Raw genomic sequence first — 141,177 nt, 5'->3', positions numbered from 1 at the left:
TGATGTTTTAAGACTATCCAGTACACAATTACTTAAATGAATATTTTTTTGTATCTATTCTAGATGGAAAATTTAAAAGAACATTCTTCAGATGTATTGTGTCTATGGTTATTATTAGCTATCGAGAAAAAACCCAAAATTTATTGGTAGCTACAAATTAACATATAAACTCGTGGGCATCTCCACGTAATTTCAACAAATTAAATCTTCATATCTATTACTAGCTATAAACTGATTATAATAAAACTACACATTGGGTCTTTGTCCCACGAAACCTTGAATACATTATACATACATTAGTATGTTTGATTTATATTAAAGTCTTTATTTCATCTCAAGTCTAACTGTACTTAATTTGTTGGATACAATGGTTAAGTACGAGGAACTTTAAGTCGTAAGTTTGGGCAACAATTGTAAGGTGGATAGCTCTTAGACCTCTACATTCAATTCTGTGGATGTGGATGAGTTTGAATGGATAGTTTGGAGAAAATTTAATTTATATGGGCGCGAATTTAAGACGCCGAGAGGCTGTTTTGCATACAAAATTAGAAGCACTGGGATAGGCTATGGAAAACATGATCCAACATTCGACATGTCAGAGCTCTGGGACGAACTACTAGGATCTGATCGCAATGATAAAGGAGTCTCATGTATGACAAAATTATGCAACATAATTGAATGCAATAAAGAATCTCCAGCTATGCTTTCCGGCTTTCAAGATCTCTTATATCCCGAGAGCGCAAAATGAAATTTCTAATTCTATAGCTAGAAATGCGAAGTGTTTTCATAGAGATCTTTGTTTTATTAGTTGTTCTATTCCGGTCATGCTACATCAAGTTTAAGTAATATAAGAGTCTTTCATTGTAAAAAAAAACAATAATGAACCAGAACATTCACATTTTTCTATTTAGAAAACAACTAACATTTTATTTACAGTTTCTACATCATGACATTTTAATCAACTAATGTACATTTAGGAAGCATATTTTTTCTATGTTTTAAAAAACATTGAATATTAGTTTACATTCAGTTAAGAAAAAAATATCGGCCAGTTTTGATATATTTGATGAATCATTACGTAAATCTAGATTATAATTTTTACTGAGTAACCAAAAAATTCACAAAATCGATGATAATGTCATCCTAAATTAAATTCATAACTTGAAAATAAGTTTCAATATTTTTGCATCCTAAATAAATATTCCCAAAATGTATATTATAATATTTATTTAATAATATAAATATTCAGAAAAATTTGTATTACATCATCATAAAATATCCTAGCTAGGCATGGGCATAGTAACCAAGTTCGAAACCCGAACCCGAACCCGAATATCAAGATAATATGGATTCGTTTCATGGTAAGAACTAAGACATCTTATAAATTGTAATCGTCTGTTGTATTTATTGTGCCTGTTTACTGTTCTAACATTTACAATTGTCTGTTTTTGGTGTCGCAGATGGTTTTCGAGTTTCTTAAGTTTGCTTGGTGTTTTGGTTGATGTTTTCGGGTGAAGACTTGACTCTATGTTTTGTTTAAGTTTGGTTGATGTTTTTGGTTTGGTACTTTGTTATTGCACAACATGTTACTCTGTTTCCGCTATGATGTTTGTTTTTGGTTTAGAACTTTGTTATTTCACAACCACTACAGGTTTTTTAGGCTGTTGAATTTTTCTGAAAAATATCAGGTTTTGCACATGTCGAGGGCTTCAGTTACACCCAAAAGAAGCCAAACCTGATCTTTAATAATCCGAACCCGACCTGAATTCATAAATTACTGAAACGGGTTCTATACTTCTCCACCCGAAAACTAGAAACCTGAATCACCTAACTCAAATCCAAACGAAAACCTGAACGCCCATGCCTAATCCTAGCTATAGTCTTAAACTTTTAGTATTACATTCATTTACTTATGGTTTTCTTAACTGCCCCCATAATCAGCAAGCTTTAAAAATTGAAATCTATATATGAAACACAAAATATTGCCAGCAAAATTAAAAAAATATATATATATTTCTGGGTTATTTTGAATTAAAAAAAAAACTATATATAAATTTAAACACACAAGCGCCTATTTTAGTATACCATCAAACTCAAATCAAAAACATGAAAATATGTTGCTTAGCTATGCAGTTTTTAATTTGTGATTGGAACTCCATTATTATCTATTTAATATCTATGCAGTTTTTATACCGTATTGCTGTTACGAATTGCTTAGCTATGTCTGAGTAGTTCCACTGTTAGATTTAGGGTTCAAATAGGTTATGAGGGATTAGCCTCAACTATAGATTGCTAAGTTGTGATATTCATCATTAGGATTTTCATTAATGTATGTTTCTAGTTTAACTGGCTAGAACCTTGACCTAGGTTGTAGGCTCAAGTTAACACTTGAATCTCACCCTGAATCCGTCCTAATTGAGCTAGGATTGTTAGAGTAAGACGAAAGCTGATCTAATAAGCCTAGTGAGCATTATTCAACCCGCGGGTAAAGCTTTGCTAAAAACGCATCAATCGATATTCCTATAGAATAATCGATCGACGGTGCAAAAGGTGTATCGATCGACACTTATATCTGGTCAATACACAGACCAAGAAAGCAAACGCCAATCGGTTTGTTCATAAGCGATTGAGCTCTATATTATCATGCATACAACTATTAAGCATCTGTAGGATTATAATCCTGATTATCTGAATAAAACCCTAAGTCTAGCTATTTCATCTAAGTGCCAAAAACTCAATCAAACCAATCGAGCAACTACCTTGCTCACAACCAGTTACTTACATTTAAACATAATCAACCTACCTTAATCACTCTGATTAGATCTATTAGGTTCTCTAGCTCCTTGTGGATTCGATCCCTAAGTACTACAATTGAACCTCTTATTTGAGAGAGAGAGTAATTTACTCCTTAGGGTAATTTGAGTGAGATCAAATTTGGCGCATTTGCCGGGGAGCTTTGATCACCTATAGATTTAGTCTAGGTTACTTCTTTAAACCACTTTTTGACATAAAAATTTTCTTGTCTTTTCAGGTGCATTCCCAACAGTACAAGAAGCAACAAGGAAACACCACTGCTATTCTCATCAGATCCTGCAATGGTTGCTGTTGAGCACTGAGAACTCTTCTTCGCCGGAAGGTGAGAGACAGGTGCTGGTAGTTGTGGTTCTCCAACTTCCGAGCACTCATTCATGGAGGTTGAGCGGATAGTAACCCTGGTTCAAGTCTCATATGATCCAATTTTTAATCATCTCGAGTGAGACATCGATTTCATCGGTCTTTGAATGAGACGTCGAGTTCGTCTGTTCTTGTCTCGAATAAAAATTATGAGACCTCGAGCTATCTATATTTGATCGCACTAGATCGCATATGCTCAAGAGAAAGAATGACTCTCATCGTTTTTCCAAAATGTGGCGACACCATGACAGGAAAAAGCAACGTATCTTCTTTCATTTTTTTTTTCATTTTACGTCCTCCTTTCATAATAATGAAAAGATAAATGGCGTTTATGGGCTCTAAGAGCTCGTGCTCTTCTTTTCGTGGAGTCTTTGTGCTCTTGGTCTTGAAGCGTTCAGATTTGGAGATGGTAACTTCGAGAACACTTAGAGCTGCTTGGTGGCTTGATTGTGTTCGAGACGTGAGGCCGTGGTCGAAGAGAGAATAATTCTCTTGATATCAAAAATTCAAAATACGTAAACGTATTTGCGATTTAGAGCTCGTGAGTACAAGTTCCTCTTTTATCTTCTTCTCGCCTTTTAGCTCTCGAGCTTGGTGAGCTCCCCTTCTTCCCTCCACCAAACGGTATAAATCATGGGTGAAAATAGGTCAAATCAATGATCTATCAACTCCCCAAACTTACTCTTTTGCTTTTGTGATTAGAACTCTCTGAAAGAGGTTTGAAAACAGCAGGAACTCACACAATTTAAAACTTAGAATCATCACCTCTACAATATTGTAATCCACATCTAAGAAGTCATAATCACAAAAGCACATTATACCATATCCTAGCTTATCAACCAAATTCACCTAGCTAACAACTTAGCAAATCTTGTCTGATATTCTCCTCTACCAACCTCATTTTTTAGCATAAATAAAAGTTCAGGTTTTATCTTGGGAGTATCGATCACATGATGCAAAGATTTTCAAACAAGTATCTACACCTGCAAGTAAAAATTAATTCTTATCCTCTCTCTCTACTAATTTTCTCTCTTAGTCAAAGTCTGTTTATATTTGCAAGATCATTGACCAAGATTGGACAGACTTCCATGAATCAAGCCTTAATGGTGGTTACCACCAAGCCCTGTTCACTTCTTTTTGACCTATATACTAGGATTATTTGTGAAGTAAACCTTAATGGTTGTAACCACCAAATCCTGTTCTAATCATTTACCTATAGAATTTTTATGAATCAAGCTTTAATGGTTGTATCCACCAAGTCTTGTTCGAATCCCTTCCTAATAAATCTCTAATAGATATATATATATATTCCTAATAAATCTCTAATAGATATGTATATATATAAATATATATATATATATAATTATTTTATTTAATATCTATATTTTGAAAATAGAGAGAGAGAGAGAGAGAGAGAGAGAGAGAGAGAGAGAGAGAGAGAGAGAGAGAGTGATAAATCTATATACACAAAGTTTTACCTTCCAGACTTATTTGAAGAATCCGATCCCATATATACCAAGCCCCAAGACAAGCAGTTATGTCAAGTTTTAGTGTTGGAGGTCAGCTTTGGTTCCTTCAAACAATCTCAGCAAGTGTAACATAGCTGACAGGTTGATCCACTTTAGTATCTTTAGTACTATCTGCAATCAGTAAATTCTAGAATTGTGCTAAAAAGTGGTTAGATAACAAGCAAAAATCTAATACTTTCATTATCCCATTCTTGACTCAATAAAAACTTTATGTTTGAAAATATTTTTAAAATTCATGAATAAACTAATATCAGTAAACATCCCCCCCAGACTTAAACTACAATGTCCCCAACGTAAACTTAGTCGGAGTTATGGTGATAGTTAAATCATAAGTACGTAATGTAACAAGTTAGAACGCTATACCATACCGGAATGATTGTCGACCGATGTACGGATGTTGATATCAGTCGCTGCAGGTTCATCTCTGTCGATCGATGTCAACAGTGTTTCGTCGGTCGATACTCACGGCAATCGTCTACTCAAATCTCTTTTTTTATGACCTGCAATAATTAAAAACCAACATAAATAGTAGATTAATAAAAACCAAATAAATATTACCTAATAGTGGGTTGCATCCCGCTCAGCGCTTTGTAATAGTCATTTAACTTGACTTTGAAGGTGATTGGGCTAGTAATGTTGAAAGCTGGCACTTGTTGGGAAACAAGTCTCCATCTCTTCTATGCGCTTGTTGAACCATGTACCAGTGAAGTATCGCATTGCTTCATCTCCTCTACGCCATTTGTCCTTCATTATTGTAGTTGCATCTTCTATCTTCTGCAATCTATCTCCAAGACTCTTAAGAGTGAACTGATGTCTCATAAGTCTGGCGTATGCGTCAGCTGAGATCTCCTCTGCACGGTTTTGTGTATCAGACATATCTGATGTCACCTTTTGTACTAGCCTCCCTCAGTTTGAAGCTTCGTCGACCGATGTCTGTCTGTGAATGTCGGTCGATTTATTGTTGCGTCTGTCGATCGATGATGATGCTTCTGGTCGACGGGCAATGTAATTCTGAATCTCCACTAATTCCCCTTGAATAGCTTCTATCTTGGAAGTCAAAGCAATAATGGTAAGGTCCATTGGGAAATATATGTCACCACATCTCCTATCAAGCCTCTCCTCTGTAGTTTCCAGAGCTCTGTAGATCCCTTCAACCCACTGATCTATCTCTTCCCTGGTGTGAAAATCTGGTTTAGACTTCATCGTATGTGAGTGCGGTGGATTGTCGTCGACCGATGCTGGTAAGCGGTTGTCGATCGATGCATGTAAGCGACTATCGATCGATGCCTGTCGATATCTGTTGATCGATGTAGGGCGAAAAAGTCGATCTCACGCTGAATTCTGGCTATGTCTTGCCTCATCTCTTCCATGCAAGTAGTTAGCCAACTGATACTATCATTCAATGGATTGTAGACTCCATCAAGCTTCATCTGGAAGTATTCTTTGTTCTTCTCTGCAGATTCCATAGAATATCTCATTGATCTTGTCCTTGGTGTAGATCTCTGGTACTAGCTTGGTTGGTGTGAATGAGCTAGCATGTTCTGGAAGACATATGTAGCTGTGCTCATCTCTCGAAGCTCTTTCCAGAAGTCTTCTGATATCTTTGTTGTGAACGTGAATGGTGTGTCCATCAACGTCTCTGGCGTATCCCTGATCATCTCTATAGATTCCACACTTATCCTTCTCTTCCCAGTAGAACTTCCTAGTACTGAAAAGATCAACGACTCTTCTGCCAAATTCAGAATGTCTGTCGACCGATGTTGAGACGTCAACGTCGATCGATGGTCGAGTAGGATGTCGAGACCTCTGTTTGAAGCTTTTATCTATGCCAGAAGCTGTGTCATAAACTCCTTTGTAACCTTCTGCTGGTGTTCTGGAAAGTTGTATTGTTGCACGAAGAGGTTGTCTGCTCCATTAGCCGTCTGAAGGATGTATGCAATATCCTTTTGAGATACATGCAGAATACGTCCATCGCTTGCTCTTGCGTAGCCATTTGGGTCCTTGAAAATACCAAATTCGTCTGGAGTTAGATACTGAGTTCGCTATCACTATTAAGTGAGGTGTACTCATAGGTCACTGAGATTGACCAACACATAGGCCATCTGCATCCTTTGTGTGGGGACCATACATAGTCCTTGAGTGCTAGTAGCTTCATGGGTCGGCTCTTCATCCATCATCAAGAGAGTTCAGGAACAAGGCATATCTTGGATGTGTCATGTATAAAACAAGATCAGTTATTTTTGATGTAAAATTTATAAATTAAAAATATTGAAAATATATTATTTTATTAATTTAAGGAATTATTAAAAACAATTGTCAGCATAAATTATTAATTTATAATAAAAATATTCTAGATTCATATTTTAAAAATATTCTTTTATTTAGAATAAGAAAATATTTCGTTTCACAATCTTATAGATTGATTAAATTCTATTTATTTTGTTTTATTATTTAGTGTTTTGTTTTATCAAAAATACACAAGAATAAAATGCGTTTTAGATGCGTTTTTATAAAATGTTACCTAAGAAAACTGAACAAGGAAAATATTAAAGTACAGTTTAATTTTGAAGAAAAATACAATATATTTAACATATATAATATAATATATTAACTAACTGTAAGATTAATGAGATTAAACAATGCGTAAAAATTTTCATTTTATTCTTTTATTAAATTTTGGTATATTTTATCTTGGTTTTATTTAAATAAATGTATATATGCATATATTAATTTACCCTATTTAATAATTTATTTTCTAAGAACTATAAAATTTTCTAATATTATTGTGTTACTTAATTTGTAGGGCCGGCCTTGCAATTATGGAACCTAAAGAAATTTAATAAGATTTTTAATATAATTTATTTAACAATTCAAAAGCCTAGGTATATATATATATATTAAATATTTTAAATTTGGAGCCCAAATAAGTATTTTACTTCACTATTTCAAAGATCAGTTCTGTTTAACTTTTTTATAGCTTTTGTTTATCTACATGTATACATTAACGATTTTTCTTGTCTCTGGAAAGAGATGAATCAAATTCCTAATGTGGGTTGTAGGATCCACAGTAAATATATGTTCTTTCGGTTAGAATAAGCTCGTGAGTGCGTGCTCGGCCTCAGGCATTAAGGCCGACTTTTCGAAGTCGAGCTTTCTATCCCCGAGTTTGGAGTAGAGGCTCGAGCTGCTTTTGGGTTGTTCTTCGACTGCTTTCTTATTTCTTCAGGATTTGGGTTCAATACTCACTAACGAGAAAAATTAGGATTTGATTTAATTATCGTCGACTTGCTGAGTGCCAACTCATTTTCTATCTTGTTCACACAAATATTGTAACATCCATCAGTAGAACGCCTATTAAATAACTCACAGACGAGTTTTGTTCTGTTTATTTAAGTCGACCAAATAAATTCAACATATTGCTCTGATGTGACATTGTTCAGCAACAAGCAAATTAAAAGAAGTTCAAAGAAGAAAGGCTCACCAAAAAAATACAAGCGAATGTCGTATAATATATCAATTTGACGGTAATTCAGAGACCGTCGATCATGCAAAAAGATGCGACCAGCCAAGGAATTCTGTGAACACAATTTCCCAAATTCGGTCAATAGCCTTGGTCTTTGGTTAAGTCAATATTCCTAATCAAGTTTTCATAGATTTAACTTTTAAGAGCTTTATAGTTTCAAGGATTGACTAGATTATTTAATTCTACAGATTGTCTATAATATAAAAGCTTGCTTTGTATTGTTTTTATGCGTTCAACCCTTTTAATAAAAATCTACTTATTAAATTTGTTGAATCCTTTGTTCTTTGGAACATCGTAGTGCTACGAGAGTGATCTCCGTAAGCATGGTCTTGTTCACTAGTGGGGCTGCCTCCCACGGACTAAAACCAACCCAGCAAGTATTTGGCCTTCCGCAGCCTTATACTGAAGAACCATCGATCCACCTTTCCTTTAATCCATCTTTGGGTCAAAGCTTATCCTTTTCACCAACCTTCGAGTGCATTCATTGGGAGATTTTCTATTATTTGGTATCAGAGTACACTTGAGGGTTCGGTGTTCACTTCTGTCATTCATCATTCTCATCTTTCCATCTTCTACAAAAAAAAAAAAAAGATCCACGAGAAAACAAGAGATCATTCCATCTGAAATTAAATCGAGACTGCTCCTCCATATCTCGTAATGGCTCTAGGAGATTGCTTCTCCGAAAGCAACCTGTTTTGATCACTAGTGGGGCTGCCTCTCACGGTCACAGGTTCTAAACATTAAGTCGGATTTGAGGACAAATCCTTTTGAAGGAGGAGGGGATGATGTGACCTTGTTCAGCAACAAACAAATCAAAAGAAGTCTAAAGAAGAAAGGCCCACCAAGAAAATACAAGCCAATGTCGTATAATATATCAATCTGATGGCAATTCAGAGACCGTCGATCATGCAAAATGATGCGACCAGCCAAGGTATTCTGCGAACACAATTTCCCAAATTCGGTCAACAGTCTTGGTCTTTGGTCAAGTCAATATTCTTAGTCAAGTCTTCATAGTTTTAACTTTTAAGAACTTTATAGTTTCAATGATTAATTAGATTATTTAATTCTACAGATTGCCTATTATATAAAGGTTTGCTTTGTATTGTTTTTATGCATTCAACCTTTTTAATAAAAATCTATTTTTTAAATTTGTTGAATCCTTTGTTCTTTGGAACATCGTAATGCTATGAGAGTGATCTCCGTAAGCACGGTCTTGTTCACTAGTTGGGTTGCCTCTCACGGACTAAGACCAATCCAGCAAGTATCTGGCCTTCCGCAGCTTTATACTGAAGAACCATCGATCAATCTTTCCTTTAATCCATCTTTGGGTTAAAGCTTATCCTTTTCACCAATCTTACGAGTGCATTTCTTGGGAGATTTTTTATTATGCTGCCGTAGGCATACATGTATGGGGGATTGTAAATGTCTCGAAATAGTTAAAAGAAAAGATATAATAATAAAAAGGTGAAAGAGAAAGCAAAGCGGTACCTAACAAAAATCTAGAACTGAATTTCATTATGGGTCATCTGAGAGGAAGAGAAAGAGTTATATCCACGTTTCATGTAGGAATCAAATGACAAAGCGACACAATGTTCTTCTAACCCAATTCCCCATAACGAATCTTAACAAGTGAGTAGTTCCACGGAATATTTGGAAACTTTCTGTTTGTCTTTAGTAACAAAATGAATCTTTTTTTTAATTAAATGGTTTTTTTCCGAAACGATATTAGTTAATTACTCGAGGCGCAAATAAATATTTATGTAAAAAGTAAAACGATACATAAGTTTTTCGAAACAATATAGGTGTGCGATTTAGATTCTTTAGATACTTGTTTTTTCTTCAAAAATATTTCAAGTAGAAAATGCATTTAAATGATCTTATGATTTATTAAAACATAATATAATATATTCTTTTTTGAAATGTGAATATTATTAAGCATTAAAAATTTATTGACATACAGGTACAGTTTCATCCTTTATAACAGAGAAGAACAAATGAAATCAAATTCATCGTAGAAAACCGAGTTCGAAATCCAATCATAAATCAAAAGCTCGAAAAAATAATCAGAACGTGATTATCGAGCGACGCCTTCTCCATTTTCATTAATTCGATCGTGCTGTAGGCATAAGAGCCGATTGTGAATTTACTTGTGGACTGTATAAACAAGACACAGAAGCGAGTTTGGTTTGTTGATGTCTTTCACTTTTTTCTCCACTCCACGTATGATACATCGCTATTTGAAAAATCAGTTTGCTAGCAGAGATTATAGTCTTGTAAGTCAGGTGTAGATTTTTTTTTGTTTAATACCCATTTTATTAGATCAAGTAGTAGTCGAGATTAAATCTTTCGGTTGCTCCGACCCAGTCTGATCTATATGAAAAAAAAAAAGAACGCCACTGCTTTTCGTCTCCGTGTCTCCACGCATGTTCCTAAATTTAGGGATATGAGGACACTTGATCAGAAACGAACGTCGGCCAATCAACTAAGTTAGCAATCATGTCCATCATGTCCATCAACTTTAAGTTATCCAGTCAAATATCGATTTATGAGTGTCCAAATAAAGTAAAATTTTCACTTTGTTTCTATCCGTGTTACGAGAATTCGTTTTAATGTTTTCATAATAAAAGTCAACTAATACATCTTTGTGGTATATTTAGGGGGAAGATAGAGAGTGTTGTTAAAAGAATTTCCTTTATACTGTTACAAAATGTCATTCAAACCAAAGTATACACAAAAATCAAATAATGTCCTTACTTCTCACAAATAACAGGTGGTCCACGTTATTCGGACTTCAAGATCAGCTACTTTCCAAGGATGCAGAATGAGATTGCAGATTCGTTAGCTAGGAATGCACGTTCTTTTCATAGATATTTATGTTTAATTGGTTGTTATATTCCGGTCTGGTTTCTCAGACCAACTCAAGCTTGAGTAATAGAATAACTGTTTGCTGCAAAAAAAAAATAGGTCGTCCACGTTCATTCACTTGGTCCGTGGGCCTACACTCCGTACGAGTACCCAGTGCGGTAATTTTTCGAAGACTTAAAATTTAATTACTACATGACTTTTAACACATTTTGGGACTTTTTCGATATTTGGCTTCACTTGTACAATATCGTGAGTCACTTATCTATAGATCATTCATCCTTCTAGTATTCAATCTCAAACACACTTAACTTTTAAAAAAAATTTGGATATGTGACCGAAAAGATAAATACATTTAGTGACAGAGGTAGACAAATAAATTATTTTAAACCTTTCAACACACATTTTCATATACCACAACCAGGATGTTACAATAATTACCCCCTTTTACAGAACGCAATATCCTTGTTCCACTCTAAGATCGTCATTCATGTTAGTTTGAGCCCACACATGACTTCACACTTGTCTAGCGTTTACTTTAATACCACATGTCATGCTCCGACCGTCCACGGATAATGAGTCTTCCACGCATGTTCATTCGTTCTGCAGATCCAGCCCAGGCGGTATTCAATACGTTAATTTTTGAAGGTTTGAAAATTTTGTTTCTTGATCTTGCAATCACCACATGGCATAGCTCAATACTTTTTCTTCACTCGTATGGTATCGTGAATAACTTTTTTATAAGTCACTCATCATTCTACTACTCTAATTCAATCACAACTAATTTAAAAATTATTTATAAATATGTGACCGAAAAGATAAGTGATTGATGATATAAATATCCAAATCAATTTTTCTAACTTTTTAACATATGTTTATGTATTACAAACCGGGTAACAAATCATTACCAAAAACAATTACTGAAACAAAATTAAACCATTAGTCCACATGGTTTTTTATATGTTAATTCATCATTTAATTTATTTTACATTGTCTTGTCAATAGCATATACACATTCAGCAATCTGAGCTTCCATTATTTTAGATGGGCTATTTAATCCATCATATTCCATTGAGAGCATTTGAAACCACCTTAGCTATCTCAACTTTCGTTTTTTTAATAACATATAGTGGTAAAGTTGCATGCGAATAATGGGGTCACATGAGAAAATCATACCCCTCGTTTCCAAACAAGGTGTGATCATTCTATTAGAATAGAATAATGGGATCGCAAGAGACACTCCTACCCTTCTAAACCGCAAAAAAATCATTTCAATCCTTTATGGATGCTGAAGAAAGGTGGAAGCAAAACCAGGGACAATAAGTTTAATACTTTCCAGACCTGCAGGAGGATTCCGGTCCAATGTTTACCAAGCCCCAAAATGAGCAAGTCTGGACCGGAATCCTCCTGCAAGTCTGGAAGGTATTAAACTTATTGTCCCTGCTTCTACTTCCACCTCTCTTCAGCATCCATAAAAGATTGAAATGATTTCTTCCGCATCCATAATCACCCTTGGATATGACGCACCAAGTTAGATTGAAAGATATTACACACCAACAATCATAAAAGTTTTGACCAATAGATATGACACTCCATGGTTGAAAACATGTTTGAGAATCACTCTCAAGATTCCAAAAATAAAAACTTAACTCTTATTACATGGAAAATAATAAATCAGTGCATGAATGAGAGAAAGTGTTCTTGAAACAAACATTCCTTGCATGTAGGAGAGATATAAGCTTTCCATACAATTAACCATATAGTTTTCGTCACTCTCTTTGGACAGCAAAGAAATCATTTGATTTTGTATCTTCTTGGGCTTGTAACTTGATAAAAATGGGCTGGACTTGTTAGCTAACATCATGGGTCAATTTTTGAATGTTTTCCATATCCATAACTTCATAAATAAGCCCAAGATCACATCAAGATGTGAGTAATATGTGATACACTGCGGTGTTTCCATCTAATACATCCTGCAGTAAATAAATCTAGGTGGTGCTAGAGAGTGGTTAGAGTAGTAATTAAATGGCAAAAGATCATAATCCCTTTTCTTGACTCAATAAAACTTTTTATTTAAAAACTTTGTAAAAAATTATTTTTAGTTAAATAAAATTCAAAATAAAACTTCTCATTAGTAACTACCTCCCCAGACTTAAAAAACACTGAGGAGCCTAAGATTGGTTAGAGAATAAATCATAAGTACTGAATAAATACTAGACAATGAGAAGAAAATTTGTAACACTCTGTTTCGAGTGTCGATCAACACCGTGACCTTGGTGTCGATCGATGACGCGGAGACAGAAAAAATATGTGTCATCGGTAACGTGTCATAGGTTCTAACTCATCAGATCAGTCAGCATTGTTAGCCTTATTAGCCAATCCAAACACACATAATGATCCAAAAAATACATAGTCTCAAGTCATAGCATAAGAAGATAAGTTCAAACATAAATCCTAATAGTCCAAAAATAAAATAAAAACGTAAGTAGATAAGAGATAGAAAGATGAGAACTAATCCTCATCAGTATCGTCGTCTGAGTCGTTCTGTCGCTGGTGTGAGGGTCTTGCAGCTGATGGAGATCGTTCGTGCACACTCCCTCTCGTAACATAGTGGCACTGTGACACTCTCGACCAGATGGCGTGAAGTGCATCCACAACAACGTACTGGAAGTCGCCATAATCGTGCATGGGAATGTCCGGGATGTGTGGGAAGTCAGGGATATCTTGCTGGGGCTGTGCAGCTGCTCTGGCGGCTTGGGGCATGGGACTTCTGCAAGGTATGTGAGCCAGGTTGCGGAGGAGAAGCAGGTGTGGATGGAACTCAAGTCTAGCAAACTCGCCCTGAAGATCCGTAACCGTCCGCATAGGTACTGTAGCAAGTGTGTACCTGAGGCGTCCCTGAAGCTCCATAAACATCGTCCTTGAGCCACTGTGCGTATGTCAGATGAAGCATCCATGTAGTTCTGGTTCCTGATGACTGTGGCATGATCCAAAGGAATCCCGATGTGCATGAAGATCAGCGTAAGGAGGCTCCCTATTGTCTCCCTCTTTGTAATCTTCCCTCCGAATGGCTTCATCTTCAGGTTTACCAAGTGCTCAGCAAAGCCAACCCCAAGGTTTGGCCACTGGTCATCCGCCGGTTCTGAAATCGTACCCAACGGAACCAGACTCCGCACCACATAGTAAAGTAATGTGAGCTCCTACACCCGTACCTTGTTCGGTTCCATCTTGCACAACAGCGTGTTGGAAAGGACCTTGAGGAAATAGCGCACGGTGGGGTGATGGCTGTCAGTCTGAGTGGCTGTGCCTGAGTCGAAGTGACCAAAAGCCAGGTGTCCCCAAAACTCTGACTGTCCAAGAAAGGCGGGGACGACGCAGCACGAGTGCTCACGGTTCTGGAACCCATATATGTCACAGAGTAAGGAGAGGGATCATGTATCTGATGCCTTAGATGAAGAAATTTAGTGTGCCCTCGTCCACCTTCTTCACCCTCTCGTTGGAGTAGTAGACTTGCACTGTGACCATGAACTGTCTGACCAGCTCGTGGTACAAGTCGTAAAAGCGGGTAGCCATGCTTCCCAGACCTAACTCTCAGTTCATCTCTTCTAGCTCCTCCTCGAGCCCTAGTCGCCATATAGTTGTCCAATGGATGAAACGTGTGGGCTCGATGATGACCTTCAGCCACTCATTGTAGAACATGCTATCATTTCCATCCCAATCGTTCTCGATTGCACAGTGGGTGCAGTCTTTGTGTCTGACAGCCTCGTTAGGATTTGTGTAATTATCCCATGTCTCAATGGGCTCTCCTTCCCTTTCCCTTGGCCAAGGGTCACGATCGAGTACTGGTGGTGACGGTGGCGGTGCGTTGGAGCTGCTGGGATGGTCAAAGCGTCGCTTTGTTCTCCTTTCATGAATATGCAACCAAAGATAACAAGAGGAAACATGAAGTTAGCAAGGCGATAAATCAGTGATCGTTGTCGATTGACACACAATGGTCAACATTGATCGTTAACTCGTGGGAACAATCGATCGACAGAGAATTCGCGTTGTCGATCAATGTTCACGAAACCTGCAAAAACTCACATTGCAAATCGAATTCAAATAGAATAATAGTCACATAATACAGTCTGATACTCTTATCCTCGAAAACCTAGAATTTAGAATATTTCGAGGTCATACCATGTAGATCGGTTGATTGAGTGAACTAAACAGATAAAGAGGTGAGAATTGAGTGGATTCAACACAAGAAACACATAAATCGGTTGGAAAACGAGAGAGAAATTGATGGGGGGGGGGAGGTTTCGAGGAGTTTTTACGATTTTAGGGCGAATTGGTTAATTAACGAATTAAATAGGATCGTGAGTCCACAGTGACCGTCGATCGACGGAAAGAGCTCGATGTCGATCGATAAATGTTGAGAATTCTGTTATTATTATTTTATTAGATGAAAATGATATAAAACTTAAATTTAAAATTCCTAAATTTTTAAATAAAATAGTGGGTTGCCTCCCACTCAACGTTTATTTTAAGTCGTCAGTTGACTTTTATATGAAACTAGTCAGCGATTGAAAGGTCCAATCGTAGAGTTCGACTGTTTGGTTTAAGTGCTTTGGCCCAATAATGTTTAACTCTTTGTCTATTTACCGTGAATTCATTTCCTTCATTGTTGATCAGAGTAAAGGCTCCGTGAGGTTTAATTTCCTTAATTGTAAAGGGACCTGACCAGCGGGAACGGAGTTTCCCGTGAAATAATGTCAGTCGGAAGTTATAAAGGAGCACTTGATCATCCGGCTCAAAGTGTCTGGACATGATATTTTTATCATGATAGGCTTTGGTCCTTTCTTTATACAGCTTTGAATTCTCATAAGCAAGATGTCTAATCTCATCTAATTCATTTAGCTGAATCAGTCTCCTTTCTGCAGCTGGTTTAATGTCGAAATTGGTCAATTTTACTTGCCAGTCTGCTTTATTTTCTAACTCGACTGGCAGGTGACAAGCTTTCCCGTAGAGTAAATGGAATGGTGTGGTACCTAATGTGTTTTAAACGCTGTTCTATAGACCCAAAGCGCATTATCTAGTTTTTAGACCAGTCTTTCCTAGTTGTTCCAACGGTTTCTTCAAGGATTTCTTTGATTTGGTGATTGGAAACTTCCACTTGTCCACTTGTCTGTGGATGGTAGGGTGTGGGTACCCGATGGTGAACTCCATGTTTATGAGCAATTTATCGAAGGATTTATTTATAAAATGGGTGCCACCATCGCTTATTACTACTCAAAGAACTCTAAATCTTGGAAAAATAATTCTCTTGAAAAGTTTGATAACGACTGCTGCATCATTTGTTGGTGAAGCAATGGCTTCAGACATTTAGACAAGTAATCTACAACAACTAATATGTATTTGTCTCCATACGAAGAGGGAAAGGGGACCATGAAATCAATGCTCTAGAAGTCAAAGACTTCTACTTCTAGGATGAAATTCTGTTTAATTTCGTGTCTTTTGCTAATTTTTCCTCTTCGTTGGCATCTGTCGCACTGTGCAATATATGCATGAGTATCGCGAAACATTGTTGGCCACCAAAACCCTTCTTGTAGGATTTTTGATACCGTCTTAAATGTTGCAAAGTGTCCAGCATAGTCGGATCCATGGTAATGGAATAAAATATTTGGGACTACAGTTTCCGTGACACATCATCTATATATTCCATCAGAACAGTGTTTGTAAAAGTATAGTTCATCCCAATAGTATCTCTGAATTTCACGTAGAAAATTTTTCTTTATATATCCTCGAAGTGATTATGATTCTAATTCAGCAGCGAGATAGTTTACTAAATCAGCGTACCAAGGTCAATTTGAGATGTTTACTATCTATTGTGTGCACCCCCGACTCAAACTTCTTTCACTGAGAGAAACTGACTCGCAATTAACTGGGTTGCAGGTAACGTTGATTTTTAAATCAATAACAATTTTCTTTGAAGATGAGTCAAATTGTTGGTCATCTGGGGCGTCGATCAACAAGCTATCCTCGAAGTCGATCGGGGGCTCCTCATATGTGAGACATATATGCCCAATAAACGTGGAGTCCATATTATTGACATTTTCCGTTGGCAGGAAATCATCTATAGGGACATCATCTTCAACTCTTATACGGGAAAGGTGATCAGCAACTCCATTTTATACTCCTCTCTTATCTTTGATTTCTATGTCAAATTCTTGGAGTAGAAGGATCCACCGTAAAAGTTTTGGCTTTGCATCCTTCTTTTGCAATAAATACTTCAACGCAGCATGGTCTATGTGGACCACTACCTTTGAACCAACCAGGTATTGTCAAAAAATTTCAAATGCGAAAACAACAGCAAGTAATTATTTCTTCGTCTTCGCATAATTCCGTTGAGCACCGACAACGAAATCGCTCGCATCACACATTATCTCGAAATGTAGACTCCAATCTAGAGCTTGTAACTTTTGAGCATTCTGGCATGAAATAAAACTTAACATCTTTGCAGAGAAGAGGAGTGAGGGGTCTAGCTATTTTGCTGAAGTCTTTAATAAATCTCCGGTAGAATCTAGCATGTTCGAGGAAACTCCTCACGTCTTTTACAGTCGTAGGTGCCGGTACACCGGTCATGACTTATATTGTGGCACGATTAATTTCAATGCCGGCTGCAGACACTTTGTGTCCAAGGACAATCCCGTCATTAACCATAAAATTACATTTTTCCCAATTGAGTACAAAATTCTTTTCTTCGCATCTGGCCAATACTTTTCATAGATTGTCGAGGCAATTTTTAAAATCACATCCATGGACCAAAAAATCGTCCATAAAAACTTCCATGAAGTCTTCGATCATATCCGTGAAGATCGACATCATGCGTCTTTGGAAAGTAGCAAGTGCATTACACAGGCCAAATGGCATTATGGGGTAGGCGAATGTGCCATATGGGCATGTGAAAGTTGTATTTTCCTGGTCATCTGGATGCATGGGGATTTGGAAAATCCAGAGTATCCGTCGAGGAATCAATAATATTGGTGATTTGCAAGCTGCTTTAACATCTGATCTATGAAAGGTAAAGGGAAATGGTCTTTTCTGGTCACAGCATTTAGCTTCCTATAATCAATGCACATCCGATGACCGGTTACGGTTCTCATGAGAATAAGTTCATCCTTGTCGTTCTTAACAACTGTTATACCACCCTTTTTGATACAACATGCACAAGGCTCACCCAATTACTATCCGAAATTGGATAGATTACTCCTGCATTCAGGAGCTTTTGGATTTCTTTCTTAACCACTTCTTTCAGGTTTGGATTTAGCTTTCTTTGGTGTTGAATTGATGATTTGGATTCATCGTCTAAATGGATGCTGTGCATGCAAAAATCTGGGGAGATACCAGGAATATCATTCAAAGAATATCTGATGGCTCTTCTATACTTGTGCAACTTATTTAGTAACAGCACAAGTTTTTCACTACTCAAATTTGCATTAACGATTACAAGGTATGAGTTGTCATAGAGAAAAGCATATTTAAGTCTGGCTGGAAGCTGCTTTAATTCGACTTTCAGAACCTTTTCAGAACTCCAGTTATCTAACGCAATTGGTTGTTGATTGGTTATCGATCGACAACCTTCTATAGGTATCAATCGACGTCTATTGTTGACTTGTCGTCTTGTTCCTCATTGACATTCATGACTTCCTCGTTTGCGTCCATTAACCATGCATATTCATCTACTCTGCTATCTATACTGAAAATGTCACTTGCGGGAGAAGTGAGGGCATTTCCTAAGGGATCATCTGAGTACATGTCAACGAAGGATTCGTCATCAGGCTCAGCAATATGATCAATGCAGAAAGCCTGGTTGTCGATTAGAGGATGTTTAATTAATTTATCCATGTCGAAAGTCATTGGAAAGTCACCAATGTTCAAACATATTCGGCCCTCCTTAACATTAATTATCGCACCAGCAGTAGCTAGGAAGGGTCTTCCTAGGATGAGGGGGTCTTTGGATTCATGCATATATTTCAACACTATAAAATCTGTAGGAATGTAACATTTGTTTATCTTTATAGGTACGTCTTCAAGGATTCCTTCTGGTACTCTAACAGATCTATCAGCAAGAACCAAAGTGATTTTGGTGGGTTGAAAACAGGTTAACTCAAGGGATAGTGCTACGGAGTAGGGCATAAAGTTTAGACTGGAACTGAGGTCGTAAAGAGATCTCTGAAATTGTTTATCTTGGATTTTGCAATCTAAAACGAAACTACCACGGTCTGGTCGTTTGATAGGGATTCTTCCTTGGATCATAGCACTAATTTCTTCTAAGAGCATCATGACACTGTGATCTGTAATTAGGAAACTTTGTGACACCATGTCTTTAACATATATTTTTATCGATGGAGAAACTTTCATGGCGTCACTGAGCGGCATTTCGATAACTACTTTATCAAGAGCTTTCTTGCAAATGGCTTTATCCATCTCACGCTTTGTTATATTTTTATTGGGAGGGGAGAGAGGTAAAGTCCTATACACCCTTTCTATCACCGGTCAGTGGGTGCTATCGGTTTTGATGTGTTGGCTGAGGATTGTCGATCGACGCTATCACTTGTCTGTCGATCGGCGTTGTCTTGCGTTTGTTGATCGACGTGGTCATGAGTTTGTCGATCGATTTCTTCATCATCGTCCGATTCTCCTTCCTGGTCATCGAGGTCAGGTCGTGGTTCCTCAAATCCTCTAGTTTGGTTAGATCTTCCCCTTTTCAGAGAAGGTTCCGAACCAGGCTTAAGATCATACAGTAGAATTGGTTGAGACTTACTCCTCCCGACTTCGTCGATTTTCGAAGACCCATCCAATGTGACGGTTTATTTCACGTTAGGGATAATGTGTTTGCCACTTCTCAGCATGATAGTGCTGACCTGACGCCTGGGGTTAGCGTCGGTCCTTCCTGGGAGAAGTCCTTCTTCTCTCCTGATAGCTATCGTATTTTATGCTACTCGACTATCTAGTCTCTTAATATGTTCACTTAGAGCTTCAACTTTCTTTATCAGCTCGCAGTAAATTAAATCTATTTTTCCTTCTAGATTGACGGCCAGTTTCGATTTCCTGTGAAAACTTGATCTAACCTAGATTTTGCTTTCTCTCTTTGAGGTCTAACAGTCGCATCATATCTTCGAGTAAAATTACTTTCGTCAGACTCAGAGTGCTGATCCTGAAAGGCTATCCTATCGATAGATTCCACTTGTCTTTCGAGATCAGACGAGACACCGTCTTCTATTGTAAATGTTCGGAAGTGGTTTATTTTGCTTTGATAAAAATGAATGAAGTGAACCTAGGGTTTCCTTGATTTTGGCTAAATGTGGCTCGTCTTCAGGTTTTCTCCTCTTTTTTCGTTCATCTTCTCGAAAGCTCTAACAGTTACTACATTCTCTATCAGCCGTATAGCATCTTCAGGGCTTCTTGTGTTGAAGTTTCCTTCCCTGGCCGTATCAAGCATAGTTTGGTAGTGAATGTTAACACCCCCGTAAAAGGTGTTAATTAGCTGAGGTTCCGAATAACCATGATGCGGGAATTCTAGTTGGTATTCTTTAAATCTTCCACATGCATATTTAAATGGTTCTCTAGGATTTTGGTGGAATGTAGAGATCTTTTTCCTTACTTTCCAGTAGCTGGCCTCATCAAAGAAATAATTAATGAAAACACTTCTAATTTCCTTCCAGCAGGTTAAGGATCCAGTTGGTAGCTGGTCCAACCATCTTGTTAGGGAGAATGAGAAGAGTTTGCAGAGATTGTAGTCATCCCCCATCATATCTTCTCGTTTCTCAATATGATCATGAGGATGCTCTGAAAGAGATCCATGAAAAGGTTTTTGACGTACCAGAATAAGAAAGTCGAGATTGAACTCTGATCTTCCTATATTACTTTCTGGTAGTCTGATAGCTGATCTATTGGAATAGGTTCTGCCAAGATTTAAGTAGTCTTGCAAAAGCAATTTTTGTTCCTTCTCATTAGTTTGAGTTATATAAATTTTATCAGAGATTGCAGTCCCCTGTTTATTAATGATTTGGTTATTTGCGTTGCATGTTTGACCTTTAGGTTCTCCTAGGACTACTTCCTCATTGTTTAAATTGGTAAGTAAAGACTTACCTGCTTCCGGCTGAGCGGTGTCGATCGCTTCCAGTAGCTCAGCGTTGATCGATTCCTCGACAGAAGTGTCGCTTGATGTATCGGTCATGTTGTCGATCGATGCTCGTCCAAAACACACGTTCTTCTTCTATAGTACATGTGTCAGCACGAAATGAAGAAAAACTTTTAGCACACAAAGAAATAAAATCTAGACAATATTCTAAACTTCTAATGGTAATAAAAAAGTCTCCGGCAACAGTGACAAATTTGGTATCATTCAAATTATCCTAAGGAGTGAATTTACTCTCTCACTAAGAAGTTCTGTTGTAGTACTTAGGGAAGGCCTGGGCATTCGGGTCGCCGGGTCGGGTTCGGATCGGGTCCTTTCGGGTCCAGGTCTTTCGGGTCTAAGAGTTTAGGACCCGATAGGGTAATTTCAAATTATCGGTTCCGGGTCGGTTCGGATCGTGTCGGGTCCGGGTCGAGTCGGGTCTTAGATAGTTAGACCCATTCGGGTAATTATAATTTATCGGCTCGGATTCGGTTCGGTTTCGGGTCGGGTTCGGTTCCGGTTCGATCTAAAAAAGACCTAAAAATACAAAAAAAATATCTGAAAATATTTATATATCCGAAAATATTCAAAATTTTATTCAAAATTTGTGTTTTTATTATATTAAAATGTATATATATACTAAACTATGCGAGATACAACAACAATTCGTTGTCTCCTAGTGGTTGACCCCCATGTTCTCTAGACAAATAATCCGTCTTTCATTCTCCCTTGATGCATTTTATTTAATTTACATTATTAATTCGGGTACCCATCGGGTTTCGGGTTTGGGTCGGGTCGGGTCTAAGACCCGCGGGTCCTCTGCAACAAGACCCGATAGGGTAATTTGATCGGGTCGGTTCCTACCCAAACCGGATTTTTTCGGGTCGGTTTCGGGTCGGATCTTCGGGTCCGGATAAAATGCCCAGTCCTACATCGAATCCACATAAACTCTAGGATTCCACAATAGATTTTTAGTTTTCGAATTAATGCTAGACAATTATGATTAAAACAGTAAATTAGGTTAGGTTTGGTGAACAAGGTTTTAGACAATTATAGATGAATAGCTAGACTTAGGTAATTTCCAGGGTATAACATATATGTCTTTATGATTCACTAAATAGTCTATGGTGATTATTATTGGAGGTTTCTTTGAGAAACTTTTGACTGACTTTTAAAAAAAATAAAAGACTTCTATGTAAACATCAATAACAAAATTATTAAAATATTATGATTTAACTTTTATAGAAACTCAAGTGGTGTTCTAAATGTTAAAATTGCTATTAGAAACTATGTCATTCTTTGGTAGTTGATGTGACGCGTTCCTAAAATCTGTAACAACATTAGTTCAATGGGAGGTTTCACTAAATAGTCTATGGTGATTATTATTGGAGGTTTCTTTGAGAAACTTTTGACAGACTTTTAAAAAATTTAAAAGACTTCTATGTAAACATCAATATACTTTATGCTCGCTCTTCCCCCACCCCACCCCCATAACAAGGCTTTAAGTTCTGCCTTCTTTGAAAAAAAAATTAAAATACTTTTATAATCATCATTTTTTCAAACTTTCAATTTTCTCATTCCATATTAAAATTTATTTATGGTGTATGTTATGAAAGGAAAAGAAGTATTTATTTATGGTGTTCTAATGGGGTAAAGACCGTGATTAGTTTTCTCACTGAAATTTCAATTATGATTGGCCATTATAAACATTTAAATAGCAAAAAACTAAACACGATTAATAAACTTTGCCAAACCCATGGTTCAATTACATTATGTCCATATTTACTCTCCGCTGTTCTGCATCAGCATGTGCACGAACTCAAGTAGGTTGTCCTAAAGGAAAACTGCCAAAATTTATAGTTAAATTTAAATAAATTTTTCGACCAACAATCGCAAGTTCATTGTTTTTGAGAAACGTACATTAGGTTTCAGCCTTACATATGGGTAGAATAAATTAGTTTCTTCTTTAATTTACAAGTTAAAAATATTATCAAGATAATATTATAAAACTATAATATTTTACGCTGTGCGAATCGGAAACAATATAAGTAAATTCAACGTAATTTCAGTGACATAATATCTTACATAATATATATATATATATATATATATATATATATATATATATATATACATAATATCTTACATAATATATATATATATATAACTATCTAGAGTAAGCGTTGATAAAAAAACAAAACCTAGCGGCGCTCTGAGGCGATACGACGGCGACGCTTTCTGAGATCGAGATCCTCTTTGGGTTTTCGATCTTCTCCTATTCCAAACGTTCATTGACGTTGGAGTAGCCACCTTATCCTTCCTGTGCGTGTGGTGTGTGGTTCTCTTCCACGGTGAGATCGTGATCTTCGTACCTTCTCCCTCACGGAAGCTGCTCTCGGCCTTGCCTTTCTGATCTGTTTGATCTCTGCTTTCGTTTCTGTGTCTCCCTACCAACAAAGCCGATCTCGGTCTGGTCCTATCCTTCGAACTCTGGTTGGTCTTACGTTTGGAGATCTAAGACATTGAACCTGTTATCTGTTCTGAATCATTGTTCAGTTTAAAAGCTGCTGTTTGGTTACTTACGGTTTTGTGATACGATTCCATATCATTGTATGGGGTCGCGGAACAGTATGAGATCTGCTCATCAAGCGGATATCAAAGGAAAAGGGATCCTTTATGAGGATGATGATGAACCCATTAAACTGGTGGATCGAGATGATTCTTTCGTCATCAAAGAATTTGGTTTGTCCCTCATTGGCAAGATCCTTAATCCAAAGAAACAGAATGTTGTGAAGTTATTACAAACCATGCCTTCGCAGTGGGGCTTGTCTGAGAGAATCACAGCAAATGACTTAGGGAATGGGAAGTTTCTTTTTAACTTCATGTCCGAGGAGGACTTAAACTCTGTGCTGAGACAGGGTCCGTTTCACTACAATTTCTGCATGTTCGTACTGGTGCGGTGGGAACCTATAGTCCATGATGATTACCCATGGGTTATTCCTTTTTGGGTTCAGCTCATTGGCTTTCCTCTACATCTATGGACTGATGCGAATCTGAGGAATATAGGTGGTAGACTTGGGCATGTCGACACTCTGAAACTAACTGAGGGTCGTATGCTCATTGATATTGACTCACGCCGGCCACTGAAGTTCTCTAGAAAGGTGGAATACGAGGGAGATGAGGTTACGATTGAAATTAAGTATGATAAGTTGTTCAAACATTGCACTACCTGTGGCTTCCTTTCTCATGAGAAGGGATATTGCACAGCCTTTGATGTTAGATCACGGTTACAACATCCAGAAAGGACTGATGTCTTCTCGCGAGTGCAGCTGGCTCATGATTCGTCGAGACAGCTCTTGAGTCGTGATGCTCATCCCAGGACTGAACCTCATTATCAGCCTTCGCTACAGAACAGAGAGCCACAACTTTCACGATACCGTTCTTCAAAGCCTTCAAGGTATGATGAACGTGATGAGGAGGAGAATCGGTGGGGACGCCATGCTGATAGGATTGTCCGTAGCAGAGACAATTATCCAAGGAGGAGTAGATATGGTGGAGCACGGGCTGGACCTTATGTCCGCCCAAATGAGAGATCGTGGCAAGTAAAACAATCACAGCATGTTGTAGTTGGTAAGGGCCAGACTGATGTTGGTACCGGTGCAACGTCTCGCAGTGCAACATCTAGGGAAATTGTTCCGTATGAACATTTGCCCGATCCTGTATCAAGAACTGAACAAATCTCGGAGACGCTGAGGAGTGGCGATAAACCGACTAGCAGGAAGATAGCTAGTGCTATTGTAACTCCATCACGGATGGATCATCACATGGAGGAGAATGTTACTCTTAGAGACAGGGGTGAAGCTAGAGCGCTCTCTTTCTCTTCACCAGGTGGTACGGAACCGAGTAATGGCGACGATGCCATCATTGGAGCGCTAAGTGATATGGAGAACTTGGATCAACCAGATGGAGGTATGCTTGAAGATGGAGTTGATGATGATGATCTGTTGGCGCTTGACCTTATGGACTTGGATGGTCATCAATCTCAGCATGCGTCTTTGGTGGATAAGAGACAAATGGATAATACGAATGCAACAAAGTCCAAGAAGCACGGCGTGAAGCGTAATGCCCCTTTGGGTATTAACCATCGGAAGTTTGAGATTCTTCGTAGGGGTTCTCCAGCAAAGCGTTCAGCGTCTACAAGTTCACATGCAAGAGGGGCTGGTGAAAAACCAATACGGCGTCATGGATCCAATAGGGACAAAGACAGTGTCTCAACACGTGATGGTCTGATGAGTTCCAAAAACTCATCGCGACGCCATCCATGAAGACAATCAGTTGGAACTGTCGAGGGATTGGGAACGACCTCACAGTTCGACGCCTTACGGAGATGTGTCAGAAGCATCGCCCAGGACTTGTGTTCCTTTCTGAGACAAAGAATAGGAGGCCGCTGTTGCAAAACATTCAGGCCGACCTAGGATTTGATCATTTGTTTACTGTTGAGCCACTTGGTCTCAGCGGAGGTTTAGCTTTATTTTTCATGGATGATTTTCAAGTTAATGTTTTATTTTCAAATAACCGTATGATTGACATTGAGGCAGTCATTGATGGAATAAAAGTCTATATGACGTTTGTTTATGGGGATCCTGTAATAGAAAGACGTGACCAAGTTTGGGAACGTCTTACGCGTTTTTCAACAACAAGAACTGGCCCATGGTTTATGATAGGTGACTTTAATGAAATAACGGGTCACAACGAGAAAGAAGGGGGGAGACAACGACTTGATAGCTCGTTCCTGCCCTTTAAACAGATGCTTACTGATTGTGGAATGTTAGAGTTTCCTTTTACGGGAGACATGCTATCATGGGTAGGAAAGAGAGCAGGAGGAACAACTGTTCGATGTCGTCTGGATAGAGCAGTAGGAAATCCAGATTGGCATGAGAAGTTTCCCCACTCGAACATGAAGTATATGCGATTATTGGGATCGGATCATCGTCCGATTCTAGCGGATATACTCATAAAGCCAATGAGAAGATCCAAAAAATTCAAGTTTGATAAAAGGTGGCTAGATAACGAGGAGCTACGGCAGGTCATTCTTGAGGGATGGAAATCTCCTGATTTGCCTCCCAATGCGAACATTATGGAGCATATTTCCAGTTGTCGGAGAGCTTTAAGTGAATGGAGGAGACAACATAATGTTAATTCGGCAAAACTAGTGGAGGAGCTTAAAGAGAAAGTGGAGGGCATGTATGCTGATGACAATGCTACAACTGCAGAAATTGCAGCAGCGTTGAAGGAACTCTCTGATGCTCTTAAGGCAGAAGAAATGTTTTGGAAACAGAAGAGTCGAGTGTTTTGGCTGAGAGAAGGCGATAGGAACACCAAATATTTCCATGCTTTGACCAAGCAGAGAAGAGCAAGGAATAAGATTACGCAGCTCCTAGATGCACATGGAAATGTAGTGGAGGATGAAGAAGGACTAGTAGCCATTGCTACTAGCTATTTTAGACAGATCTTTGAGTCATCTAACCCAGAGGACATTGAAGAAGCTTTAGCTCAAGTTCCTACGACAATCACTGGGGAAATGAACGAAAACCTTACGAGCCCGGTTTCCGAATGGGAAGTCAAATTAGCTCTTTTTGCTATGCACCCAGAGAAGGCCCCTGGACCAGATGGGATGACAGCGCTTTTTTATCAGAAATTTTGGGATATTGTTAAGGAGGAGTTAACTCTTATGGTTAATAAATTCCTTTTTGAAGGGGCAGTGGTTAGCGGTCTAAATGATACGAATATATGTCTCATCCCGAAGACAACAAAACCTAATGATATGGCTCAATTTAGACCCATTAGTTTGTGCAATGTCTGTTATAAAATAATCTCTAAGGTCTTATGCCAGAGACTAAAAAGAGTGCTGCCAGGATTGATTTCGGAAACCCAGTCAGCCTTTGTTGCTGGAAGACAGATTTCAGACAACGTTATGATTGCCCAGGAGATGTTCCATGCTCTGAGAACTAAACCAAGTGGGCGTAGTAAAAGGATGGCCATCAAGACGGACATGAGCAAAGCATATGACAGAATGGAATGGTCATTCATTGAAGCTGTCATGCGTAAGATGGGCTTTTCAGAAACTTGGATCAGCTGGATAATGCGATGCATTACGTCGGTGAAATATAAGGTTCTTATGAATGGGCAACCAAGAGGAAACATTGTTCCTGGTAGAGGCCTACGCCAAGGAGATCCTTTGTCTCCTTTCATTTTTATTCTATGCACGGAAGCGCTCGCTAGCCTTCTCAATCACGCAGAGAATCAAGGGAAGATAACGGGGATGCGTGTCACACGCGCGTGTCCTTCGGTGTCCCACCTTCTCTTTGCTGATGATAGCCTTTTCTTCTGTAAGGCGGAGCCCCGTGAATGTGAAGAAGTGATGAAAGTAGTCAGGACATATGGTAAAGCATCTGGTCAATGTATTAACTTTGATAAATCTTCCTTACTCTTCGGTAAGAGGATTAATGCTGCTACTAGACAAGAGATTAAAGATACCCTCGGAATTCATAAAGATGGTGGGATGGGAAAGTACTTGGGAATCCCAGAGGATATTAGTGGTTCAAAATGTAAACTCTTTGCATTCTTAAAGGACTCCCTGATGCATAGAGTAAATGGATGGACCGGTAGATGGCTTTCAAAAGGGGGGAAGGAGGTCATGATTAAATCCATTCTTCTCGCTCTTCCGACATACGTTATGTCAACGTTTCTGCTTCCTTTGGAGATTTGTGAAAACCTCGCTAGTGCCATTGCACAATTTTGGTGGAGTTCGAATCCACCAAAAAGAGGAATACACTGGGCGAAATGGGAAAAAGTTTGTCTACCAAAAGAAGAGGGCGGGATTGGCTTCCGCCTAATCCATGAGTTTAATCTAGCATTATTGGCAAAGCAATTATGGAGATTGGTTCAGTACCCTGATTCACTGGTTGCTCGTGTCTTGAGGGGTAGATATTATAGATTGTCCTCGCCATTGAGCGCAACTTCGACAAGTATCCCATCTTATGTGTGGACAAGCATTATTTCTGCAAGAAAGCTTTTGCTTCTGGGGATCAGACAGAAGATTCATTCAGGTTATGAAGTCAAGGTGTGGGAGGATCCGTGGATCCCAACGACACCTGCTAGACCAGCTAGACCTGTAGCACCTGTGATGAACCCGAATATGAGGGTGAGCGACCTCATTAATCAGGATCTGAAAGAATGGAACGTTGAGTTACTAGAAGACTATGTCCATCCTGTTGACATACCGCTCATCTGTAGTATGGCCATTAGCTCTACACACCGTCGTGATACTTTCTGTTGGAACTACACAAGGACTGGTCAATACACAGTTAAATCTGGATACTGGGTTGCCCAAAATCTTTTGAAGCAAGAAGAGGAAAAGGAAATACTAGAACCAAGTATTACTAAACTGCGAGCCTTTGCTTGGAAGTTGAAAGCGCCAAGGAAGATGTGCCATCTTATATGGCAACTGATATCGGGCCAAGTGGCAGTAACGAGGAACCTCGTACGCCGGAATATGAGATGTGACAATTACTGTCCGAGGTGCGGAGAAGCAGAAGAATCTGTAACCCATGCAATATTTGAATGCCCTCCAGCTCTCCAAGTATGGTCCTTATCAGGGATTCCTACGAGCCCAGGAATATTTCCAGTGTCAAGCGTCTACACAAATATGGACTATCTATTTTGGAGGAAAAATGATATCCTAGAACCTGACCAGGACAGGGATCCTTATCCCTGGATAGTATGGTATATTTGGAAGGCTCGCAATGAAAAGCTTTTCAGGGGAATAGATAGAGATCCTCTAGAACTAGTTCGATACGCAGAAACCGAATGTCAAGCATGGTTTAATGCAAATGAGAGAATACCGCAAGTAGTTCAGCCCAACAACAATGAAGAAAACCAAGTCTTAAGCTTGGGAAATATCTGCCTGCTAGATGGATCTTGGACAGACTCAGATCGATACAGTGGATGTGGTTGGGTCTGGATGGACTGTGGGGAGAATATACAGCTTATGGGAACTCGGAATTTTTCTCGATGTGAATCTGCATTACATTCGGAGATAGAAGCACTACGTTGGGCGATGGAGAACATGCTTCAACACTCGTCATGTCAGAGCTTTGGAACAGACTGTAAGGAACTGATTGCTATGATAGAGAAACCCCAGGAGTGGCCAAGATTCGCGACAGAATTGGAGAAGATAGAGACGCTGCAGATTTGTTTTCCGGACTTCAAGATCATTCATGTGCCACGAGCGCGCAACCAGTTTCCTGATTTTTTAGCTAAGACAGCTAGGACTTTCCGTAGGGTGCTACTTTTTATTGGTTGTTCTATTCCGGTCTGGTTACCTAGACCACCTCAAGCTTGAGTAATAGAATAGCCGTTTGCCGAAAAAAAAAAAATATATATATATATATATATATATATATATATATATATATATATATATATATATGTGTGTGTGTGTGTGTGTGTATTAAGGGTGTAATAATAATTTGTAAGCTCATGAAATGATTCAATTCAACTCGAGTTCTTATGACAAGAGTTCTGTTTCCAGATTCATTTATTAAATGAGATTTAGATAACAAATTGTACGAGTAATCTTTAAAAGTAGTAGTTTTAGACATTTCTCTTATCTAAAAAAAAATTCAGACATTTCAGTGTATCATTTAAGGATGGGTAAAAGTTACGAACACTTTTTGGTCGATATTTACGAACACTTTATAGGTCGGTATTAAAGGAATTGTAACTTACCCGCTTCCGAAACATAAAAACTCGAAACTGGTCGAAACTAAATATTCGAGTAAATATGTTAGCCCCACCTTAAAAAGAATGTACTTCCCCTCTAACCAATACTTTTTGGCATTACGTTCTTTTTTACACGACAGAACTCGTCTACTAAATTTGGCTGACAATTCTATATTTTTTTCTCTCACCTCGCCTCTGGTCGTCTCTCTCCACGGTTACCTTATCTTCTCCTCTCGAAAAGGTTTTGTCATATTCTCTACATTTACAGGAAAACCGGAAAATACTAACAATAATTAATACAAGAGAAAAAGAAAAGCAAAGAACCCCACTTAACTAAAAGACTAAAGACTGAACCAAATATTATTATTATTATAAACCATTATATCCTTCGATCAACACAAAAATCCCTTTTGCCTTTTTGATTGATTTTTTTTCTTCCTCAATCATCATGGAAACCCATCTACAACAGGTGAAGAACAGTCCCAAAACTTTTCCTGAAAAGCAAAACCCTAAACAAGAAGCTTTACAGTCATCACCTTCACCAATATCATCCACTTGTTCTTCTCCTTCTCATGACTTCTCTTTCACCATCTCTCTCCAACCTAACGACTTATCTTCTTCCTCAAAACTCATAAGCTCTAGTCTCAGAAATCCCACCAAAACGAAGTCGTCTTATCAACAAACCGATCCATTCGCCGTCGACTTGTCTCCTGCAGATGAAATCTTCTTCCACGGCCATCTTCTCCCTCTTCATCTCCTCTCTCACCTCCCTGTCTCTCCTCGAACTTCCACTAGTTCGTATAATGACGGATTTGCCCTCCCCGTGAAAGATGTATTACCTGACCAGCCCACTCCTCTCCCCACCACAAACAACAACAACAACAGTACGGAGGCCAAGAACACCAACCCGAGCGATAAAGCAGAGAGGCTCGACGGTGAGAATCAAGTTAAAGCTAAAACAATAAAGTCATTTTCTCTCTTTGGTTTATCGAAATGGAGAAAAGGGTTTGAAGGCAACGAGCGAGAACAAGAGAAACAACAGCAGCCGCAGCTGCAGAAGAAGAAACTTATGAGTTTAGACCTAAGTCATGCAGTCAAGAAGTACATAAAGATGTTGTTTCAGAAGAGAGGAAACGGCACGCAGTTCAGGAACAGAAGACAGACTTCTTCGTATTCCTTCTCTTCCTCTTTAATAGGTTCAAAAGAAAACAGCAAAACATTGATTAATGGATCGAGAGATCTTATGAAAGCCCGGAGAGGTGACTTATTCTCGGCTCCGGCGTCCATGAGAACATCTCCGACGAATAGTGGCCACTTACGTGTCTCCACGGCGGGGCTTTCGTCGAGCTCGGCTTCTACATCATCGTCAAGTGATAGCACCATGGAAGAGTTGCAAGCCGCTATTCAGGCGGCCATTGCTCATTGCAAGAACTCAAGCGCCGTTGATCGTGATGATAAGGTTAAGGATTCTTGATTTGGTTTTTACTTTTTGTCCTGAATATGCTGTTCGTTCTTGTCAGAAGAAAACAAATCGTTAGTGTGTGACGTGGAATTAAAATTCACAGTAGAGTGGTCATTGTAGTATTTGTTTCCGTGTATAGAAAAAGGAGTTACTATTCCTACACTACACTACTTGTCTCCATAATTCATTTTTATAAATAATGAAAAACATCAATAATGATAAAACAGATTTATTTTATAAGGAAATGGGACAACTTTCTTTAAATAATACAAAGATAACTACAAGTACAGGCTGGGTTTATTGTTTGTTTCCACAAATTGGGGATGACCAAACTGAGAAAGTTAGGGGATCTTCATAATGAAAAACAAAAGATGAGAGACACAAGAAAAAAAACTGTTTACACAGCATCTAAAAGCAAGTCTGTCACACCCGTATCTCGCTTAACCGAGACAGTATGAATTCACATTGCCTTCACCAATAAAAACACTTAAAAAGACCAATGCAATTCTCATTCCCAAGGATCGAATCCAAATGTCTTACAAAATCGTACTAAAACGAATATGAAACGCTTAAAACCAAATCACCAAGTCTTAAAATGAAATAACTTAAAAAAAACCAAACACTCTAAGAGCCAGAACCACACCAAGATGACTGTTCCGACACTTCTTCGAACTCACCTGAAAAGAAAGGATGACTGAGTATTTCGACAAATACTCAGTGAGGGAAGCTCTAGGAGCCCTGAAATTAATCACCAATAATCATCACAAAACGTAGCATAAGTATCTAACTTAAACATCCAATAAAGCAAAAGCAAGCAACAAGAAACGAAGATAACCGCGACGTTGCTAACTTGAGACTAACGCCACATCACGCTATCTCCACGCCTCTCATGTTGTCGTGTGTGATGTCACCACATCAAGATGTCTCCATGAGTTCCACACCTTCATGCGATCACGCCACATCATGCTGTCTCCACGTGATCCGCACCACCACATTCACACGATCACGCCACATCACGCTGTCTCCACGTGATCTGTGTTACTACATTTTTACTTCACATACAAGCATGCCTTAGGCCCGCTCCGACGATGAATCATGCCAACTCACACGGTCGCCAGTCAAGAAATAATGTAATGCCCGAGACATACAAATACATCATTCTACCACGTTACACCGACACACATATGCCTTAAGCCTTTCTCTAACTCATATACATCTTCCACATATACATCACCCACATATACCATAACCCCAGTCAATACAATCATCACATACAATCCTCAAACATCATTCAGCAATAGATCTATGTCTTTCACACATCAGGCATCAAGATATGTATCATTTATATAAGTGTATATATTAATAGAAGAAAAAGAGTAGAAGACTAAAGGAACCGACGAGAAGGGATCGAAACACTGCAAGAACTCCTCTCCGGTGAGGCTACGCGGTGGTCGGTGGAGGTTTGGTGGCCGGCGGCTGCTCTCTCTCCAACTGGGCAGGGCTTCGCTGTGTTTTGTATCTGTAGAGAAATATCTAAGGACTGCCTCCTTTTTATAAAAGAGAAAGGAGAAAACATTAGGATTTTCTCTAAATGGACCAAATCATCATGGGCCTTATCATTAAATATTAGGGCTCCGACCCGGGATGTGACAAACTCGATCGCTCAAGAATCCCAAATAGTATCTTGCAAGTTCTCTAAAGCTTTTCCAACTTTTTAAATTGATTATTAGTGGTGAGATCCAGCGTTAAAGATGTCCTAATACACATATCTTTTATGGGAAGCCAATTCATGGATAAAATTTGTAGCATATATGATATGTCTCAATTATCGAAAGATATCATATTAATATATACAACTATAAACATTCCAAAGATATCTGATGCATATCGGATTTGGAGTGAATTATTTGGTTTATGGATTATCGGTAAATAAGAAATAATTATTAAACTAAACTATACAAGTGACTGGTTGAGATGTAGGAACTACCTTTGACTTCAGTTTTTACAATGGGGTTGGTCCACATTTTTTGTGGAAAAATTGTTTTTATTAAATTTTTCTTTTTACATTTGTTTTTAGGGTTGGCTGCCTAAAACCCCCTGTAGACTCACACACCCTACTTTTTCCTCCCTGAACTATCAAACTCTTCATAAATCTACCCAATGATAGACTTTCTCTTTATATCTCCCCCTAAACTTTTTTAATCCCCCTCCCTAACCAATTTTCAAATCGCAATTAAAAAGAAACAAAAACGCGTTTAGAAAATAGTGATTACCTAATTAAAAACAAAATCTGACCCGAGTTAACTTAAAAAGAAAACAAATTGGGGATCAGACGACGACTAAGAACAGATGACTGGGAACACAGAGAAAGATACGACGAGGAAAACAGAGAGAGACGATGAGGAACAGATAGAGACGATGATGAAGAACAGAGAGAGACGACGACGACAATGATGTCCAGAGTTCACTCTCCACTCCTGTAGATTCGAAGATCATATCAGAGATTATGAAAGAGGATGTTTCGCAAGATTCAGCTGTCACAGAAGAAGCCATGGCGGAAGAGGTCTCAGAAAGCATCCAATAGCAAAGAACCAGGAGGTCTTTGGATGTAATCAATGTGAACCAAGCTGATGTTCCAGAGGTTGTTCAAGGATCAGAAGATGGACTCCAATGATAATTGTTGCTCAACCTCCAGAGAAGAAATGTGCAAATAGAAAGGAGACTGTATCTAAGAATAGTCTGACCGTGAGGAGGAAGAAAGCAGTAGCAACCAACTCTGTCAATCCGAGAACAGTTCCAGAAAACAAGGACATTAAGTCTCAGAAGAAACCTGAAAGTACCAGCAAGCCAAGGACTAAGAAAATTCAAGAAGAGACTAAGAAGTCCACCAAGTAACTTGTTGCTAAAGAATGTAAAATAATTATATTATTCAGTGTTTTTGAAAGGTTGCGTTGCTCATATATACGGTGTTAAATGTTTTTTTTTTGTATAGGTGAAAAAATTAAATCTCTGAAGCAGCTGCACAAAATGGAAAACAAAGAAAACACGGTGAGCAAACTCTCTTTTAGTTCAGAGGATCGAATCGCTTCTGTAACTAAAAGAGACTAACACGAGCTTGTTCATTGCAGGTTGTTGCTGCTGGTGCAGGAGAAGAAATCCAAGTTTGAATGAAGAACAGAGAAGCGTTTTCACATCTCAATCAACTCTTTTTTTTTCTTTTGGTTTGAATGCTTGTTCAAGGTACATAGTTGAAAGGTGTTCGTAACTTTGACAGCAAATATTTTATTTGCTTGCTTATTTAATTGTGTTCTGTTTTTTTTTCTATGTCTCTTAATTTTGAGATGTCTTTTTCTTCTACTGTTTTCTGTTGAAGTTCTTATGTAGGACAAGTTTTAACCACAAGAAAAGACACCAAGTACATTCGACCAAGAGTTTTAAAGAACAACAAAAGCCACAAAGGACATTAAAAAGGAATTTTTGAGTTTTAAACTACAACAAAAGAACTACTAGTCATGAGCTTGAATAGATTGAGTAGGTTGTGTAAGTCTGATCTCTTCATGGACATGAGAAGAACCTGCCCTGCCACAAAACCAAACATGAGTACAAATACATTAACAACAACAGCCCCTTCAACATCGTCGTTCCTCACTGTCTCTCTCTCCTCTGGATTCTCTTCTCTTTCTCTGACATCTTCTTCGTTTGTGTCATGAGCACTGCGACAAACCCTAATTTCAGTATCCCCAATTCGTCTCTTCAGTCGTTGTTCTGTGTTGGGGCAAAAAATAGAAAAAAAACACGAAGCCCCAATTTGATTCTGATTTTAATTAAATCTCCAATTTGTTTTTGTTTTTAAGTTAAGTCTGGGTCGGGTTTTCAAACGCCGGATCGGGTCTGGTTTTCTTAAATTGGGCAATCACTGTTTTCTAAACGCACTTTTAATTCTTTTAATTTTGATTTCGAAATTGATTAGAGAGGGAGGTAAAAAGAGTTTAGGGGGAGATTTAAAGAGAAAGTTTATGTTTGGGTGGATTTATGAAGAGCTTAATAGTTTGGGGGGGAATAAGTAGGGTAAATGTGTTTGAGGGGGGAATAGGCAGGCAACCCTTGTTTTTACCTTAAAATGTTTGGTTTTTTATTATGTGTAAATCATTATTTTTGTTATTTCTCTTCTTAATTTTTACTGTTCCTTTCCATTGAACTTGTTTGTTATAAAGAGATTCATTTTCTGTCTCAGTTTCGTTGCGGCGTAATACACTATTCAGATAGTTTGAATGATGATATATTTTGCTTTTATTTAGTGGTGTTATATATATTTACAATGACTAAACCTGCCTTACTAGCGAGTAATTATATGCATAAAATAATATAAATATACATAAATTTAATGAAAATTTTGTAATGCTTAATTTATTTTTGTTTAAATTTCTTACTATTTTTTGTTTTAGTTTTAATTTTTTATTTTTCGAAATAGTGTATACTTGTTTCACCATTAAAATATTTCTAAGTAATGTAGTTATTTTACTTTGTTATGAGTATTTATTATATGGCTTTTTGCAAAATTGACCTAGAACTCAAAGTCAAACACAAAACTAACCTCTCTTTTTTTTGGAAATTAGTTTTGCCCTATTCACCCCACAAGTTCATATAATTTACGAAAATACCATCATATTTTTTTTCTTTCGAAAATGGCATTTTTACTCTTTCACCCTCATCATCTTCAGGTAATTACAAGATTGCCATTGTCATCAATACCCCAACCCCCATAAACAACCAATTTGAATCTCTTAATGCTCCCAAAATAGATTTACCCTTCTTCTTTCTCCATTCTTATGAACTAAACACAGCATCTCTCTCACTTTCTCTCCACATTCAGCTAAAAAAACTCAAGATTTTGATTCTACATTTTTTATGGTTCATAGAGTCATAGAAGCTAACGATTCTGGGTGGGTCACTTTCGTTTGAGATTTTGTGTGCTTGGAGAAGCCTTATGTGTGCTAAGGAAGTTATTTCACCAATTTAAGGTATGAAATCGAGTTTTTTTTTTACAGATATGTTCGTCCAGACGACTTCCCAGGTAAGTCGTCTGACTATAGACAACTTACCTGGAAGTCGTCTGGTCAATGCAGAGGTTATTTTTGCAACTGACTTTTGAAATCTGTTTTCTGAGACGACTGAAAGTTAAGTCGTCTACTTTTGTTTGGTTACAAAAATAACTCCAAAAAACCTAGACGACTTACATGTAAGTCATCATAGGTTAGTTTTGCATTTGACTGGATTTTGTCGGAATTATGACTTTCCTGGACGACTTATTTTTCAGTCGTCTGGTGGAAAATTGAAATATCAATATTTTATTAAAATCCGACGACTTACATGTAAGTCGTCGTAGGTTAGTTTTGCCATTGAAAAAAAAACTTCAATATCTAATTATACCCAGACAACTTACAAATCAGTCGTCCGCCAGACGACTTACATGTAAGTCGTCCAGAATTTTATTCCGAGATTCTGGTCAAACCTCTTAAATCCTGGACGACTGAATTGTAAGTCGTCTATATATAATTAAATATTGAAGTTTTTTTTTTCAATTGCAAAACTAACCTATGACGACTTAATTGTAAGTCGTCGAGTTTTAATAAAATATTGATATTTCAATTTTTCACCAGACAACTGAAATGTAAGTCGTCCAGGAAATTCAAACTTCTGAAATAATCCAGTCAAATGCAAAACTAACCTATGACGACTGAAATGTAAGTCGTCTAGCTTTTTTGGATTTTTTTTTAACCAAATAAAAGTAGACGACTTATTTTCCAGCCGTCTCAGATAACAGATTTCAAAGTCAATTGAAAAGATAACCTCTGCGTTGACCAGAAGACTTATATTTTAGTTGTCTGGAAGACTTAGATTGAAGTCGTCTGCGTCGATCTTTAATAAACTTTCATTTTCTTTGTTCTATGTTTGCTAATGTGTTTTATTTTAACTTTTTCAGAAGATGCGTCAGTTACATGCAGTGTATAGAGAATGATTGTTGAAAGATGAATGTTAGAATATACAAGTCAACGAAAACTCTCTTTGTGGCAACATGTCGTGTTAGTGGTTGTCAATGGAAGGTCAGAGCAAGTGTGAAACATGTGACTAAAACGTTTTGGGTAACCAAGTTTTACTAAATTTGACTAAATTTTTCAACACAAACTTGTAAAAAATGTGATATGCTTTGACTAGTTACTATTGTTTGTTTTCATCTCTTAAGTATTATTGTTATAGACGCCAATGATGATTATTGTTATGAGTTGGAAGAAGGGTTAAAATTTTTCTTAAAATATTATATCAATATGAGACTACCAACATTCTTGTTTATTAAGATGAGAAGAAGGCCATTGGAGTTTAATATTGCATATGTGAGATCCAAAGATAAGAAAAAGACTATTGAAGTATATTATTTCATTTATTTGTAAATTTGTAAACACATTGTTAGCACATATATTACATCTTGGGAAACATTATTACTGATTTTATAAAAAATTTACAAATAAGAGAGTAGACATGCAAATCACAAAACAGACCACAAACAAAATTATTATAGATCATTCCTCTACAAAGACAAGCGTGGACTCCACTTGATATGGAAGAAGACTTCCTGGAAGTCGTCTAGCGCATTGTATTTTAGACGACTAACAGGTAAGTCGTCCCAGAAGTCTTCCAGATCTGAAAAACCTGCATATCAAATCCAGATCTGAAAAACCTGCATATCAAAAAACGTTCAAATGGCTTAAAAACAGAGAAAATGAGTGGAAGATTAGATAAATCTACCTTTATAGAACACACCAAAATACATTTATAAAATTAATAGATCTACCTTTAAATAAGTGGAAGATGAGAGCCATCTGATTAAAAACCTGTAAAAAGACAAAACTGAAAAATTCATATAAAATTTGGTGTTTTCAAGTCAAAGAGATTAGAGTGGGTTTGAAAAGTTTTAGTTTGGGAAAAAGGTAAAAACTTTATACAACAAAAAGTTACCAAATGAAGAAAAATCAGACATAAAAACTTACCAAAACGCTTAGATCTGTTATGAAAGGGAGAGACATGGGAGAAGACTTTGTCAGACGACTGACGACTTCCTGGAAGTCTTCTGGAAGACTTCCTGAAAGTCGTCTGGAAGACTTCCTGAAAGTCGTCTAGCGCATTATATTTTAGACGCCTAACATGTAAGTCGTCCCAGACGTCTTCCAGATCTGAAAAACCTGCATATCCAAATCCAGATCTGAAAAACCTGCATATCCAAAAACGTTCAAATTGCTTAAAACAGAAAAAATTAGTGGAAGATTAGATAAATCTACCATTATAGAACACACAAAAATACATATCTAAAATTGATAGATCTACCTTTAAATGAGTAGAAGATGAGAACCATCTTATTAAAATCATGCAAAAACAAGATAAATTAGTGAGAAAGACATGAGACAAAAATAATAAATTGATATAAAACTTAGTGTTTATAAGTTCAAAGAGATTAGAGAGAGGTTGAAGAGTTTTAGAATGATGAACATTACATTTTTGTTGCAGCCATTTGAGAGAATGAAAGAGAATGTGTAATTTTTTTTTTATATAGGGAGACAAAAAATCCAATTAGGTTAAATATTTTTGATTCAGACGACTTACTTGTAAGTCACCCAGAAGACTTTTATTATTTTTAGCAGGAAACTAAAATATTTTTAGCGGAAAACTAAAATAGAAGACTTCCTAGACGATTTACATGTAAGTCGTCTGGTTTAAATTATTTAAGCGGGAAAATAATTTTTTTTAAAAATTTTGGCAGGAATATTTGGACAACTGAAATATAAGTCGTCTGAGTAAAATTATTCACCAGACGACTGAAATATAAGCTGTCCACACCCTAAACATAACCCCTAAAATTAATTATCTAATTAAATGTTTCATAAAATCAAATCAAACTTGAAAAGTGTTTATTATACACAGAAATAAACATATATAAGTGAAAATTAATTTTTGAAAAAAATATTTCAACTTTCCAAAATCTAACCCTAAGAATACATACAATACTACAACATATGTTTGCCAAACTCCTAAACCAAAGAATCTCATGATTCACTACTTCCACTCATCTATCTTGAAAACAAATCAATTTTATCATATCTTAATTTATATCACTTAAAACTGTTTATAATTACATGATTTTTATTTTTTACTCATCAAAATATTTTTTTCAAAATTTATAAATTATTTTTAAGATAAACTGGTACAAGATGACTTACAAGTAAGTCGTCTAGACTACTTCTAACATCTCAGACGACTCAGACGACTTACTGGGGATATATTCGTAAAAATGGTTTATGTTTTTTGTTTGGTCACAAGGAGCTGAACTGTAATTTCACAAGGTTTTTAGGTTAGTTTTGCATTTGATTCAAATTTGGATATATGTTTGGGGTTAAAATCAAGTTGTACGTTAGTTTTGGCAAATTCTCCTTTATTATACTTTAACCTTGATAGTTAATATAATGATTTTCTAAACTGTAGTCAATTTTGTTTAACGCGAAAAATATTAATTTTTTTTCTCAAATTTATTGACACTTCTCATACATTTTTTCAAAATTGTAATTTATTCAATGAAAAGTAACTGAAATTTTTTTAACAAAAATTTACTTAAATTAGGAAAGCAACATGAAAACCTAATACTTATTGTTACTATATATATACATAATTTTGTATGAATTTAATCTGTTATTATATTTAAAACGAAATAAATCTTGTTATATGAATAAATAATTAGGGTTTCAAAATAAATTAGAATGGTTAATTTTTAAAATTTTATTTTTTAAACTGCCTTTATTATATACAATTTATTTATTTTTTATTGAAAATTAAATATCTCTTATTATTAAAGATAATTTATTTTAATTATCAGATATTATAATTATATTTAAAATTAATATTTTATATATGAAAGAATGTTAAAAGTAACTATACATTTGGATTAAATGACGTTTAGTAATTAAATTTGTATCTTTTAAATAGAAACTTTTAAATTGAATACAAATATATAAATACAATTAAATTTATTAAATCTTTTAGTTTAGATAAGTTATATATACTTATTTTTGGTTTATGATATAAATTGATAAATATATTTTGTAACTTTCATTTATTCACATGTATGAAAATTATATAAGATGATACTAACATTTTATTTTTATTCCAAACCACTTTTTTTATACATTCAATTATTAAATTACCATTTCAAAACATGATATACATATATAGATGTGGATATTTATTATCGAGTTTATTTCTCATCCTACTTTTTAAATAAATTTGTACATATTAAATATATATATATATATATATATATATGTAAAATTTATAAAATTTTATTTGTTATATATTTGATTAAGAATTATTTCCAAGTTATAAAATTACAGTTATTTTGTGTTCAGTTGACAAAAATATATTCTGTGTTCAAAATGTATGATTAAAAATATGAACTATTTGAATTAGCGTGAAATATTTTGTTTCTTACTGCTTATTTTTAAATTTTAATATATTTAATATATTAGTATAACATATTTTAGTTTCATTAGGAAGTTTTTTAGAGATTTTATTATGGTTCTAAAACGGGTATTTTTTGCAAAATGACTCAAAACAAAAAGTCAAATGGAAACTAACACCATGGCTTTTTTAAAAAAAAAATTCATTTGTCCTATTTATCCTAAAAATTTATATTATTTACGAAAAATGCTTATATTTTACTCAATCATCCTTATCTTCTTAATTTATTTACAACATTGTCATTATCATCAGTACATCAACTGTGGGAACCGAAATTTGCACTATCGATTTCCGACTAAATTAGGAAACTAGGAAAACCCTAATTTCCCAGAGGTCCCGGAGATCTCTTAATATCACACGCTAAGCAATCAGAACACTAGATATCAACGACAAAGTATAAAAATCGTAAGAAGAGAGCAAAATAGATCTTATTCCGAATCTGTGTTTTAGCGTTATAACAAGGTATAAGCCTGGGCTCGAGAGCTGTCGGCGAGATTCCTAGTTCTGGCAAACCTAAGACGGCTAAACCTAATTGAGTCGCAGCTCGAAATAACAAAAACGGAAATATGCCTAAATCGCTCTAAGTGCTAAGTTTGCTCTGAAAAAGTCTCTCTCCATGCCTTTCGCCTAGGACTCCTTATATACTTGCTCATAGGTCGGTTTACGCTTTTCCTCTTCTGCCCTTAAGCCGTCATAGCATAAAAATGGAGATATTCCATTTTTCTGATCTTCGTAATTATCTTCAAAATTTCGTATTTATCCGCGGAAACTTGACATTTATCTTTTCTTGCGAACCAAGCGTAAACCATCATGCGGCTTACGGGCTGTTGATTAAGAAACCGTAAGTTGGGCCTCAAGTCATTTCTTAGGTCCATTTGGGCCGTCTTCTAACTCGAAGCGTTTATTACGGCTTCTTTCGATAAACAACGAACTTTCCAGAGTTTTTACCGCAAAGTTTGATTGATGACTTAGAATGGCGGAAAACATGAAATGGGTTCGCTAAAGTCTTCAAGAGATAGCATCGAAGGATAAACGAGAATCCATGGACTAGTGTCGTATTGACGTTTCGGAAGAGCTCGGTTGCTACGTAGCGACCGAGCTTGGCTCGAGCTCGGTCGCAACGTAGCGACCGAGCGGGACGGATGCTTGGTCGCTACGTAGCGACCGAGCGAAACGCGCGTTCGGTCGCTGCGTAGCGACCTTTTTCGAGCTCCTGTCCAATGTCTCGTGTTTCCTCCGCAAAGCTTTTCGTAAGAAATAATATATTTCGAAAAAGTATTTGTCGAAGAAAGTTCTCATTTTCTTCTTCGGACGTTTTGAATGTTAACTTCGTCGTAACCGTTTTTGACCCCAAGAGTTAGCCCCCCAGCTCGTTAGAGTCAAGACTCTAGCGCGCGGTTTGACGATTTTGGCAAAGTTAGGCGTATTGGACGAAGTTTACTTTAAACTCCGCGGAAGATAATTCTCGGGAAAGTATATATTAAAAATATATAAAATTCCGAGCCCATACTTCTATAAGTAGTGAGCTCTTGTCATTCATTTGCTTCACACCTTCCCTTCTTCAAACCTCCAAAACCTCTTTAGCTCCAAAACTTTTGCCTTCAACATGTCTTCTTCCCACGGTGACTAGAGAAGTTCCGACGTTGAGATGGGCGAGGCCACCTCTCCGGCTCCGATTCTGACTTCTCCGGTCGAAGCGCCGGCTTGCGTTGCTGACCATCTATCCTTTCAAGAGAGACTAGTTCGTCGCCAAGTCGAGAAGGAACTGGTTCGAGCTGGCACCGAGTTCCCATCCTCTTCTGCACTGGCCATTGCTCCGGGCCACAGGACCGAGGTCGTGACTCTGCAAGACGCGGAAACTCTTATGGGCTCTGCCGTTCCGGATGCTTCGGCTCTACCTGCCGGATCGTCCATGACTCCGATTCTCGTCGAGGATAAGGAGAGGGCTGCTGACTCAATGCCTCCTCCTCCGGCCAGGAAAGAGATCGTTCTAGCGCTGGGCGCTCCTAGTTCTGTTCCGTTTGCTCAGCCTAAGGGCCGGAAGAGGAAGTTTACCAAGGGCGGTGACGGGGAATCTTCGCAGCAAGGTGGCTCGAGCATAGCGTCGGGGCTTCGCGGAAAGGTTTGTCGCTCACTTAATCTCTTGATTATTATTATATATATATATTTTTTTAAACAAAAAATCCCTAACATTTTTCTTGTTTCGCAGTTCATGTCGTTGATCGATGGGATGATCAGCGAGTGCGGTTCTGAGACCAGTCGTCTTGCCGGGGAGTTGTCGGAGTTTCAGGGTAGATGGTCTGAAACCGAGGACATGCTGACGGCTGTCAAGGATTCTCACTCCGCGAAAGTGTCGAAACTCGAGGTCGCAATAGGCGCGCTCGAGAGGGACCTCGGGAAGACGGTGAGTTCACTGCTTAAGGAGAAGAAGGCCGGGAAGGCCAAATCTTCGGAGGTGCGTCGGCTTCAGCATCAGATCAAGGGCGATGCAGGATTAGCGATCCGCGGGATCCGAGAGGCCACGGACGCTCTTCGCTATGAGTTTCAGGCTCGCTTGGCGAAGATCTCTGCCTTTCTGGGCTCCCTCGAGTGCATCTGGAGCAGGGATTTAGCCTTGGCAACGATTGAGGGCAGGATGGCCGTGGTTCAGTCGTTCTACAGTGAGACTCCTTCGACCTTAGAGGCCGAAGAGGCCCGACTGTCCAGCTGCAAGGGAGATTTGCAGTCGTGGATGGAGATTTCAATCTCATTCTAGCTGACCTGAAATCCGCATGCTTCCTTCCGACGTGTTCAGAAGACCCAGAGGGGAAAGATCCAGTGGTCGGAGAAAACGGAGGTGACGCGACTACAGGCTTGGACGAAGCGACGGGTGAAAAGGGAGCGTGAGTTCTGAGGATGACTTTGGTTAGATCTCTTGCGAGAGATTTTTTTTATGTTTCATGTTTCAGCCTTAAATGGTCTTATTTCATGTTTCGGGACTGGCCGTATGTGGCTTTGAATCCCTGCCGCTCTGCGGCTTTCTTCTTATGACAAGATGATCGAGTTGCATTTTTCATAAGTTTACGTATGGTGTGGAAGAAGGGTGATGAGTTGTCGTCTCATATCCTTCTTCGATGTGAAATGTTTTGTTCGAGATCCGTTTCGAGAGTTTTACCGCGAGATATAGACTTCGCGGGACATCTGAAGATGTCGAATATAAACATAGAGGCATGGTTTTGGGATCTCGTATCTTTTGGATATCATGCCTTGAGATGTAAGAGACCAGTGCGCTGGGTTTAGGGCAAGACCTATGTTTACTTTCGGTTTTAAGATTTATGTGGTGACTAGCCGGCTATCGTTTACCTGTCGTGATTTTAACCTGATTCGTACCAATTTAAAGTCCGTGATAGGTTCTCGGACTTGTTAGATATGAATCAAGCATCTCTCCGGAGATAATTTTTAAGCCAACCGGAAGTGCTGGACCAAAATTTTGGGTTTCTTTTATAGCGCTATTATCCTAGTGTCGAATGTACGAGAGTCATCTTTGTGAGATGGCTATGTCTGTTTAGGACGTTCGAGAGTTCAATGTGATCAGCACCGGACTTGGCGGCAAATGCCGCCGTTTGGAGTTTTTGCGCAAAATATGTGCTAAAATGTTCATTGTTTTTTTTATGTGACGGAGGTTCCGTATTCGTCGTTCGGAAGAAGTAACTCTCGAGGCATCTCTTGCGATATCTCGCGATGCCAAAGGTTGCTTCTCCCTAACGGCTGATTTATTTCCGAATGTCGAAAATGATTTGCGGATAAAAAATAATTTGCTTGGTTAAGATATGTCGGAAACATCGAAGGCGTGGTCATATGTTTTAGAATTTGAGAGTATACGAGTATACGTATCTGAGATTGGCTCGAGCTCGGTCGCAACGTAGCGACTGAGCGGGACGGATGCTTGGTCGCTACGTAGCGACCGAGCGAAACGCGCGTTCGGTCGCTGCGTAGCGACCTTTTTCGAGCTCCTGTCCGATGTCTCGTGTTTCCTCCGCAAAGCTTTTCGTAAGAAATAATATATTTCGAAAAAGTATTTGTCGAAGAAAGTTCTCATTTTCTTCTTCGGACGTTTTGAATGTTAACTTCGTCGTAACCGTTTTTGACCCCAACAGTTAGCCCCTCAGCTCGTTAGAGTCAAGACTCTAGCGCGCGGTTTGACGATTTTGGCAAAGTTAGGCGTATTGGACGAAGTTTACTTTAAACTCCGTGGAAGATAATTCTCGGGAAAGTATATATTAAAAATATATAAAATTCCGAGCCCATACTTCTATAAGTAGTGAGCTCTTGTCATTCATTTGCTTCACACCTTCCCTTCTTCAAACCTCCAAAACCTCTTTAGCTCCAAAACTTTTGCCTTCAACATGTCTTCTTCCCACGGTGACAAGAGAAGTTCCGACGTTGAGATGGGCGAGGCCACCTCTCCGGCTCCGATTCCGATTTCTCCGGTCGAAGCGCCGGCTTGCGTTGCTGACCATCTATCCTTTCGAGAGAGACTAGTTCGTCCCCAAGTCGAGAAGGAAATGGTTCGAGCTGGCACCGAGTTCCCATCCTCTTCTGCACTGGCCATTGCGCCGGGCCACAGGACCGAGGTCGTGACTCTGCAAGACGCGGAAACTCTTATGGGCTCTGGCGTTCCGGATGCTTCGGCTCTACCTGCCGGATCGTCCATGACTCTGATTCTCGTCGAGGATAAGGAGAGGGCTGCTGACTCTATGCCTCCTCCTCCGGCCTGGAAAGAGATCGTTCTAGCGCTGCGCGCTCCTAGTTCTGTTCCGTTTGCTCAGCCTAAGGGCCGGAAGAGGAAGTTTACCAAGGGCGGTGACGGGGAATCTTCGCAGCAAGGTGGCTCGAGCATAGCGTCGGGGCTTCGCGGAAAGGTTTGTCGCTCACTTAATCTCTTGATTATTAATATATATATATATATATTTTTTTAAACAAAAAATCCCTAACATTTTTCTCGTTTCGCAGTTCATGTCGTTGATCGATGGGATGATCAGCGAGTGCGGTTCTGAGACCAGTCGTCTTGCCGGGGAGTTGTCGGAGTTTCAGGGTAGATGGTCTGAAACCGAGGCCATGCTGACGGCTGTAAAGGATTCTCACTCCGCAAAAGTGTCGAAACTCGAGGTCGCCATAGGCGAGCTCGATAGGGACCTCGGGAAGACGGTGAGTTCACTGCTTAAGGAGAAGAAGGCCGGGAAGGCCAAATCTTTGGAGGTGCGTCGGCTTCAGCATCAGATCGAGGGCGATGCAGGATTAGCAATCCGCGGGATCCGAGAGGCCACGGACGCTCTTCGCTATGAGTTTCAGGCTCGCTTGGCGAAGATCTATGCCTTTCTGGGCTCCCTCGAGTGCATCTGGAGCAGGGATTTAGCCTTGGCGACGATTGAGGGCATGATGGCCGTGGTTCAGTCGTTCTAGAGTGAGACTTCTACGACCTTAGAGGCCGAAGAGGCCCGACTATCCAGCTGCAAGGGAGATTTGCAGTCGTGGATGGAGATTTCAATCTCATTCTAGCTGACCTGAAATCCGCGTGCTTCCTTCCGACGTGTTCAGAAGACCCAGAGGAAGAAGCGACTACAGGCTTGGACGAAGCGACGGGTGAAAAGGGAGCGTGAGTTCTGAGGATGACTTTGGTTAGATCTCTTGCGAGAGATTTTTTTTATGTTTCTTGTTTCAGCCTTAAATGGTCTTATGTCATGTTTCGGGACTGGCCGTATGTGGCTTTGAATCCCTGCCGCTCTGCGGCTTTCTTCTTATGACAAGATGATCGAGTTGCATTTTTCATAAGTTTACGTATGGCGTGGAAGAAGGGTGATGAGTTGTCGTCTCATATCCTTCTTCGATGTGAAATGTTTTGTTCGAGATCCGTTTCGAGAGTTTTACTGTGAGATATAGACTTCGCGGGATATCTGAAGATGTCGAATATAAACATAGAGGCATGGTTTTGGGATCTCGTATCTTTTGGATATCATGCCTTGAGATGTTAGAGACCAGTGCGCTGGGTTTAGGGCAAGACCTATGTTTACTTTCGGTTTTAAGATTTATGCAGTGACTAGCCGGCTATCGTTTATCTGTCGTGATTTTAACCTGATTCGTACCAATTTAAAGTCCGCGATAGGTTCTCTGTTAGATATGAATCAAGCATCTCTCCGGAGATAATTTTTAAGCCAACCGGAAGTGCTGGACCAAAATTTTGGGTTTCTTTTTTAGCGCTATTATCCTAGTGTCGAATGTACGAGAGTCATCTTTGTGAGATGGCTATGTCTGTTTAGGACGTTCGAGAGTTCGATGTGATCATCACCGAACTTGGCGGCAAATGCCGCCGTTTGGAGTTTTTGCGCAAAATATGTGCTAAAATGTTCATTGTTTTTTTTTTGTGACGGAGGTTCCGTATTCGTCGTTCGGAAGAAGTAACTCTCGAGGCATCTCTTGCGATATCTCGCGATGCCAAAGGTTGCTTCTCCCTAACGGCTGATTTATTTCCGAATGTCGAAAATGATTTGCGGATAAAAAATAATTTGCTTGGTTAAGATATGTCGGAAACATCGAAGGCGTGGTCATATGTTTTAGAATTTGAGAGTATACGAGTATACGTATCCACTCCCCCCCACCCCCCCCCCCCTTTTTTTAATGAGGGAGGATAGCTGAATTTGCCTTTTGACAACTGCCTACGTACTCCTTATGGAGATCAAGCCGTCTCGTAGTTCGGTCATTGCGAGTTAGTTTGTTTAGTGATAGTATTTTTTGAGATGCATCGTGTTCCAGGTCCTGGTCAGACGACTTTTTCGATTTTATAGGGTCCTTCCCAGTATGCTCCAATTTTTCTCGCGTTTCGTTCAGCGGTGTTTTGGAAGACTTTGCAAAGGACCAGATCTCCTTGATTAAATCTGTGATTCCGTACGTTGGATTTATAGTACTTTGCGACAGCGTGTTGGTAATTTTGGATTCGGATGAGCGCTCGATCTTGGCGCTCGTTAATGAGATCGAGATCATCCAGGAGCATGGCGTTATTGAGCTCATCTCGTTCGGGAAGTAATCTTCTTCGAACACTGGGAACTCTACTTGAGGGAATCATGCATTCCGTTCCGTACACCAGAGCGAAAGGGGTTTCTCCCGTTGCCCGCCTCCGGGTGGTACGGTGGGACCAGAGGACTTCCTCGAGTTCGTCGGCCCACCTGCGTTTTTTGGCCTCTAAGGGTTTCTTCAGTCCGTCGAGAATAGTTTTATTGATCGTTTCAGCTTGTCCGTTACATTGCGGATACCTGGGCGTCGACTTGTTGAGTCGTATCTTCCATTTTTCGCAAAACGCCTCGAACCGGGTGGAGATAAACTGAGATCCGTTATCGCTTACGATCTCGTAAGGAACTCCATCCCTACAGATGATGTTTTTCCATACGAAACTTTCGACTTGGACATCTTTTATACTTGCGTACGAATCTGCCTCTACCCATTTTGAGAAGAAATCGGTAAGGACTAAAAGGAAACGCTTTGAATTATGAAGGGGTCCGACGATATCCATGGCCCAGCGCATAAAGGGATAGGGCGATGTGATGGAGGAGAGAACTTTGGCTGGTTGTCGGATGGTTGGAGCATGCCTTTGGCATTTTTCGCATTTTCGCGCAAACTTCTCGCAATCTCCAATCATCGTCGGCCAGTAGTATCCATGGCGTTTGATTTTTACTGCCAGCGATCTTCCACCGGAACGGTTGCCGCATGACCTAGAATGTACTTCCTCCATCACTTTTCTCGCTTTTTTCCCTTCCAGGTACGTCATGAGTGGTCCGGAGAATCTCCACTTGTAAATTTCGCCATCCACATTTACGTAGCGCGCAGCCTGTGTTCGGACTTTGTGGCCTGCCCATTTCTCGGTGGGCAGTTGTCTGTCGATAATGTAGTCTCGAATTGTCTGAAGCCATGGAGTATCGCAGCCGTAATCAGATTGCTCCGATTGCGGTTGTACCGTAACTTCTTCTTCCTCGTCATCTTGACCTTTTATGAGGTTGACGACGATTGATGGTCCGATGCTCGGGTGCTCGACGAACTCGATCGGAATTACTCTTTTAAGTCCTGAGTCAGAACTTGATGCTAGGGCCCCGAGAGCATCTGCCTGGACGTTTTCGGAACGGGGGATTCGCGTAAGAGCAAAACAGTCAAACTCTTGAGCTAGATTTTGGACTAGTTTGAGGTACGCGTCCATCCATTCGTCCCTGGCTTTGTACTCTCCGCTGAATTGACTCGCCACTAGATGGGAGTCGCAGTAAGCGTGGATGTTGCGTATCTTCAAGCCGTGAGCCAAACGCAGCCCTGCGATGAGTGCTTCGTATTCGGCCTCGTTGTTTGAGGCGTGGAATTCCAGCCTGAATGATTGCTCCAAGATCTCGTTTTTCGGAGATGTGAGGCGAATTCCGATACCTGATCCTTGCTTGGATGAGGATCCATCGACGTGGAGGAGCCATGTGGAATTTGGTTCCTCGTTGGTTATGGTCTTCGTCGGTAGTTCGACCAAGAAGTCTGCGAGCACTTGTGATTTTGCGCTTGTTCTCGGTCGGTACTCGATATCGTACTCCCTCAACTCGGTTGCCCACTTGGCCAGTTGGCCCGACAGACTCGGGCTATGCAGAATCGTCTTTAGGGGAAAGGTCGTGAGGAAGATGATCGTGTGGGACTGGAAATACAGTCTTAGTTTTTGAGCCGATGTTACGACCGCGCATGCTAATTTTTCCATTAGCGGGTACCTAGTGTTGGGGTCAAAAACGGTTACGACGAATTTAACATTCAAAACGTCAGAGGAGAAAAAAAGAATCTCTCCGAAGAGTATTGATACGAAATAGACTATTTCTTACGAAAAAGCTCTACGGAAGAAAGAGTCGAGGTGTCCGACGAAAAGCTCGAAACAGGTCGCTACGTAGCGACCAAGTTCAGCCAAGCTCGGTCGCTACGTAGCGACCGAGCGCTCGTCCCGCTCGGTCGTTACGTAGTGACCGAGCTCAGCCAAGCTCGGTCGCTACGTAGCGACCGAGCGATCGTCCCGCTCGGTCGCTACGTAGCGACCGAGCTCAGCCAAGCTCGGTCGCTACGTAGCGACCGAGCGCTCGTCCCGCTCGGTCGCTACATAGCGACCGAGCTCAAGCCAAAGCTTGGTCGCTACGTAGCGACCGAGCACTCGTCTCACTCGGTCGCTACGTAGCGACCGGGCTCGAGCCAAAGTTCGGTCGCTGTGTAGCGATTGAACCTTTCCAAACATCGATACGACACCAGTCCATGCATTCTCGTCAAACCTTCGAATGCTATCTCCCGAAGACCGTAGCAAGCTCAGTCCATGTTTCCCGCTATTCTAATTCATCGATCAAACTTCGCGGATTAGAAACCGCGGAAAACTCGTAGTAAACGTGTCGAGTCGGAAGACGGCCCAAAGGGACCTAAAACACGATTCGAAGCCCATCCTGCGATTTTCCTAACCAAAAGCCCGTAAACCACAGCATGGTTTACGCTTGGCCCACGAGGAAGGATAAATGTCAAGTTTCCGCGGTTAAATACGGAAGTTTTGAAGATAATTATGAAGAACGGGAAAAATGGAAAATCTCCATTTTATGCTATGACGGCTTAAGGGCAGAAGAGTAAAAGCGTAAACCGACCTTGGAGCTAGTATATAAGGAGTCCTAGGCGAGGAGCAGAGGGGAGAACTTTTTCAGAGCAAACTTAGCACTTAGAGCAATTTAGGCAATTTTCCGTTTTTGTTATTTCGAGCTGCAACTCAATTAGGTTTAGCCGTCTTAGGGTTGCTAGAACTAGGAATCTTGCCGACAGCTCTCGAGCCCAGGCTTATACCTTGTTGTAACGCTCATACGCAGATTCGGAATAAGATCTACTTTGCTCTCTTTTTGATTTCTTATTTTTATCGTTGTTATTCTCGTGTTCTGATTGCTTGACGTGTGGTAATTAACAGATATCCGGGTCCTCTGGGAAACTAGGGTTTTCTTAGTTTCCTTATTTAAACGGAAATCGACAGTGTGAATTTCGGTTCCCACACCTAGATTTGCCATCCAGCAAGGTTTTGCTTATATAGAAAATAGGTTTCTGTTCGCCGCATTCTTCCCTGATCAGGACGCCGCTCACAGCTGTTGCCGATACGGCGATGTACAAGAACAACGGTTCCCCCTCCACGGGTTTGGCGAGGACTGGAGGAGAAGCTAAGTACCGCTTCAGCTATTGGAAAGCGTTTTCGCATTCTTCCGACCATTCGAATTTTTTATTTCCCCGTAGAACATCATAGAAGGGCAGGCACTTGTCCGTTGATAGTGAAATAAATCAGTTAAGTGCTGCGACTCTACCGGTCAGTCTTTGGACTTCCCGCTTATTCTTTGGCGAAGCCATCTCGATCAATGCGTTGATCTGTTTTGGATTAGCTTCGATGCCGCGTTATGTGACTAGGTAGCCGAGGAACTCCCCTGATGCGACGGCAAATCTGCATTTCGTCGGGTTGAGCTTCATGTTATGGAATTTTAACTGCGCGAAACATTCCTCGAGATGTGATACGTGATCCTTTGCTTGGAGGGATTTGACGAGCATGCATCGATATAGACCTCCATCGTTTTACCGAGTTTCTTGGAGAACATACGTTTCACGAATCGTTGGTAAGTTGCACCAGCGTTTTTGAGGCCGAAGGGCATTATCTTGTAGCAATAGGTTCCGCGATCGGTAATGAATGCAGTCTTCTCGCGATCGTCAGGGTTCATCATAATTTGATTGTAACCTGAGAAGGCGTCCATGAAAGACAGAAGTTCGTTACCCGCCGTTGCTTCTACCAATCGATCGATATGTGGCAGAGGGAAACTATGCTTTTGACAGGCCTTGTTTAGGTCGGTAAAATCCACGCATACTCGCCATATCCCGTTTTTCTTTTTTACTACTACAGGGTTGGCGAGCCAGTCTGGATACCTCACTTCCTTTTACTCGACTTTAAGCAATTTTTCGACCTCGATGTTTACCGCGGAAGCACGTTCGGGTCCTAGCTTCCGTCTATTTTTTTTACGGGTTTGAAAGTCGGATCGATATTTAATTCGTGACACGTTATGTTAATGTCAATCCCTGGCATATCTTCCGCGGCCCATGCAAAAGTATTGAGGTTCTTTTTTAGACAGGTTATGAGCTCTGTCCTCAAAGGCTCACGGAGATTGGCTCCGATCTCGATGCGGCGTTTCGGAAATGCTTCGTCGAGACAGACTATGACCACAGGTTCGCAAGTTGGTTCGCGTTTTTCCTCTAGGGCTGTGATGTTACGAGACTGCCAGAAGAGTTCCGCTGAATCTTCACTTCGCGAATCCACGTTGGAGATCTTTTTCTCCGCTTTTCTAGGAGTGGTCTCGAGGTCTTGTCTTTTTCGTTTTTGTTCAGCGGCGTAACACACCTGTGATACTCTCGGATTTCCCCATATTACCTCGACTCCGTTAGGGGTTGGGAACTTGAGACAAAGATGGTACGTTGATGGGATGGCACGCATGGCGTTCAACCATGGCGTTCCCATGATAACGTTGTAAGATGCGGGACGATCAACGACTAGAAACTCTGTGACTCTTGTCACGGTTCCGGCTTTGACTGCGAGATTAATCGACCAGTAGGCAATTGTTGTTTCTCCCGAAAGTCCCAGTAGTGGGCTAGGGTATTTTGCGATTTCGGATTGATCGATCCCCATTTTTTCGAGAGTATCCTTGAAGATGATATCGGCCGAACTCCCGGTGTCGATTAACACCCTAGCGACGTCGATATCTCGAATCGTCGGCTCGATAACAAGGAGATTGTTTCGAGGTTTGGCTTGATCTATCGTTGCTCCCCCCTTGAAAGAGATGACGTTCGCGCACGTCGAGTCTTGCATATCGTTCCTGATCGTTGAGTGGCTTTTGCGGGTTAGATTGATCCATACCCCCCCCCCTCCTTCTAGCGCCAAACTGTAGGAACCAAAATTCGCACTGTCGATTTCCGTCTAAATTAGGAAACTAGAAAAACTCTAATTTCCCAGAGGTCTCGGAGATCTGTTAATACCACACGCAAAGCAATCAGAACACGAGATATCAACGACAAAGTATAAAAATCGTAAGAAGAGAGCAAAATAGATCTTATTCTCAAATCTGTGTTTGAGTGTTACAACAAGGTTTAAGCCTGGGCTCGAGAGCTGTCGGCGAGATTCCTAGATCTAGGAACTCTAAGACGGCTAAACCTAATTGAGTCGCAGCTCGAAATAACAAAAACGGAAATATGCCTAAATCGCTCTAAGTGCTAAGTTTGCTCGGAAAAGTCTCTCTCCATTCCTCTCGCCTAGGACTCCTTATATACTTGCTCCTAGGTCGGTTTATGCTTTTCCTCTTCTGCCCTTAAGCCGTCATAGCATAAAAATGGAGATATTTCATTTTTTCCGATCTTCGTAATTATCTTCAAAATTTCGTATTTATCCGCAGAAACTTGACATTTATCTTTCCTTGCGAACCAAGCGTAAACCGTCATGCGGCTTACAGGCTGTTGATTAATAAACCGTAAGTTGGGCCTAGAGTCATGTCTTAGGTCCCTTTGGGCCGTCTTCTAACTCGAAGCGTTTATTACGGCTTCTTTCGAAAAAGAACGAACTTTCTGCAGTTTTTACCGCAAAGTTTGATTGATGACTTAGAATGGCGGAAAACATGAAACGGGTTTGCTACGGTCTTCGGGAGATAGCATCGAAGGATAGACGAGAATGCATGGACTAGTGTCGTATCGACGTTTTGGAAGAGCTCGGTTGCTACGTAGCGACCGAGCGGGACGGACGCTCGGTCACTATGTAGTGACCGAACGGAACGCGCGTTCGGTCGCTGCGTTGCGACCTTTTTTGAGCTCTTGTCTGATGTCTCGTGTTTTCTCCGCAAAGCTTTTCGTAAGAATGAATCTATTTCGAAAAAGTATTTGTCGAAGAAAGTTGTCTTTTTCTTCTTCGGACGTTTTGAATGTTAACTTCGCCGTAACCGTTTTTGACCCCAACATCAACTACTATGAACAACCAATTTCAAGCTTTAAATGCAACTAAAATTAACATGGGGAATTTGCCAAAACTAACCCACAACTTGATTATAACCCCAAACATGTATCCAAACTTGAATCAAATGCAAACTAACCTAAAAGCCTTGTGAAATTACGGCGCATCCCCTTGTGACCAAACAAAAAAACAGAAGTTATTTTTACGAATATAGCCCCAGTAAGTCGTCTGAGTCGTCTGAGATGTTGGAAGTCGTCTCAACGACTTCAAAGTAAGTCATCTGGTGTAGCTGATCTTAAAAATAATTTATAAATTTTTTTAAAAATATTTTGATAAGCGAAAATTAAAATCATGTAATTATAAACAGTTTTAAGTGATATAAATTAAAATTTAACAAAATTGAATTGTTTTCAACATAGATGAGTGTATATAGTGAATCATGGTATTCTTTGGTCTAGGGTTTGGCAACATATGTTGTAGTATTGTATGTATTCTTAGGGTTAGATTTTGGAAAGCTTGAATGTTTTTTTGAAAAATTAAATTTTTACCTATGCATGTTTATTTTTGTGTATAGTAAACACTTTTAAAATTTAATTTGAATTTTTGAAGTGTTTAGTTAGTTAATTAGGTTTAGAGGTTATGTTTAGGGTCTAGACGACTTACATTTCAGTCGTCTGATGAAGAAATTAAAACAGAGGACTTACATGTATGTCGTTCAAATATTCCCGCCTAAAATGTTTTTAAAAAATATTTTCCCGCTTAAATAATTTAAACCCGATCATCTCGGAAGTCTTTTATTTTAGTTTTTCACTAAAAATATTTTAATTTCCCGCTAAAAATATTAAAGTCTTCTGGAAGACTTACAACTAAGTCGTCTAGGAAGTCTGAATAAAAAATATTTAATATAATTGGATTTTTTGTCTCCCTATATAAAGAAAAATTTACACATTCTCTCTCCTCCTCTCAAATGGATGCAACAAAAATGTAATGTTCATCATTCTAAAACTCTTCCACCTCTCTCTAATCTCTTTGACTTGAAAACACCAAACTTTATATGAATTTTTCAGTTTTGTCTCATGTTTTTCTTACTAATCTATCTTTTTGCAGGTTTTTAATCAGATGGTACTCATCTTCCACTCATTTAAAGGTAGATCTATTAATTATAGATATGTATTTTTGTGTGTTCTATAAAGGTAGATTTATCTAATTGTAGATTTTTCATATGTGAATTTGATCTGCAGGTTTTTCTGATCTGGAAGACTTCTGGGACGACTTACCTGTTAGTCGTCTAATATATAATGAAGTAGACGACTTTGAGGAAGTCTTCCAAACGACTTCCATTTCAGTCGTCTGGACTTCTTGGAAGTCTTCTAACGAAATCTCCTTTCATAATAGATCTGAGTGTTTTGGTAAGTTTTTATGTCTGATTTTTCTTCATTTGGTAACTTCTTGTTGTGTAAAGTTTTTAATTTTTTCCCAAACTAAAACTCTCCAAACCCACTCTAATCTCTTTGACTTGAAAACACCAAACTTTATATGAATTTTTTAGTTTTGTCTCATGTCTTTCTTACTAATCTATCTTTTTGCAGGGTTTTAATCAGATGGTACTCATCTTCCACTCATTTAAAGGTAGATCTATTAATTTTAGATATGTATTTTTGTGTGTTCTATAAAGATAGATTTATCTAATCTTCCACTTATTTTTTTATGTTTTAAGCCATTTGAACGTTTTTGGATATGCAGGTTTTTCAGATCTGGAAGACTTCTGGGACGACTTACCTGTTAGTCGTCTAAAATATAATGCACTAGACGACTTCCAGGAAGTTTTCCAGACGACTTCCATTTGGGGTTTTTAGCTTAATGTGGAGAGAAAGTGAGAGATATGTTGTGTTTAGTTCATAAGAATGGAGAAAGAAGAATGGTAAATCATTTTTGGGAGCATTAAGAGCTTCAAATTGGTTGTTCATGGTGGTTAGGGTATTGATGACAATGACAATCTTGTAATTACTTGAAGATGATGAGGGTGAGAGAGTAAAAATGTCATTTTTGAAAAGAAAAAAAATTGATGGCATTTTCGTGAATTATATGAACTTGTGGGGTGAATAGAGCAAAACAAATTTCCAAAAAAAAGAGAGATTAGTTTTGTGTTTGACTTTGAGTTGTAGGTCAATTTTGCAAAAAGCCCAATTAACATCAACATCTTTGTATTCTTATTTCTTACATACATAAACCATTTCCCTTTCACTTCCTCTTTTACTTCATTCCAAAATCCCAACTTTTTTATTTCAAAATTTATAAGCTTATGAGATTTACTCAAGTTCATAATTCTTGGTCAAGAATGAATGGGTAACTTTCACTAAAAAGTTATATGTGATTGGAGAAGTTAAATATGAACCTCACATGATCTAATAATCATCTTTGAATTTTTTTATAGATATGTTCGCATAGAAAATTTATGTAGAAGTCTTCTCCAGACTTCTACAAAAGTTTTCTGGCCAATGAAAAGGTTAATTTTGCAATTGACTTTCTGTGTGTTTTTAGAGAAGACTTCTCTCGAAATCTTCCAACTTTTCTTTGTTAACAAAAAAACGAGAAGACCTACCGGGAAACCTTGTCGGATAAACATGTTAGTTTTACAATTGACCGAATTGTGTCAGAAATTTGACTTTTTCATAAAGTCTTCTCAACTTTTGGTGGAAGTCATCTTACTTTTGGTGAGAGCCGTCTTAGGTTACTTTTGCAATTGACAAAGAAAAATAAATATTTAATTTTAATTAGAAGACTTCGAGGAAAGTATTATGGCAGAAAACTTCAATGGAAGTCGACAAGATTTTGTCTTTTAAAGAAAATCAAATTTGACAATTAAATATTTAAGTCTTCTTGTTAAAATTATATATCTAAGTTTCAATTGTCAATTTGAAAATTACAAAAGTAACCTAAAACGACTTTCATCGACGATGAGAAGAATTCCACCAACGTTGAGAATATTTCTAGGGAAGTCTTCTAAAGAAAGTCAAATTTCTGACACAATTCTGTCAATTGCAAAACTAACATGTTTATTCGAGAAGACTTCACGGTAAGTCTTCTAAGGTATTTTTGAGACTTAGTCTGAATAGAAACCCTAACTCTAACTTAGTCTGAATAGAAACCCTAACTCTAACGCCTTTCATATCTGTTTCAAAACCTCAATCAATCAACCGAGCAATTACCTTGCTCACACCACTGCTATTTACATTTAAACATGTTTGCCTAGCTTGACCACATAGGTAATAAATCTTTTGTGTGCCTTATCTCCCTGGGAATTCGATCCCTAAGTGCTACAACTCGATCTCTTATTTGAGAAACTACAAATCACTCCTTAGGGTAATTTGAGTGATATCAGTTAGTTTTTGTAAACTTGTATTTTTAAGAGTGTTTAGTAACTTTAAGATGAGTTTTTAACTTCCAAAAGTGCTAAGTATTTTCAAGAGTATCAAGTCATGTGCTTTAATGTGTCTTCTTAGATCATAATGTATACCTTTTTTTAACTTTCATGTGATTTAAAATTTCAGTTTTCACTGAAATTTAAGTTTCCGCTTAAATTTTAATTTCCCACTTATATTTTAAATTCCCGCTTATAACTTAACTCTTTCTGGAAGAGTTCTGATAAGCTCAAATTAACTTTCAAGCTACTCTCTCAAATAAGAGGTTCATTGTAGTATTTGAGGATCGAATCCACAGGGAGCGTGGACACACAATAGACTATAAATATTAAGATCAAGCTAGGCAAATAATAGTATAACAGTAAACGGAAAATAGATATAACAGTTGTAAGTGATAAGGAGAAAACACTAGACCTAGGGATTTATTATTCAAGGGATTCAAAACACAAATCAAGGATGCTAAGGATTTTATAGATTTAATTCTAGAACTCGAATACAATTATAAGATCTCCACCTCTTCCTGTGAGTCTACATGTTTAAATCTTTATTCATAATCTCGTACGCGATACCAAACGAGAATAGATCGATACACCTATAGGGTGTCTATAGATACCGATTAAGTTTAACTAAATTCCTAGAGCAACTCTTGTATTCGCCTAGGTATCTAATACAGCAGAGCTCGGGTTCCATTAATTCATTGCACTCTCGTGCCTCTCAATTGTCCTTTGGTTCAAGGTTCAAGCAATTAGTCACACTCTCATGTTATTCTAACTACTCTAGATCCTAGTATATAAGCCACCCTGGTGTAGAAATCTATAAACAATCCTAGCAATTCTAATTGAATATCAGTTTGACATTAAGCTCATGAAATCCTTAAATCTAATAGGATGATTACTTAGACATGAAAGCAATAACACAAATCATGGTCTGAATAGAAATCATATAAATCAAATAGAAAAACCAAGGAGTTCCAATCAACCACTGAAGGATAATTAATCTTCTCTCCAAACTTAAGAGAAAACAATAAAATATGAAATGCAAAAACTTAGTCATCAACAATGGCTTAGAAAACTATATAAACTATGTATCAAGTCGTCCAAGGGCATTAAGGTAATTTATGGTGACTTCTGGGCCTTAGTCAGTCATAAAATAGACTCGGCCCATGTTATGGCATCAGTGTCATTTGATACCTATGTATTAGTGTCGATCGACACTCTTCCATATCCTCGACAGCTTCCTCTCGCGAGTCAGGCGTACCATTCTTCAGTAAAACAAGCATAACGACTTCTATATGATGCTGATTGACCTCAAACCGTTGGCATTGGAAAGATAACTCAAAACTGTATCTTGTGTCAAAAGATCAGCGCAATCGCACTATGGGAAGGTCTCCATCCATAGCTTACATCAGACGCACCTATGCAGTTCTGCATCTCGAATAGCTCCAAAATGACCAAAGTATCCAGAACATACCTGAACCTCAAAATACTCTAAAACACACTCCAAACAGATATAATAGACTCAATAAAATAATTTTACCATGGTCTAAAATAAGTAAAATTCATTTTATATCAACTCCCCCAGACTTATCCTTTTGTTTGTCATCAAGAAAAACATAGAATAATCCTGTTAAAAAGGTTTTGCAGGGATTCAAACAATTTTAAACTTACTACCATCACCTGTTGCAAGCCACATCAAATCAATGGCGACTTTAGATGCACTTTATATACTATAGCAACTAAATCCATTCTAGCCAACAACTTACCTAATAATGTCTGACTAACCCATCTACTAACCTCATTTCTTACATGTAAAAGGTGCAGGCTTTACCTTGGGAGTATCGATCAAAGGACACATGGACTCTTACTAAAACAAGTATCTGGACCAACATGTAGGCTTTTCTGACTCTTTCCCTCTCTCTTCTCTCTTCTCTGAATCCTATTATCTCAATGCCAATGAATAGTGATGAATAGCCATCCTGTTCATCTTATTGACTTCCTCAACATATGTAACTTTCTCTTCTTTTTGACAAAGTATAGGCGAATAATGGGGTCATCGTTAATGTACCTACTCCTCGCTTCCAATAATGTGTGAGATCATTCCATTAGAATAGAATAATGGGGTCGCATGAAACATTTCTATCCCTCTAAACTGCAGGAAATCATCTCAATCTTTTATACTTATGGATGCCGAAGAGAGGTGAAAGAGGAATAAGAAACTCACAGACTCTAATACCTTCAAACTTGTAGGAGGAATCTGATCCAGTGTATACCAAGCCCAAAGATAAGAAAATAATTTTCAATTAGGTTGCAGGTCAGCTTCGGTTCCTTCAAACATTCTCAGCAAGTGTGGATATGAATGGTAGTTCATCCACTTTGGTATCTATAGTACAATATGCAATCAGTAAATCTAAGAATTGTGCTAGAGAGTTGTTAGATAATAAGTAAAAATTAAAAAATATCATAAATCTCCTTCTTGACTCTATAAAACAATTTCAAAAACACCAATTGCAAAGATAGGGCGAATCAAGAAGAGGAATGGATCAACCAAAGAGGAAGGATAAGTGTTGCGCATAGTTAGGGCGAGTGTACGGACCTGTCTTATCCCCACACGGATCCATCTTGGCTGCTCATTCAAACTGAAGCATCTAAGCCATCCATCAAGTCCATACACGCCTCTCCTTTACAGCTAGCACCAGAAAATCAAAGACCATCCTTCTCTCATCCTAGCCATCCAATCTATCTTGCATTTATGTCCATAGGATCTAGGTTTATTTTTTGATACATGTAAAGGCATATATAATTTTTAGATGACGTTTTGTAACACTTAAGGGAGTAACGGGGATTTCCCCTCTCCATTTCATGAATGATAAACTTGTTCTTGAATCTGAAACCCTAATCTATAATCTCTTATTCTCCTAATCTCTCAGCCTCTTAATCTCTGTTCCTAAGTCTCTTATTCTCTCATAAACACTCTCATCAATCTCCCTTTCTAAATCACCTAGAGCAAGCTCTCATCTTTCTCCATTGGAGTTTATACACACACACATACAACCAGAGAAGAGAACTCTACAAATCTCATATGGTATCAGAGCCAGGTTCATCAGAACCTGAGCTGTAGCTTCCGCAAAGCACTTGCTCTCATCTCAGCTCAAACCAAAGCCAAGAAGACATGTTCATCCGAGCTCAGATTCTTCAAGAAGAAGAAGTGTGAAGCCGTGAAGTGTTCTCCTTGTCTCTCTGTCTCTACTGTTCGTCCTGATGGTGATTCTCCTTGGAAGCAAAGGTGTATGGAGAGGCTTAGCAAACCTGCTTCAAATCGCCTTGTTCAAGAAGTGTTCTCTCATCCGGTGTCAAACTGGTGTCCAAGAAGATGTCGCCTAGACGACATGGAACAAGGAGAGGTCTTGAGTATGAGAAACAAGATGGTGGCCATGAACTGAAGGAGAAGGAGGTGGGTGATGATCCAGGCTCTCAAATCCAACAAAAGTCATGGCCGGTTTCACAAAATGCAAAAGGAATCAACCTGGTTCCTTCTTGTAAGCGATTCTATAAACCATCTTGATAATGAGCTTGTGTTGTTGACTGGTTGTGATGATGTGATGTGATTGAAAACCTGAGGATAGTTTAAAAGATTACTAAATGAAATAAAATGAATTTAGAATCTGTCCCAGGATACTTAAAGAGCTTGGCTTCCTAGTAATCCTAAAATCTTACTAGATATACTAGGCTTACTAGCAGCAGTGTAAGCGCATTTAAAAATGTCTAGTAACTTAACAGTATTACTAGGATTACTAGATATGTTAATATGCTTAGCTCCGGTTCATAATGATGCTTGTTGTGATTGATTGAATCTTCTTGCATACTTGGATTGAAACCGAATTGAAAGCTGTTGCATATAGTCTTGTGGCTGTCTTACATTGAAGCATTAGATTCATGTCTAAATGCTGAGTAAAGAAGCTTTAAAAATGCCTAAGTAGCTTGCATAAAACTGAAAAAGAAAGTGCTTGTGCTTAGAGAGATTGCTTGCAAAGATAGAACTTGAAAATGACTTGTTTTAATCTGTTGCAATGCTTGTGAGATTGGGAATCAAACTTGATGATTAATCAAGGATTGAACCCAATACTCTTGTGTCTTATCTTTGCTGGAGTTTGAGTGGTGTTTCAGGTTCACAAGAAGTGTTCTTTGCTCACCAACTATCCAAGACAAGAGGAAGACTTGACCATTGTGTGGAGCAATGGGAAGGTACTTGTGTGTAGAAGCTGGTTTAAGAAGCGCAGGCCACGAGGTTGTTGAGCTCGTGGTTCAAGACATACAAGCGGAAGACCAACCATTGTGTGGAGCAATGAGAAGGTTCTTGTGTGTAGAAGCCGGTTTAAGAAGCGCAGGCCACGAGGTTGTTGAGCTCCTAGTTCAAGACACACAAGAAGAAGAAGGTCACCACCTAAGCCACGAGGAAGGCCGGTGATCTGAGGGTACTTGAAGCTGAAGGCAAAAGGGTGGATCAGTTATTAAAGCACAACTGTTAGGGTGATGTGCTCCTGGTCTTGATGTTCATTGAGGCTCATTTCAAGTTTGGATCTCCCCTATACTCGGTCTGAAGCTTGCGGTGGGTGTTGGGGATGGATTTACATCCTCCTCAAGGCTCATTAGACATTGAACTAGGCCCATATTGCTAGGAAGACCTAGGCCTCATCTTTCTATATATAAGGAGCTACCTCCTTATGAGTGAAGGGGATCTTATCTTCTCCATTTTTAGACCTAACACTTCTTCAAAGAGTTTATAGATTCTTAGATTTATTTCCACTTGTAATCATTCATGTATAGAATCTTTGATCTAAAAATTGTTTTTGATATCCACTTCTCATTTGATTCTTTCAAGAGTTCTCCTAAACCTCAAAGAATCTAACCATTATCTTTAGATTCTTTTATTTGTATGATTCAACAAACACTATAATCATAAACACCATTTTTGGATCAAACAGTGGGGATTCAAATGAGCAACCTGAAGAGCCAAAGTTCAATACCTGTTTCCTCCTTATCATTACAAGAGAATGATAAGATGAAGCTCGTTGCCAACATTATGTGGGAAGTCCACAGCCTGCTCCAAAGAGGGTAGAGAGGATGTTGTGACAATGGAGAAATGAAGCCTGTTGCCAACATTCTGTGGGAAGTCCACAGCCTGCTCCAAAGAGGGTAGAGAGGATGTTGTGACAATGGAGAAATGAAGCCTATTGCCAACATTCTGTGGAGAAGTCCACAGCCTGCTCCAAATAGGGTAGAGAGGATGTTGTGACAATGGAGAGATGACTTGTGGTTCTGTCCATGGTGGCTGAGTCACCATAGCCTACACATCAGATGAGTGTAGAGAGGACAATAGACATGGAAGGAAGAGCATCACCAAGAGGGTGATGCAATTAAGACCAAGACCATTGCAAGCTGATCATGGAGTGATCAAGCCGAAGTAGAGGGAAGAAAAAAGCTACTCAATAAGCTTCTGGTGTGATATGCTTGGAGAGTGAGCTGATGTATCTCCTCAGTGCAATGGTGGTTAAGTGGGGCTGTAAGCATCAAGTGTGAAGAAGATGGAGGTGTTCCCACAAGAGTGATCATGGAGCTTAGTATGCGCTTACCTTCAAGCTTGGATCTTTCCTATACTCGGTCTCAAGCTTGAGGGGGAGTGTTGGTGAACTTGCATGATACAAGAAGGAGCTGATAAGCTCAGCAAGTGAGGGATTAAAGTGACAAGCCAATCCAGTCACTCCTCACAAAAGAAAAAGGGAAGTTTCCCTAAACCCAATTCAATTAATCGCTTTCAACATATCTAGTAATCTATCAGGAATAATAGTTTTACTAAAGAAGAGTTGTTAAGAATCATTTGAATTCGTTAGGAATACTAGTTTTACTAGACGGCAACATATCTAATAATATATAAGGAATACTAGTCTTACTAAGACGGTCTATAAGCATGAATTGATTGAGTTATGTTCTTTGATAAGTACTGATACACTTGTGGAATAATGTATCAGGTACCTTACTTGGAGACTCAATGGAGAGGATCAGGTCGTTCCTAGCCTTTCAAGATGGCATGAAGTCCGGTGAAAGGGGGAGACACTAAACCGGTTCTATAGAAGAGTCCAAGAAGGTGTGTGAGGTGTGTGAAGTTTAGGCCGTGATCCAGAGCTTCTTGTGTCCAACCACACTGGTTCTAAGGCACAAGAGCTCACTGGCCAATCCCTAGGCTTTGGAGATCTCTACTATTTTTCCCTTGCAAGGTTTTGTCCCAAAGGGTTTTCCTTGTAAGGTTTTTAATGAGGGAGACTCTTCAGAGTTCCAAGCTTGACTTAGGATCTCCTAAAGTCAAGCTTGAGGGGGAGTGTTGAACTAAAAAGGAGATAGAGCTTGTACATTAATAGGGCAAGCTCTAGAAGATGTCCAGAAGAGTTCAATCAAGCTTCATAAGTGTTCTGAAGTATCTATATTGTGAAGTCAAGTCTAGGAGAGACTTAGACTGATCATGTGAAGTGTTTGGAGGAGTTAGAGAGAAGATGGCCTCAGGTGCAAAGATAGGGCGAATCAAGAAGAGGAATGGATCAACCAAAGAGGAAGGATAAGTGTTGCGCATAGTTAGGGCGAGTGTACGGACCTGTCTTATCCCCACACGGATCCATCTTGGCTGCTCATTCAAACTGAAGTATCTAAGCCATCCATCAAGTCCATACACGCCTCTCCTTTACAGCTAGCACCAGAACATCAAAGACCATCCTTCTCTCATCCTAGCCATCCAATCTATCTTGCATTTATGTCCATAGGATCTAGGTTTATTCTTTGATACATGTAAAGGCATATATAAGCCTTAGATGACGTTTTGTAACACTTGAGGGAGTAAGGGGGATTTCCCCTCTCCACTTCATGAATGATAAACTTGTTCTTGAATCTGAAACCCTAATCTATAATCTCTTATTCTCCTAATCTCACAGTTTCTTAATCTCTGTTCCAAAGTCTCTTATTCTCTCACAAACACTCTCATCAATCTCCCTTTCTAAATCCCCTAGAGCAAGCTCTCATCTTTTTCCATTGGAGTTTATACACACACACATACAACCAGAGAAGAGAACTCTACAAATCTCATACCCAGTGTTATATAGTCCAAGATTGGTGGAAAAATAAACCATATGTAAATATTTAACAAGGAAAAACAAGTTTTACCTTCCGTATGTGATGAGCGTCGATCAACATTGATCAGATGTCGCCCGATGCTCGTGTGAAGTGGTGTCAACCGATACTGGCCAGTCGTCGTTCGATACTGGTGTATTAACTCTACTTCCTTGGATCTTTTCTTTTTCTCGATGAACAGTGTTTTTGCTACATTAACGTCTGCGACAGTGTTGTTCGACACTTGCTACTGTGCCGTTCAACACTTGCTACAGTGTCGTTCGATACTGATCAGCATCTTTTTCTGAAATAAATAAATACGAAAATTTAGTATAAAATGAAAACTTAATATAACTAAAATTACTTAATAGTGGGTTGCCTCTCACTCATCACTTATTTTCAGTCATTAGCTTGACTTATGGAGATCTCTGATTCAGTCCGAATGAGAATGAGAACGTGCTTCAAAACAAGTTTCAGTGTCTCTTTTCCTCAAATTGTTGATGCAGATGATAAGAGCTCCTGCAGAAGCTTTCCCTTTGCCTCTCATCTCTGGATCACATAGCACCCTGACCTTGGTCAAAGGCTGTATACCTCCTTTGCATCACACCCTATACTCAAAACTTCCCTTGTGACATTGTGAAGGAACCAGTGACAAGAAATCTACATCTACCTTCTTTTTTCTATTCTACTTTCTGGTCCTTCCCCTAGACTTAGGCTTTGCAGTCTCGGTTTGTTTTGAAGTTTGGAGGGTATCAACCGATACTGATGTCTGAGTGTCGATCGACGCTGATGTTGATTTTGCAGTCTCGCGATTTGAATCAGTTGTTCTTTAGACATCTCTATCATGAAATAAACTCCTCTCTGTTGTTCTTCTCCACGTGATCATAGAAGACACTTTCATCGATATTAGTCTGACACATCTTATTCTTCTTCAGATCACAAACTGTCCCCACTGTAGCCATGAAGGCTCTTCCAAAAAGAAGTGAAAATGTCCAACAAGATTTGATCTCCATGACATGAAAGTCCAGAGGGACAGTGCAGTCTCCAATCTCTACTTTAACATTCCTGATCATGCCGGCTGAGTTTGTTCGGGAGTTATCTACGAAGGTGAAACTATCCTCAGAAGGCTCAAACTTTACTCCTAATTATTCAGCAGTGTCCTTTGCCATGATGCTGACCACCAATTCAGTATCGCAGAGGGCGTTCGGAAAATTGTGGCTATGTATACATCATGGAATCATGAACTCCTCAGGATATTGTACCTTCTTTAGTGTCCTCTTGGGTTTACGGCTGACCTTGTTAAATAGCAGATCAATGTCCTTATATGTCTCTCTGCTTTCTCAGAAGAAGTTTGTACTTATGATATGCATCCTCGAAAGACATATCCTTAAGAATCCTTTTTACTCTCTTTTGAAATCCATCAAGTTCAGCTCTGTTAGCTTCTCTTCTGAGATGTTTGGGAACATAGGGTTTTCTAGATTTTACTCTCTTCTCAACTGGAATTCTTTCTTTCGTTGCCTGCAGATCCATGACAGGTTGATGCTCGTCCATATGGTGTCAATCGACATTGGGTGTATGTCATCGATCGACACTCTCAACGAATAAGGGTACAGCTGGGGTCGATTTCTCTTGTTCTGGTACATGTGCAGGTTGCTGGTTAGTGTTAACTGTTGTCTTTCATAGTTGCATGATAGGCCATAGATTTTACCCACTTTTACCCATGGTTTATAAGTGTTTTAACTACTATTTATTATATTATAGAGTCTATTTAGTATATTTATAGGATCATGAGTGATTTGAAAGAAAGTGATAATTTTGGAGCATTTTGGAGGTATTTGGAGAAAGCATTCGAGCTGACCATCGAGCACGACCATCGGTCCACACTGAAGAGAAATAATCGATTGATGTTCACATAGTGACATCGATCGACGGCAAAGCACATAGAACCCCGTTTGGTCCAAGAAGACTTAAAGCCCAAGTCTTCACCAATTTACAACATTACCCCTGACGAGTTTTAACCTAATTATATAAGCTTGCCAACATGTTAGTGGCAAAGTGTGCTTTCTTGTTTAACTATTTTCACTGCAAAAGGTTTTCTAGGATTTTTTGTAGATTGGAGAAAAGATCCAAAGAGATTTGTGATTGGAACTCCATTGATATCTATCTATTTATCTATGCAGTTTTTATACCAAATTGATGTTATGAATTGCTTAGCCATGTCTGAGTAGTTCTCTTGTTAGGTTTAGAGTTAAAATAGGTTATGAAGGATTAGCCCCAACTATAGATTGCTAAGTTGTGATATTCATCATTAGGATTGTCATTAAAGCCAGTTTGTAGTTTAGCTAGGTTGAACTTGATCTAGGAGTTTGAGGTAAAGGTCATCACTTGCATCTCACCCTGAATCCATCCTAATTGAGCTAAGATTGCTAGACTAAGGCGAAAGCTGATATATGAAGCTTAATGAGTACATTCAACCTGCGTGATAAAGCTTGGCCAACCACGTTGATCGATATTCTAATTGAATAATTGGTTGACGGTTCATCAAGTGTATTGATCGATATTCCTATAGTATCATCGATCGACACTTTTATCTGGTCAATAGACAACCTAGAAAGCGAGAGCCTATCGGTTTGTTTATAAGTGTTGAGCTCTATAATATCATGCATACAACTTGTTAGGCATCTGTAGCATTATAATCTTGATTACCTGAATAAAAGCCTTAAGTCTAGCTACTTTCATCTAAGTACCAAAACCCCAATCAAATCAATCGAGCAGCTGCCTTGCTCACAAACATGCAACTTTTCATTTAATCATAATCAACATAGCTTAATCAATCTGATTAGAATTATTAGGTTCCATAGCTCCCTATGAATTTAATCTCTAAATACTACAAATAAAGCTCTTATTTGAGATAGTAATTCACTCCTTAGGATAATTTGAGTGAGATCAAATTTGGTGCCGTTGCCGGGGAGCTTTGATTGCTTGATAGATTTAATTTAATTTATTCTAGGTTATTTCTTAAAACCACTTTCTGACACAAAATTTTTTTCTTATATTTTCATGTGCATGCCCAACAGTACCTGAAGCAACAAGGAAATTCAACTGCTATTCTCATCAGATCCTGCAAGTTTGGAACAATCAATTCGCAAAGGAAGACGCTCCTCATTGATCGACAACAACACCGGTTCGTCGATCGATTCTTGTCAACCACCGTCGACCCAGACACCAGTCTCGTCGATCGACACTCGCTCACTACCGCCGACCGAAGCTACTTTTCCATCGACCGATATCTTCCACGCGACGTCGATCGATACTTCAGTCCAAACATCAATCGATACTGAGCCGCTAGACATGGTTGCGACTTTGATTCTTGTACGAGATGATAATGGGGACCTGCATGCCCAGAAAGGTCATCTGCGTAATGCGGCAGGTCAGAGGATATATGCTCAGGGAGCTGCAATCCCTGAGTGCGATACTGATGCTACATGAGCTACTCAACTTGTAGATGATGCTGCTCGACCAAAAACGTTGGCTGATTACAACCGTCCAGATCAGTAATACGCCAACAGATTAACTATTTGTCCTCATGCTATCCAAAGAGGTGATTTCGAGGTGAATCCGCAGTACTACACACTCGTGGGACATACACCCTATTGTGGGTTATGTCACGAGCATCCTATGGACCGTCTGGAGAGGTTCGAGGATCTTATATTTGCTATAAAAGTCAATGGAGTCCCTAAGGACTACCTACTTTGCAAGCTCTTCAAGGACTCACTTGCTGGAGAGGCTTCGCATTGGCTTAAGCAGTTACCACCAGGATCTTTTACATCCTGGGCCGACATCAAGAACGCATTCTTGTGTAACTTATTCGATGATGCATGTGTTGAAAACTTGAGGAGCAAGATTCGCGCATGACCGTACATAATCTATCAGAAGCTCCTGGTTCAGATTCAAGTCTTATCAGAGGAATGCCCACACCATGGATTCAATGAAGTACAACTGCTCAGTAGTTTCTTCAGAGGCATCGCGGTGCAGTATCAGACGGCTCTTGATGCTTGGAACTTCAACACTAGGAATCCAGAAGAAGCAGTGAGAATTACTGAGAACTTGGCATCTAGCAAAACACCAAGAACACTGATTTTGAGAGAAAGAGATCTATAGCCATCCTTGAGAATGACCAGATGGACGAGGTTAGGGAAAAGCTGGACAGTGTTTACAAGCTTCTCAAGAAGCAAGTTTGCTTAGTAGAGGAAGCAGAAGCTGTAGACATAGATGTAGAACCTAAATTCCACACAAAGTATTTGATAGTGATCGGGTTGATCTAAGGAAGATAAATAATGTGGGGAAGATATATTTAGAACACAACGATGTTAAATAGTTTCCAGTAGGTGAAAATAGACTATTGATAACTGGGATCGAACACAACGAGTCAAACTAGATCGAATGAAACACACAAGTTCGATCAAGAAGGAATCTAAAAGTGGGAAGACAATAAGATTGATATGAATGTAAGGCTCTCTCTAGGGTTTTCAACGGTCCACCTCCTTGTTTCTTCTCCTTCTTTTATAGCAAATCGACTCCGAGATCTCCGTGCCAGCTCCGCGATCTCAGTTTCTTGTTGCGCGATCATTGCGACCTCTGTGACTCCTTCTTCGAGCTTGATTCTGGTTGTGGGCCTTGGCATGTCTCGGCCCATGTCTATGATCGGGGCCCATTTCGGTCTTGACCAAAATTGGGTCCAACATTTGTCCTCCACCCCTTTTTTGATTCGATCGAAAAGGAAAAAGGGGCGGTTATCCTTTGGTCTGGATTTTACGGTTAACATCATTCGGGTTCGGTTTTAATGATTGTTTTCGAAAAGAACCGTTTGTCGGCGTGCTTTCTTTTATTATTATTTTAATTGGTAACGGATACTTTAGTCGTTGCTAGGGAGTAGACTAGGTTATAATTGCCTTTCTCGATAGCGATGATAGAGCTGTTAGGGAGGCTTATATATACGTAGGAGGCTTTCTTTCAGCCTTATCTCCGTTTCCTAGCTCAGCTCTCTTTCTTCCTTGCTCTAAAATCTTTCTATTCGAGATCGAGATGTGTTCGTCTTTCAATTTTCCTCGTCCAACTACTACTGCGGACGATCTCGAGAACCTTTACGAGTTTCATGGGGTCGATCGTTCCGTTGTTCTTGATTAGGCCAGAACGGGTGAGACCCCTGAAACCGTGAGAGAGGGCTACTACAGAGCCTATCTTTCCTTTTTCCATTCTTGCGGTCTTATCTTCCCGATTCCGGAGCCGATACTTGAGATCTTGGCGGATCTTGGGTTATCCCTCTCTCAGCTTCTCCCAAATTTCCCCAGGCATCTTGTTGCGTTTCTTGTTAAGGCTAGGGAGGAGGGTCTCGCTTTTGGTCTTAGCGAGTTTTGTCAGTTCGTTATGGTGAAACGGAACAATCAGACCCCTGGGACTTTCCTTGTTTCTTCGCGTCCAGGTCGCTACGTCATAGAAGATATTCAGATGAGAAGTGGCACGAACAGTTCTTCGTTTTCCGGATGGATCGAACATCTATGGTGACTTCGATTTCTCTCGGCTCTCTCGGCGTTGGGCTGAGAATATCGGTTAGTTTCTATGTCGACTACGACGAATCTTATATCTTTTTCATTCTAAGGATGTCTTTTTTTGACAATCAAGATTGGTCCTTTGGGAACCAATGATTGGAGAAAACTTCTGCAGTGTAGCAGAAGAACCATAACTCGCCGGTTTGGAGCTGAATCGAGGTGGAGGCACAGCGAATGTGGTTGCCACCGATTGTATGTATGATGAAGAATCGCGATAGAAAAGTGGACGAATGCATAAGTTAAAATTGGTGAATCAGTAGATGTTCTCCGATGGAAAAGGTTCAACAAGAAGAGAGAAGGAGTGAGTCGGCGGTGGAGTGACTCTAGAGCTTTCTCAATGTCGGGAAGAGACCAAGGTGGAGATTGTAGAGATGTGGTCTCTATTATCCAGTTGGGCCGATGACAATGGGTTAATGCCCATCCGCGATGTCTGAGTGTGTTAGACTTGAAGCGATAAGGCCTGCAGCGATAAGGCCTGCAGCGATAAGCCCATGAAATTTAGGGTACTCTCCTCATCCTGCATATATATAGCGACTAGTTGGTTTCCTGAGGTTTACGGGAAACAGAAAGCAGATTGTGGAGATCAGGAGAAAGCAGATTGTCTTGGTTAAAAGATCATCTGAGCTTACCTGAGCAGATAGCAGTCGAAGTAGAAGAACTAGGTTGTTGTTCTTAGCTCTAAACTTTGGTGAAGTAGTATTTAGAGCTTACGTCTCTTGTATTACTCTCTTTATACTTGAGATAGTGAATTGGAAGCATAGGTCTTCCCCCAGACGTACCACAAAGGAACTGGATAACCAAAGCTTTGTGTCTTGTCTCCTGTAAAACAAACAAACAAATTGTATCAAGTTAAATTGATCAAGTATTAGCTAAACAAATCTAGCTAAAAAACTTAGGTTTAAGATAATAAATCCGAAACTAAACCTTACAGCTTCACCTGCTTATTGGTTGTTTGTGTGCTCCACAGATTTCAGGGATCATATGCTTCTTTTGTTTTTACTTTATTTTAAGTAATCCTTGATATGTTTCTAAATTCTGGCTCCGAGTCGTATTGTTTACCTCATCGGCTTATGGCTTCGAAAGGCTGTTTACTTTGTTGGTTATGTGCACTTCAAAGTTTTAACTGAATGAAAATCCATCAGATGACAAAAAAAAGTATGCAACCACATATTCTCTCTAAATTCTCGCTTTACTATGCTGTCCTCTTTTATTTTTAGTTAAAACTCCTACATATTTACCCAAAAAGCCCTTTTATTCGTTATGTCTCTGGACAAACCTGGTCTGTCGGTTATTTTTGTTTCAAATTTTTACATTGGCAGCTTATCTTACAACATCACCATTATGTCACAATTCATCACAATGTTGCAACAGTGAGCAATTATGTCAAAGTTGTTATGCTGTCTACTTTCCTCATATTAATTAGTCATTGATTATCATATAAAAGTTGGCTACGACAAAGATCATTACAAATTGTGATAAATAGCTATACTGATTCCATTTTCAAGAAAATAGTTACTGATTTATGACTTTAAATTATAGTCACCAAATCATATCTTATATAATATATATTTTTGATAAAAAATAAGTTTCTTATCCTAAATAACCTTTTCAAATTTATTAACTTAAATAGGTTTGATTCAAAAGATTCATGAAGGTATGTTATTTTCATCGTTTAAATGCTATTTGATTTTTATTAATCTAAAATAGATATATACTATTTTATATATTAAGATATAATATATATTAACATCCATGGAAATAAAAAGAATGAAATTTATTATCATTAGTCAGTTGACCTCGGTCACCGAATCTCTACAGTTATTAAAAAGAAAACTTATTTTCTTATAGTTATAAATAGTCTCCAAGTTCTTCACTTTAGTTACACAAACAAATCAAACAGAAATAAATTACATATTTGTTCAATATAAATGGAGAAAGCAGCTTTGATATTTATCGGTATTCTAACTTTCACAACATGTAAGATTATGTTTTCTTGCACCCATCACCATCCTCATTTTAATATTCATCATCCAGTTATTGTCATTCTGACCAAATAATATATTATAATATAACAGGTACGAAAATGTTGGTACAATCTTGCGACGACGATTCTGATTGTAATGTTCTGAAATGTACAAGTGCAGCCAAGATCATGTGTGTGCAAAACATATGCCAGTGCGCTAATGAAAGACACCTGGGTTTTTCCTTTGGCCCCTCTGATTCCATATGTAATGCCCGTGTTTGCACTCCCATATGCAGGTCAAAAGGGGAATATTTTCAAGCTTGTCTCAATGGCCAATGTAAATGCGGCACATATCCATCTCGATAACAAACTTGATTACATTATCAAAAGAAGATACGATAATTTTTAGTCAAAAAAAAAAGAAGAATATATGATAATAATTAATAATATAACTTTCGCATTATCACCTTAAAAATATAATTATATAATTTTGTAATTCAAAAATACAATTATTTCTAAACATAGATGATTTATCGGGAAAATTATCAAAAATGACTCAAAACTTGATTTTGAATACAAAAGTATATCCCAAATTCAATCAAATACAAAAGTAACCCAAAAAGGTAGTGAAATTACAAAAACTTCCTTATGACAAAACAAAAAACATGTATTGAGTTTCACCATTATAACCTTCCGCGTGAGAAGACATACAAATAATTATTCTCATAGTGAAATTACAACAACCTCCTTATGACCAAACAAAAAATATGTATTGAGTTTTACCATTATATAACCCTCCGCGTGAAAATAATTTAAAATTTTGATAAAAAAATATTTTGATGGGGAAAAAATTAAAATCATGTTATAATAAACATTTATAAATGATATATGTTTAGTTTTACTAAAAATGAATTATTTTTAACATAGATGAGTGAATGTAGACTGAGTCATGATAGTCTTTGGTTTAGGGTTTGGTAACATATGTTGTAGTAGTGTTGATATTTTTAGGGTAAGATTTTGAAATCTTATATATATATATATATATATATATTAAATTTGACTTATATGTGTTTACTGACTATGTAATAACTCGATTTAGACACTTTCTAAGTATATTTTAAGCTTAATGAAGTGATTTTTCTTAGTTATTTGATTATAGAGTCTGGAAGACTCACATAAGACTTCCCAAGAAGTCTTCTGATATATTCCGCCTAACTTTTATTAGAATTTAGGGTTCCCACCGCCTAAATCAAAGTCTTCCAGAAGTTTTCTACGGGAAGTCTTCTCACGTATTAGATCTTAAAAGTAATTAATGATTTCTTAAAACATATTTTGAAAGAGAAAAAATCGAAATCATATATTACTAAGCATTTCTAAATGATAAAAATTTAGGTTTACTAAAATTAAATTATTATTAACATAGATGACTAAATGTAGATTGACTCATGTTAGCCTTTGGTTTAGGGTTTGGTAACATATGTTGTAGTAGTGTTGGTATTTTTAGGGTAAGATTTTGAAATCCTATCTATTTTTTTTTCTTTTTTTTTTAATTTGACATATATGTGTTTAGTGACTGTCTAATAACTTGATTTAAACACTTTCTAATTTTCTTTTAAATTTAAGATGTGGATTTTGCTTAGTTGTTTGATTATAGGGTCTGGAAGACTCCCAGAAAACTTCTCAAAAAGTCTTCTTGGCTGAATGGTTTAGAATATTTCTTGAGAAGTCTTCCAGTGTAATTTATGTTAGAAGACTTCTAAACCGAACGAAACCTTAATTTTAACTTCAATTTTAATATAACCGAAAATAAACCAATATATATTTAACCTAAGCCGATAATTTAAGGACATATAACTAGTATTTTTTTTTTCACTTTTCGGTGTTTTAAGAAATTGTTTTAGTAAAAACGCGAAAACTCTTGATGTTTGCTCTGAGGCGATTTCAATGGCGATTATAAAGACGATTTTCGACGAAACTCTTCTCCGTCCTTTTCACCTCAGGTAATCTTGTGTTTTCGGCAAATCTTGTTTCTCCTTCCTCGCCGAAGTTTATTTTTGTACATTAAACTAACCCCCTTGATTTTTTTTTTCAGATCTGAAACCGTTTCTGTTGTAGTCGAACTCCACTTCTATTAAGTTCTTTATGTTTGCTGTCGACTTTTCATTTCAGAACTGATACCGTTCGTTTCTCCATCGTGACTTATTCTTTCCTATCGAGTTTGGAAGATTTGTAACCATAGCTGTCGTCGGCGAACATTATCTGTTTGGACCTCAACTTCTCCGCTTTCCGACTGTAAGTTCACCCATTTGTTTGATGTATAAGGGTTTCTCTCGATTTGATTAGTCTTCTACCGGAATCTTTCAGAAGACTCCAGAGATCTTACGGAAGACTTCCGAAGACTTTATGAAGAATTTCTAAAGACTCTAAAGTCTTCTGGAAGTCTTTTGGAAGTCTTCGGGACGTCTTCGCATTTTGGTTTGTTTGTTATGTTCCGTTTGTGTTTGAGATTTTTTTTTTCAGTGTTTTGTAGGCTATAAAATGGAATTACCAGAACTTCCGAAGAGGATCTTCACCTTAGGGGAATAGCCCATTGCATCGAAAAGCATTGCGTATGACCCAAAGTTGCTTCCTTCATGTACATGATGATGAATGGGAGGAGCTGAAGAATTCAAGTTTGGGAGTGTTCATCAAGTTTTGGGAGTTGAAATTTGGATGGACGTCAAGGCTGGTTTATTATATTCTCTGTTTCCAGCTTGATATCAAGAAGAAGTATGAGCTATGTTGTCTTATTGGTGTAGAACCGTTGAGGTTATCCCTGATTGAGTTCGAGCACCTTACTAGTCTAAACTGTGAATATAAGGAGAATTTGGAAAATCTGGATGTAGAGGTGACAAATGAATTGGCTCGTTTCATGGAGATACTAGGTGTGGATATTGATGCTGGTCCAAGTTCTCAGAAAATAATAGCAGCATGTCAGAGATGTGGAGAGTGGTCTTGGGATGACTGCATGCGGCTTGGATACCTAGCCATCTACACATGATTCATTGAAGGGGAAAAGTACTCAAACTCTACACGGGCTAGTCCTGCAATGCTAATGATGGATCTTGAAGAATTTGAGACCTACCCTTGGGGGGGGACTGGCTTTTAAGTTCCTGATGGACTTTGTGAAGTGCAAAGATTTGACAAGGACTTATATTGTAGATGGTTTATTCAGGTTCTCCAACTTTGGGCCTATTTTGCTATGCCTGACTTTGCCGCAAGCTTTGGAAAGCCTATACGAAACAAGCCTAGTCCCCTTTTGCTGCCTTACATGGGACATAAAGGACGAAATTTGTCAAATAGGCTATAACCACACAAGTATATCTGATTATTCCCAATAATGTAGTTGATATTTACTTACTTGATATATATAACTTGATATTTACTTACTGCAGACTCGCGTGTTAAACTATGTAGCGAAGAAGATTGGTGAAATGTTCCCTAAATTGGACAATGATAACACTGATGTGGCGGTTGAAAAGTTGGTGAAAATTTCATGGTTGCTTCTAAAGGTTCTTGGAAGTGGACCCAAGAGTGTTCGGCAGTCGAAGGTACTAAGCCGTTGACCAATCATGTCTATGTGAAGCAAGAACCTCCTCAGCAGACTGTGAATGAAGATAGAAGAGCTCAGAAGAGAGCTCGTACAGAGATGTTTACGGAGGCTCCTTCAGAGCCTACTTCAGATCCTCCTACAGAATCTTCTGCTTCTTGGAATTGGCTTAAGAGAGGAAAGAATGAACAAATGTTCAAGGATATGACGAAAGTAATGACTAATGGGTTTGGGCAGTGCGTAAAAGAAATGAATCTTCTTGTGGATAAAATGGAATATGTGGAGAAGAAGGTGGGAATCAACCAGAAAGGCACTAACTCTAATGAACTTCAACTCACAGTTTCAGACCTGACTAAGCCTGCGCTCGAACCAGGGGTTAGTACCAAAACCTCTCCCAAAACAAAAGTACAGAGAAATACTGGGCAAAATAGTAGGAAGTTGAAGTGAAAGTTGTACGCTTCTTTGTGCTCATTTATGTTAGAAGTCTTGGATTGTGGTTGGTTGTATGGATTTTGTTTCATGTGATTTGGTTATACTCAACAACGATCTTGACATTACTATTGTAATCAGAATTGCTGAGTGAGAGTGTGAATCAGGAGAAAGTAAGAAGTCTGAATAATGTACATGATGACAACATAGATCCGAGTGGTATTAAAGAACCGAGTGTTGTCATTATGGACAAACAAAAATCAACCATATCAGATTTAATGAAGCAGGACGGGAGATGCAAGACAAAGAAAGATGATGTTATGGCACTATGCCGGGCAAAGAGTGATCGAGAAAGGAAGCTTGATGCGGCACATCAATCTTCTTTTAAGGGAAACCGAACAGCCAAACTGATCATTCCGACCAAGAAGATTGGTCATGAATATGATTTGTTTGCCACCGTTGACAAGCATAAGGTAAAAGTGCTTGTTGATTATTTGAAAAAAAGATCCATAAGTAATTTTCTCACACATGCATATTTGTCCAAACTGATTGTCAAGTTTTGCTGATTGAGTTTTGCTTTTTACAGGGATTATAAACTACCTTTTCTTTAAAAAAAACTCCTGGAAGTGAGAGTTTGTGGTATGCCATCCTCCGAACCCCCATGAAATGGCTCGTCGACTCCGTAAGTCTCGTAAACAAGTACCCCTTTCAAAGACTTCGGGAAGACTTCCAAAAGACTTCTAGAATACTTCAAATTACTACAGGAAGGCTTACAAAAGACTTCTCGAAGTCTTCCCGAAGTCTTCTAGAAGTCTTCCCGAAGTCGCCTGGAAGTCTTCTCGTAGTCTTCTGGAAGTCTTCCCAATTTCTTTTGAAAAATCTGTCTACCTTGTTATGTTTTTAATGCAAAATGTTGATGGTTTTATCAATTTACTGAGGCTTCGGTTTTCAAACAATCCAGAACATTTTAGGACTGATAGCCTTTGCTTTCTTGATCATCATTTTGAACAGATGTGGATCAACAAGTACGGGGAATTTAAGAGCTCAGAGACAGGTTACAACGGTTTAGGAAGAACGCTCCCTGCCGGGTCGTATAATCTGTATGAAGGCTTAGCTCCAAAATATCGCCAAACAAAGAAGGTTTGGGGATCATATGTGGATGATATATACGCGCCAGTAAAGTACAACAACGATCATTGGATTGCTATTTGGATATCGATCCCTAACAAACACTTAACCATCTGGGACAGCACTCCTACTCATATTAGAACTGCTCAACTGGCCGAGTTAATGAAGCCTTTTACCACAATGGTCCCTTATTTGCTTGTTGAATTTCCCAGCTCCGACTAAGAGCGAGTCAGGTACACACTAGAGCCATTCACATTGAGAGAGTGAAAGCCGGAGTACCTTTGGTAGAATGTGGTGATTGTGTGTGTACGCCTTGAAGTACATCGAGTGTCATGCTCTTGGCATGCCATCATTTCATCCTGCCTTTTGTAATTAGAACGTGAAGGGTATTAGGGAGAAGATGGCGACAAAGTTGTTTGAACATGTTCTTGCCTATGGCACATTTATCACCAAAGACTATGAAGACTTTGATATGCACGAACCACAATAATTTGTAGTTTGTACAAGAACCTTGATGCTTTTGTCCGCTTTTGTAACCTTGAAGTACGTTAAAAGGGTAGAAGATAGGATTGACCTTTTTTGTAACCTATCCTCGTACCAAACTAGCCTTGCACAACTAGTTTGTAAGGATTAACTTTTTTTTATAATGTTTAAATTTAATTCATAAATCATAACACAATAGATAAATCATAATACAATAGATAGTTCATAAGACAATAGAGAAATCATAAGACAATAGATAAGTCATAAGACAATAGACAATTCATCACACAATAGAGAAGTCATAACACAAAGATAGATAGATAGGTGGAAGACTTCCCAGAGAAATAGACTTTCAGAAGACATACAGAAGACCTCCAGAAGACTTACTGAAGACTCACAGAGAAGAAGACTTGAAAAAGACTTAGAAGACGTACAAAAGACCTTTGGAAGACTTACAAAAAACATCCAGAAGACTTACTGAAGACTCAAAGAGAAGAAGACTTACAGAAGACATAGAAAAGACCTTTGGAAAACTTACAGAAGACCTCCAAAAGACTTACTGAAGACTTACAGATCAGGTTGGTTGCAGTTTGGACGTGTAAGACCAGGCTGTCTGCAGTTTGAGAAGCTATAATCCTTGTGTAGCTTCCGCGGTTTGTGTCCTCTCATCCTGGATAGCTCCAACCCAGATTGCCATCTTGACTTCTATTGTCGCCCCGGACCACGCTTTTCTTTCGGAGGAAGACATTTACATGGCTCAACTACTTAAACAGAAGGATATATATTCCTTTGAGTATAGTTATATCACTCAAATTACCGTAAAGAGTGTTATTCTCATCAAAAGAGGTCGAGTTATAGTACTTAGGGATCGAATCCACAAGGAGCTAGGGAACCGATTAGATCTAAACAAGTTACAATAAACTAGGCTAATAGATTATAAAATAGCAATTAAATAAACAAAGCATTAAACAAGTTGAACAAGTCAATTGTTCAGCTTGGCAAGAGTTGTTCGATGGAAGGATGGTTGCTAGATCTAGGGTTTCTATTCAGGTGTTGGAGATTATAATTCCTATAGGTACCTATTTGTTGCCTGCATGATATGTTAGAGCTCAACCGCTTAACTCAGTGATCAGCTGTCGCATGTTTCACTGGTTAACTCGCTAGATCTCGTGTCTCAACGGTTAGTATGTTGACAACGAAAGAGTGTCGATCGATGGTCCTATTGGGACGTCGACCGATACACCTTTACCTACGTCGACCGATAGTCAGTTGAGGACATCGATCGACAGGTTCTAGCCAGGCCTATGCGCGAGATGATTTGACCTATTAGAATGCTAAATTGGCGGTTAGCCCTCTCTAGCAATCCTAATATGATAGATAGATGTCAGGATGGGATAACAAGGATGCTTGTATATGCAATCCTATGATCAATATTCTAGTTAATTACTCTAGAACAAGCAATAATTATAGATCTATCATGAATATCACAACAAGGCAGATCTATAGTTTGGGGCTAATCCCACAAACCTATATGAACCCTGGATCTAACATGTGGATCTACTCAGACATGAAAATAGAAATCATAGATGAATAGATATAAAACTGAAATGAAATAGATCAATAAAACCAAAGGAGTTCCAGGAGGACTCTGATAGGAGTTCCAGGAGGACTCTGATAGGAGTTCCTCCCTTCTCTCCTCTCATAGAAACAATGAAAATGAAACCGTAAAGAAGTCTTGCGAAGTGTAGCCGTCAACAATGGCTTAGAAATGACATAAATAGGGTTTCTGGTCGTCCAAGGGCATTTTGGTAATTTGTGGCTTCTGGGCTTCACGCAGTCATAAAATATACAAGGCCCACGATCTGGGATCTCCATCGATCGACGTGCATAGTGCTGCATCGATCGACGTGGCTTCCTCTTCTCCGCAGTTTCCTCTCACGAGGCAGACTGACCACTCTTCAGTAAAACGGGCATAACTTCTGCTACAAGATAGATAAACGTTAGTAATCCCCCAAGTCTTAAATTATACTGTCTCCAGTGTAACACAGTCGGTGGTAAGGTGAAAATCATAAAGCATAAGTAAAAAATTTAACAAGTAAGAACGATAACCTGATCAGTATCGATCGATACAATGAAGTGACAATCGATCGTTGTTGATGAAGCGTTGTCGATCGATATCGAGATGGTCTCGTCGGTCGATGATCTGAGCAATCGTCTACATGGATCTTTTTTTGTTTTTTCATAACTAAAACACAATATCAGTAGAACCTCCCCCGGACTTAGATAACGCTGTGACCAGTGTATATCCAGTCGGAGTTATGGTGTAAATAAATCATAAGTACTCCATTTAACAAGTTAGAATGATATACCTGACCGGAATGGATGTCGATCGATGTAAACATGTTGTCACTGGTCGTGGAAGATGTAGCAATGTCGATCGATATCGACTTGTTCTCGTCGGTCGATATCATGGCAATCGTTTACTTGGGTCCCTATTCTAAACATCTAACTAAAATCTAATATTAATATAACCTTCCCCAGACTTAAACACTACAAGAAAACCTGTGATTGGCGACTGCACTTTGCGACTAATAGCGTAGTCGCCAGATTTAACAACTATCTTCCGACTTTTTGGCGACTGCTTTGCAACTGCGCATATTCAGTCGTTATTTAGTCGCTTATTAGGGACCACGAGAATTCGTCGCAAGACAGTCGTAAAATAACGACTAACTAGCGACTGTTATGGGGTCGGTAACCGTTCGTTTCAGATCAGTCGTAACATCTGCGACTATTTGACGACTAATACATGTGGTCATAACGCAGTCGCTAATCAGTCTTAAATTCTGCGACTATTTTGCGACTGATATATGTGGTCATAACTCAGTTGCGAATCAGTCGCTAAAAACCGGTACAACACGTGATTTACATTTTTTTGCAAGTGTACCTAATTTTTGTCAGGCAGTCGGTAATTGGTCGCGAATTGGTCGGACATTTTCTATATATATACATGCTTTAGCCCATTTTCTTCTCCTCACTCGTAGAAAATCACTAAAAGAAAAAAAAATCAAAAATTCTAGGAAAACTAAAGTTAGAAAATGAAAGTTTTATGTTGTACAATGTCTGGAAATTACAATTATTCAAATTTTCGCGAGTGGATGTACAAGAGGATCGATGAAGATACGGCGAAATTTTCAGAAGAGTTCATAGCGGGGGTGGATCAATTTATGACATTTGCGAGCAGTCAGCCTCTAGCACAAAGCAATAGCGGTAAGTTTTTCTGCACATGTAGTGTTTGTCGGAACGATAAATTTCTTCCGGGACCAAAAATTTGGAAACATATATATAATAGAGGATTTATGCCAGACTATTATGTATGGTATAAGCATGGAGAAGAAATTGATATGGAATTAGGAACAAGTTATGTTGACCCGACACATTTAAGTGGTAGTGAAAAAGTAAGTAATGAAGATAATAATTATGTTGATATGGTGAATGATGCATTTCGGGATAATGTGAGTTTTGATAACTATCAACAAGATGATAGTTATCAAAATGTAGTAGACCCACAACGCAACCATTCGAAGAAGTTCTACGATTTGTTAGATGGAGCACAAAATCGTTTGTATGATGGTTGTCGTGAAGGGCAGTCGCAGTTATCCTTAGCTGCTCGGGTCTTGCAAAACAAGGCAGATTATAATCTGAGTGAAAAGTGTGTAGATTCGGTATGTCAAATGTTGACAGACTATTTACCAGAAGGAAACACGGCAACCGAATCACACTACGAGACCGAAAAGTTGATGCGGAATTTAGGGCTCCCATATTATACAATTGATGTTTGTGTTAACAATTGTATGATCTTCTGGAAAGAAGATGAAAGATGGGAAAAGTGTCAATTTTGTGGTGCGGACAGATGGAAGCCTAAGGACAAAAGACGTAGAACCAAGGTACCATATAGTCGTATGTGGTATCTACCTATAGCTGATAGGCCGAAGAGAATGTATCAGAGCAAGAAGACAGCAGCGGCAATGAGATGGCATGCTGAGCACCAATCAAAAGAGGGAGAAATGTGTCATCCATCTGATGCGGCAGAATGGAAACATTTTCAAGAGATGCATCCCCGGTTTGCCGAAGAACCTCGCAACGTTTATCTTGGATTATGTACAGATGGATTCAATCCATTTGGGATGTCTCGTAATCATTCGTTGTGGCCTTGATCTTAACTCCATATAATCTACCCCCTGATATGTGCATGAATACAGAGTATTTGTTTCTTACAATTCTGAATTCTGGGCCAAATCATCCACGAGCTAGTCTTGATATCTTCCTCAAACCTTTAATTGCGGAGTTAAAAGAATTGTGGTCAACTGGAGTCGAAGCATATGATGTGTCTTTGAATCAAAATTTTAATCTAAAAGCCGTGTTACTGTGGACGATAAGCGACTTTCCGGCGTATGGCATGCTACAGGATGGACGACCCATGGTAAATTGTCTTGTCCAATTTGCATGGAAGATACAAAGGCTTTTTATCTGACTAATGGAAGGAAGACGTGTTGGTTTGATTGTCACCGAAGATTTCTTCCTCCTAATCATCCACTGAGAAAGAATAGAAAGGATTTCTTGAAGGGGAAAAACGCGGTAAATGAAGATCCACCTGATTCTTTGACTGGTGAACAAGTTTATTCAGAACGATTAAAGGGTGTCAATCCTCCAAAAACGTCTGTTTGCGGTGGAAACGGTCATGAAAAGAAGAAGTCTGGTTATGGGAAGTACCATAACTGGCACAAGGAAAGCATATTTTGGGAGTTGCCATACTGGAGGGACCTAATTCTCCGACATAATCTTGATGTGATGCATATAGAGAAGAATTTTTTTGACAACATCATGAATACTCTTATGAATGTTAAGGGTAAATCGAAAGACACAATCAATTCTAGATTGGATATGGAAATATTCTGTGATCGGCCACACTTACATCCTGATGGTTCTGGTCAAGCTCCATTTCCTCCCTACACACTAAACGAAGACGAAAGGAGAAGTTGATTGGAATGTTTGAAACATGCGGTTAAATTCCCAGATGGATATGCTTCAAACTTAGCTAATTGTATATATAGTTTTATATATTACGAAATGATACAGCTTAAACTTAGTTGATTGGAATACAGAGTATTTGTTACTTAAATATAGTTTTGAAGAACTATAGTTTGTTGTTTGATCGTGAGTATAAAAAATTAAGTCTCAACTAAAGTAAAATTTAGAGAAACACCAAATGGTCCAAATCATAGTATTCAAAACCAAAAATCATGCAACTTAAACAAAAAAACAGAAATTGTAATTGAAGCAAAACACCAAATCAAGATAACATTTCAAACTTGCTCATCTACTCATCTTCATCTTCCCCATCAACAATGGACTCAAATGTTGGTAATTTCTCTTCTTCTCCATCACCATCGATTTCTTCATCTACAAATATCAGTGTACAAGTCAATAATGTTACTCTTACTAAAATTATAATGTGAGTTATTTACCATGTGCGTAAGATTCATATCCTTTGATCCAATTCCTAGTGCATATCAGAGCTTGCACATTTTCTGGGAGTAGACGACTCCTATATTTGTTTAGAACTCGCGATCCAATACTGAAGGAGGACTCCGAAGCCACTGTTGTGATTGGAATACTTAGCAGATCACATGCCATTGCAGCCAAGTCACCATACCGATGCGCATTATCTTTCCACCAATCGAGGATGTCCAAGCTCTGGAAATTAGTAATGTCCAAAGGTGGTTCTTCAAGATAAGCTTCTAGAGGTGTCTTTCCACTAACAATTCCACTGACTTTGCGAAATGCAAAGAAATCCTAAGAAAGTTTAAAAAAAAAATATCAGAGAGGAAAAAAAAATTGGAGGCTGACGACAGAAGGAAAAAAATTGAACAGAAAAAAAAAAATGCTTGTGAAATATACACACACTTCTACTCGTGAAAAAAATGCTTGTGTAAAAAAAAATAAACAGAAGGAAAAAAATTGAAAACACTCACATTGTAGTTCCCAAACAGTCCCATTGATCCTGCCGCACAAGCTTTTTGCGGAACAGTGTCACGTGGCTCAGTGGAAGGTGAGTTATTCTTGGAGTTTTTGTCGTATGTCTCAAACAGAATACTGAGCTTGTCACGCAAGTTCTTCACCTTTGCATCACGTGTACTTATGTCAAGCTTCCCTAAACAACATTCAACAATTGAAAGCTTAAACTGTGGATCAAAGACTGCTGCCATTGCAAAAACACCACTAACTTCATCCCAATATTTGTCAAACTTCTCCTTCATCGGTCGCACCATGTATCTGACAATCTCATCTGCGCTTTCCTCGTTTCCCCGAAGCCAATCATGGATCAACCAAACCTGATAGAAATACAGGTTTGCAGTCGGGTAATTCGAACCAGACATCAAGCTTGTGATCACAGCAAAAGGACCCAAAAAATCGCAGATATTAGCGGCTCTAGTCCATTCCTCATCTGTGGGCGCTGTTTTATAACCCTTCTTATCAAATGTCTCCAACTTAACAAATGCTTTACGGTACTTGAGGGCTCTTTCAAGCATATAGTAAGTTGAGTTCCATCTCGTTGACACGTCCAGTATCAGCCACCCACTTTCTACTACACCCGCAGCATCCACACATTTTTGGAACAATTGTTCACGGCTTTCCGATCCTAATACATACTTAACACTCTCTCTTACTTTCTGCAAAGAGTCTCCAATAACCTTCAACCCATCTTGCACTATGAGATTAAGTATGTGAGCTGCACATCTTACATGAAAAAACTCTCCTCCACACAACAAATCATCATTCAAATTCAGCTGCGACTTCACAATGTCCTGCATGGAGTCATTACTTGTAGCATTATCTAATGTGACTGAGAACACCTTCTTATCAATTCCCCACTCTTTCAGTGACGTGAGGAGTTGAACCGCAATACTCATACCGGTATGTGGTGGTGGTAGAGCACAAAACGTCAGGATCTTGCTGTTCAACTTCCAATTCCGATCAATGTAATGTGCTGTCACACACATGTATCCTTCCCGTTTCACGGATGTCCACAAGTCAGACGTGAAGGAGACTCGTCCAGGGAGAGTCGCTAATTCCCTCTTGAGTGTGTCTCTCTCGCTTTCATAGAGTCTATACACATCTGCTCTCGCTGTGTTTCGACAAATGGTTTGGACATCAGCATTCAAATACTTCCACGTGTCTCTCACTCTTTCATACTCCACGTACGAGTAAGGTAGATCATGCTGGACTATTGTCTTAGCTACCATCTGCCTAAACACAGTATGATCATACTTGCGAGATACCACTTTCCCTTCGATATTGAGTTGTTGCTGCCTTCCTCGATTCCTTGGATACATTTTACATCTCTCCCGATGTCTTCGCAACCCACTGGTTCCATGCGAATGAGATTGCCATGCATACTCATGTTTGCAATGATTGCATGCAGCTTTCAACTTTCCATTCGGTTTTTCGACCACCTTGAAATCTTTCCAGACATCTGATTTTTGCCTCTCTTCCCTTTCCTCTTCACCGATTTCATCCTCATCAAACTCTTCTTCATCCAGTTCATCACCAAGCTCGGGTATGTCCTCTGCGACCTTCTCCTTCTTCTTTTGCGACTGAGTAGGCGAAACCTTCTTCTTTTTGGACTTAGTAGGCGACTTTCTTCTCCCTCCACGAATCACAGACTTCATAGGAACAGACTTCCCCTTACTACACGCCTGTGCAGACGAGCCAACGCCACCATCGATAGTTGATTGCAACATGGGTTTCCCCGTGGCTGTTCTGAAACTGGTCTGTCTGCGAGGCTTGGTTTTTTGGGTTGGTTGACTGATTTCAACATCAGAATCATCAGTATCATCAACAAGACTGATAAGCCTTTTTCTGCTTCCTTGATGCTTCCCATCAGCACGAGTTACACCAGCTTCCTGAGAAGCGATCTGATCACCAGCCTCAGCTGCTGCAGCAAGAGTAGCTAAGACTGCCTGAGTTGCAAAGTCCACAGTATTTGGCGGGGTGTAATTCGGATCAAACGTCGACTGATCTTCGGGCTGGCTCCTTGATCCCATGGTCTCTCTCGCTCTCAACTCTCAAGTTTTGTGTTTTTTTTTTCACGCCGTGGAATGAAATTAACTTTTTAGGGTTTCCTAAATTTTGTCTATTTTTTAAAAAATTTCTTAATATATTTTTTAAAATCTGTTATAATTGTTGATTTTCAAAATTCCAAATTTTATTATACAAGTACACAAACACAAGTAATCAAGCAAAGCAACGTAAACAAGCAAAGCAACATAAACAGCAAGTGATCCGATAACCTACGCAAAGCCATCTAAACAAGTTAATGTTCTATCATATACGAAAGCAACCTAAACAAGTCAGTGATCCGATAACCTACGCAAAGCCATCTAAGTTTCATACGTTTAAGAGCTTTCTAACCTGAGGTCCTTAAAGCTCCTATATCGGCTGAAGCTGGAAACTACTCGACCAGGTGGTGTATGTACTCGTGCAATCCTTCATTGTTCTCATCACAGGACACAAACAAAAAAAAAAAGACAGTTCATTCAGTTCATAGAACACAAAAAAAAAAATAACTACACGTGATGAAACAAACGATACTGAACAAACATATCAGATACTGAATGAACATTGGCACACAAACATTGTTCAGTTCATAGAAAAGACAGTTCATTCAGTTTATAGAAAAAAAAAAAAAAAAAAAGACAGTTCAGGACACAAACCTTGGCACGCAATCTCCTTTGTCGCCAGCAACCGTCTTGGTGAAGTCGTTGATGAACATGAAAAATTGAAGCACGCAATCTACTACTCCGCTTGATCTCTTCTCTGTATGTACAAAAGAACAAAAGATGAGACATATCACTACTCAACACAAGACAATAAGATTCGCCGAACTAGTCAACACAACACAATGAGATAGCGAGTTCTCCTATCACTGATTAATAGTTCTGGGTAAGAGAGTGACTAACCTGATGTTCTGAAGCTGTCTAAGAGGAGAAGAAGATGACCAAGTCGCCTACTTTCTCACCATCACTCCATCACCTCAACACAGAACACAAAACAAATACAACGCGACAAACAAACATATCAGATACTGAACACAAGTTATTTTTGTTCTATTATATAGAATTTTTATCACTAAATAAAAGCAAGGTTACCTCAGACAATAAGCATTGTCGATCAACACTGTTGTTACCTGAAAGCAAAGCTACAACGAATCAAAGACAGAACACAAATATACAAACAAACGATGAAACCAACAGACGCTTATTGGTCTTTTTAATAGACGGATCTAACAGAACGCTTACAGATCTTGTTGTTCAATTTGTTTACATGGATCGCTAATCTAGATAAGACATAACACAAACTATAGATCGCTAAGCTAGATCACTACCTTTCGGATCTTGTTGGTCTTCTTATCTAACAACCTGAAAAAAAAAACAAGAGTTAAAGCAGAGATTATAAGTCCAAAAGAACTTCAATTTTTTGTCTGAAATACATAACTCTGTACATGCATGTCCTATCTGTGGAGTTTGGAAGCTCGTAGGGAAGAACGGAAGACACATCGGAGAATAAGAATCTACTTTGTCGGACCCTTGTCGTTTTAGCTCCTCTGCTGCAGACTGCAGTTCGAAGACGAAGTAGTGAGCAGAAGCAGTGTCGGGAGAGCGAACCGCCGTCGTCATCGGTGGAGCTCTGTTTCTTTCCACGGTGGAAGTCGCAACCACATCGCCTTTCACTCTATCTCTCTCGCGTTTTTTTTCAGGTGAAGAGCAAATGACAAGAATAAAGATTAGGGTTGCGGGACATGGAGAAACCCGCGGGTCACTGTGGGCTTGCCCGCTTTGGGTCCGGTTCCGCGACAAGCCTCTCCCGCGAGGCCCGCTTCTTTGCGGGACGTGAAATCACGGGCCCAAGCCCGCCCCGCCACAGGTCTAAACGGGCCTATCCCGCGGGCCACAGGTTCCTTTGACATCCCTAATTTTGAATATTGTAGCTGTTGGAGGATTTTTCCGTGACCTTTGCTCGAGAACTTTGCAGAAAAATCATGTCCAAATTCTTAAAGAAAACATTGTTATGATCATCTGCAATTTGGAGAAGATCCACCATCATTTTTTGACGTCATGCAACACCTGCCTATACATCTCCCATACGAAGCTGAACTAGGAGGACCTGTGCAATATAGGTGGATGTATGTTTTTGAAAGGAATTTCAAAAAATTGAAAGCAAAAGCCAAGAACAAAAGATTTGCGGCCGGCTCGATTGTCGAATCATATATCAACGAGGAGATAGCTTACTTCTCAGAACACTACTTTTCTGATCATATACAAACCAAATCAAGGTAAACACTATCATTATTCCTCATATTTAATTTTAATGTGTTTAAAAATGCCTTTGTTATATATAATATTTATTAATTTCATAATCCTTTGTGCAGGTTCACAAGATTTGATGAAGGTGAAGTCCCCGTATATCATGTCCCTGGAGTACCTGATATATTTACGCACGTAGGACGTCCAAGTGGAGAAATGCAAGAAATATGGCTTTCCGAGAAAGACTATAGATGCGCACATGCATATGTTTTACGCAATTGTGATTATTTTCAGCCACCTGAGAGGTATAATTTGATAATATTATCATCTTCCATATTGATTTATCCAACTATAGTTGCCCATATTAATTTGTGTTTGGCTAATATAGGATGTTTGAAGATTTTCTTAGTGCAAAATACCAGACCTCTCCGAAAAAGACCTCTCTGCGAAGAGAGCTGACGAATATCATTTATGGGTGAAAGATTATGTACGTTTGACTAACATACCATTATATAACTAAATGTTTATAATTATATATATATTATAATTATATATATATATATATATGTTGCAGGTTAGCTATTGGAGCAACACATATAATTTTCCTGTGTGGGTTAAAGATATTTCGAATGGACCCCTGACTAGGACCAGAACATGGCCCATGTACTTCACAAAAGGCTATTTGTTCCATACGCAGAAGCATGGCGAGGGAAGAAAGACATGTAATTATGGTGTGAGTGTTAAAGGAGAAAGTTACACAAATGCATCCGATGAAGCCAATTACTACGGGATATTGACTGATATCATACAAATTCAGTATGAGGGATCGGTCAATTTGAAAATCACACTTTTTAAGTGTAAGTGGTATGATCCGGTAATTGGTAGAGGCACTCAACGGAGAAATGGAGGCATCGTCGACGTTCTTTCATCGCGGAAATACTATAAATACGAACCACTTATTCTAGGTACGTATTTTATGTTGTAATTAAATTTTTATAATTTGATAGTTAATTTAATTATATTCTTATTATTTGATATTGCACAGCGTCTCAAGCAGATCAAGTTTGTTATATCCCGTATCCGTACGTTAAGAAACCAAAGCAGTCGTGGCTCAATGTTTTAAAAGTGAATCCAAGGAGAATCATTTCAGGAGAATATGAAGATAAAGAACCGACACTGTTGCAACAAGAAAATGATGATGCTGTTTTAATGACTACAATTGAAGAACTTGCAGTCGACGATTTGGTTCATGCTCGGGTACAACCTATAAATCTTGATATTGATGTGGAAGATGTTGAACCAGAGGATGAATTCCAATGTAATGTATCATCGTCTTCTTCTGATGATGGAGATGGAGAAGAACCCTATTAAAATGTAGTATGATTTTATAAACTTTGTTTTAATGTGTGTTTGTAATATAATTTTGTAAACTTTGTTTTAAACTTTTGTTTAGTGTGTACTGTGATATAATTGTGTAAAATTTGTTTTAATGTGTATTGTAATATAAATTTGTGAGCTTTGTTTTAGTGTGTTGTAATATCCCCTATATATTAAAAGAGAAGCATCACAACATATTTTTGTAGCCACATGTCATCACCACAATCATTCTTAGAATCCTTAGAAAAATATGTTGGTCCATATAAATGTATAATAAACTTTTTATTAAACTAACCATAAACTAATCATAAATGTTCTTCATTGTTTCCTTAAATAAAAATCACGGAATTACCTAATGTGGCTAAATTATATATGACAATTAATGATTTTGAATAATAAAATATTTGATAAAAATTACTCTATTCTATCATTTTAAAAAATTTAACTAATTAAAATAAATTGAACAACCATGTTAACTTAGATTTTTTCGTATATGCTATATTTAAAATTTTTAAAAACGAATATAAATGACTAAAGTTGTTAAAAATCTCACATTGAAACTTTTGTGATCCATGGTCTAAACTTTATGTTATAACAAGATACAAATGATTATGAAATTACAGAAGTAGGAAGTCTCATTTAATAAATATTATATATATGTATATTAATATTTTTTAAAATACATTATATACCATATAAAATATAAAATACATAAGTATTTTAATTTCGAATTTGCATTGAATGTTTTTGATAAACATTTTGAACAATTATTGACAACTTAATATTTAGATTTTAAACTTTGCATTGAATATTTTTAAAATTATAAATTACTAAAACTATTAAACATCCCATAATTTTTTTATTGTTATCTTTTATTTAAAAAATTTGTTATAAAGAAATACAAACGATCAAAATAATAAGAGTATAAAATATTTTTTAGCAGATGTCAATATTAAAAATGTACTTTATATCTATGTTAATATCATGTAAACTTAATTTTATAACATATAAAATAGAAAAAGTATTTGTCTCGATTAATAAAATTTATTTAAGTATTTGTACCAATTTAATTACATACGTAATAGTTACTAAATTTTTTATTATTCAATATATATTTATTATTTCATAATATGTAAAAAATATATAATACTTCAAAATAATTTATATATAATATTCATCCCGCCCAAGGGGCGGGTCTTAACCTAGTATTTTGTAAATTTTGTTTTAATGTGTATTGAAATATATTTTTGTAAACTGTGTGTTTAAACTATATTATAAAAGTACTTTATGATTTCATTTTGTTTCATTATAAGAAAATCCCTAACCCCCAACACACTAAACCTTCGTAACCCATCCCTAACCCCTAAAGTCCACAAAATTTGCTAATTTAGTTTCCCTCCTATCAACTAAATAATTCCTCCCTTTAGTCCCAATAATTTCCCTCCCATAAATTTCATTCCCCGCTTAAGCCCAATTAACTCTACAAACCCAAAGACCAAAGTTAATAAAATCACTCTTTCTCTACTCTAGCGACACAAATCTCTCTCGAAAATCCCCAAACACTTAGAACCCTAATCGAAACTGTCTGTCGTAATCCCTAATCGCTCTCTCTCGAAACTGAAGACGATGGCCGGAACATCAACGAAGAAGGTTCGGAAACCCTCAAAACGGTCTAAACCATCTCCTCTACCGTCGCAGTATGAGTTCACTCCAAGGACAACAGAGCCTCCACCTCGTGGCAACCGCAGAGCTGGACCAATGGTGAGTGACTACCCACCTCAGAGACAGCTGTTCGAGGAGTCTACGCCGAGGACCCAACCTCGAGCTGCTTCAACGCCTCTTTCTCAACCAGCTCCACCACCACAACCTCGAGGGTCTCAAACATCAGCCAATGTTCGACCTCGACAACCTACGGTCTCTATTAGGCGACAATCTCCTATCAGTTCTGAAGCTCAAAACTCACAGAATACTGAAGCTCCAGAAGGTCCAGATGAGGATGAACCAGTCCCCAACTCACCATTTCCAGTAGAACCGAATCTGTCTGAAGACCAGATGAGGCTTCTCAACGCCCTTCTCTCCCAGCCCGGCCGAGAGCGCTACACCATGAGCCTTTCTCCCACCTTCGAGCCTGGAACCATGTGGTTAGTTACTTATCTATCTGAATATTTTAAGCTTATGAGATTGTGTCTGTGATTGATAATTGTTTCTGTGAAATACTCAAGGGACATATCCAGTTTGCTTATGATATTGTTTGTCATTGGTAATTGTATTTTGCTAATTTTGTTTGGAGAGTTCGAAATTGTTTAGCTTTGAGATGTTAGAATATTTTGAGTTTTCTATGATTGATAATTGTTTTTATACGATATGACTCTCGGCCTTATACTAATGTTTCTGTGTTTCTAGGTTTGGTCGGGACAAAGGTAAACTGACTCGGAGGATCACTAAAGTCTTTACAAACAAGTTTGATGGTCCCTTCTACAGTTGGACTTGCGTCGATCAGGAAAAAAAAGAAAAATTCTTTGTTGAATTTGCAGTTAAGTATTTTTTTCTTAATTGCTATTGTATGGGATTGCAACTGTTTTTAAGTTGCAGTTTAGTATTTTCTTCTAAACTACTAAACTGTTGATTTATTTGATTACTAACATCAGCCTTGTCTTATTTTTGTAGAAAACTCACACTTGGAATCCCATATATACTGGTGTGGTTCAAGAGAAGTTCGGGCAGGTATGTCAGCGACGTATGAAGGACATGGTTAGCAAGCGTAGGAAGTCTCGAGTTCGACCATCCTGGATTTTGAATGATCTGTGGAAAGAAATGACAGCTTACTGGGACACTGCTAAAGCCCAACAAAAAAGCGAGACAACATCAGCTGCTCGGTTGTCTGACCAAAATGGTCTTGGTCCTCACAAGCACAATGCTGGCCAGAAGCATTACCTCCAAATCGAACAAGAAATGGTAACTTCTTTTCCTGTCTCCAAGTTGAAATTTTTCTGGCTCATTAACCTTTATTTTATTTAGCATTTCAGGTTGAAGAATTGGGCAGACCAGTGACTATTGGTGAAGTTTTCATCAAGGCACACACCAAAAAAAGAGAGGCAGATTTGTAGATAAGAAAGCAAAGCTAATTGCAGAGGCCTATGAGAAGAACAAGCAAGCCAAGCTGGCTGACCTTCAAGCTGAAAACTCAGAGAGTTCAGATGGTACTTCACACCCTCCACAACTCTCTCTAGACCAGGATAATGAGCTCTTCCTTCTGGTAAATTGCTTTTGTATCCCTTTTTTTTAAGGATATTTTTTACTACATATTGTTTGATTTGATTGATATCTGTCTACTTCCTTTGCTTTTGTAGTCCACTGTCACAGACAAAAGAGGAAGACACTATGGAATAGGAAGCCTAGAAAGTACTATTGTCAACGGAAAGCGCAAGCGTTGTGAATCCTTTTCTTCGTACGTAGACCTCAAAAAACAGCTCAGCGATGCTCACCGGAAGATTGAGAAGCAGGCGGCTTACACTGCCAAGCAAGCAGAAAAGCTCAAAAGTTTTTCCTTGGTGAAGAAGTATCTGGCTGCAACTGATCCAAAGTTTTTGGCCTTCATGGCTGCTAATCAAGGTGAAGATGATGATGAAGGTGAAGAAGGTGAAGGTGAAGGTGAAGGTGAAGGTGAAGGTGAAGGTGAAGGTGAAGGTGAAGGTGAAGGTGAAGGTGAAGGTGAAGGTGAAGGTGAAGGTGAAGGTGAAGGTGAAGGTGAAGGTGAAGGTGGAAGGTGAAGGTGAAGGTGAAGGTGAAGGTGAAGGTGAAGAAGGTGAAGATGAAGGGGAAGATGAAAGTGAAGATGAAGATGAATTTTAGGTTCCCTACTCTTGTACTACTATAATATTTTGTATGCTAATGCTTAACTCCTTAGAGTGCCTTTTGCAACATTATGTTATGAATTCTCTGTTTTATATTAAAATTTTCGTTTTTATTATTGTCATTGTTTTACTGCAAATGAACAAATTAATTAAAAAAAAAGAAAATCAAAAAAATCTGATTTGTGATTTTTGAATCTTGGAGTCGCTAATAAGTCACAAAATTTAGTCGCAATGTAGTCGCTAGATAACCACATATTACACATCTAAATCAACAACTCAGTCGCTATATAGTCACTAATGGTGTACGTAATCAGTCATTGGGTAGTCGCTAATTTTGCGACTATCTACCGACTCCCTTCTAACGACTAATAAGCGACTACAATTTCCCGTCTACATAACGACTGATAAACAGTCGTAGTTTGGTCTTTGGATAGTAGTAGTTCAGTCGGTATATTTTGCGACTTAATTGCGTCTATTTTACGACTACAATATACAGTGAAAAAATAGTCGTAATTCAGTCGCAAAATTGTGACTTATTAACGACTCCTCGTATTAGCGACACAGCAATTTGCGACCACGTTGATCAGTCGCAAATCAGTCGTTATGTTACGTTTTGCGACTGAATAATTACTGATATTGTAGTCGGTAAATAAATGTTTTCTTGTAGTGAAATAACATTGTGACCAATGTTATTCAACCTAAGATTGGTGGGAGAATAAATCATAAGGACAATATTTAACAAGGAAAAACAATATACTTATCCTTTAATGTGAACATTGACCAACACAGTTAAGTGGTGATCGATACCCTTGATACTCTGTCAATCGATGTTAGCTAGCCATCGTCGATTTCTAGGGAAACTCGTCTTCCTCTGATTTTTTTCCTCATACCTAACATAAATAAAACACTAAAAGTCTAAAAGTTAGTAATATATAACTAATAAAACCAATTAACTAATAATTTTTTTTTTCTCGATGAACAGTAACCCCCGATTTTCTGCTACAGTGTCGGTCGATGTTGCTGCTACAGTGTGTTTGCTACAGTGCCGTCGTTACTGTTCACACATTTTTTTATTTTTTATTTTACCTGAAATCATTAGAAAACAAGAAAAATCAGTAATAAATGAAAATTAAACCATATTTAAAACAAACCTAATAGTAGTTTGCCTCCCACTCAGCGCTTATTTTTAGTCATTAGCTTGACTTCTGGAGATCTGATTCAGTTCGGATGAGAATGAGAACTTGCTCCAAATCAAGTCTCAATGTCTACTCTTTCAAGCTTTATCATTCTTGTGTGAAAGCCTCCTCCATATACCTTCTCCTTTGTCTATCATTTCAGCAATAAAGAGTGCTTTAAGTTTTGCATATGGATGTGAGAAGCATTTGCTGCGCACTCTTGATTTTCTGATACTATCTGAAAAGTAAGGAGTCAATGGTAATTGAGAACCTCCTTTGGTTCGTTTCCGCTTTTTCCAATTTCTCCCCTTCTTTCCCACAGACTTGTGTAATCTCACTCTGGACTTTCTGGCATCATCTGAGAAGTGAGGAATCAATGATAATTGAGAACCTTCATTGATTCTCTTTTTCTTCTTCCAGTTCCTCCACTACTTTCCCCCAGACTTGTCTGAAAGCGTCGTGGTATCTCCATAAAAAATATTTCCACACAATTCATACTCTTTCTGCTCTGATTCGCGTCTGGTGTCGATCGATGGTATCTGGCCGGTATCGATCGATGATGAAATGATAGTGTCAATCGATTTTGTTCTGTTGATGTCGCTCGATGGTACTTCTACTTGGCAGTTATCTACTTCATCTCTAAATCGCAGCCCTCTTTGAGAAGCTTCTACGTACTTATTATCATCAAATACTCCAACATAGAAACTTAACTCCATACTTTTATCTGGTGGGATAGGAGATTCAGCTTCAAACACTTCATATGGAACAACAAACTTCACAGGATCATGTATCCTCTTCACTCTTTTGCAAATCCCAATAGCTTCTTCTTCGCATAGAGGTAGTCTTAGATTTTCGAGGACAGCAAGGTGTGAGGCTCCAGACATGTGTTCTTTTCTTCCAACCAGTTCTGGTTCAATCATGTATCCTGATAGTTCATCCAAACATGGGTGTCGATCGATGCAATCGGGTGGGTATAGAGCGATACAGTCGGGTGTATGTTGATCGATGTTAGACGGCGACTGTAGATCGATGTCATAGGGTGGGTGTCGATCGATCTCATCAGGTTTATGTCGGTCGATGTCGTCAGCCTTTAAGGAATTTTCCAGACCTTTTCCCGAAGCGGGCTGATCATCAAGCTTCTGCTGAAGCCATTCTTCCAACTCCAGAAAGTCTTTCAGAGTGACTTTGTCGACATCTGAGGTAAGATCACAGCTTGATTCATCGATGCTCTCCTGTGTCGAGTTTGCAATGTCCTGAGGACAACTCGATCTTTCAGGGATTTCAAATGGAATCGATCGATGACAAAAGTTTGTGTCGATCATTTCTGAGGTACTGGGTCGATTGACGATGAGGTGGGGGTGACGATCGATGTTATGGTAAGGGTGTCGATCAATGATGAGCTCGTGTCACTAATATCAGCTACTTCTACTGTGCTCAGCTTTCCAGACTCATGTTGCTCATCATCCTCTGTGGGAACCGAAATTCGCACTGTCGATTTCCGTTTAAATAAGGAAACTAAGAAATTCCTAGTTTCCCAGAGGACCCGGATATCTGTTAATTACCACACGTCAAGCAATCAGAACACGAGAATAACAACGATAAAGATAAGAAATCGAAAAGAGAGCAAAGTAGATCTTATTCCGAATCTGCGTATGAGCGTTACAACAAGGTATAAGCCTGGGCTCGAGAGCTGTCGGCGAGATTCCTAGTTCTAGCAACCCTAAGACGGCTAAACCTAATTGAGTCGCAGCTCGAAATAACAAAAACGGAAAGTTGCCTAAATCGCTCTAAGTGCCAATTTGCTCTGAAAAAGTTCTCCTCTGCTCCTCGCCTAGGACTCCTTATATACTAGCTCCATTCGGTTTACGCTTTTACTCTTCTGCCCTTAAGCCGTCATAGCAAAAAATGGATATATTCCGTTTTTCCGATCTCACAATTATCTCCAAAACTTCCGTATTTATCCCGGGAACTTGACATTTATCCTTCCTCGTGGGCCAAGCGTGAACCATGCTGTGGTTCACGGTTTTGGTTAGGAAAAATCGTAGGATGGGCATTGACTCGTGTGTTTAGGTCCCTTTGGGCCGTCTTCCGACTCGACACGTTTACTACGAGTTTTCCGCGGGTTTGGATCCGCGAAGTTTGATCGATGAATTAGAATAGCGGGAAACATAGATGAGCTTGCTACGGTCTTCGGGAGATAGTATTCGAGGTTGACGAGAATGCAGGGACTGGTGTCGTATCGTGTTCGGAAAGGTTCAATCGCTACACCGCGACCGAACTTTGGCTCGAGCCCGGTCGCTACGTAGCGACCGAGCGGAGGAGCGCTCGGTCGCTACGTAGCGACCGAACTTTGGCTTGAGCTCGTCGCTACGTAGCGACCGAGCGGGACGATCGCTCGGTCGCTACGTAGCGACCGAGTTTTGGTTCGAGCCTCGGTCGCTACGTAGCGACCGAGCGGGACGATCGCTCGTCGCTACGTAGCGACCGAGCTTTGGTTCGAGCTCGGTCGCTACGTAGCGACCGAGCGGGACGATCGCTCGGGTCGCTACGTAGTCGACCGAGCTTTGGCTCGAGCTCGGTCTTGTCGCTACGTAGCGACCCGAGCGGGACGATCGCTCGGTCGCTTCGTAGCGACCGAGCTTTGGCTCGAGCTCGTCGCTATTTGCGACCGAGCTTGGCTCGGGTTTGGTGTTCGGTTTGAATCCCAAAGATACTTTTTCGTAAAAACCTCGTTATAGGTTTATTGACGAAATTACATCCCTTCTTTTACTAACTATTTCGGAAATACGATCTCCGAGGATTTTCGGGTGGTAATTCCGTCGTAACCGTTTTTGACCCCAACAGTTAGCCCCCCCAGCCCGTTAGGATCATGCATCGTAGGATCCTAGTGTGCGGTTAGGCATGTTTGGCAAGTTAGGCGTGATGGGTGGAATTAATATCCGAAAGTCTGAGCTTGAATAGTAAATCCTCATGTCTTATAAGAAGAGAGGTAACTTGTTCCATAATTTTTTCACTTTCTTGTTTTTCTCTAAGATCTTTCACAAACTTATCTTTCTCTCCACCCTTTTTCCTCTATTCTCTCAAGAGAAGTGCAAAGATGTCGAGCAAGAAAAAGATTGCGAAAAAAGGGTCTTCGTCCGCGAGCCCTTACGAAGAGCTCGTCGTTCCGAAGATGGAGTTCGTGCCTCACTCGGTGCATCCTGCCGAGAACGAGGCATGGTGGGTTGCTCATTATGGCTCGTTGATCCTTCCCAAGGAGAAGCCATTCCCGGTCCTGGTCCATCGTGAAGTCGAGGAAGAGGACGCAAGCAGGACTACTGACGAGTTTCTCGCGACGATGCGGTCGTTCTACCACATCCCGGCCGTTGTGGAGTTCCGGGTTCCCTGCCGCGGGGAATGCGCTAATAACCCCCCGGAGGGTTACTTTTACTTGTTATGAGGCGTTCATAGTGCGTTGTCGCCTCTGGTTCCCCATACCCGAAATTCTCGTCGAGTGTTGGACCGCTTCGAAGTCGCGATAAGTCAGTTGACACCCCTTGCCATTCAGCACCTTATTGGGATCGTGATCCTAAGCTATGAGCATGGCCTTTCCTTTCGTTGATCATTATGAAGCGCTTTTGAGGCTTCACTTGTCAAGGATACGGATAAGCATAGGTTTGTCCCTCGGAAATTTATGTCGGTGGTTAAGAAGTTCATTTCGAACTTCAACTTGTGGAAGAAGTTCTTTTTCTTTGTTCGTTTGGACGCTGCATCCGTCGAAGAGAGTTGCATTCCATTGTTCCGGAGGTTGCCGAACAATCGTCCCTTCATCAATCCTCTTGCTCCGTTCCCTGAGGACATTATTGCGGTGAGGGATCTTCTCAGGAATGGTCCCTTCTTCTGGACTTCTTTCACGCCGAGAAGGGTTCGGAAGGCACTGAAATTTGCGCAACCTGGTCCAGCTTTGGACGCGGATACGGGAAGCGACTCCGAACCCGATGACCAGAATCCCGTCGAGGCTCCGACAGCTGTGCCGGAGTCGAGCTCTTGGAAGGGAAAAGATGTCGATCTTGGCGACATAGAGTTTTCGATGGACGACTCTATGCTTCCAGGATGGGATCCGAACCTTGCTTATGGCGACGTAAGCGGTTCGAGCGAGGCCCCCGTTCCGGATTTCGATGATTTCTTTGCGGGGCTGCCATCGGGTTTCGATGCTCCTCCTCCTACGAAAGAATCGGGGAGGCCGAGAGTCGTTGCGGAAGGATCTCGCATCATCAATGGGGTTAGTTTTTTTTTTGGGATTATCCTATGTATGGATTTGTAACACGCCCATCGATTTTGCAGGGCCTGAGCTTGCTGGGCTCGGCCATCGAGGCGGGTCATATAGAAGCCATGGTCTACCGCTTCAAGGCGGAGAAAGCGGAGCGGGATCTCGCTCGCGTGCAAAGCGAGATGCTGGAGCGAGAAGCGCAGCTTATTCGTGATCATGCGCGGGCTGTTCGTAAAGCGGAGAGGAAAGGCAAAAGAGAAATCGTCGAGATGATGAAGACTCGTGCATCTCAGTTCCAGGTTGAGTACGGGAATCTTAAGAATGCCTTTACCTCGGTGGGCGACTTTCGCGAGTGCCGCGGTTCGGTCGGAGTCTTTGGAGGACGCAGCCGACGACTATGTGTTTGAAGAGAAAATGAGCTTGATGAAGAGTGGGATGAGTGACCGTGCCCACGCGGAGGCGCTTATCCCTCGATCGACGAGAGGATTCAAGGTTTGTGATTCCATCCGGTTTTCCTCCTGATACCGAGGAGGTCCCGATCGATTTCACGATGGTGGCGAGGAAGTGGATCGTCCTGCGGATGCGTTTGGTGCTTCGTTGTCGGGGACTTTGACTTTGGATTATGAGGATGGATCAGTTATCCTTGTTTTCGGCGAATGTGGCCCTTTGAATTGGGATTTCGTTTAGGCCTAGATGGCCGTATTTGTATTTCCGGGACTGGCCGTTGGTGGCTTTGAATCCCTTGCCGCTTTACGCGGTTTATTTATATGATAAATGTTTTGTTTCGAGTTTCTCTTGAGTAGGGTTGAAGTAAATACGAGTTGTCGTCTCGTATGTAGTTCTAATTAGACGTTCAATCTGTTGGTTCGTTCGTGATTTTCGTAAAAATTTATCTGTCTTTACGATTTTCGAGAACATTGAGATACGAACGGAGAGGCATGGGTTTATGATCTCGTATCTTTTAGATATCATGCCTTGAGATGTTTGAGACCAGAGCGTTGGGTTTAGGGCAAGACCTAGGTTTACTTTCGGTTAAGGTTTGTGCGGTGACTAGCCGGCTATCGTTTTTCCTGTTGCGATTTCTTCCTGACTCGCACCGGTTTAAAGTCCGCGATATGTTCTCGGCTAATATGACTTGTATGGTACGATCGAGCATCTTCTCAGAATCACTGGAAGTGCTAAACCAAAATTTTGGATTTTTGTTGTAGCGCGCTTTTGTCCTTGTGCTGGACGTTTTTAAAGATCAAAAGAGTGATCGGATTGCGTTTGTTTTAAGACGGCTGGGCGTGTGTCGTCCGGGGCCAATCGACGAACGGGGGGGTGTAAGGGTTTTTGTGGTCGCGTTCTGACAATTTGTTAGCATTGTCCTCGAATTTTAACTTTTTGCGACGTCTCGCAGTTTTTTTCGAGGATTATGCGTGTATTTTTGCGTGGTTTGAAAGTGATAATCTTTACGATTTTTGGCCGGATGAGGCCAGCACGAGCGTAAACTGAAGCGTAAGCTTTTCGATAAAAAGACAGTGTATATTGTAAAAAATATTTATGTTTCTAAAAACTTGATTACAATAATGGCGATTGTGGGAAGTATACGAGTATACGCACCCCACTCCCCCCCCCTTTTTAAAGAGGGGGGGCTCGCTGAACTCGTCTTTTGACAAGCTACCCTACGTACCCCTTTCGAGGAATCAAGCCATCTCGTAGTTCTGTTTCATGCCGCGAGTGTTCTTACTCGGCGTTGGTGTCGCGATGTCCGCCTTGACCGTGTCGATTGTGGCTGGGTCGTCGCTATTTTTCCGGATGTTCCGGTTGAGTTGTCGCGTGGGCTTCGGATTTATGTCGAGCTTCGACGTCCGATGCGTTTTGCGTTGACAGACGATTTTACTTCGTCCTTGTGCGGGGCGCTTTTGGCCGAAGATCGATCGATCTTCGCGCGTTTGCCGTTTCCAGAAGCCGTGATTTGCCTTAACTTATGCTCCGCGAGGAAGCATAGTCGCGACTGTTTTTGGCATCCCCAGATGGCGCGACTCCGCTCGGCGTTGGGAACTTGAGACCCAGGTGGTAAGTTGACGGAACTGCCCCAGAAGCCGTGATTTGCCTTAACTTATGCTCCGCGAGGAAGCATAGTCGCGACTGTTTTTGGCATCCCAGATGGCCGCGACTCCGCTCGGCGTTGGGAACTTGAGACCCAGGTGGTAAGTTGACGGAACTGCCTGCATGGCGTTGAGCCATGGGTTCCCATGATCACGTTGTAGATAGCGGGATGGTCGACTACCGCGAATTCGACGATTTTCGTGATCTCCTTGGCCATGACTGGCAATTGGATTGATCCGAGAGTCATCGACACTTCGCCTGAAAAACCCGTGAGTGGTTTTGGCGTCGGAATTACCTCTCCGAGTTCGATACTCATCCGCTTGAGAGTGTCGCGGAAGATTACGTTGACGAGTACCTTTCCGACTTCTAAATCTCGTATGACGAGATCTATGACGAGCGGGTCGCAGTGAGGTTGGTCGATACCGCCGGCTTCTTCCTCGTGATGAAGTGATCGAGCAACTTTGGCCGTCTCGAGGAGGAGACCATGTAGGCCAATTTGCGCTTGATTCTGCCTTCCGTTGGTAAGCCTTGATGGCCGACACGGTTATCGCCGCAGTATTGAGATCTCTCGATGATCATATTGACTCTGCGACGATTGTTATCGTTCCCTTTGTCGTCCGGCCTCCTACCGCGTTTATCCCCAGGTTGGTTTCGTTGAGGAGATTTTTCAGCGGGCGGATTTCTGTCCGTCTTGGAGGCCGATCAGAATCGAGGATGAGATCCTTGACGCTAGTTACTTCGAAAGCTCTCCAGCGAGCAGCTTAGCGGCCAGTCTTGCTCCTAAGACTTTGCAATTAGTCGTGGAGTGTCCTCGGGATTGGTGGAACTCGCAGAAGGTGTTCTCGTCATACCCTTGATTGCGAGTCCATGTGTTGCCGTGGTGGTGGTCGGCCTTGATCCGAATTGATCGCATAGTTATGCGCTCCTTGGAGATCTTCCCCCTCGTGATGGACGTACTTGTCGTTACGAGAGTTCTTCTTTTTCCCCTTCGGATCTGCGTCTTTCGAGGATGGTCTTACCAGCTTATGTTTTTGCGATAAGACTTTAGTTTCTTCCTCCACTATGATATAGTCCGTTGCTTTGTGGAGGGCGTCCTGGATCGTTCGCGGTTCGTCGAGAGTTATCCATTTTCTGAATTTCGACTTGTACCAGAGCGTCTTTCTCAGCGCGTCGATGGCCACTTTGTCGCTTATCCCGCTGACCCTGGACATTATCAGTTTGAAACGACTGATAAACTCGCGGAGGGGTTCGTCTTCCCTCTGGGAGAACTCCAGAGATCAACATCGGAGGTTTCCCTGTCTATGAATACAGAGTATGTTGAGGAATTCCGATGCGAGCTGTCGAAACTCCCGATGGTGTTGCGACGAAGGCGTGCGAACCATTCGAGCGCTGCTCCTTCAAGATTTTCGACGAACAGGCGGCAATAGCCGGCATCCTTTTCGCCGTCCTTCAGTCTTGCTTTCCCATCGCGATGTGGAAAGCCTGAAGGTGCGCTTTCGGATCGGCCGTACCATCGTACTTCGGTACTTTGATCTTTCCCGGATCGGACACCCTCATGTCCGAAATGCGGCTGGTAAAGGGGGTCTTTCGAGCTCCTTCCAGCAGTCGATGATCTCGGGGGCAGCACTAGTAGCATGATGGATTTGAGACTTTACGGCTCTCACTTCTGCCGCAGTCTTAGTGATGTAGTCGCGAAGATCGCGGATATCCAATGTCTCGTCAGTGGATTTCCGAGCCTGTCGGCGCTTACTTGAGTGAGCTCGTTTGCCTTCCGGCCAGTCCTCTTGTTCGTTTCCAATAGCAGCTCCTCTTGTTCGTTCCAATAGGCGACTTCTTCTTCTTCCGTCATTGGTTTTTCGAACGGGGAGCCTTCCCGAGCGGATCGGCTTCTGGTCCTTCTTGGATGTCTGTCGACATCCTCGTCGGTGTCGTTGGAGACATCGCTAGGATCCAGGTCAATGTGTTCGGCTTCGTTATCCTCCGAGTCCTTTGCAGGGGGCGGAAGACTTTCAGAGTTCCCCTTTTCGATGGGAGATTTCTCGCTGGGGTTTTGACCGGAAGGTCGTTCCCGCGCGACTCCTGCTCTATCGAGTGGGGTGGCGAAGTCGAGCCTCTTCCCGCGGATTTTGGTGGTTCCGCGGGGACGGATAGCTTGGGTCCTTGCCGTTAAGGTTTCAACCTGTTTGGTCAAGGTATTCACGAGCTTATCCTGTTCTTCCGACCTTTTTTCATAGGTGGCGAACATCTTTTTAAACTCCTCGAGCGTCGCGGCGTTGGCTTGCGCGTTGGCCGCAGATACGTCCGCTACCGGAGTGTGGAGATCGGTGCCGCTGCCTCCGTTAAGGGGAGTTTGCACGTTATCCGCGTCGTTGGTTGACATGTCTGACTGTGTGTGGCTTTTGCGGGTTAGATTGATCCGTAAGTCCCCCTCCTTCTAGCGCCAAACTGTGGGAACCGAAATTCGCACTGTCGATTTCCGTTTAAATAAGGAAACTAAGAAAACCCTAGTTTCCCAGAGGACCCGGATATCTGTTAATTACCACACGTCAAGCAATCAGAACACGAGAATAACAACGATAAAGATAAGAAATCGAAAAGAGAGCAAAGTAGATCTTATTCCGAATCTGCGTATGAGCGTTACAACAAGGTATAAGCCTGGGCTCGAGAGCTGTCGGCGAGATTCCTAGTTCTAGCAACCCTAAGACGGCTAAACCTAATTGAGTCGCAGCTCGAAATAACAAAAACGGAAAGTTGCCTAAATCGCTCTAAGTGCCAAGTTTGCTCTGAAAAAGTTCTCCTCTGCTCCTCGCCTAGGACTCCTTATATACTAGCTCCAAGGTCGGTTTACGCTTTTACTCTTCTGCCCTTAAGCCGTCATAGCAAAAAATGGAGATATTCCGTTTTTCCCGATCTTCACAATTATCTCCAAAACTTCCGTATTTATCCGCGGAAACTTGACATTTATCCTTCCTCGTGGGCCAAGCGTGAACCATGCTGTGGTTCACGGGCTTTTGGTTAGGAAAAATCGTAGGATGGGCCTCGAGTCGTGTTTTAGGTCCCTTTGGGCCGTCTTCCGACTCGACACGTTTACTACGAGTTTTCCGCGGTTTCTAATCCGCGAAGTTTGATCGATGAATTAGAATAGCGGGAAACATGGACTGAGCTTGCTACGGTCTTCGGGAGATAGCATTCGAAGGTTTGACGAGAATGCAAGGACTGGTGTCGTATCGATGTTCGGAAAGGTTCAATCGCTACACAGCGACCGAACTTTGGCTCGAGCCCGGTCGCTACGTAGCGACCGTCGTCGCTACGTAGCGACCGAGCGAGATGAGCTCGGTCGCTACGTAGCGACCGAACTTTGGCTCGAGGTCGCTCGTCCGGCCCGATCGCTCGGTCGCTACGTAGCGACCGAGCTTTGGCTCGAGCTCGGTCGCTACGTAGCGACCGAGCGGGACGATCGCTCGGTCGCTACGTAGCGACCGAGCTTTGGCTCGAGCTCGGTCGCTACGTAGCGACCGAGCGGGACGATCGCTCGGTCGCTACGTAGCGACCGAGCTTGGCTGAGCTCGGTCGCTACGTAGCGACCGAGCGGGACGATCGCTCGGTCGCTACGTAGCGACCGATTCGGCTGAGCTCGGTCGCTACGTAGCGACCGAGCGGGACGATCGCTCGGTCGCTACGTAGCGACCGAGCTTGGCTCGAGCTCGGTCGCTACGTAGCGACCGAGCGGACGATCGCTCGGTCGCTACGTAGCGACCGAGCTTGGCTGAGCTCGGTCGCTACGTAGCGACCGAGCGGGACGACGCTCGGTCGCTACGTAGCGACCGAGCTTTGCTCGAGCTCGGTCGAGCGGGACGATCGCTCGTTCGCTTCGTAGCGACCGAGCTTTGGCTCGAGCTCGGTCGCTATGTAGCGACCGAGCTTGGCTCGGGTTGGTTTGTTCGGTTTGAATCCCAAGGATACTTCTTCGTAAAAACCTCGTATAGGTTATTTTGACGAAATTACATCCCTTCTTTTACTAACTCTTTCGGAAATACGATCTCCGAGGATTTTCGGGTGGTAATTCCGTCGTAACCGTTTTTGACCCCAACATCCTCCACCATATATTCCAGCGTAGACCTTATCTCAATCTCTAGATTTGCTGCAGCATCATAGAGAAATTTGTTGAGGAAGGCGTATCTGATGTCATTCCAGGTAGTGAGAGATCCTAGTGGCAACTTCCTAAACCAATATGCTGCTTCTCCAGCAAGAGAGTATGAGAATAATTTGCATAAATAGTAGTCTTCAGAGACTCCATTGCATTTGATGGTCGATGCCAGATCTACAAATGTCTCTAGGTGGCCAGTGGGATCTTCATGAGGAAAACCGTGGAAAGAATGCTGACCCACAAGAGAGATATATGCAGGGTGCAGCTCAAGGACAGTATTCTGAAGTGATGAACGATGCAATGCATACCTTTTAGCATAGGCGTTCTCAGGACTGTTATAGTCTCTAATTTCCTTCGGTCGTCTAGTCCTAACATACATAATGGTAGCATCAGAGATTGTAGAAGGTATCTATCGATGAAAAATATCTGTACCGATCGTTTTTGAAGTGCGGATATCGATCGATTTTGAGTTACTACTGTCAATCGATGCTGAAGTCGGATCTTTTGTATCAGCTTCTTCTACTTTGCTCTGCTCTCCTGATACATGATATTCATCATCCTTAACTGTATCATGGTTGACCAGCTTTTCTCTGTTCAGTTCATCCTTCTGCTTACTCTCATCTGCATGGTGAACCTGAATGTCTGGCTGCTTGACATGAGTGGTCGGGATTCCAATATCTTCATCCTGCTCGCTATAGGCAAAATCCATAATCTGACTAATACTAATCTGACTAAGACTAGTGATTATTCCTTTTTCGTGATCTTCAATCATCTTGTCCACCATGTAATCAAACCTTCTACTACGAGTTGCTACAGCTTCGCTAAAAAATTTACCTAGGAAGGCGCCTTTGATGTCTTCCCAACAGGTTAGAAATCTTGGCTGCAGCTTACTGAACCAACTAAAAGCATCTCCAGAGATAGCATAAGGGAAAATCTTGCAGAGTATGAGGTCTTCGGATATTTGTTTCTGCTTACGCCTTGAAACTAGACCCTCAAGCTCTTCGATGTGGTTTCTGGGATTTTCATGAGGAAGACCTCGGAAAAGATCCTCACTTCCCCAATTATACCATTGGCTTGTCAGATCAAAGGTATTCATCTCAGCAACAGCAATTACATCAGGGATTTCATTACCCTCTGCATTAATCAATCGTCCTGTGCGGCTGCAAGGGCGACCTTCTTCGTCTCGCCAAATACCTTTCTTGTCGATCTTAAGTATGAGCGCTTCGACCTTCTCTGTCTCTCCGTAAGTGGTGTTCGTCATTGGAGTAACAGTGTCGCGATGAATAGTGTTTCGATGAACATTGTTCGGATGAACAGTATCGCGATGAACAGTGTTCGGGTGAACAGTGTCGAGCGATGGAATATGAACAGTGTCGATCGACGGAAGATGAATAGTGTCGACCCACACGGGATAAACAGTGTTCGGATGAACAGTATCACGGTGAACAGTGTTCGGATGAACAGTGTTCGTGTGAACAGTGTCGAGTGACAGAATATGAACAGTGTCGATAGACGGAAGATGAATAGTGTCGACAGATACGGAATGAACAGTGTCGATCGACGGGATATGAATAGTGTCGACCGACACGGGATGAACAGTGTCGATCGACGAGTCATGAATAGTGGCGATCGACGGAATTTGAATAGTGTCGATCGACGGTAGGTGAACAATGTCGTGCTGAATAGTATCGCGATGAATAGTACTAGAATGAATAGTATTATGATAAACAGTACCTCGATGAATAGTACCTCGGTGAACAATGTTGTTTGACGATTTGTTGGCTTTGTCGATCACCGCTGCTTGTCGTTTGTCGATCGACGTCGGATGAATGGTGTCGATCGATTGATGGTGTATGCTGTCGATCGATGCTGCTTGGAAGGTGTCGATCGATGCTTCTCTCTTAGACTTATGGATCGTGCATAGACCAGCAGGCTTCTTAATTGAAGGACCTAGAAATCCTCTCTTCATTGCTCTGGTACTGATATGTATGTACCTGAAATCTAACTGATCTAATGGCGATCAAAGCTCCCCGGCAACGGTGCCAAATTTGATATCACTCAAATTACCCTAAAGAGTGTTACTCTCATCAAAAGAGGTCGAGTTATAGTACTTAGGGATCGAATCCAAAAGGAGCTAGGGAACCGATTAGATCTAAACAAGTTATAATAAACTAGGCTAATAGATTATAAAATAGCAATTAAATAAACAAAGCAGTAAACAAGTTGAACAAGTCAATTGTTCAGCTTGGCAAGAGTTGTTCGATGGAAGGATGGTTGCTAGATCTAGGGTTTCTATTCAGGTGTTGGAGATTATAATTCCTATAGGTATCTATTTGTTGCATGCATGATATGTTAGAGCTCAACCGCTTAACTCAGTGATCAGCTGTCGCATGTTTCACTGGTTAACTCGCTAGATCTCGTATCTCAACGGTTAGTATGTTGACAACGAAAGAGTGTCGATCGATGGTCCTATTCGGACGTCGACTGATACACCTTTACCTACGTCGACGGGTTCTATCCAGGCCTATGTGCGATGATGATTTTCCCTATTAGGATGCTAAATTGGCGGTTAGCCCTCTCTAGCAATCCTAATATGATAGATAGATGTCAGGATGGGATAACAAGGATGCTTGTGTATGCAATCATATGATCAATATTCTAGTTAATTACTCTAGAACAAGCAATAAGTATAGATCTATCATGAATATCACAACAAGGCAGATCTATAGTTTGGGGCTAATCCCGCAAACCTATCTGAACCCTGGATCTAACAGGTGGATCTACTCAGACATGAAAATAGAAATCATAGATGAATAGATATAAAACTGAAATGAAATAGATCAATAAAACCAAAGGACTTCCAAGAGGACTCTGATAGGAGTTCCTCCCTTCTCTCCTCTCAGAGAAACAATGAAAATGAAAGTGTAAAGAAGTCTTGCGAACCGTAGCCGTCAACAATGGCTTAGAAATGACATAAATAGGGTTTCTGGTCGTCCAAGGGCATTTTGGTAATTTTTGGCTTCTGGGTCACGCAGTCATAAAATATACAAGGCCCACGATCTGGGATCTCCATCGATCAACGTGCAGAGTGCTGCATCGATCGACGTGGCTTTCTCTTCTCGGCAGCTTCCTCTCGCGAGGCAGACTGACCACTCTTCAGTAAAACGGGCATAACTTCTGCTACAGGATGCTGATTGACCTGAGACCGGTGGCATTGGAAAGCTAACTCAAAGCTATATCTTGTGTCCAAATATGGGCTCAAGCTAACAGTCGGAAGGTCTCAATCCATAGCTAAACATCGGACGCGTCTGTGCAACTCTGCACCTCCAAAGGCTCCAAAAGACTCCAAAATCACCAAATTTCTCATAAACGTTCCTGATCCAGTAAATACTCTAAATAGACTCCAAAACATAATAATTGTATCTTAAAACACTTTAAACACTTATAGACCATGATTAAAAATGGGTAAAATATATGGTCTATCATATAGCGGGGACACAAGTGTGGTGATATTCAAAATAACCAAATGATCCAGCTGCTATAGCATGTGAGTAACATATTTTCTCGATTCCATAGACACCACAATCACACTTGACATGTTCCAAATCAACAACACAGTCCCGTCTTCCACATGTTACAAAGAGTCGCCATCCATCAATTGGTTGGACACTCATCTTATCTGCTATCTCTAAACGGATCGCCAATAAGTATTCAATTCCCCGACTATGTTGAGTTGTAAGATTCAAAACATCTTCTCGCCTTTTCCAATACCATCTTCCCAGCTTCTCCCTTATGAACTCCAAAAGGAATTATATGGGAAGTCCTCTTGCTAGCTTCAATGCGGAGTTAATAGATTCAGCTATGTTGCTTGTTTTAAGATTGTACCTTTCTCCATGACAATGAACCCGTGACCATAGTCTCACGTTTGTGATCTCACTAAAATTACTCTAAGGAGTGAATTACTCTCTCAAATAAGAGGTTCAGTTGTAGTACATAAGGATCGAATTGAAAGGGAGCTAGGGAACCTAATAAATCTAATCAGAATGATTAAGCTAGATTGATTATGATTAAATGTAAAAGCATATTTGTAAGCATGGCAGTTGGTCGATTGATTTGATTGGGGGTTTTGGTACTTAGATGAAAATAGCTAGACTTAGGGTTTTTATTCAGGTAGTCAAAATTATAATCCTACAGATGCCTAACAAGTTGTATCCATGATACTATAGAGCTCAACACTTATAAACAAACTGATAGGCTCTCGCTTTCTAGGTTTGTCTATTGACCAGATATAAGTGTTGTCGATGATTCTATATGAGTATCGATCGATACACTTGTTGAACCGTCGACCGATTATTCGATTAGATATCGATCGATGCGTTTGGCCAAGCTTTAACGCGAGGGTTGAATGTGCTCACTAAGCTTCCTAGATCAGCTCTCGCCTTACTCTAGCAATCTTGGCTCAATTACGATGGATTCAGGGTGAGATGCAAGTAATGACCTTTACCTCAAACTCATAGATCAAGTTGTAGTTAGCTAAACTAGAAACAAGCTTTAATGACAATCCTAATGATGAATATCACAACTTAGCAATCTATAACTGGAGCTAATCCCTCATAACCTATTTAAACCCTATACCTAACAAGAGAACTACTCAGACATGGCTAAGCAATTCATAACATCAATTAGGTGTGGTGTAAAAACTGCATATATAAATAGATAGATATAAATGGAGTTCCTATCACAAATCTCTTTGGATCTTCTCTCCAATCTACTAAAATCATAGAAAACCTTTTGTTGTGACAATAGTAAAACAAGAAAACACACTTTGCCTCTAACATGTTGGCCAACTTATATAATTAGGGTAAAACTCGTCGGGGTAATCTTGTAAATTGGTGAAGACTTGTGCTTTAAGTCGGCTTGGACCAAACGGGCTTCTGCGCGCTTCGCCGCCGATCGATGTCACGATTGAACATCGATCGATTATTTCTCTTCAATGTCGACCGATGGTCGTGCTCGATGGTCAGCTCGGATGCTTTCACCAAATATCTCCAAAATGCTTCAAAATCATCACTTTCTTCCAAATCACTCCTGGTCCTATAAATATACTAAATTTACTCTAGAGTATAATAAATAGTAGTTAAAACACTTATAAACCATGGGTAAAAGTGGGTAAAATCCATGGCCTATCAACTCCTCCAAACTTACCATTTTACTTGTCCTCAAGCAAAACATACATGCAGTCTCTCTAAAAGAAGTTTGAAAACAGCAGAATACTCACAGATTCTTAAACTTGGAATAAGGTTCTAATATCATAAGCACATTATACAATATCCTAGTCTAGCAACCAAGTTCATAGGTTATAATCTCCATAAGAGCCTTATCAACTTCCATAGGCTCTGCTGCATCTCCTGAATGTGTATTGGTGGTCTCTGGAGGTTTGGGTTGTGGCATGAGTGCATTGAGACGAGCGATGTCTATCTTTGGTAGTTGCACTCTGTATGTGAGAGGTGTGCATCGATCGATGGGTACTGGAGGTTGTCGATCGATTGCGGTCTGTCTCTCTTTATCGATCGATGGTGGGGTCAGTTTGTCGATCGATGCTGACATAAATAGGGCTGGGCCAGATGTGGGTGTCTTGCTGCGAACTCCTCGTGAGTCATGATCCTCACGGCATTGCAAGATGTGGTCGACTCTGCAGGTACCGTCGATCGATGCTCTGGAGAAGATGTCGATCGGTTCTGGTTGACGTTCATCGATTGATGTTTGAAGTCGGGCGTCGATCGACACCAATGTGATCCGCCGAAAATCATCAAACTCTCTACTTTAAAATCTCCTTCTTGCAGCTTCTCATGCTTCATCACTTGCCATAAATCATCACCTATGATGGCATTCACATGGTGCTTCATCACATAATCTCCTATCCCCCTTTTTAAGGCTTCTTTCCTCTTAACATCTTCTCCTGTCTGAACAACCTACATCTCCAGCTTCTTCACATGAGTGCTCAAAGTCTCAAACTTTGTGTTCAATGTGTTGTAGACAGAGTCGATCTTCCCATTGAAGTCCACCGTCATGCTCTATTGTCCCTCAAGAACCCTATCAAGCATTGCTTCAATCTTGCTCTCCTGCCAGAGAAGTTTCCATTATGGTTTCCAGACCTATAAAATCCAGTTCCACCAATGAAGTTCACATCTTTTTCTACCTCTGCTCTACTCTCTGTGTCTACAGCTTCTGCCTCCTCTACTAAGCCAAATTGCTAAGCTTGTGAACACTGTCCAGCTTTTCCCTGACCTCATCCATCTGGTCATTCCCAAGAATGGCTGCAGATCTCTTCCTCTCAAAATTAGTGTTCTTGGAGTTGTTGATGGATGCCAAGTTCTCAATAACTCTTACTGCCTCTTCTGGATTCCTAGTGTTGAAGTTCCCATCGCTGGAAGCATCAAGAGCCATTTGATACTGCACCGCGATGCCTCTTAAGAAAGTACTGAACAACTGCACTTCATTGAATCCATGGTGTGGGAAATCTCTCTGATAAGACTTGAATCTGATCCAGGAGCTTCTTAATGATTATGTAGGCTCCTACGCGAATGTAGCAATCTTGCTCCTCAAGTCTTCAGTGTGCGCCTCATCAAAGAAGTTACACATGAATGCATTCTTGATGTCAGCCCAGGATGTGAGAGATCCTGGTGGTAACTACTTAAGCCAATGTGAAGCCTCTCCAGCACGTGAGTACTTGAAGAGCACGCAGCATAGGTAGTCCTTAGAGACTCCCTTAACTTTAATAGCAGATATAAGATCCTCGAACCTCTCCAGATGGTCCATAGGATGCCCGTGAGATAACCCACAGTAGGGTGTCTGTCCCACGAGTGTGTAGGACTGCGGCTTCAACTCGAAATCTCCTCTCTGGATAACAAGAGGACGAATAGCTGATGTGTTGGCATAGAACTGATCGGGACGGTTGTAATCAGCCAATGTTCTGGGTCGAGCAGCCTCATCTACAAGTTGAGCAGTTCCAGTAGCATCAGTATCGGACTAAGGGATTGCAGCCCGCTGAGCATCTATCATCTGACCTGCTGCATTACGCAGATGATCCTCCTGGTCATGCTGATCTCCCTTCTCATCACGTACAAGAATTAAAGTCGCAACCATGTCTAGCGGCTCAATATCGATTGATTTTTGGACTGAAGTATCGATCGACGTCGGATGGAAGATATTGGTCGACGGAAAAGTAGCTTCGGTCGATAGTGGTGAGCGAGTGTCGGTCGACGAGACTGGTGTTTGGGTTGACAAGAATTGAGCGATGAACCGGTGTTGTTGTCGATCAATGAGGAGCGTCTTCCTTTGCGGATCAAACATTCCAAACTTGTAGGAACTGATGAGAATAGCAGTTGAATTTCCTTGTTGCTTCTGATACTGATGTGCATGCATTTGAAAAGAAAAGAAATTTTTTTTGTCAAAGAGTGGTTTTTAAGAAAAACCTAGACGAAATCAAACTAAATCTATTAAGCGATCAGAGCTCCCATGCAACGGTGCCAAATTTAATCTCACTCAAATTACCCTAAGGAGTGAATTACTCTCTCAAATAAGAAGTTCAGTTGTAGTACTTAAGGATCGAATTGAAAGGGAGCTAGGGAACCTAATAAATTTAATCAGAATGATTAAGCTATGTTGATTATGATTAAATGTAAAAGCATGTTTGTGAGCAAGGCAGTTGCTCGATTGAATTGATTGGGAGTTTTGGTACTTAGATGAAAATAGCTAGACTTAGATGAAAATAGCTAGACTTAGGATTTTTATTCAGGTACTCGTGATTATAATCCTACAGATGCCTAACAAGTTGTATGCATGATACTATAGAGCTCAACACTTATAAACAAAACGATAGGCTCTCACTTTCTAGGTTTGTCTATTGACCAGATATAAGTGTCGATTGATGATTTTATAGGAATATCAATCAATACATTTGTTGAACCGTCGACCGATTATTCGATTAGAATATCGATCGACGCGTTTGGCCAAGCTTTAACACGCGGGTTGAATGCGCTCACTAAGCTTCCTAGATCAGCTCTCGCCATACTCTAGCAATCTTAGCTCAATTAGGATGGATTTAGGGTGAGATGCAAGTGATGGCCTTTACCTCAAACTCCTAGATCAAGTTCTAGCTAGTTAAACTAGAAACATGCTTTAATGACAATTCTAATGATGAATATCACAACTTAGCAATCTATAGTTGGGGCTAATCCCTTATAACCTATTTAAACCCTAAACCTAACAAGATAACTACTCAGACATGGCTCAGCAATTCAGCAATTATGTATAAAAACTGCATAGATAAATAGATAGATATCATTGGAGTGCCAATCACAAATCTTTTTGGATCTTCTCTCTAATTTACTAAAAATCCTAAAAAATCTTTTGCTGTGAAAATAGTAAAACAAGAAAGCACACTTTGCCTCTAACATGTTGGCAAGCTTATATATTTAGGGTAAAACTCGTCAGGGATAATCTTGTAAATTGGTGAAGACTTAGAGTTTAAGTCGGCTTGGACCAAACGAGTTTCTGCGCGCTTCGGCGTCGATCGATGTCACAATGTGAACATCCAATGACGGACCTACATTCAAGGTAGGTGTGTCAGAATAGTGAAAATTTGATTTGTAAGGTATACCATAATAGGAATAGCATCTCAGTTGGTTAAAATTCTCTGCTCCGACACCCCGTAATTCTAGTTCGAAACTCCACTTGCACCCGTTTTAATTATTTTTTGAATCAGGCCGAATTTGGATTTTAGTTTAGTTTTTACTTTTTCTTTTGGGCTGAGCCTAAAATTTTAATTTATGTGGGCTTTTAAAATCCAAATATTACTAGATGATGTTTTTATTAAAAGGATAACTTTCATAATTGCGCTTTTTACATATTATCATTTTAAAAAATCTAAATATAATATTAAATAAAGGGCAATTGTCAATAATAGCACCTTTTGAAGTTTTCCTCCCCAAACTAGCACTCAGGATCAAAAATCACAAATATAGGTTTCATTAAAGATGTAATTTACCTTTGTACCCTTTGTTATAAGAATAAAAAAAAAACATTTCATTTCATTCGATCGCGAATCGTGTCGTCTCCTCTCGGGAATCTTCAAACCCTCACCGGCACTGTCGTCTCCGACTCGGGAATCGTCGTCTCCGGCTCGGGAATCATCTTCTCCGACTCGGGAATCGTCGTCTCCGGCTCGGGAATCATCTTCTCCGACTCGGGAATCGTCGTCTCCGGCTCGGGAATCATCTTCTCCGGCTCGCTAATCATCTTCTCCGGCTCGCTAATCGTCTTCTCCGGCTCGCTAATCATCTTCTCCGGCTCGATAATCATCAGCGTCACACTCTCTACTCTCAAAATCGGTAACTTTTTAAAATTAGGGTTTTTGAATTAAAATTTGGGAAACTTGCGTTTTGATTTTGATTTGTTTGTTACTCGTTCTTATTAACAAGCGAAGCAAATGAAGACTTTTGTGTTGTTTTGTATTTGTATTGTTTCAGGAAACCCTTCCTGAAAATTGGATTTTTTTTTTCTTGTCTACGCAGGATAGAAACAAGATGGGAGATTCAGTACCTCTAAAACTAGCACTGCCAGAGCTGAAGTATCCTATTGGTTCACAGCCAAAGGAAAAGTCAGCAATCAACCAATACTCCGGCTCAGAGTATATCTCTATTGTCAAAAGCATCCTAAAACCAGATGAGATGATGAGAGTCCGGGGATCATTTCTGGGACCTATAATGAAGCTCAGTGAGAGAGGATTGAAGTTATCAGGAAAGATAGTCTACGCCATTCTCACTAGAAGCATCGTTTCTGTCAAGGAGAATGAAGCCTGGTTCCATTTCGGTGCGCAGCCAATGAGGTTCTCTATAAGAGAATTTCATATGATGACAGGCTTGAAATGTAGTGGTGCATTAGAAGGACCACGAAGGGAACCGAGAGATTTAATTGGGAATTGCTAAAGGGGCGTAGTCATAAGTTAAGTGACGTGGTGGACCAGCTCAGAAACACAAGAGAAGATGCTTCTGAGGAGAGAGTATGCCTCGCAATGCTCATCCTGGTAGAGAGCATATTATTGCGGAAGAGCAAAGGAGGGAGTTTTCCTTTGGAATATGCGAAAAATGCACAGGATATGACATATCCATGGGGAAAAGAGGCTTACATTGTGCTCCTGAAGTCAATTCAAAACGCTGTCGCGAATCATTTGGAGAATAAATCCAAATTTGAGTTGCAAGGTTATCCTCTAGTATTCCTTCTTTGGATACTAGAGTCGATTCCTTTGCTAAGGAATAAGTTCAGTAAGTGTGTACCAACAGTTGAGGTTCCTGGGCCGACTTACTTGTGTGAAAAATACACTGAGATAGAGAATCCATCACTTGATAGGGTTTTACAGGTTGAAGCTGATACAAAGGTAAGCTTTTCCAAGTATATGTTTCTCAGTTTATTTGGCTTCTTCTTTTTAATATGTTTCTCATTGGTCTTTTTTGAAATATTCTCAGCTGAAGGTCCATTGCATACTACCTTCTATTCCTCATGATCCAGAAGATGATATCTCCATTGAAGACAAATATAGTGACGAGTTGGAAACAGTGAAAGATGTAACAAAGAAAGGGTACAAGATTACAGCCGATGACTGGGAAAATAGGTGTGTAGACACATTTGACACATTGGATGCTCTTATTCAAATGATGGCAAATAAGGAGACTGGCCAAGCTTCTACTCCGATTGATGAGGATTCAGTAAATGAAAAAGTGAACAGGATCATCACGGTAATGGAGGAGAATCTGAAGAGCATGAAGGATCGAATGTCATTACTGGAAGAAGAAAACATACATCTTAGAGCTCGTGTGTCAGAGTTGGAAGGAAACAGCAATGTTTTTCCCACTAACGTGACACAAAAGGTAAATTCTCAAAACATCTTCTTTTACATTTGCATTTTCAAGTATTTTTTGGAAGATCTTGTACATATTCTTGAATGCCTTCCTAATATTTGACAAACAGCGATCCAGTGGGACACCTTTATCTCCAATGTCTCACACGCAACCATCCAGTGGGACACCTTTATCTCCAATGTCTCACACGCAACCATCGAGTGAGACACCTTTATCTCCAATGTCTCAACAGCCTAATTTGACACATGAGGTATGTAACCAATAAATATTGTTGAGTTTTGAAGTAATATTTGGAAAGCTTTTGTACTTCTTGAATGCATTCCTGATTTTTGCAGGAGACAATGATTGAATCAGCTGCATCTCCAAAGTCTCAACAAAATGAGGTATATGCTCAAAAATTTTTAAGAAAATATTTGGAAATTCTTGTACAAAATCCTGAATGCCTTCCTGATTTTTGCAGGATTACACGCAATCATCGAGTGAGACGCCTTTATCTCCAATGTCTCAACAGCCTAATTTGACAAATGAGGTATGTAACCAATAAAATATTGTTGAGTTTTGAAGTAATATTTGGAAGCTTTTGTACATATTCTAGAATGCATTCTTGATTTTTGCAGGACACAATGAATGAATCAGATGATGAAACTCCTGCCCTTGATACTCAAGTATTCTCTCCTAATCTGACAAAAGAGGTATATGCTCAATGATATTGTTTTCACAGTTGGAGTTTACAAATTAGTTTTGGGTGATTTTTTTTTACATATAAAGGCTTTTCTGATTTTTGACAGAAAGAAACAGAAACGTCTACCGATGAGAGGCCATCCAATCCTAATCAAGATGGAAAACCAGATGATGAGGTAATATTTATTCTAGAAATTATAGTTGAATGTATTCATGATGGCCATTCCTGATATTTTTTTGCAGATTGTGAGAGAGAAATTAACAAGTGAGTCACCTGCTAGTCAGAGTCAAGTTTTGCAGAAAGAAACAGTAGAAATGAATGAGACACCTTCTTCTCCAATAGCTCCAAAGAGTATTGAAACTCCCGTTTATACTCCAAGTCAGACTCAGCAGGTACATGGTCAAAAAAAAATCTTGGATTTTTAAGTTAATGTTTGGAAGCTTTAGAACGTACTCTGGATTGACTTCGTGATAATTTTTACAGATTGAGAGAGAGCCATCGGATGACACGCCTGCCCTTGATACTCAAGTTTATACTCCTAATCTGACAAAAGAGGTATATGCTCAATGACAGTTGGAGTTTACAATTAGTTTTGGGTGATTTACATATATAGACCTTTCTAATTTTTGGCAGAGGGAAACACAAACCTCTACTGATGAAACGACACCCAAAACTAATCAAGGAGAAGGAAAACCAGATGATGAGGTAATATTTACTCTAGAAATTATAATTGAATGTATTCATGATGGCCTTTCCTGATATTTTTTGCAGATTGTGATTGAGTCACCTGCTGCTCAGACTCAAGTTTTGCAAAAAGAAACACTGGAAATGAATGAGACACCTTCTTCTCCAATATCTCCAAAGAGTATTGAGGCTCAAGTTTTTACTCCAATTCAGAAACAGCAGGTAAATGTTCAAAAAATCTTGGAGATTTCAAGTAATGTTTGAAAGCTTTTGTACGTGTTTTTGATCCCCTACCTGACTTTTTTTTGTTTTTTTTGCAGATGGTAACAGAGGAAACGTATGAGGCTACACAGCCATTGACTGAGATCATTTCAGCAAACAATAAAAAGGTAAGCATAGAAATGTCTTTCATAAGTACAACTTGAATTTTAAATTGTAGAAACTTCTTCATAACTACCTCTTTTATTTTACTGTTATCACAGGAGGATACATATGCTGTGCATTACAGACCTTCCTCTCCATTGTCTTCACTAATTGCACTAGTTATTGAAGAAAATAAGAATGCTTTGGTAAGAAGAAATATTTAAAATGTTTATGTAATATTTTTCTATTCAACTAACTCTTACCATTTACTTTTGACTTATAGAGTGAGACAGAAATTGCGACCCAATATTTTTCTACAAGTGAAGGAGAGCATTCACAATCAAGCAGAAAGAATCAAGCAGAAGAATATCTCAAGGATACTACAGAACCTACTACTGAGCTAGTTTCCACAGATGTTTCGAAGACACAGCCTCTTACTCCGCAAACACAGCACCTTCAGACAAGTGAGGGAGATCAATCCAATGAGACACCATCAGAGCAGAATCAAGCAGAAGAAAATCTCAAGGATACTACAGAACCTACTACTGAGCTAGTTTCCACAGATGTTTCGAAGATGCATCTTCAGACAAGTGCTTTTCAGAAACAAACGAGGTATGCATCGAGTATATTTGATCTTTAATTATTATTCTAACAATTTAAAACCGCTGATGTTACTGAATCTTCATTTTTAATAGGTTGAAGTAAGCAGGCTTCTAGCTCACTTTCAAATAGGCGCAGAGGTTGAGATTTTGTCTACTGATGACGAAATATGGTATCCAGGAAAGGTTGTTGATCTTAAACTGTGTGAAGGACTAGAGGAGCTGACAGTTGAGTACACGACACTCTTCACAGACCAACATAGACTTCAGAAACTTCAGGATACTATCACGGCTGACAAAATACGTCCTGCAACACCAACTAGTGACCAAAAATCCTTTGAGATGATGGATAAGGTAGAAGCCTTCTACAACAATGGCTGGAGCAGCGGACAAATTAGCATGGTACTTGGTGATAACACATACTCGGTGTGTCTCTATACTTCTATGGAAACTATTCTATTCAAACATTCAGATTTGCGAATTCATAGAGAATGGAAAGATGGAGTCTGGAAGATGGCAGATAAGGTAAATCATAACTAGAATTATACTTCACGTGAATTGTTTGATATACATACATTTTAGTTTCAGGAATGGTTTCCAGAAATTCCGATTGCAACAAATTTGATAATATTTTGCTTGGTGTCTATTGTTTGATTAAAGGTGAAGCCTGATAAGAAAAGGAAAGCTGCTGCCTCATCACAAAATTCAGGAATGGATAATGTTTTCCTAAGAAGGAGCGAGAGGGTGCCTAAACGATCTAGAGACACAAAAACTCCATTCAAGTCTGACAGAAATCCGGCTTTAACTGTAATACCTGAGATTATACCTGCAGTTGATCCGTTTTCAACTCCTGCGGAACATAAGCTTTCAAGGCTTCAAAATTGGATGACATTAAAGCCCGGCATGCATGAAACGTAAGCATGTTTCTGTCCTTGTCTATATATTCTTATATTTATGTATAAGAGGTTTGGTAATTCCTTTGAATCTTTAATCGACTGCAGGTCCCTATCAATCAATGATAATAAGATAAGGAAATCTTTCTTTCAAAGCATGGAAAATGCAAAAAAGGACCTTAAGAAAGAGGTAATTTGTTTACATATGTTCTTGCCTTGAGCTTTTTTTTTAAAAAAAATTCAGGAAGGATTTGTTTAGTTTCAAGAATTATATAGTAACAAATTAGATAATGTTTGCCTTTTTTTTTGCAGCACATTGATGGAGCCTTTGCAATGCTAAATTGCAGAAGAAATGAGAATGCTGCTTGGTTCCACAACTACAAGATTCCAAAGGCGTGCTTCCTACCTATGGAGTTCTTGCATTGCTTGCTCTCTGATGATTTGGCTTACAAGAAAGAAAAGGTCAAAGGTAAAAAGATTTTCAACGATTTATTTAAAGATACTGTGAGAGGGAAGGTATATCCAGAGAAGACATGGGGAGAAGATGTTGATGTTGTGTATGGGATTACTCTTGGAAAAAAAAGCAATGTCTGGATTGGGATGGAAATTCATTTGAAGAAGAAAAGAATCACAGTATATGATTGTTTTCAAAAGGAAAGCAACAGCATTGATATTCCTCAAGTGAAAAAGTTGGCAGGTATGTATAAACAATCTGTATTTGATGTATTCATCTGTTTCTTGGTTTGAAATATTCAACTGATTCTATCTTGATATTGATTTTTAAATATGACAGTGTTGATTTCTAATCTGCTGGTGGAATCTTCTGGTGATGAGGTAGATAAGGTGAAGATGATTCCATTTGAGATTGAGCAGGCACAAGGTTTACCCAAGACAAAACATCCTTTCAACTGTGGGATATTTCTTGTCAAGATTCTGGAGTGCCAGTCATTGAAGATAGGAGACATGACAAAGATTAATGATGACAATGCATTGGAGCTAAGGAGAACCTTGTCTTGTGAGATCTTCAACCAATTTGTGGATGAGAGCTTTGGGAAATGAGAATGATGCATGAAAACATTTTTTGTTTTAGTTAAGACTCGGTTTTAGTTATGACTGTTTATTTTGTTATGTTGTTGGCGTCTGGTTACATAAGAAAGATTGGAAAGGATATCAAGTATTTTATTTGGGTATCATATATCTTGGAAGGTTAAAATAATGTTTCTGGATGGGTTTCCAGAAAAAAAGTTAAGTGTTTCAAATGTAAAAAAGAATGAAATGAGATTATATACTAAGGATTGGACATGTATATGGTAAGCTTAAAATTGTGATGTTTACAGACAACAAAAATTTAGAACCACAAAGGATCGAACCCAGAGGGAGAGAGTCTGCGTATTTGGATAGTGTGGGAGTTTAGCCAATAGGCCAAGAAGAATCATCTGTTAATGGATTACATTTAATTTTATTTAACTCCAAACTGTAACACAAAAAAAAATTAAAATAGATTTTGAATCCACCACATATCGAACCCGGGGATAGAGAGACTTTTGAGTTATAAAATGCCTTGGTTTAACCGCTGGTCTGAGGAGAATCATCTGTTAAAGAATATTACATAAGCATACTTAAACCAATTAATATAGGATAGGTTTCCAAAACAATACATTTCGATTGAAAAAAAACAAAACTCTTGCCGTCTCAACACTCTCGCCGTTTCAAACTTCTCGAATCTCACTCGTCTCCGCCTCTCGAATCTCTCTCTCATCTCCATATCTCTCGATCTCCGACGAAAACCCATCTCCAGAAACTCTCTCTCTCTCTCGATCTTTTACGCGAGCTCTCTCTATTCTCCGAGAAAAACCATTTCTAGAGCTCTATCTCTTGAAGGTATGTTGCAGATTCAACCTTATGTGTGTTTTCTTTCTGAGAGATTGGTCTCCTGGTTTTTGCTTGTGTATAGACTTGCTCGTTTTAACCTAATATGCATGTGTATAGACTTCAGGAAGGATTTGTATTGTTTCAGGAAACCAACACCTAATAAAATTTTTCTTGTTTACGCAGGATAGAAACAAGATGGGAGATCCATTACCATTAAGACTAGCACTGCCTGAGCTGAGGTATCCGATTGGATCAGAGCCAGAGAAGACGATATCGATAAACCAACACTCGATAGTTGCTTATATCAAAACTGTTAAGGAAATTCTAGGAAATGATGAGTTCAACAGAATAAGAGGGACGTTTTTGGGACCGGTGATCAAGCTTGGAGAGAGGTCTTTGAAATTATCAGCTAAGATAGTGCACGCAGTTCTCACCAAAAGCATCAAGACAGTGAAGAGACACGAAGCATGGTTCCATTTTGGTGCTCAGCCAATGAGGTTCTCTATAAGAGAATTCCACATGGTGACTGGTTTGAAATGTAGTGGTGAAGCAAGAGAACCACGAGAGGGAACCGAGAAATTTAAGTGGGACTTCCTAAAAGGGCGTACTCATACAGTAAAGGACGTGGAGAAGCAGCTCAGAAACACAAGAGAAGATGCTTCTGATGAGAGATTCTGCCTTGCAATGCTCCTCCTGATTGAGAGCATACTACTACAGAAGAGCCTTCTCGACGGTGGCACAACTTTTACTTTGGATTATGTGAAAATAGCGCAGGATATGGATGTCTTGATGACATACCCATGGGGGAGAACAGCTTATAATTTGCTGTTAAAATCACTTCAGAGAGCTGTCGACAAAAGCCTCGACAAAAACAATTATGATTTGCAAGGGTTCCCTATGGCATTTCTTATATGGATACTTGAGTCAGTACCTTTGCTACAGTATGCATTCAGTCAAGTTGTTCCTATTCTGAGCGTTCAACCGTCTACCCCAATATTTTTGTGTGAGAAGTACCTTCAAATAGCTTCTCCACAGCTGATAGATGTTCTCCTAATTGAAATCAAAGATCATGTAAGTTTTTACATTATTTTTTTCTTGTTTTGCCTTATGATTCTCCATTTAAAAGCTAATTATTTTTATGGTTTCAGCTTAAGGTCACATGCATCCTACCTCCTATTTCTAATGATCCAGAAGCTGATGTTTGCATGGAAGACGAAGCTAATAAAGATCTGGATGACATGGCCGATTTATCCAAGAGAGGTTATAAGTTTAAAATTAGAGATTGGCGAAACATGTCAGTAGACCTATACGGTGCTAATGAAGAAATAAGAAGAGCATCTTTACTGTTTGGGAATGGAGGGATGAGTCAAGCTTCTACTTCGTATCAGGAGGAGTCTTTGGAATCAAAGATCAACAGAATCAGCGAGATGGTGGGAGATAATTTAAGGATCATGAACGATCGTTTGTGTTTGATTGAAAAAGACAGGAAACAGATTAAAGAACGTGTGACAAAACTAGAGAAACTACAAAGAGTTACTTCATATGGAACTCCAAACAATGAGGTAACTTTTTTTTCGGAAATTAAAATTAATGTTTATCTAGTTCTTGATTCAGTTTTTTTTTTGAGTTGTCAAGTAATTTTGGAAGATGTTATACATATTTAGGATTGCCTTCCTAATTTTTGTTGTACTTGCACAGACTGACACAACTCCATTTCATGAGACGGCTTCCAGACAAGGTGAAGCCAATGCAGATCAAGCAGATGAACAACTTAACAATGAGGCAAGTATAATTTTGAAAACTGTTGGTATTTATAAAATTATGAATTTGGTACGTGTTCATAATCCCATTCCTGACTTCAGGATACACGAGAGCCTATGAATGAGATCACGAAAGAGACACCTGGTTCTCCAATAGCTCAACAGAATATTGAGACTCCAGTCCTTACTCCAATTCAGACGCAGCAGGTACCTTCTTTAAAAAATTGGACTTTTCAAGTAATTTTTGGAAGCCCTTGTACGTGTTCATTCAACCATTCCTGAATTCAGGAGACTCACGAGCTTATGAATGAGATCATTTCACCAAACATTTCCGACACACAGCCAAATACCCGAGCTCGCAGAAATCTTTTAACAGAGCAAAATAAGGTATTACTTTCATTAAAACCTTTAATAAATATACAGCAACTATCAAAATGACTGGATATCCTTGAATCTAAACCATCACAGGATGTAGAAAGCAGAGTTCAAAATCCCTTTGAGATCGGAGCAAATGTGGAGATTTCATCACAAGATGACAATACTTGTCATAAATGGTATCCAGGAAATGTGTTGAAAACATATTTGGTTGATGGGGTTGAGACGATGAAAGTTGAGTACTCCATCCCGTCTCTGGACGAAAAGAAGAGGAAAAGGAGTGTTGAGACACGTGTATCAATTGACAGAATACGTCCTCAACCACCACCTGAGAGAACTGGAGCGAAGAAAAGTTATGAGCTAATGAAGGTGCGCTAGAAAAGTTAAAGTCATTTTGTTTGATGGCTTGTGTTTTGTCGCTTTGAACAATTGTAAAAAAGAAATTTACTTCCACCATTCTGAGATTCGAAAACCAAGAAAATGGGTAGATGGTGTTTGGGAGATGACAAAAAAGGTAAAACAAATGCCTTGGATCACTTGAATTGAAAAATAATGTCATTTGTTTAATATCTCGGTATTGATTTTCAGAAGGAAGAAGAGCAGACGCAGAGTGTGAATCCAAGTGAAGGAGATGGTGATAAAAAGGTATGAAATATTTATACATCATACTAGGAATTAAGATATAAATGTATCTGAATTTTTGTCATTCAAAAAGGGGAAGGGAAGGCTGTCGCTTGTAAGAAAAATGAAGCAGCTGGTCCATCAGAAGATGTGTTGGGAAAATGGCAAAAGAGGTAATAAAAATGAATAAGATCCACTTGAATTGAAGTTCAGGTCAATAGTTTGATATATCGGTTTTGTTTCACAGATGGAAGTAAAGCAGGGTAAGAGTGTGAAACCAAGTCAAGACGATCATGCAAAAAAGGTATAAAAAATATTTTTACTTCATATTAGGAAGGCATTCAAGTATAAAGATAAAAACGATCCTGAATTTTTGTCTTTATTTTTAATTAAAGGGGAAGCCACATGTTGGTAAGAAGAAGAAAGCAAATGCTCAGCCAGTAGATTTGCTTCCTTTTCTACAGCGAGAAGAGAAGAGGCCAATACGACCTAGAAACCCTCCTATACCTGTAACACCTGAGGTAATCCTTCCAATTGATCCATTTGTGACACCTGAATTTCCTCGGTTTTCAAGGCTTGCACACTGGATGGATCTACGGGGCATATATCGTGTGTAAGCAACTTTTTGTCCTCGCATAAATATTCCTAATTTATTTTGTAAAAGTTTCGATTGATACTAGTTAATTTTATCAACTACAGACCGTTTTATATCAATGGAAAAGAAATTGAAAAAGAGTTCTTTCAAAAAATGGACGATGCAGAAAAAATCTCAACAAAGAGGTAATCAACACTCTGTTCTGTCTTCTATTTGATTGTGTCATATGTTTAGGAAGAGGTTGAGTTGAGCTATGCTAGATGTACATGTTATAGCAGTTCTATATGAAGTTTCTAACTATATTGTTACATTGGCAGCACATAAATGTTGCATTTGAAATGCTAAATTGTAAGAGGGTTGAGCAAGGTGCTTGGTTCCGCAACAACAATCTTCCAGCAGCATGCTTTGTACCAGTCAATTTCTTAGAAGTGGTTGGGTACGCTTATGAATCTGTCAGGAAGCCACATAAGAAAAGAAAAAAGTTATTGGAGGGCTGTGTAGGCGAACTTGTGAAAGGTGTAATACATCCAAAGAAGGTATGGCTGGAAGATGTTGATGTTATATATGGTGTCATTGAAGATAAGTTGAGCTGTCACTATATTGGGGTGGAGATACAATTGATGGACAACACAATCACACTCTTCCATTGTGGTCTTCCAAAAGAAAATATCAAACGTGCTCTTAATCAAATCCAAGAACTGGCAGGTAAAAATATTAATTTTATCATTCAGTGTAGAAAAATCAGTTTAATTTATATTGTTACATTGATAATGGATAGGATTGTGAAAGTATGCGTATCCTGAAAAAAGAATTTTAGCTAATTTAGAAAATAAAAGTTTGTCACTTGCTGCTTGTGCTTGTGATGCATTTTTACATATTCATTTTGTTGTCTGTTGGTGATTGATTTATTGTATAATTTTGGGTATTTATGACAGTTTGATTAGTGCCATAAAGATGGAACTTCTTGGTGAAGAGGTTAATTTCGAAGATATCAGTCCATTTGAAGTTAAGTTTGCAGAAGGGCTTCCAAAGACAAAATTTCCATACAACTGTGGTATTTTTGTTGTGAAGATGCTGGAATGCAGGTCACTGGGATTGAAGAGCATGGCTAATATAAATGATGAAACTGCGATGGACTTACGAAGCAAGCTATGTTGTGAGATCTTCGACCAGTTTATGGATAAAGATTTCCAGGAAGGTCAAAGGAAGTGAAAATGTTCTGTTTTCTGTTTTCTGTCATATTTGTTCTGTTTTCTACTCTGTTTTTCTACTTTGATATTAATTATCCCTAACGTTTAAGTTTAAGTTTGTAATGAATTATCCCTAACGTTTTTTTCATTTAGATTGTTATTGAAAAATTTTTAGGATGTATTGATGAATTGTCAAATGCTTATGGTACTTTTAGGATGGGTTTCCAGAAAAAGAGTGAGAAAGCAAAATGCACCAAAGCCTAGCATATTGCTTTAAAGTTTACAAAAAATATGAAAAAGAATGTGACCGATGTTGATTGAACTCGTGAACTCTCGAAAGATGAATGAAAGTGTGCAGCCGCTGTGCCAAGGGTGTTATACTTGCCAAAAGCTATAATAAAACGAACATAACGTTTGAATATTTAATTAAAAAAAAAATGTGAGTATACACAACGGGGATCGAACACGGCTTATTGTGTGATAAGGGTACACTAAGAGTTGAAGGGCTTGCCACTAGGCTATGGTGGATATTCGATAACAGAGTAAATGTGAACTTATTTATTCACAGACGATAGATTTATATGATCTGGATATCATTTTAGATAATCAGGATAGCTTTCCAAAAACAAATTCCTTTAAAGTTTACAAAAAAAAAATGAAAAAGAATGTGATCTGATGTTGATTGAACTCGTTTAATCCAAGTGTGCAGCCGTTGTACCAAGGGTCTTATACTTGCCAAAAAGCTACAATAAAACGAACATAACGTTTGAATATTTAATTAAAAAAAAATGTGAGTATACACAACGGGGATCGAACACGGCTTATTGTGTGATAAGGGTACACTAAGATTAGAAGGGCTTGCCACTAGGCTACGGTGGATATTCAATAACAGAGTAAATGTGAACTTATTTATTCACAGACGATAGATTTATATAATCTGGAAATCATTTTATGTATTCAGGATGGCTTTCCAAAAACAAAATAAGCAAATCAGATAACCAAGTTATAAGAACACTAGGCCAAACCATTACAAAATAGTGAAAAACATTGAACAAGTTTTTTATTTAGGTTGTTAATTGAAGAAACAACACAAGAGAAACAAAAGTACTTATTCATTTAAAATAAAAACTGAAAATCAAACATAATGTGGTCCTTAAAAACATAAAAAGAGAAGACGATAACATGAAATTACTCATGACACAGCCAACTTTCGCCAAGTTTATCCCAATCAGGGACTTTGACCTTCACATCAGCAAGCATTCCTTCCGCTTCCGAGTGCTCTTCTTTGAGTTTCTCCAACTCAGCAGTTAAATCAAATTTTCCATCAGCTTTGATAATATCTTCAAGCAACTCGATTTGGACAGCAATTGAATTTGCTTTGCTGGATGCAACATTCCAATCATTCTCAGATAGCCTGTATTCGTTGGACAAACGAAGAAGAGCCCTGTAATGTACCACAGTTTCCTTCTTCCCCTTCTTGAAACCTTCGGCGGCATCACATCCGTAAACCTCCTCTATGGGACGCTTCATCATCTTCTTTGAACTTCCTTCCATTGAAACTTTGTCCTGCAACAAAATCGAAACTAAGATGTAACGATAAAATAGAAATAGAAAAAAGTTCATGAATTGAATGGAAAATGAGAAAAATCGAAAACTAACTTGTATTGCAAAAGGATAAATCAGACGAAATGAAGTGAGTGAATAAAAGGTCTGATATCGTCCCTTATATTTATAGAACAAAAAGGAACTCTTCGATTATTGAAGTCAGTTAAAATAAACTCTTGATTATTGTGGAACTCTTCGATTATTGAAGTCAGTTACTGAAATAACCAATCATATAACAGCCAATCTTGACGAAAAGAAACTCTTCGGTTACTGAGTTACATGATGTCGTTTGGAAGAGACTCTTCGATTCCTGAGATATATGTTTGAACAAAAAAAAAAAATCACCCATTACTCGTAGGAGAGTCGAACCCGGGTCGAGCAAATGTTTCGGTATCATAGGTTTCGTGGTTTAGCCGCTAGGCTGAGGAGAATCATCTGTTAGTTGCTTCCACATAATTGAATTTAGCCATACAATTTATAGTATAATACATTGGAAAGATCTTTGATAGTTCAGGATGGGCTTCCGATTGCAACAAATGTGATTCCTGAGATATATGTTTGAACAAAAAAAAAAAATCACCCATTACTCGTAGGAGAGTCGAACCCGGGTCAAACAAATGTTTCGGTGTCATAGGTTTCGAGGTTTAGCCGCTAGGCTGAGGAGAATCATCTGTTAGTTGCTTCCACATAATTGTATTTAGCCATACAATTGATAGTATAATACATTAGAAAGATCTTTGATAGTTCAGGATGGGCTTCCGATTGCAACAAATGTGATTCCTGAGATATATGTTTGAACAAAAAAAAAAAAAATCACCCATTACTCGTAGGAGAGTCGAACCCGGGTCGAGCAAATGTTTCGGTGTCATAGGTTTCGAGGTTTAGCCGCTAGGCTGAGGAGAATCATCTGTTAGTTGCTTCCACATAATTGAATTTACCCCATACAATTTATAGTATAATACATTGTATATTACAAAAGTTGTATATTACAAAAGTTGGATGGGATTCCAGAATAGTTGAATATTACTGTGTTTTTTTCTAGCAAAGAAGTTTAAACTAAAAATTGAAATGAGATCAAAAGATAATGTTGTATATTACAAAAGTTGTAAGAAATCATACTTATTCAGGATAGGGTTCCAAAAGAAAAAATGTATATGGTCTTGTGCATATCATGTAACCATCAAATAGCCAACATCCAAATAATAATCGATAAAAATGTAAAAATGTAGAACTTCATCCTATAGGCCTCTGGCATGTGATCTTGTTGTGCCCTCCTGTGCCACATCTGCTGCACTTGTGGGACTGAGATTTAGATCCAGGAACCCCAAACTCGCCAACGGATCTCTTTCTCTTTGTAGGAGGGCGTCCACTTTTCTTTTTGGTAGCTGGAGGTGGGCAAGACAGTTCATCAATATTCTCTGGATAGGTGGACGTTGACAACTCTCCACCAGGATGTATGCTTTCAGCATAAGCTTTAGCCCACGTTTCTGTCAAGTGAGAAGCATCAACAAAACGGTTTTCATCTCTCTTGATATGCTTAGCAGCAGCGATGGCATGGATGCAGGGGATCTTGTCAATGTCGAAAACATTACATGTGCAATGCCGCTTCTCCAAGTCAACAACAAACTTCATTGTTTCATTCTTCACCTCAAACTCGCTTCGATCAACTTGATACACATTCAACAACATTGCGGCCCCTAACCTAGATACCAATTTCTGAACAACTTTTGGAGTAACCAGGTGCTTATGTTTCGCAGCCGCTTCGCGTCGCTCAAAAAACCAAGTGGTCATCGTCAATCTGATAGTTTCAAGGAGAGAGATAATGGGCAACTCACGAGGCATCTTCAACATAGAATTGAGAGACTCTGCAATGTTGGTAGTCATGATATTATACCTGTTCGCAGGCGCATAGCTTCGTGCCCACTTCCTAAAATCAGACTCTTCCAGATACTTAGCCAATTCAGGACATTTATCCTTTATGTCCTTGAAGATTAACCAGAACTCGTGACACGTATAGGCATCAGCAGCGCTTTCCACCAGAGGTAGCAACCCAGTCTTCGCATATGTAGGAGTGATGTTGCGGAGCAGATGGATCCTGCAAATTCCATGGTGAGATAAGGGATATACATCCTCCAACGCTGAAGAAATGGAGTTAGCCCTGTCTGATACAAAAACAAGATCCGAAGCGTCCGGGATCTTCTGGCTCAAACCTCTAAAGAACCATTTCCAAGAGGCGCCGTTTTCTGCGTCAACCACTGCAAAGGCGAGAGGATATAGATGATAATTCCCATCTTGAGCACAAGCTGCCAATAAAGTCCCATTGAATTTTCCCTTCAGAAATGTACCATCTACTGCAATAACTCTCCTCATCAATGAAAATCCCCTTATCGATGGACCAAAAGCCACAAATGCATACTTGAACTTTCCTGCAGCATCAACATGTTGATAAGTCAAGGAACCAGGGTTTGTTTCTGTGATTTTATACAACCACCTAGACAAATTGTAATAGCTGTCTTCAGGAGTCCCTCTAACCAAAATCTGAGCTTCTTCTCTCACTCTCCAAGCTTGTTTGTAATTGATGTGAACACCATGCAGCATCCTGACCTGTTCAATGATCTGTTTCGGTTTGAGACCTTCCTTTTTTTCTCCATAATTGCTGGAAATCAAAGAACCCAACAACTTTGCAGATGCTTGTCTGTGGTTGGCTTTCCTGTGTGTTGTATCGCATGTATGCTCATGAACATACTTTTTAACAACGAAAAAATCTGAAACAGGTAGCTTGATAGCACGCATCCTCCACGTGCAATTTTCATCAACACAACTCAAAAGCACTCTTGACTTGTTAGAAGAGACAGTCTTGTACTCAAACTTCCACTCTAAAGCCCATTTCTTCATCCTCAACATCAACTCTCTCTTTGTCTTAAAATAGCTATTCACCTTAATATCGCCAGCTACTCTCGTGTTTGGTGAAAGTCCAATATGGACAGGGCTAAAATCCGGAAGAGCATTCAGAGGAACTGTAGAAACACCTTCATATAGAACACTCTGCAAAAGTCAAGTAGTTCTGTAAGGCATAATACTTGATTATGAAGCATATCATGCAAACACAAACAGAAAAAGGGAATTAGGGACAATGTACCTGTTTTTCACTCTGCACAGTAGAAAGAATCACTGGATTGGCATTCAATGGAACAGTAGAAGCAAATGTATCAGAAGCTTGAATGTTACAGCTAGCTGAATCAGTACTAAAATCCGGAAGAGCATTCACAGGAACTGTAGAAACACCTTCAAATAGAAGACTCTGCAAAAGTCAAGTAGTTCTGTAAGGCATAGTACTTGATTATGAAGCATATCATGCAAACACAAACAGAAAAAGGGAATTAAGGACAATGTACCTGTTTTTCACTCTGCACAGTAGAAAGAATCGCTGGATTGGCATTCAATGGAACAGTAGAAGCAACTGTATCAGAAGCTTGAGTGTTACAGCTAGCTGGATCAGTACTAACCTGCATAAAGTCAAGTAGTTCTGTAAGGCATAATACTTGGTTATGAAGCATATCCTGAAAAGTCTAAGTAAGAAAAAAATCATACAAACCTTAACACACAAACGACAGGTTCCATCAAATGCTCTAGTCTTGGAAATGAAAGTTCTGAGCTGACGAGTATTACCTATCGAGAGTGGGGGGAAACTTTCAATAATACATTTCATATCCAATGAAAAACCATAACTCAAACTGATTTCTTCCTCTTTAACACTAAAATCTTCAGAGACAATCTTCATCAAATCTTCATACAGTAGATCTTCTTCTATGGAAATGATTGATGCATTCCTCTTCAAATCAACAAGAAACTCCCACTGGAGAGATTCTTTTGAGATCCATTGTCCACAGATGCACAAAACTTCCATTGTTCTACAAAATCAACTTCAAATCGTCAACAAATGAATAATATATAACAAAACCTAGATAATGTATAACAAAATGAAATGATTCAAACCTTAATCAAATCAGACACACGAGAGAGAGAATGAGATGAATAGACGTAGAAACGACAGATCAATTGAGAAACGACGACGACGATAAATAAACGAAGAGACGACGACGACGGATCAACGGAGAGACGACGACGACGACGACGACGGAGAGACGACGACGACGACGACGACGGAGAGACGACGACGACGACGACGACGGAGAGACGACGACGACGGAGAGACGACGACGACGACGACGGAGAGACGACGACGACGACGACGACGGAGAGACGACGACGACAAGGACGGGGAGACGACGATGACAAGGACGGGGAGACGAGAAGAAGAAGCGATGAAACGAGGACGGCGACAAATTGATTTCAAATTTGTTTTTTAAATTAGTTAAAGAAGGGGGCATAAGGGTAAATTGCCCCTTTAATGAAACCTATTTTTGTGACTTCTGATCCTGAGTGCTAGTTTGGGGAGGAAAACTTGATTTAGTGTTCTTTGTGTCATTTTCTCTTAAATAAATTAACATTTTAATATTTTAATTTAATTTATGACATCGCTAAAAAATATTTATAAATCTGTCATTGGTCGCAATTGCTGACTGTTATTCAATTATCACTTAAATAATATTCGCGATTACCATGAAATCAAGTGACTATAAGATAAAAAAAAAAGAGACAGGCAATAGCCAAAAAGAACATGTTCAACGTCAGCGTCGGCTGCCAAGGTACGAGAAGAAGAATAATAATTAATATATATATATATCTAATTATATCTTTATATTTTTATATTTTGGTCTTAGAATCATTAAAAATAAATTAGGGCTTTTTTCAAAAATAATCTAAAATTTGTAGTCAAACAGAAAAATAACCTATGTTTTTTTTAAAGCTTTTTTCATATTTATCCTAGCAGTTCGATTTATTCACGAAAATGCCATTAACTCTTTTTTTTTCTTTGTCGAAAATGTGTCTTTTACTTTATTATCCTCATCTTCATCAAGTATTTACAATATTGCCATTGTCATCAATACACCAACCACCGAGAACAACCATTTGAAGGTGTTAATGCACTAAAGTTTCATACTTTTCTCATTCTATCTCATTTTTTATGCGTACAAATCACATCTCTTTCACTATCTCTCCAAATTCATCCAAAAACCTGAAGATTTTGATTCCAAATTGTGCAAGGCTCAAAGAGATATTGAAGATCATGATTTTTGGTCATTAACGAGTTGGTAGCTATTGTATTGAAGTTTTGGGTGATTGGAGAAACCACGCAAGTCATCTCACGGGTTGAAGTTATAAAATCGTTATTTTTTCAGATCTGTTCGCGAAGAAGACTTCTCTAGAATTTCTGGTCAATGCCTAGGTTAGTTTTGCAATTGACCTTTTGTATGTGTTTTAACAGAAAACTTCCCTAGAAGTCTTCTAACTTTCCTTTATTAACCATTTTTTTCGAAAATCCTAGAGAAGATTTCTCGAGAAGTCTTCTCGGATAAGCATGGAAGTCTTCTCTGGAATTTTCAAAAAAAAAATCAAATTCAAAAGCAAGCCAATATTTGCAAAGGAAGACTTCTCAAGATCTATTATGTAGAGTAGATTTCTTTAGAAGTCTTAATTCGTAAATTTGCAATTGCAAAAATGACCTAAATGGCAGATTTCCTAAGAAGTCGTCTACGTAAATCTTTATTAAAGTTCAATTTTCTCCTAACTTAAAATGAATTTCTAATAGTTTCTTGTTTATTCATGTTTATTAGTCAATACTCAGACTCCCGAGTGAAATTCATAACTTAATTGGTGATAATTATGAGGTTACAAACATTCATGTGTTAATAATGTTCTTAAGAAGTCTTCCATATGAGAAGACTTATAGAAGCTGCGATTTTTTTTAGTATTCTGATGTTCTACATGCTAATGTGTTTTAATCTGATTTTTTTTTTTTTTGCAGATGATTCGTTAGTTACCTATAGTCTATGGAGAATGGTTGTACTGAGATAATTCTTGGGATTTTGTGGTGGATACCATCAAGGGAGCGAGAAGGTTCTTTATGAGTCATTGTTCTACACATGCCGAACTTGTTGAAATGGCTCGAGAAAATTACAACATGGACATGAATAAAGAGGTTATGGATTTAACTTACTTGTTACCAGACGAAATGATGCAATAAATGCTCCTCATACTCCTCCTATTCATGTTACAAATGATAGACAAGTTCGGAACTTGATCGAGATAAGTACAACGCATGTTGTACGTCTTTGTGTATCAAGCCGAGGCAGAACGAGGATTGTTGGTGATGCAAACATTGATGGAAACCAAGATGGTGAAGATGTTGATAAATTTTCAGATGAAGAGGAAGAAGAAGAAGATTATGAAGATGTTAATGAAGTTAAAAATGAAGGGAAGGAGGATGCTAATTTCTCAGATACTGCTGAAGTAGATGATGAGTTTGCAGATTACAGTGTGTATGGCAAAGTTAAAGATGAGGATGAAGATGATGAAGAGGCAGATGATATTTGTTTTGAGGGTTTCAAATAGACATATGCTAGTGAAGGAGGAAGCTCGAATGGGATATTTTCCGACAATATCTATGTCAACCAAAGTTTTGTTAGTATAGATGCACTGGTTTTAGAGCTGCAGTTGTCATCGGTGAAGCGGAAAATTTCCTTCAAAATATTCAAGGAAACTAAAACTCTACTTCTGGCAAGATGTTGTGTTGCGGGGTGAGGATGGAAGGTTAGAGCGAGTGTGAAACATGGAATAAACATGTTTTTGGTAACCAAGTATTTGAAAACTCATACATGTTATGTGTCTGACCGACTGGCACAACAGAAACATTGTACTCCAAAGTATATTGGTAAGCTTTTCATAGATCGCGTTGGAATCATTGATGTCCAAGATTCAATAAAGAACATGTTTGGCATGAAGCTAGATTACACCACTTCATACAGAGCATTGTTATATGCACAAGAATTGGTAAGAGGAACAACAGAAGATGGGTATGAGAGGCTGCCTTCATATTTGGATCAAATCAAGTTAGCAAATCCGGATTTTATCACTAGTATAGAACTTGATGATAAGGATAGATTTCAGTATCAGAGAAAGGTCATCGTGGTGGATGGGACTCACCTAAGCGTGAAGTATGGAGGTGTTATGCTAGTTGTAGCTGCACAAGATGGTAATTTTCAGATATTTCCATTGGTTTTTGGAATTGTAGATGGTGAAAATGATCATTCTTGGGATGGTTTTTCAAAAAATTGAGAATATGTGTCTTTGATCAGCATGCTTTGATGATAGTCTCCAACCGGCACACATCCATTAAAAGCGCATGTGATAAGGTGCTTCCTTGGAAAACCGGAAGTATATGCTATTATCACCTACAACAAAACACTGTCCAATAGTATAAAGGGAAACATCTTTTGTATTTGGTTAAAGGCACTGATTATGCTCATACAGTTTACGACTTTTACCGGTACATGGACGAGATTCGGAGTGCTACCCGGAGCTTACAACATATTTGGAGGAAGCAGAGTGATAGGCCATGGATTTTACCCACTTTTACCTATGATTTATAACTGTTTTAACTACTATTTATTATATTCTAGAGTCTAATTAGTATATTTATAGGATCAGGAGTGATTTGGAAGAAAGTGATGATTTTAGAGCATTTTGGAGATATTTGGAGAAAGCATCCGAGCAGACCATCAGTCGACATTGAAGAGAAATAATCGATCAATGTTCACAGTGGCGGATCTAGAAACTTTTTTCCCGGTGTCATAAATTAAATTAAAATATTAAAATGTTAGTATATTAAATATTATATTTAAGCTTTTTTAAAGCGATAATATGTAAAAAAGCGCAATTGTAAAAGTTATCATTTTAATAAAAACATCATATGGTAATATTTGGATTTTAAAAGCCCACATAAATTAAAATTTTATGTTCAGTCCAAAAAAAAAGTAAAAACTAAACTAAAATCCAAACATAAGAAGACTAAACCAAAGTTGGGCTTTGGCCTGATTCAAAAAATAATTAAACAGGGTGCAAGTTGAGTTTCGAACTAGAATTACAGGTGTTCAGAGCAGAGAATTTTAACCAACTGAGCTGCTATTCCTACTACGTTATACTTTACAAATGAAATTTTTATTATTTAACGAGTGTCAGCTGACACCCCTACCTTGAACGTAGGTCCGCCATTGATGGCGACTAGCAATTTACGAGAATTAGATTTGGATTAAAAAAAAATTATGAATGACTAACTAAGAGGATTTGTTAACAGAAAAAAAGAAGAAGAACTAAACCCTTTAACAAAAAAAAAAAAAAGAAGAACCGGTACGTATCTTTGCCATGCTCGTTTCTTTTGAGTAGTTTTGTGTTTTGTGGTTATCATGTGTAGTTGGAAAGAAAAAAAAAAGAGTGTATGAGACCAGTTACGGTCGAGTGCGAGATATTTCACCTTATGTGATATGGGAGGATTACATAGTCAGAATTTCTGCAGCCGGCTCCTAATTGAGTTAAGCCAAGATGAAGATATCTTATTCCTTTTGTCGGCACATGGATGCTTAAAGTTATTGGTATTAATCGAGATGTATCGATTAGCGACGAGTCATAGCACTAACAAGGGTTCAAGAGAAAATGTCCAGGGGGTCATGACCATGTTGGTCAAAGTTGTTTTGTATGAGAGACGGATCCAGCAGGAGGCATGAGGGAACGAGTTTTTGATAATGATTGTTTGGAGCTCTTTTGATGGTATTCGACTTTCGGTGAATTCAAGGACAAATTCTTCATTAGTAGGGAAGAATTGTGACGACTGTGACCCAATGAGGGAAGGTCCATTTGTTTTTTTTTAATTAATACCCAAAACTCCCTTTTTATTGTATTTTGTCCCACATTGGAAGTTTAGAAAACCTACCTTCTTTCTCTTCTTCTATATAAGAAACTCCACCTTTTCTCTTTATTCTCATCAAGTCAAAGTATTTATGTGTGCGTGACGAGTTGTTGTTGAATTATCCGACGACCAGTCACTAGTGAATTTTTCCGGTGGGATTTCCAGGTGAACTTCCAGTGAGATTTCTGGGCGAGCTTCCGGCGGGATTTATGGGCCGGCTTCCCGCGGGATTTATGGACGAGCTTCCAATGGGTTTTCTAGTAAGTTTGTCGCCTCCAAATTTCTAGTTATAGGAATATTGTAGGAAAGTTTCTAATTTAGGAAATAAGCTATATTAGGGAACTTTCTATTTTGAAAAGTTACTATTTTAGGAAATGTTCTATTTTAAGAAAGTTTCCATTTTGCGAAACTTTATTTCCTGAGACTAGCCTAAGTCGTTGATTCTCGTGTTGCAGTTGACCTTAGTTGACCATCTTCCGTTGTTCTTTCCAGCCAGTTGCTAAGGTGAGGGTTATTCTATTAAATCTCGTACTAGTGTAGAACTCTTTCTATAATACTTTAGATTTCGAAGCATAATCCGTCTGTTTGAATCGAGTCAGTCTGAGTTTTGTTGGTAGTTCATCTATTCAATGTTAACCGGAATTACGGGTCTAGAGGATTCAATTGGTGTTTGGATTGGTTGATGTTAAGTGATGGTATATATATATATATATATATATCATATATATACATATATATTTATATATACATATATATATAGTATGGACTGCACCCAGAGAAAGCTCCAGGACCCGATGGGATGACTGCACTTTTCTACCAGAAATTTTGGGATATAGTAAAGGAGGATTTAACCCTTATGGTTAATAAATTTCTTTTTGAGGGGACGATAGCGCACGGACTGAATGACACAAATATATGTCTCATCCCGAAGATAACAAAGCCTACTGCGATGTCTCAATTCAGACCCATCAGTCTGTGCAACGTTAGCTACAAGATAATCTCTAAAGTCTTATGCCAGAGGTTGAAAAAAGTGCTACCAGGTCTGATATCGGAAACCCAGTCAGCCTTTGTTGCTGGGAGACAGATTTCGGATAATGTTATGATCGCCCAGGAAATGTTCCATGCATTGAGAACGAAACCAAGTGGACGGAATAAAAGGATGGCCATCAAGACTGATATGAGCAAAGCATATGATAGGATGGAGTGGTCGTTTATTGAAGCTGTCCTGCGTAAAATGGGATTCTCAGAAACTTGGATAGGCTGGGTCATTCGATGCATTACATCGGTGAAATATAAGGTTCTCATGAATGGAGAGCCAAGAGGGAATATTATTCCAGGTAGAGGACTAAGACAAGGAGATCCTTTGTCTCCTTTCATTTTTATTCTATGCACGGAAGCGCTCGCTAGCCTTCTTAATCATGCAGAGATACAAGGGAAGATAACAGGGATGCGTGTTACACGCACGTGTCCGTCGGTATCTCACCTTCTCTTTGCTGATGATAGCCTTTTCTTCTGTAAGGCGGAGCCCCGTGAATGTGAAGAAGTAATGAAAGTAGTCAGGAGATATGGTAAAGCATCTGGTCAATGCATCAACTTTGACAAGTCCTCCTTACTCTTTGGTAAGCGGATTAATGCAAATATGAGACAAGAGATTAAAGATGCCCTTGGGATACAGAACGAAGGAGGAATGGGAACGTACTTAGGCATCCCCGAGGATATAAGCGGCTCTAAATGCAAGCTTTTTGCATTCCTGAAAGATAAGCTGATGCATAGAGTGAATGGATGGACGGGTAGATGGCTCTCAAAAGGTGGAAAGGAAGTACTGATTAAATCAATTCTGCTCGCTCTTCCGACATACGTCATGTCAACTTTCCTGCTTCCATTGGAGACATGTGAAAGCTTGGCAAGTGCTATTGCTCAGTTCTGGTGGAGCTCGAATCCACCAAAGAGAGGTATACACTGGGCGAAATGGGAGAAAGTTTGCCTATCCAGAGAAGAGGGTGGAATTGGCTTTAGATTGATTCATGAGTTTAATCTAGCGCTTCTAGCTAAACAACTATGGAGATTAGTACAGTTTCCTGATTCTCTGGTGGCCCGAGTCTTACGGGGAAGGTACTATAGATTGAGCTCTCCATTGAGAGTAAACCCTACTAGTAGCCCATCCTATGTGTGGACTAGCATCTCTGCTGCAAGGAAATTACTGCTACTGGGGATTAGACAGAAGATACACTCAGGCTATGAGGTTAAAGTATGGGAGGATCCATGGATTCCATCGAATCCCGCCAGGCCAGCGGCCCCCATAGCCCCTGTGATGAACCCCAACATGAGAGTAAGCGATCTTATTGACCAGGGATTGAAGGATTGGAATGTGGGACTATTGGAGAACTATGTTCATCCAGAGGATATACCACTTATAAGGAGTTTGGCCATAAGCTCAACTCATCGTCGAGATACTTTCTGCTGGAACTTTACAAGGAGTGGCCAATACACGGTTAAATCTGGATATTGGGTGGCGCAGAATTTATTGAAGTTATCAGAGGAGAAGGAAGTTTTGGAGCCAAGTATTACGAAGCTGCAGGGCTTTGCGTGGAAATTGAAGGCCCCTACGAAGATATGTCATCTTATATGGCAGTTGTTGACTGGTCATGTGGCAGTAACGAGGAATTTAGTTAGACGTAATATGAGGTGCGACAACTATTGCCCAAGATGTGGAGAAGCAGAGGAGACTGTCACACATGCAATCTTCGAATGCCCACCAGCCCGTCAAGTATGGTCTTTATCTTCAACTCCGACGTGCCCAAATATTTTTCCGGTATCGAGCGTCTACACAAACATGGATTATCTGTTCTGGAGGAAAAATAGTATCATGGAGCCAGAGCAAGATAGGGATCCTTATCCCTGGATAATATGGTCCATTTGGAAGGCTAGGAATGAAAAACTCTTCAGAGGAATAGATAGAGATCCTCTGGAACTGGTAAGACATGCTGAGAGTGAATGCCAGGCATGGTTTGAGGCTAATGAAGTGGTACAAGTTGCGACACAGGACACCATGAATGAGGAACCCCAAGCCGTATGTTTGGGAAATATTTGTCTATTAGATGGATCTTGGACTCTCTCAGCTAACTTCAGTGGATGTGGATGGACATGGATAGATAACTTTGGGAATATTCAGCTTATGGGGACAAAAAACATCACTCGACGGGAATCAGCCTTGCATTCGGAGGTAGAAGCACTGCGGTGGGCGATGGAGAATATGCTGCAGCACTCGACCTGCCAGAGCTTTGGGACAGACTGTAAGGAACTGATTGCTATGGTTAAGGATCCCCAGGCGTGGCCAAGCTTTGCGACGGAATTGGAGAGAATAGAGACGCTACAAATCTGCTTCCCGGACTTCGACATCACTTACGTTCCACGAGCGCATAATCAGACTGCAGATTTTTTAGCTAAGACTGCTAGATCTTTCCGTAGAGAGTTACACTTTGTTGGTTGTTCTATTCCGGTCTGGTTACCCAGGCCACCTCAAGTTTGAGTAATAGAATAGCCTTTTGACGTCAAAAAAAAAAAAAAATATATATATATATATATATATATAGTATGGACTATGTGATGAGTGCAGGGGCCCAGAGAGATCTGGGCTAGGGACACATATGAGTACGGGGCCAGAGAAATATGAGCTAGCGACGTATAGAGTGCGAGGGCACAGAGAAATCTGAGCTGCGACGCATATTGAATGAGTACGGAGGCTCAGAGACGTCTGAGCTAGCGACGTATATTGTGTGGTGCGGGGTGCAGAGACGTTTGCATATCGACACATAGTGGTGGAGTGCGGGGGTCCAGAGATGTCTGGACTAGCGACGCATATTATATTTATCGTATATCTGTATGAAGAGAATGCGGGGTGTATGGACTAGCTATGTACCATCAGCGCATTTTTTGTTTTGTGTGATGTGATAGTCATCGTTTTTGTTCATGTTAGAGTGATAGACCATATATTTTACCCATTTTTAATCATGGTCTATAAGTGTTTTAAAGTGTTTTAAGATACAATTATTATGTTTTGGAGTCTATTTATAGTATTTACAGGTTCAGAGACGTTTAGGAGAAATATGTTGATTTTGGAGTCTTTTGGAGCCTTTGGAGGTGTAGAGTTGCACAGACGCGTCAGATGTTTATCTATGGATGGAGACCTTACGACCGTTAGATTGAGCCCATATTTTGACACAAGATAGAGCTTTGAGTTAGCTTTCCAATGCCACCGGTCTCAGGTCAATCAGCATCTTGTAGCAGACGTTATTCCCGTTTTACTGAAGAGTGGTCAGTCTGCCTCGCGAGAGGAAGCTACCGAGAAGAGAAAGCCGCATCGATCGATGCAGCACTCTGCACGTCGATCGATGGAGATCCCAGATCGTGGGCTTTGTATATTTTATGACTGCGTGAAGCCCTAGAAGCCACAAATTACCAGAATGCCTTTGGACGACCAGAAACCCTATTTATGTCATTTCTAAGCCATTGTTGACGGCTACGCTTTTTACACACTTTCATTTCCATTGTTTCTCTTAGAGGAGAGAAGGGAGGAACTCCTATCAGAGTCTTCCTGGAACTCCATTGGTTTTGTTGATCTGTTTTATTTCAGTTTTATATCTATTCATCTATGATTTCTGTGACTAACTTCATGTCAGAATAGATCCACCTGTTAGGTTTAGGGTTCAGATAGGTTTGTGGGATTAGCCCCAAACTATAGATCTGCCTTGTTGTGATATTCATGATAGATTTGTATTCATTGCTTGTTTTAGAGTAATTAACTAGAACTTGATCATAGGATTGCATACTCAAGCACCCTTGTTATCCCATCCTGACATCTATCTATCATATTAGGACTGTTAGAGAGGGCTAACCGCCAATTTAGTATCTTAATAGGACATTTCATACTCGTGCATAGGCCTGGCTAGAACCCGTCGATCGATGTCCTCAACTGACTATCGATCGACGTTGGCAAATGTGTATCGGTCGATGTCTTAATAGACCATTGATCGACACT

General features: G+C 39.4%; 12 protein-coding genes, 2 long non-coding RNA genes, 1 other non-coding gene and 1 pseudogene across 20 annotated transcripts; 12 read left to right on the top strand and 4 right to left on the bottom strand.

Annotated features, from left to right (window-relative positions):
• Window positions 1-20,630: 20,630 nt before the first annotated feature.
• Window positions 20,631-20,737, top strand: LOC117132252. The gene has a single exon (XR_004455812.1). It is a non-coding gene; the product is annotated as a small nucleolar RNA R71 (small nucleolar RNA).
• A 4,903-nt stretch (window positions 20,738-25,640) lies between these two features.
• On the top strand, window positions 25,641-29,962 carry LOC103848222. Its single transcript, XM_033285259.1, has 3 exons — window positions 25,641-27,425; window positions 27,753-29,597; window positions 29,942-29,962. Exons 1-3 carry the CDS (start codon window positions 25,641-25,643, stop codon window positions 29,960-29,962), a joined length of 3,651 nt encoding a protein of 1,216 aa, XP_033141150.1.
• On the top strand, window positions 29,826-33,811 carry LOC103848567 (BRI1 kinase inhibitor 1). The gene has a single exon (XM_009125449.3). The coding sequence runs from the start codon at window positions 30,486-30,488 to the stop codon at window positions 31,509-31,511; it is 1,026 nt and encodes a 341-aa protein (XP_009123697.1). The 5' UTR covers window positions 29,826-30,485; the 3' UTR covers window positions 31,512-33,811.
• A 13,098-nt stretch (window positions 33,812-46,909) lies between these two features.
• On the bottom strand, window positions 46,910-51,344 carry LOC108870435. Its single transcript, XM_033284704.1, has 2 exons — window positions 51,115-51,344; window positions 46,910-49,819 (listed from the first exon to the last, which is right to left on the bottom strand). Exon 2 carries the CDS (start codon window positions 49,807-49,809, stop codon window positions 47,857-47,859), a length of 1,953 nt encoding a protein of 650 aa, XP_033140595.1. The 5' UTR covers window positions 49,810-49,819; window positions 51,115-51,344; the 3' UTR covers window positions 46,910-47,856.
• A 4,435-nt stretch (window positions 51,345-55,779) lies between these two features.
• Window positions 55,780-78,806, top strand: LOC117131858. Its single transcript, XR_004455259.1, has 2 exons — window positions 55,780-72,243; window positions 72,342-78,806. It is a non-coding gene; the product is annotated as an uncharacterized LOC117131858 (long non-coding RNA).
• Window positions 72,201-72,282, bottom strand: LOC117132286 (annotated as a pseudogene).
• Window positions 78,807-81,294: 2,488 nt separating the features above from the next.
• LOC108869075 (zinc finger BED domain-containing protein RICESLEEPER 2-like) lies at window positions 81,295-87,909 on the bottom strand. 2 transcript variants are annotated; one of them, XM_033284698.1, is made up of 5 exons: window positions 86,879-87,909; window positions 86,633-86,735; window positions 83,891-86,415; window positions 83,384-83,711; window positions 81,295-83,318 (listed from the first exon to the last, which is right to left on the bottom strand). In XM_033284698.1, exons 3-5 carry the CDS (start codon window positions 85,961-85,963, stop codon window positions 83,236-83,238), a joined length of 2,484 nt encoding a protein of 827 aa, XP_033140589.1. In that variant the 5' UTR covers window positions 85,964-86,415; window positions 86,633-86,735; window positions 86,879-87,909; the 3' UTR covers window positions 81,295-83,235. The 2 variants fall into 2 exon arrangements, with proteins under 2 accessions (XP_033140589.1, XP_033140590.1); XM_033284699.1 differs by having other exon boundaries at window positions 83,891-86,405; window positions 86,879-86,942.
• A 276-nt stretch (window positions 87,910-88,185) lies between these two features.
• On the top strand, window positions 88,186-89,730 carry LOC117131854. The gene is made up of 2 exons (XM_033284733.1): window positions 88,186-89,187; window positions 89,268-89,730. Exons 1-2 carry the CDS (start codon window positions 88,788-88,790, stop codon window positions 89,591-89,593), a joined length of 726 nt encoding a protein of 241 aa, XP_033140624.1. The 5' UTR covers window positions 88,186-88,787; the 3' UTR covers window positions 89,594-89,730.
• A 986-nt stretch (window positions 89,731-90,716) lies between these two features.
• LOC117131851 lies at window positions 90,717-93,569 on the top strand. Of its 3 annotated transcripts, XM_033284725.1 has the most exons (6): window positions 90,718-91,740; window positions 92,003-92,132; window positions 92,267-92,554; window positions 92,626-92,855; window positions 92,950-93,298; window positions 93,366-93,569. In XM_033284725.1, exons 1-4 carry the CDS (start codon window positions 91,226-91,228, stop codon window positions 92,704-92,706), a joined length of 1,014 nt encoding a protein of 337 aa, XP_033140616.1. In that variant the 5' UTR covers window positions 90,718-91,225; the 3' UTR covers window positions 92,707-92,855; window positions 92,950-93,298; window positions 93,366-93,569. The 3 variants fall into 3 exon arrangements, with proteins under 3 accessions (XP_033140617.1, XP_033140616.1, XP_033140615.1); XM_033284726.1 differs by having other exon boundaries at window positions 90,717-91,740; window positions 92,618-92,855; window positions 92,950-93,569; XM_033284724.1 differs by having other exon boundaries at window positions 92,950-93,569.
• Window positions 93,570-114,702: 21,133 nt separating this feature from the next.
• On the top strand, window positions 114,703-116,035 carry LOC117131986. The gene is made up of 4 exons (XM_033285258.1): window positions 114,703-115,004; window positions 115,061-115,553; window positions 115,642-115,911; window positions 115,997-116,035. Exons 1-4 carry the CDS (start codon window positions 114,703-114,705, stop codon window positions 116,033-116,035), a joined length of 1,104 nt encoding a protein of 367 aa, XP_033141149.1.
• Window positions 116,036-116,158: 123 nt separating this feature from the next.
• LOC117131853 (agglutinin receptor-like) lies at window positions 116,159-118,338 on the top strand. The gene is made up of 9 exons (XM_033284730.1): window positions 116,159-116,284; window positions 116,370-116,417; window positions 116,495-116,563; window positions 116,652-116,726; window positions 116,823-116,891; window positions 116,959-117,108; window positions 117,200-117,271; window positions 117,350-117,421; window positions 117,488-118,338. Exons 1-9 carry the CDS (start codon window positions 116,171-116,173, stop codon window positions 117,662-117,664), a joined length of 846 nt encoding a protein of 281 aa, XP_033140621.1. The 5' UTR covers window positions 116,159-116,170; the 3' UTR covers window positions 117,665-118,338.
• An 18-nt stretch (window positions 118,339-118,356) lies between these two features.
• LOC117131850 lies at window positions 118,357-120,423 on the top strand. The gene is made up of 5 exons (XM_033284721.1): window positions 118,357-118,887; window positions 119,023-119,276; window positions 119,364-119,445; window positions 119,568-119,952; window positions 120,049-120,423. Exons 1-5 carry the CDS (start codon window positions 118,705-118,707, stop codon window positions 120,312-120,314), a joined length of 1,170 nt encoding a protein of 389 aa, XP_033140612.1. The 5' UTR covers window positions 118,357-118,704; the 3' UTR covers window positions 120,315-120,423.
• Window positions 120,424-120,796: 373 nt separating this feature from the next.
• On the top strand, window positions 120,797-123,981 carry LOC117131849. Of its 2 annotated transcripts, none has more exons than XR_004455245.1 (7): window positions 120,797-122,198; window positions 122,276-122,689; window positions 122,826-122,909; window positions 122,990-123,094; window positions 123,176-123,274; window positions 123,356-123,776; window positions 123,851-123,979. XR_004455245.1 is itself a non-coding variant. In XM_033284706.1 (7 exons), exons 2-7 carry the CDS (start codon window positions 121,323-121,325, stop codon window positions 123,638-123,640), a joined length of 1,863 nt encoding a protein of 620 aa, XP_033140597.1. In that variant the 5' UTR covers window positions 120,797-121,136; window positions 121,311-121,322; the 3' UTR covers window positions 123,641-123,981. The 2 variants fall into 2 exon arrangements, 1 of the variants encoding a protein (XP_033140597.1); XM_033284706.1 differs by having other exon boundaries at window positions 120,797-121,136; window positions 121,311-122,198; window positions 123,356-123,981.
• A 98-nt stretch (window positions 123,982-124,079) lies between these two features.
• On the top strand, window positions 124,080-124,667 carry LOC117131985. Its single transcript, XM_033285257.1, has 3 exons — window positions 124,080-124,187; window positions 124,279-124,496; window positions 124,583-124,667. Exons 1-3 carry the CDS (start codon window positions 124,131-124,133, stop codon window positions 124,665-124,667), a joined length of 360 nt encoding a protein of 119 aa, XP_033141148.1. The 5' UTR covers window positions 124,080-124,130.
• Window positions 124,668-124,691: 24 nt separating this feature from the next.
• On the top strand, window positions 124,692-128,073 carry LOC117131860. Its single transcript, XR_004455261.1, has 2 exons — window positions 124,692-127,680; window positions 127,916-128,073. It is a non-coding gene; the product is annotated as an uncharacterized LOC117131860 (long non-coding RNA).
• A 199-nt stretch (window positions 128,074-128,272) lies between these two features.
• On the bottom strand, window positions 128,273-131,405 carry LOC117131848. Of its 2 annotated transcripts, XM_033284703.1 has the most exons (5): window positions 131,270-131,356; window positions 130,869-131,184; window positions 130,669-130,779; window positions 130,413-130,574; window positions 128,273-130,318 (listed from the first exon to the last, which is right to left on the bottom strand). In XM_033284703.1, exons 2-5 carry the CDS (start codon window positions 131,178-131,180, stop codon window positions 128,507-128,509), a joined length of 2,397 nt encoding a protein of 798 aa, XP_033140594.1. In that variant the 5' UTR covers window positions 131,181-131,184; window positions 131,270-131,356; the 3' UTR covers window positions 128,273-128,506. The 2 variants fall into 2 exon arrangements, with proteins under 2 accessions (XP_033140594.1, XP_033140593.1); XM_033284702.1 differs by having other exon boundaries at window positions 130,869-131,405.
• Window positions 131,406-141,177: the final 9,772 nt, after the last annotated feature.

This window comes from Brassica rapa, chromosome A02 (assembly GCF_000309985.2).
Source record: "Brassica rapa cultivar Chiifu-401-42 chromosome A02, CAAS_Brap_v3.01, whole genome shotgun sequence".
Lineage (NCBI taxonomy): Eukaryota > Viridiplantae > Streptophyta > Magnoliopsida > Brassicales > Brassicaceae > Brassica > Brassica rapa.
This window is presented reverse-complemented; position numbering and strand designations above follow the sequence as displayed.

What these genes read in the sequence shown, in the direction of transcription:
- LOC117131853 (XM_033284730.1), top strand. Translation starts at nt 116,171, where the DNA reads ATGTCTCACACGCAACCATCCAGTGGGACACCTTTATCTCCAATGTCT. An exon ending in ATGGAAAACCAGATGATGAG is followed by an intron (nt 116,892 to 116,958) that starts GTAATATTTATT and finishes ATTTTTTTGCAG; the next exon opens with ATTGTGAGAGAGAAATTAAC. An exon ending in AAGGAAAACCAGATGATGAG is followed by an intron (nt 117,422 to 117,487) that starts GTAATATTTACT and finishes TATTTTTTGCAG; the next exon opens with ATTGTGATTGAGTCACCTGC.
- LOC117131851 (XM_033284725.1), top strand. Translation starts at nt 91,226, where the DNA reads ATGGCCGGAACATCAACGAAGAAGGTTCGGAAACCCTCAAAACGGTCT. An exon ending in AATTCTTTGTTGAATTTGCA is followed by an intron (nt 92,133 to 92,266) that starts GTTAAGTATTTT and finishes TTATTTTTGTAG; the next exon opens with AAAACTCACACTTGGAATCC. An exon ending in TCCAAATCGAACAAGAAATG is followed by an intron (nt 92,555 to 92,625) that starts GTAACTTCTTTT and finishes TTAGCATTTCAG; the next exon opens with GTTGAAGAATTGGGCAGACC.
- LOC108870435 (XM_033284704.1), bottom strand. Translation starts at nt 49,809, where the DNA reads ATGGAAAAATTAGCATGCGCGGTCGTAACATCGGCTCAAAAACTAAGA.
- LOC108869075 (XM_033284698.1), bottom strand. Translation starts at nt 85,963, where the DNA reads ATGGGATCAAGGAGCCAGCCCGAAGATCAGTCGACGTTTGATCCGAAT. An exon ending in GACTGTTTGGGAACTACAAT is followed by an intron (nt 83,712 to 83,890) that starts GTGAGTGTTTTC and finishes AAACTTTCTTAG; the next exon opens with GATTTCTTTGCATTTCGCAA. An exon ending in ATATGAATCTTACGCACATG is followed by an intron (nt 83,319 to 83,383) that starts GTAAATAACTCA and finishes TGATATTTGTAG; the next exon opens with ATGAAGAAATCGATGGTGAT.
- LOC103848567 (XM_009125449.3), top strand. Translation starts at nt 30,486, where the DNA reads ATGGAAACCCATCTACAACAGGTGAAGAACAGTCCCAAAACTTTTCCT.
- LOC117131986 (XM_033285258.1), top strand. Translation starts at nt 114,703, where the DNA reads ATGGGAGATTCAGTACCTCTAAAACTAGCACTGCCAGAGCTGAAGTAT. An exon ending in TTCGGTGCGCAGCCAATGAG is followed by an intron (nt 115,005 to 115,060) that starts GTTCTCTATAAG and finishes GTGGTGCATTAG; the next exon opens with AAGGACCACGAAGGGAACCG. An exon ending in AAGTGAACAGGATCATCACG is followed by an intron (nt 115,912 to 115,996) that starts GTAATGGAGGAG and finishes CTCGTGTGTCAG; the next exon opens with AGTTGGAAGGAAACAGCAAT.
- LOC117131850 (XM_033284721.1), top strand. Translation starts at nt 118,705, where the DNA reads ATGATGGATAAGGTAGAAGCCTTCTACAACAATGGCTGGAGCAGCGGA. An exon ending in TCTGGAAGATGGCAGATAAG is followed by an intron (nt 118,888 to 119,022) that starts GTAAATCATAAC and finishes GTTTGATTAAAG; the next exon opens with GTGAAGCCTGATAAGAAAAG. An exon ending in TCAAGTGAAAAAGTTGGCAG is followed by an intron (nt 119,953 to 120,048) that starts GTATGTATAAAC and finishes TAAATATGACAG; the next exon opens with TGTTGATTTCTAATCTGCTG.
- LOC117131849 (XM_033284706.1), top strand. Translation starts at nt 121,323, where the DNA reads ATGGGAGATCCATTACCATTAAGACTAGCACTGCCTGAGCTGAGGTAT. An exon ending in TAATTGAAATCAAAGATCAT is followed by an intron (nt 122,199 to 122,275) that starts GTAAGTTTTTAC and finishes TTATGGTTTCAG; the next exon opens with CTTAAGGTCACATGCATCCT. An exon ending in CTCCAATTCAGACGCAGCAG is followed by an intron (nt 123,095 to 123,175) that starts GTACCTTCTTTA and finishes TCCTGAATTCAG; the next exon opens with GAGACTCACGAGCTTATGAA.
- LOC117131985 (XM_033285257.1), top strand. Translation starts at nt 124,131, where the DNA reads ATGGAAGTAAAGCAGGGTAAGAGTGTGAAACCAAGTCAAGACGATCAT. An exon ending in AAGACGATCATGCAAAAAAG is followed by an intron (nt 124,188 to 124,278) that starts GTATAAAAAATA and finishes TTTTAATTAAAG; the next exon opens with GGGAAGCCACATGTTGGTAA. An exon ending in CTACGGGGCATATATCGTGT is followed by an intron (nt 124,497 to 124,582) that starts GTAAGCAACTTT and finishes TATCAACTACAG; the next exon opens with ACCGTTTTATATCAATGGAA.
- LOC117131854 (XM_033284733.1), top strand. Translation starts at nt 88,788, where the DNA reads ATGTTGCAGGTTAGCTATTGGAGCAACACATATAATTTTCCTGTGTGG. An exon ending in ATACGAACCACTTATTCTAG is followed by an intron (nt 89,188 to 89,267) that starts GTACGTATTTTA and finishes GATATTGCACAG; the next exon opens with CGTCTCAAGCAGATCAAGTT.
- LOC117131848 (XM_033284702.1), bottom strand. Translation starts at nt 131,180, where the DNA reads ATGGAAGTTTTGTGCATCTGTGGACAATGGATCTCAAAAGAATCTCTC. An exon ending in CCTGTCGTTTGTGTGTTAAG is followed by an intron (nt 130,780 to 130,868) that starts GTTTGTATGATT and finishes GACTTTATGCAG; the next exon opens with GTTAGTACTGATCCAGCTAG. An exon ending in CTGTGCAGAGTGAAAAACAG is followed by an intron (nt 130,575 to 130,668) that starts GTACATTGTCCT and finishes TGACTTTTGCAG; the next exon opens with AGTCTTCTATTTGAAGGTGT.
- LOC103848222 (XM_033285259.1), top strand. Translation starts at nt 25,641, where the DNA reads ATGTGTCAGAAGCATCGCCCAGGACTTGTGTTCCTTTCTGAGACAAAG. An exon ending in TTACGTCGGTGAAATATAAG is followed by an intron (nt 27,426 to 27,752) that starts GTTCTTATGAAT and finishes CTCTTCGGTAAG; the next exon opens with AGGATTAATGCTGCTACTAG. An exon ending in CAGCTAGGACTTTCCGTAGG is followed by an intron (nt 29,598 to 29,941) that starts GTGCTACTTTTT and finishes AAAAAAATTCAG; the next exon opens with ACATTTCAGTGTATCATTTA.